The sequence below is a fragment of the Gobio gobio genome (assembly GCF_949357685.1).
Source record: "Gobio gobio genome assembly, chromosome: 3".
In the NCBI taxonomy this organism is placed as follows: domain Eukaryota; kingdom Metazoa; phylum Chordata; class Actinopteri; order Cypriniformes; family Gobionidae; genus Gobio; species Gobio gobio.
In genome coordinates this window covers 44,540,779-44,684,957 of record NC_137099.1, presented here as the reverse complement: position 1 = coordinate 44,684,957, position 144,179 = coordinate 44,540,779, and the positions used below count along the sequence as shown (strand labels likewise).

At 38.9% G+C, this 144,179-nt stretch overlaps 4 protein-coding genes across 6 annotated transcripts; 2 read left to right on the top strand and 2 right to left on the bottom strand.

Annotated features, from left to right (window-relative positions):
* Positions 1–25,494: 25,494 nt before the first annotated feature.
* zdhhc5a (zDHHC palmitoyltransferase 5a) lies at positions 25,495–74,205 on the top strand. 2 transcript variants are annotated; one of them, XM_079812368.1, is made up of 12 exons: positions 25,495–25,865; positions 45,716–47,541; positions 51,447–51,568; positions 52,451–52,608; positions 53,011–53,183; positions 53,343–53,445; positions 53,859–53,950; positions 54,031–54,157; positions 59,713–59,830; positions 63,980–64,092; positions 66,102–67,027; positions 72,555–74,205. In XM_079812368.1, exons 2-12 carry the CDS (start codon positions 47,387–47,389, stop codon positions 72,766–72,768), a joined length of 2,301 nt encoding a protein of 766 aa, XP_079668494.1. In that variant the 5' UTR covers positions 25,495–25,865; positions 45,716–47,386; the 3' UTR covers positions 72,769–74,205. The 2 variants fall into 2 exon arrangements, 1 of the variants encoding a protein (XP_079668494.1); XR_013816198.1 differs by lacking the exon at positions 25,495–25,865 and having other exon boundaries at positions 47,261–47,541; positions 66,102–67,115.
* Positions 74,206–75,297: 1,092 nt separating this feature from the next.
* tmx2b (thioredoxin-related transmembrane protein 2b) lies at positions 75,298–83,541 on the bottom strand. Its single transcript, XM_079812369.1, has 8 exons — positions 83,185–83,541; positions 81,894–81,954; positions 81,428–81,541; positions 81,207–81,283; positions 80,101–80,207; positions 79,502–79,567; positions 79,281–79,410; positions 75,298–76,504 (listed from the first exon to the last, which is right to left on the bottom strand). The coding sequence occupies exons 1-8, from the start codon at positions 83,371–83,373 to the stop codon at positions 76,322–76,324; spliced, it is 927 nt and encodes a 308-aa protein (XP_079668495.1). The 5' UTR covers positions 83,374–83,541; the 3' UTR covers positions 75,298–76,321.
* A 314-nt stretch (positions 83,542–83,855) lies between these two features.
* On the top strand, positions 83,856–87,361 carry med19b (mediator complex subunit 19b). Its single transcript, XM_079811418.1, has 6 exons — positions 83,856–84,181; positions 85,535–85,657; positions 85,793–85,926; positions 86,137–86,233; positions 86,317–86,411; positions 86,977–87,361. Exons 1-6 carry the CDS (start codon positions 83,974–83,976, stop codon positions 87,043–87,045), a joined length of 726 nt encoding a protein of 241 aa, XP_079667544.1. The 5' UTR covers positions 83,856–83,973; the 3' UTR covers positions 87,046–87,361.
* Positions 87,344–110,717, bottom strand: slc43a1b (solute carrier family 43 member 1b). 2 transcript variants are annotated; one of them, XM_079811417.1, is made up of 15 exons: positions 110,402–110,717; positions 103,013–103,170; positions 102,707–102,893; positions 102,452–102,507; positions 99,129–99,205; positions 95,238–95,330; positions 94,965–95,098; positions 94,556–94,695; positions 94,312–94,458; positions 94,024–94,059; positions 92,782–92,914; positions 92,569–92,698; positions 91,940–92,013; positions 91,445–91,568; positions 87,344–88,744 (listed from the first exon to the last, which is right to left on the bottom strand). In XM_079811417.1, exons 2-15 carry the CDS (start codon positions 103,164–103,166, stop codon positions 88,565–88,567), a joined length of 1,665 nt encoding a protein of 554 aa, XP_079667543.1. In that variant the 5' UTR covers positions 103,167–103,170; positions 110,402–110,717; the 3' UTR covers positions 87,344–88,564. The 2 variants fall into 2 exon arrangements, with proteins under 2 accessions (XP_079667543.1, XP_079667542.1); XM_079811416.1 differs by having other exon boundaries at positions 94,312–94,461; positions 110,402–110,692.
* Positions 110,718–144,179: the final 33,462 nt, after the last annotated feature.

The window sequence follows — 144,179 nt, the reverse complement described above, 5'->3', positions numbered from 1 at the left end:
TTTTTTTGGAGGACAAGTGTATTCTAAGCCGTTTCTGTCACAGTCAGTGCAGACAGAGGATAGAAATTTCCATCTTAGGTTTACGTACAATATTTGTATGCTTTTAGACTTTTCAGCCACTCTAAGTGCTTCTATGATAGTTGTAATTATAGCTTGTGATGTCACCATGACACCCTCTTTCCAACAACTCTACAGCTCCATTTTTTTCAGTAGTTACTGGTAACAATAGCATAATGAAAAAATATTTTTATTCCCATTGGGAGTGATCGAATATAATATTTCCTCTATTATAACAGAAGGGGCTCAAAAATCATTCAGGGCTCGAAAAGCACAAAGGAACGGCGTGCAGGAACAAAGCGAGATAGACAAAGCACAATGAAGTGAGGAGTTTGAAAGTGTTGCAATACAGCTAAAACGAGATAAGATGCACAATGTGTGAGAGAGAGAGAGAGAGAGAGAGAGAGAGAGAGAAAGCACGCGCCAGAGAAAGAGAGCCAGAGAGTACGCACAAGAGAAGGCGAAAGATTTCATTACATCACCACCAGCTATGACAGCTATTATCACTTGTGTAAATACGACATGCTGGCAGAGGGAGCTGTAAATAGCGCAATGAAAGGCCTTATGTTTGTCACTGTTCTGAATGGCCAAGAATGTCACTGTGAGTAATGTCTGTGATATTATTTCAGTGGTCAGTGCATGGAAAGATCAAACAATGGCATTTTGCGAATGTTGGGTTTTTTGTATATTTGTCAAAACACTGTTAACATGTTATGTTATTACTGTAAAATACACAACCTTGTTCCAAGACTTATGTTTTATTCTTCTTTTCAAATTGACGTGTAACTGATTTGATCTGGATAGCAGCTAAATCCATCCTTTCTCATTTAAAGTATTGCTTTAAAATCAAACCAGTCAATCAACAGCTTGCAGCCAGTCAACAAAGAATAGGCAAAATGCTAAAACTAAGACTGAATCCAACGCAAGGCAATATATGGGAGGGCACTGTGGATAGACTGTTTCTTAATATGAATCGACCACTTGGACAAAGCCGATTGGAATATCAGTAAAATGTGCTTATTGACAGATTGGTAGACATTCAGACTAATGTCTACCATTGGTCACGGCCGTGATGAAAGCAGATGCAAATAACAGACTGTTTGCCCTGCTCTTTGGAAATGCTGAAGGCAATGGCTTTCTTTGCTGGTCCTTGCCTATTCCCTTTTCCTCCTCTTTCGAACTGCAATAGTGAATCAAATTGCTTTAGGAAAAACAAACAGAGAGCAAGGACAAGAAGAGAGAGAAAAGGAAAAGGAGAAGGAGAGAAAAAGCGTAGAAAGCAGAGGTGGATGTGGGCGGTAGAGGCGAAGATATGGATGATAAAGGATGGACATGCTGATAAAGAAAGAGAAATGCAATCTAAAGTTCCTTAATACAATAGGTAAAGATTTTTCTAGCAATATCCTGTTTTGTGTTTACCCCGAGACAGTAGAGAAGCAAATAATACTGTTTTTTTGTCCCATAGATGTTTCTATGACTAATTTATGTATTGTAATTGTTTTTATGACGTGTGAATGTATATCTCAGCTGGACGGGTAAGGTCAAACTGCCTTGAGGTGCTCTCGAGTGACCATGTTTGTGAGGTCGCTCACAGATGACCAAAGCATTAGTTATACCTTTTTACCCAGAATGTATGCATTTGAATGTAAGAATGTAAAAGAATGAGCTGCTGAATCTTTTCACTATGACACAAATTGACGGACAGAAAGCATGACAAAAGAATAAATGCTTATCCGTGGATATGAAACATCTTTGGTTGTGGGCGTACTTTCTTTACATCTCCATCCAACAGCTACGACTCTACAATACAATCTCACATGTGCCTTCTCTCCCTCGCATCTTTCAGTCTGACCTCCCTTGACACATACAGACAGACAGACAGACAGACAAATAAGACAGACACACTGGTGCACACACATCTACTCCTCACTGCTTGTAAAGTTCTTTGAAGGCAACATCATTCACTATAACACGCAGTTACCATGCAACGCACTGGCCGCCATTCAGAGCTTCAATTCATTTCAGAGTTGCAGAGTATGCAAGATGTGCGCACACCGGCCAACACAAGTAAACGCACTCCTTAGGCTGCCAAAAAGATGGAAAAGGAAGATGTTATTGGAAGATGTATTCACAAAGCACTCCAGCTGTGGTATTGAATTGTTTTTTGTCAATTCAGATTCAGAAAGCCTTCTTTCTCTTTCTTTCTTCTTTCTTTCTAAAGCTGTACTGTCTTTAGCAGATGGGTCTTACTGAAAGAGCAGGAAGATGCAGAGAGCTTGCTTCAGTCTCCCACCATGTGCAAAGGCAGGCTGTGCTGAACACAAACGTGAACGCACACACACACACACACGCGGTGAGAGGCTCAAGTGCTTTTTCTCTCGATTCCCTTGTAAATGTCCATGAAAACTACTGCCAACAGGCGGTTTCATTTTCCATCCACTGTTTAATCTTCAGCCTGTTTGCGTTACAGCTTGCACTGATTGCAGATTAAACATATCAGTGTCAGTGTCAAAATTTTGTAGACTCTGCCAGACTATGATTACTATATTATTCAAATAGTCAATCAACTAACAAAGTGAGCCAATTGTGATGCATGAGGCTATTTTTTGAAGCAGGCCGTTGAATGTAAGACATCTGCATCTCGTTGCCCCATTGGACGGAGTACATTTGCGCAAATAGTCCCTTCACCATCCCACCCACCATCTGCGTTCCCATTGGCTGTCGGCCACGCTACTTAACAATGAGACACAATGAGTTGGCTAGCAATGGAGGGATGGGGACCACGTCAATATCACTGAATATTAGTTCAAGAATGAGTCATTGAGTCGCATGAATGGGGGATATGTGTGAAGAAGACATGGGAGGGGCAACGACTTACTTTGTGTGTGTTTGTGTGAGTTTACCGGAAGTTGCTCATCAGAGTGAGTGTTTGGAAGTGTTGATAATCGCCCCCATGAGAAAGAAATGTCAAATATATAAGATTACATTTTACAAGTCGACAAACAGACACACCTTTAGTGTGTTTTTCAGTTCATTTATGCAGAGAGAAGTGCACACTTTTGCAAAGCTGAAATCGCATTTTCTCTCCAACAAACATGATTACAAACTTATGATTACAAATCTCTCATTTCTAGCTGCTGGGGTTTCATTCAGTATAAATTAGCACACATCTCTGTCTAGCATGCAGTTGAGTAAAGCTCTAAGCCCTCTTTGTTACACGTGCTGTTTTTTCACACTCTCTCTCTCTCTTTTCAGTCTTTCCGCTCCGTTTGTCGTCATCAGCTCCTCTCTCATCCCTCCCTCACCAACATTTTCCCATTCACTCCCACTGCTTCCTTACTTTCTCTAGCTCTTTTTGACATGCATGTCACCTTTATCTTCATATCACCCATCTACCATCCCCTGACACTCCTCTCTTCTCTCAGTCTTTTGGGTTTAATTATAGGTGTTCAGAGACCAGTGCTTTGTTAAATAATGAACCCAAGTATCGATGTGTGTTTGATGCCCAGCATTTAATGATGTCCTCATTACCAGTAAGCCTATCTGTGGCGTGATGAAAATAAAGAGTGGAGAGGCTGCTGATTTGATGCAGAAACCTTAGACTAACAGGTTTTCATCTTGTTTGTTTTGATGTGCTTTCAAAGTAGGAGCGCCGTAAAACTGTGTATATTCCTCTGCGTAAATGGACGAAAGAGACAGTGGCTGACGTTAAAACTTGAAAGGGAACCAAAAGGGAGACAGAGAGAGAAAGACAGGCTGCAAGAGACATCAGCAAGGCTGAAATAGTGTGTGAAGCGATGAATAAAATGCAGGGAGGAGTGAGAGGATATGTGAGATATTTGAGTCACATTCTTGGCAGATTCCGGCGCCACAGCCATTTGGAGAGTTTATGAATTGCGTATGCAAAGTCACACACTTGCGCGGGTGCACACATACACAATCATTTAGTCCTAATCACACTTTTGCAGAATGCTGCACTCTTCCCGCAGTGAGGCAGACGGTTTTCAAATGGAGTGCGTCATCGCTCTCATCACTGGACCGTAGAGGGTTCACGTGCCTCCACAGTCCACTACCTGCATATCAATCAATCAATCTCTTACACATACCTGCAACTCAACTGTCTGACAATGCTGCTTTCATGTGAAACTTAAAGCATAGACTTTAATCCTAAATACTCATGTTCACTGCATCCACACGAGTCTGATTAAAGCAGTCAGGTCTTCATATGCATACTTGGGTGTATTTATTTGTGTGTGTGTGCATGCATGGCTTGTTTCCAAAACCTAATGAGCTGCCTTAAGGCTACACAACCAACCCAATCTCACAGGAAAACATAAATATTTAACAAGGTGCCAATTTTGTATGAATTCATACGATGTGAACCCCACCCCTAAACATAACTGTCACTAGGGCATAAGCAGATCGTAGAAATGAGATTTTACGAATTCATACGAATTAGCAATCAATTCACCAAAACATGAAATAGTTACAAATTGCCATGAGATTTTGTTGGGCAAAGTCCTAATCAGAATGGAACTTCATCAGTGACCTACTTAGAATGCTTTGCATAGGCAGCTATCCGCACTGCACAAATAGTGCTCTACCAATGAGATGACTTGGGTGTTAGCATGCATACTTTTACTTATACTGTCCCACTGATGTGCATCATACAGAAGTTTCGTTGTGTAGTATAAAAAATTCCCAGGCGTGAAATAACGTAGGGAGGCACGTTAATATGTATAACGAAAACTCTGATTGGTCGGTGCAAAAGGAAGTTAATCAGCATGCAGGGACCATATTCACAAAACATTTTATCTTACCACTTAGGGCCAGATTTACTAAACAGGGCAAATTAGTGTGAGAGCCCAATTCCAAAAAAGCGCAGAGGGGAGTGGAAAGTTCTGCGTGTGACAACGCAAAAATTAAAGAACACAGGCGCAGCCGGATGACCAACACAATCTGCCAAGAGCAGCGCAAATTAGCATCTGGTTTAACCCTCTGGTGCTCTTCAGCCATTTCTGACCGGAAAATTTTCTGTTTTGAAATGTTAAAAATCATAGCTTCATCGAAATTATATGAAACTTGGTGACTTTTCTTGCATTAGGTATGTAAACACACAAAAAATTTGGGGTCATGATTCGAGCATGCTAATTAGTCATTAAAAAAAAAGTAGCGTTCATTGTCTTCGGTCAAAAATGACCCCCATAGGAAATAAATGGGAAATCTGCAAAAACACAAATTCACAGAATTTGTGTGTACAATCTACAAATCGGCCACAATGCTGAAAAAAGTACACAGCAGTAAAGGGGTGAGACTCTAAAACATCAAGAGTGTGATATTGACACATCCACTCACACACACACACACCTATGGAAAAACTGAACCTATATGAACCACATTTGGAATTTTTAAAAATCACAGCTTCATCTGAATGATAAGAAACTTGGTGACTTTTCTAGTATGTAAACACACAAAAAAATTGAGGGCATGATTCGAGCATGCTAAGTGGTCGTAAAAAAAATACTCCCACTTGCGCTCTTCAGTCAAAAATTACACCATAAGAAATGAATGGGAAATCTGCAAAAACACAAATTCACAGAAAAAAATCTATATTTCTAACAAACAAACAAATATCTAAAACTTTATAATAAATAGTCTTTGAGATCTTTTAAATATATATTCAAATCCATCAAAAAAAAAATCATTAAATGTGTTCAAAACAGATCTAGGGAATTCTCAAGCCTCTCCATATAGTGATTACACCCATGGTTGCATGATTTCTTAAATAATTCCAAAAGAGGGCGCTAATCTGCCTTCAAAAATTTTTTTTGAAGGCCTAGTCTCCATTTTAAAGGTCCCATGGCATTAAATTTTCATTTTATGAGGTTTTTCAACATTAATATGAGTTCCCCTAGCCTGAATATTGTCCCCAAGTGGATAGAAATGTTGATCGGTGTAAAACCGTCTTTCTCTGCCTTTGAGAAAATGACAGGCCAGACGAGCCAATCCTGAAGTCTCCTGGTTTGACGTCCAAGCAGGAACGGTTACCTCCCTTTCCTCCGCCCAGAGAATCTGGCACGCCCATGCAAACGCTCGAGAGATCATTGATCATTGCTTGTGAACGAGTGAATGCTGGCAGTTTCTCAGTGTTTGGATGTACAAATGAAAACAGAAGTCTTTTTTCAGTTCCTTCTGATCTGTGATCAGTGTTTTCTGATGTGTAGCTAATTATTTATTATTCGTGCACACGCAGCTCTCTCTCTCCAGACAGAACGGTGTTTTCTATCTTGTGAGTCAGTGTTTTTGTACGTCCTCGTCGCGTCTATCGGTTCTAAAACATGCATACAGTCATGAGTTTCTGCTTAACATCGGCAGAGTCAGATCTTTAGAGATAAACTTCACACACGCCGAAGCTCGGGCTGCACTGGCCGGTCGGCCTTCAACATCCCCGACCCCCAGAACTGCATCTGGCCCACAGAGGAGGCACCAAACGCGGCGTGAGATTAAGCAGAAGGGGGGTAAGCGTGAGCATATCCGGGCTAGCCAGCCTAGCCCCACAATAAACTGGATTACATTCGATTACTGCTGTTGTGTCTTTGTTTGCGCTGTGTACTCAACGCTGACGCTTTTATTTTATTTTAAAAATAATGCTATTATCAACACTTACTTTTAACTCGTTCATCTCGACAGCTGTAATGGTACTTTGCATGTGTTACAAAGTTGGTAATAATGATGAAGACGGACTCGGTGTGACTGGGACTCGTGTTTATTCAGAACTCTCAGATACAAACACAATAAACTCACGCTGACTGACAGCGCTCTCATAACTCAGTAGTTACTATAAATAACTTTGTTAGCAATCGCTGAGCTCCGTCTCTGGTACATTAGTGATGTCCGGTTCGCGAACGATCTTTCTTTTGAACCAGTTCTTTTTAGTGAACCGAATCAGTTCACCAAATCGGACTGAATCGTTCTAAACGTTTCGCGTCTCCAGTCAGCGCTGATCCATAATTTACTAAAGTTACTAACTTTCTGACATGAGTGACAGTCCCTCCGACTAGAAATAGACTAATAACCTGAAGTATATGCTGTAACTACAACAGTTCAGACATGCTGAGAACTGATGTGAAGTGAACTCAGGTCCATCCGTCTCTCTGGCAGCAGCTCGTGCCTCGTAGACCTCGTTAAACCACGCCCCCTCCGCTCATTTAAAATGCAAAGATGTCAGCCAATCACAACAGTGGGCGTTTTTACTGAAGTCTCACAGCAGACACGCCTCTTGAAGCAGGGCATTCAGCCACAGGGCAAACAGCAGTATAGAAAAAGTGCCTTTTATTTCTAAATTATGACATTTTATGATGTAAAAGTCATATTAACAATATAAGTACACCTCAGGAAACATTATAAAATAATAGAAAAATGCCATGCCATGGGACCTTTAAACTGAAATACTGCAATAATTTAAAAAAAATAAAAAAATTAATTACAAATTTAAAAAAAAAATTATTTTCAATGGCAAAAATAGACCATAATTATTGCATTAATATTACAAGTATATGTTTAGCTAATTGCCAGCCTCTTACATGTCTGCATCTCAAGAGATTGCAGAATTCAAGCAACAAATTTTGACATTTGAAAGCGTGAACTCGAGAAAACAACTGCCACGAGTAATCTGCCATTATTTATTTTTTCAATAATTATTTTTGTTGCCGTTTTTGCTTTTTAGGACAGTGAGTAGACAGGAAGCAAAGTGAGAGAGAAAAAGGGGGAGTGGGATTGGAAAGGTCCACGAGCTAGAACTGAACTCGGCTCACCCGAGCTGCCCACATTTTAAACTTGACCGCAATGGTTTAATCTCCATTCAATGCATTTTGCCTGTACATAAATGAACCTTTATATGTCAATGTCATCGCAGATTAAAATCTAGAAATCTAAATGTTTTTTGCATTTATGAAGAAAAGGCTCAGAACCCAAGGCTCTTACGCTTATTGCCTAAATGGTGTTCAGTGTCTTTGGGTGGATTGCCAGCAACAGCCATTAGGATCGTTTGTGACATGGTTTTAGTCCTCTTGACTACACCTAACTTTTCACAGATTTAGGGGATGGTTTTAGTGCTAAAATACTTTGTGAAATACTCTTAGAGCAAAAATGTAGGAGTCATAAAATTAGGACAGACTCTCATTTTTAAGAGTTTCTCCTAAATCAACAAGTTAGCTACTTTTAGCCTTAAGATGTTATGGCCCCTGGGCCCGTATGTATAAAACTTCTGAGAAATGCTCAGAAGCTTAAGAATTCTTAGAAAAAAGTAGGACTTTACTATAAAGAAGCTAAGAGCCTACAAGAGTGAAGTCACAGCAGCATGACACCAATCAATTTATGTAATTATAATACAAGCATTTAATTAAGACACCGAAACTTTAATATTTAAATTTATTTGAAAAAATTGCATGGTGCAAAATTATCAAGAATTAGTATTGATGCTGTGGGATCCTTTTCTATTGATATACGTTTCCTCGTCAGAGCAATGATGTGAACACGAGTTCCATCAACGCAGGTAGCTGTAGCTGTAGTTTGCCTTTTTTGCCAAATTATTTTGTCAGATAAATACCTTCTTTAGTGTTTTGTTCATCCCTCATATTTTAAAATATATAAGTATTAAAATATTTTTTTGATGTTTTAAGCAAACTTGTTGGGTCTTTAAACCTTTCACACATCACTTTAGGCCACTACTCTATGTTTGGTGTGGTCAATGCCACAATAGTGCTCTTTAAGACCTGTTTACGTGTGCTTACCCGTTGCTGGGTCAAAGTCATCATCGGTGCACGGCTGCATTTTTCCTGTCGCCAAAATATGTAATTATGACTTTAATTTCTAGTTAGAGCATTGATTCGTAGAGTAGGAGAATTTATTACATTTCTTACTAGGTCAGTTACAAAAATAATATATTGACGATAAAGCTTTTATCATTTTATGAACTCCCTGTCATCATTTAACTCCAATACATTATTTTTGTTGGAAAGTGTGTGTCTCCTCCTCTCTGCTGCCATCTTGTTACTCTTAGGTTAGAATACCTCCCCAGCTCTCTTAAATAATTTAGGAGCTGAGACAGTCTTAACACTTGAACCTTTATGAATCACACATTCTTAAGTCTAGGAATACGAGTAAAATCGCCTCATTCTTAGTGTTTTGACACACTTAAGACTAAAATTTTACTCTGAGCGGCTTTATACATATGGCCCCTGATCAGTATGTTTAAGTTTAGGGTAAGTGTAAGAGGGCACTTTAGGGATTGGGGCCAAGAAATGTGTTAGTTTAATGATTTTTTTCACATACTACATCTGCCATTGTGACACTGTGTTCTTTGACATATGACTCGACATGGAATGCAACAACTATCTACTCACTGCCATTTAACTATGATGGACAACTTTCTTGGTACCTATGAATTGGGTGATTCTTCAACTTTTCAGGACATTTAAAACATAAACTTAACACTTTGAAATTGAATGCATCAAAGGAGAATTCTGTCATTTCCACCACATCCCAAATTATGTATTGTGTTTAATCAATTTCTGTTGTGGAAATTACAATGGTGAAAATGTTTAGAATAAAATGACAGACTACTTTGTTTTGCCAAGGCTTATTACCTAACTAGCATGTTATGTATCCTAAATATACAAATATGTTTTGCACTTCTTGCATAATTTAACAAAATAACAGCTCGATTAAAAATGACCTACAAAAAAATATTCTCTATTTACCATGATATTTCTTGGGTTTTTTTTCTTCAAACATGCTCTTCTCTGACACTGTTGTTTCCTTGGCAACCAGGTGCACTAAGTTTAAAAAAATAAACTTTATTAGTAGCAAAATTATAGAAACCAAAGTTGAAGAAACACCCACTTAGAATTTACAGTTCTTTGCCATTTTTGTTTTTCAAACTTTCCAGTGTGACCTCTCCATAAAAAGCATACTGCTTATTGTATATTTTTTATCAGGGATAAATGCATATTCTGACACAATGCGTGGATATGAGTGAATATCTTTTTTGTGAGTGCACTGAAGATAGATTAAGAATGAGAAAAACTGTTGCAACGGCAACCTACCCGCTCCGCTTCAAGCGGGATTTGAACCAGAATTTCCGGCATGGGAGGTGGGCACACTAACAAGGGTGCTGAAGACCGCAATTTCTAGCATCAGTCGCTAGTGCGCCTCTTGAGGCCAGGGGAGTGAGGTTTACTCGGACAGCTCCTACTATTTGGTCTCCGTTACACAAATACATCGTCTGGAATTTTTGACTGCATTTGGTTTTATGCATGTGAAGTTTTTGGGTTGACATGACATGTCAAGTAGCGACGCCTTACTGAAATTCAGGCTAAAATGGACGCAAATGTGATGCATCGAGCCAGCTGCCACAGAGGGTGAATACACAGGCGTGTCACTGACTAAGTGCTCTAAAACTGCTAGTGCCATCTGCCTGCACTTATTTCTGCAAAGCTAGATCAAGCGCTCTTGTTTGCATTAACAACTAAATCAAGATCCAAGTTGGAACAGTGGAGATGAGATGCACGCCTTCATCTCTAAGGGGTCGTTCACACAGCATGTGCTCTTGCATTCAAAACAGCTACAGAGCAAAATGCAGAGGAGACAGTCTCCAGAAGTTTTTAAAAGCTGATCTATTTTAAACTTGACACATCTTAAAAACGCATCACTTATGGAGGGGAAAAAAAATCTGACATCCTGACTACTTCACAGCACCTAAAATATGCATTTTGTTATATTGTCACAGCTGGTTGAAATTATGAGGGAGAAAGGATCTAATTGCAGCAGTGATATAGATTAATAAACAATGGACTCAGGAAACGATCTGAGCGCATGGTCTGAAGCGCATGGCGCAGGTGCACTTAAGGCGTGTCCGAATCCACTTTTACTATTTTAACGATGGAAAAACATGAATCCGAATCCACTTTTGCTAGTTTAACGATGGAAAAACACGCCAAGTACTTGCGCGCCAAGCACATCAAAAAGGGTTGTACCTAGTCTCTTAATGAGTCATGGGTGTGTTTTGGGCGTAACGTGCAATAAACCAATCAGAGTCTCTCATTTCCCATTCCCTTTGAAAGCCAGTTGCGCTTGCGCCATGGCGGATTCGCTATTTACATGGTGCATTTTGTGAACAAAAAGACTGAACTGAACGCTTCTCCAGAGTGGAATAATTGTATTTTTAATATTTAAAAATGTTTGTGTGCTGCTGCGTGTCCCTGTGTGTGTAACAAGAAGAGTGTTTGCACGTTGTGCACCCGCATATAGGCACATACACTCTAAAAAAAAAAAAAAAGGTTCTATATGGCACCAAAAATGGTTCTTCGTCGTAATCATAGAGGAACCACTTTTGGTGCTATATAGCACCATATCTTAACATGTTCTGTATATGGTAGCAGTGCTATATAGCACCTTAGTCAAAGAACCGGTGAATAACCTCTGAAGAACCGCTGAAGAACCAAAATTGGTGCTATATAGCACTTAAAAAGGGTCCCCTATGATTACGAGCCACAAACCATTTTTGGTGCCATATAGAATCTTTTTTTTTTTAGAGTGTATTACTTACACGCCCTTTAAATAACCAAAAATATTGCCCTATTGACTTAAAACCAGGTTTTTGTCGGTCAATGGCGCAGTTGTTTTCAGTTGCCTCAAAATAACAATGCGCCAACAGTACGCCTGAATACACCTCGTTTTCAGACCAGCACGCCCATGGCCGAACAGATGACCACAAGTGCATTTGCTATTTAAACAACATAGCGCTGCACGTGAAAATGAACTACTGTTGAGATCCAACTGTCCATGCCGCTCTTTAGTAAAAAAGAAAAAGAGGTGAATGCAAATGTTATGCTGCCTTCACGTGCTATTGGAAATTTCGTATTTCCCACTTCTGAAGTCGTGATTACGAGCCCATCGCATTCAAGTTTTGACTTGGGAGGGCATTCATGTCCAATTTTTTTACGAGGAAACTATGTTTATGATAATTCCGATAGCACGTGAAGGTAGCATTACTTCTCAAATTCCTATTTATTTCTTCACTGTCTGCTACTGGAAGAGTACCCCTGAGGCTGTATAATTTGCATATAACAGGCTGAGTTTGACTTCTTAGAATGCTGTGTCTGATAATTGACATTCATTCTAACAGTTAAGTGCTGTTGTTCTTCTTAATAGCGGCATATTTCCTTCGCACTATATCAGGTGAGAAGAAAAGTCTTGTGAAGACAATTTCAGCTTCCTATCGACCCACACTACACTATTAATACATTTCGCCAGACAGTTGATGACGAAACAGATAAACAAATTAAGCGTCATCCATTTTTTCCTTCTTCTGGCAATCCTTTGAGTCCACATCCAGAGTCATAATCAGTCACACCCCGGTACCCACTAATACACTCATATGAATAACACGAATGTCCGCCCAGATTTTTTTCTTTCTTATTGTGCTTGATGAAGCTAAAGTCACATACTCACTTATTTTGCACTTTTGTGTGATTTCCAAAGTATGAGACATTTCACAATGTAGCAACCAACATCACCGTCTCACGTCACAGTCTAGAAAGACAGAAGAAGTTTGTCTGCTGTACTTGACAAGATAAAAATATCACTATGTCCCTTTATATGAATTTCTGTAATACATCTCACAATTATTAGAATATTCAAGGTAGTTTCAATAAAAGTGCTTTGTATTGATTTGTAATGTCTCACATTTTGTTTACGTTTTATGTGACAGACCAAAAGATTTGCAAACATGAATCAGTTATTCCAAGAATCAAAATCTAATTGGGCAAAAATCTATATTTCATTTCTATTTCCCAGCATGCTTTGCCATTTCACTCGAAAGGGAGAGTAAATGCTAAAATTAAGTGCTATTTAATTTAGATTTTTTTTTAGATTAATGCTAAGTGGGAGATTTCCTGTTTAATGTTTAGCTATGCTAATTTAGAAGAGTTTCTGTTATGTTGGGTTTTTAGGGCGTTACCATCATTGTGACGAGTGGAGCATGAGCTTAGTTTGAGAACATATGTTAAAGGAACATGCCACTTTTTAAAAAATTAGGCTAATTTTCAAACTCATCTAGAGAGTTAAACAGTTGAGTTTGACCGTTTTCAAGTACATTCAGCTGATCTCTGGGTCTAGCGGTGGCCCTTATAGCTTAACATTGATCATTGAATCTGATTTAGGGTGGCCATACATCCGGATTTTGGCCGGACAGTCCGGATTTTAAGCCCCCATTCCGGCGTACGGCGCAGCCTCAAGCCGGACACTCATTTATCCTCCTTTTTGGAGTTGCGCTGAAAAGTTGCTAAAATAACCCGCTCTAGAATCTTTATTGGGAAGCAGCAGCATAGCATATAATGCCGTATGATCTCTGGTCAAACAAATGATTGGCTGAAAGCGGTGTAAAATAAATATCTGATATCATTGGTTAAAAACATAAACAAACCTTCACAACGTCTAAATGTCGGATGCTCTGTCAGACCTCATTTAATCCGGAATGGACAAAAGAGAACGAATTTATATTAAAAAGCAGTAGAGACGCTTTTCATGGTTTTGGCACTGTGCCAGATTATTTGTTTATTTATGCATCTATTTTATTTCCAGAAGTCTAGAAATGTTATGTTTTCAGGCAGGTTCATCTCCGTGGTCAGTTTTTGAAACAGACATCACAATGTCTTGAATAAAGAACCTTTAATATCCAAAGAACCATTCCATTGCACAAAAGGTTCCTTGTAGCGCAGAAAGGTTCTTTAGACTATAAAATGGTTAGAAAAAAATGGTTCTTTAAAGAACCTTTCACAAAACGGTTCTTCAGGGAACCAAAAATGGTTCTTCTATGGCATCACTGTGAAAACCCCTTTTTGGTTCTTCCTGGCACCTTTATTTTTAAGGGTGTACTTCAAGATATATTGTATATCAAACGGTCTGGCAATCAATAGAGTAGGCTATTTCAGAATCACTGTATCACGATACCATCGATATGATGGACAATATTGTATTGTAGTTGCGAGAACACCAGAGTCTTATGCAATTATTCTTGCTTCACTAAATGCCGCAAAGTGTCCTTCTTTTTGGTGTTATGGAAATGGACACCCTGATCTGATTAGACCTAGCATCTTGCTCAAAAATATTACCAAAGAGTTTTGATATTTTTCCTATTTAAAACTGGACTCTTCTGTAGTTACATCGTGTACTAAGACCGACGGAAAAGATGTGATTTTCTAGGCCGATATGGCTAGGAACTATACTCTCATTCCTGCGTAGTAATCAAGGAACTTTGCTGCCGTACCATGGGTGCAGCGGAGCAATGATATTAGGCAGCGCCTGAAAATAGGCTAACTTCCTTCAACATAACCAACGTGACAACCTGCTTGCACAGGGAGACATTGTACACCTGCCTTGTAACCATGGAGACGTTTGTGATACGGTGATCCTGAACCGTATCTATTTGAACCGGAATAAACTGAAGATGAGCCTTTGGAACGTGAAAGGCAAGAAAGTGTGGCTGAACAGGCTGGGGCAGAAGGGAGGAACCACAGAACCATGGCTAATCGCACAGGTAATAGGGATGTGACGGTGAGGAAATTTTCCCACCGGTTAATTGTGTGACAACACCGGTAATACCGGTATCACCGGCGGAGGCTTTTAAATCACTAATTCTATCTAACCGAAAGTAACATGCACACGACCGCTCTGAACTGAAAACGCGCCAGTGTTGCGTATACACACTGTGAAAGACAGCTCGTCTGTAAATGCGCGCTCTGTGAGGCCATGCGTGCGTCTCAATCAGTTCCCTAGTTCAGTAGTCAGGGCACTGATCAAGCATTGATCAGTCTATGATTGAGATGCACGCCATGAATGAATAACAGTTCGTCCGTAAAGCCTCGTTTATACTCGACGCGCCCGCACGAGCGCGAGGGTGCGCGCGGCAAAAATAAATGCGCGCAGTCAGCGTAGCGGAGGCTCTCACTGCGGAGCCAGGCGAAAGTAAACAATGCGCGCTCTGGGCGGCCGTGCACATTTAACTTTCGGTTTTGAATTAGCGCCAATTCGGCTGCGGGTTGCTTGAATTATGGGTTCATTAGTCTATTATTTTTAATGAAAAACACAACAACAAAACAAATGACAAACTCCCTTAAATAGGCGCTTTTACGTTTCGCTTTGAAACCAAATCTTCCGCGATCATCTCAGTCAGCTCCTCACTCTTAAATCTGATGAATGACCCCTGCCACTGCCGAGACTCACGGTCGGATCCTGCTTTATTAGTTCACCCAAAAATGAAAATTCTTTCATTAATTACTCATCCTCATGTCGTTCCAAACCCGTAAGATCTTCGTTCATTTTCAAAACACAAATATATATTTTTACAAATAAGATATTTTTTGATTAAATCTGAGAGCTCTGACCCCTTCATAGACTGCTATTTAAGTAACATTTTCAAAGCCCAGAAAGGTAGGAAAGACATTGTTAAAATAGTCCATGTAACTAAAGTGGTTTAACCTTAATTTTATGATGCGACGAGAATACTTTTTGTGTGCAAAAAAAAACCATGCAAAAATAAGGACTTTATTCAACAATTTCTTCTCATCTGTGCCAGTCTCCTACGCAGTTTACGTTGTTAATACAGTGCAGCAGTTTCGAGTTCTACGTCAGAACGGCACCTCATTATTGGCCAGCTCCTGTGTCAGCATCACACACATGCGCCTTGGCCTTACACGTGAACAGCATCGGCCAATGGTGAGCCGCCGCTCTGCCTTTCTGTATTTTTGTTTGTTTTTTGCGCACAAAGTATTCTCTTCGCATCATAAAATTAAGGTTGAACCATTGTAGTCTTAATTTGTATTCCAAAGATGAACAAAGGTCTTACGGGTTTGGAACGACATGAGGGTGAGTAATCCATGACAGAATTACAATTTTTGGGTGAACTAACCCTTTAACTTAATTCACTGATTACCTCAATTTTTTTTGTTTTGCCAACTTATTTGGGTTTACAGTGTATATCATATATATAAACCATAAAAGCCTGATTTATCAAATATAATTCTAAATAAACAAGCAAACAAAATGTTTAAGATTGTGATTAAAGGTTCAATAAACTGTTCCATTTTTTAAATTTCATGCAGGCTTTTACTTTAAAAATAAATGTATATAGCTTTTTAATAATTCATATGTATGCCCATATTTATGTCTTCCTTCCTGTGCTCCTTATCAAGTCTTTTAAATGTTCTGTCCCTCGTCTTTCACTGCACGCACACTGCCTCTCTCTGCATCATCTTGTCTACGTCCTCCCTGCTGCTGTTTTCGTCATTCTATTCTCTTTTGTTTAAATTCATGCCTCTTCTCCTTCTACACCCTTTCTCATGTCTCCTCTTCAAACTCTTTCGCTCTTTGTTCTACTACCCGCCTCAGCCTATTTTTTCTCCTGCTTGTCTCGGCAGTGCGTAGAAGGATCTCAGTGAGTCAAAAATAAACCAGGACAGATGCAGAGTTGTGCCCTGGGACACTCACGGATCCCCCATCATCCCTCTCAAGATGGCCGACAATAATGAGTCATCCGCTGCCTCTCTAATCTTCTGCCTGGTAGACTGTGCAATCTTAAAGAAAAAAAAACGAATTTCTTCCTACACGGACTTTACTTTACATTGAATGTTTGCTTCACCATCTGATCCTGATCATTTGTAGTTTTCATGGGCTTCGGATGCCCTCAAGAGGTAAAAGTTTGCAACAGAGTTATCCAATGACCCAGATTTGCCTCTGCTGCTCAGTATGGTTTTCATTAATATAAGTGTTGATTAGGTCTATGGGAATCCTTTGTCTGTTTATAATCTGCCTGTTAATTTCATAACTGAGAATTGTGTTGCCTATGCACTAAGGGATTTAAAACAACAACAACTAAATAAAAAGACTCAAATTCTGATGGTATATAACAGCTGATGTATACAAACTCCTATATTTATACAGATCAGCAGTCTTAGTGATGTTTTTGTATCAATAAAAGCATATTGTTTATGTATCAAATTAATTATTAAGTTGTTGTTTTTTTTATTAGACACTGTGATGACATACTGCATTAAATCCAATACAGTGGACGATGCTTTGTATTTCCCAAGCCTGTTTAGCACAAACTTCTCCCTGGAGTCAATTCTAAAATGTCATTACTCTTGTCAATCACGGTGCCGATTGTCATAATGCTACAACAGATACTAAGCTCTAAACCTACCCTACACCCTAACCTTTAACTTTAACCTTTAACCTAACCTTAGCATCCACTACGAATTGGATTTAATGCAGTACACTCTCAGAATTGTTTTGAAATAATTGTACCTTTAGGGGTACAACAGCTTGTCACTGGGGCAGTACCCTAAAAAGGACATATTTGAACTTTTTTTACCCCTAAATATTAGTATTTTAGATTAGCAATATGTACCCCAAGGTACTACTATGAACCTTTTAGGGGTAAATAAGGTACAAAGATGCCCTTAAAGGGATAGTTCACTCAAAAATGCAAATTCTGTCATCATTTACTCACCCCCAAGTAGTTCCAAACCTGTTTTTGTGTCTTTGTTCTGTTGAACACAAAAGAAGATATTTAGAAGAATGTTTGTAACCAAACAGATAGAGCAACCATTGACTACCATAGTAGGGAAACAAATTATATGGTATGAATGGTTGCTCTATCTGTTTTGTTACAAACATTCTTCAAAATATCTTCTTTTGTGTTCAGCAGAACAAAGAAACTCATACGGGTTTGGAAAAACTTAAGGGTGAGTAAATGATGACAGAATTTGCATTTTTGGGTGAACTATCCCTTTAATGATACTGCACCAATGACAAGCTGTTGTACCCCTAAAGGTAAAATACACATATTATTCTGAGAGTTTACGCAACTGCACTAGAGGCTGCAGCAAGGACTGCTTTCTTCTGGCCACAAATCTGTGATACACACCCTCCCACAAAATGAGATACAAATTCTGGACACGAGGGGGCAGCATTGTACAAATATCATCAAAGTACAGTTCTATATTTAATTTGAACAGTGCAAAGTAAAAGAAAAAAATTATATTTAAACAAAGCATATAGAAAGCAAAGCACAAGAAAGATATGTCTGAATAAATCAGCTGATCTTGTAGGTTTTAAAACGCTGTCACACTGTATGGTTTCAGCTTTAGGTTTATAGCAATTGCATTGATTAAACTTATTTAATAGCCAATGCATACAGGACCATGTTCAATAACAAATGAGTTTGTGTAGCATACAAAGCGTTTATAAACAAGGAAATACATGGCTTGTTATGCAAGAAGAAATGAACACAAATAAAAAAAATTAAAAAGTATTATTTAGATGTAACTTAAATTTCAGTTCTGTAAAAAGTCATGGCTTTGATTACCAGGAAATGCATGAGCTGATAAATGGTGTGCCTGTAATGCAGTGCAAGTTGCTTTGGATAGATACACAAATGCAAATGCATAGTGCTGTATGATTCAACAGGGGTGGGGAACATAAGATGAGTGTTCTGACATGCTACATTCATTTGTGTGTGTGTGTGTGTGTGTGTGATAAAGAATAGTTCAATTAAAACGCTATCATTATTTTACTCACCCTCGTATGGTTCCTTCTCAGTATGTGGTTTTGTCTGTGGAACACAAAAGGAGAAATTTGTGACCAAAGCTGTCATATACATATTCACTATTAACTACGACTTTTGCCTCTATAAGCTCCTAATTTACTGTTTATCAATAGTTAGTAGTTGTTGTATCATTTAAGTTTTTGGTATTGGGTAGGATTAAGGGGTGTAGAACATGGCCATGCAGAATAAAGCATTAATATGTGCTTTATAAGTACTAATAAAAAGCCAATATACAAGCAAATAAGCAACTCATTAAAAGTGAGAATTGTTTCAATGCTAAAGTGTTACCAAACACCATAAAAGTGGTCTGTAGGATGATTTGTGCACTATATTTAAAGTCTTCTAATATCAAACAGTAACTTTGCATGGGAAACATCCAAATAAAATCATTCCTATCTCTTTCACAGCTCTATAATGTTATTCTTCATTCCGCAAATACTGGCACCAAAGAGTGTAAGATTTTCAGTGAATAATCATCTACTATAATATAACTTCATACAATATGACACTTGGAATATGGGCACATGAGTCATATGGATCACCTTTGTCTTGATTTTGTCCTTTTTGGAGCCGTCATTTAAACAAATTAAACTTTTTTTTTTTGAAGATTCCCAATTTCAGCCTTCATATGACAATTATATTGAACCGACACAGTACAAACAGCCTAAACAAATACACACATGACATGAGAGCAAGAAAACCCCTTTTAAATATACAATGAACTAACAGTGTATTTGATCCCATTTTTAAGTGAAGATAGCGGTGCTGCTGACACATGTACATCTCACATTAATAATCAATGCTAACCTAAATGCTGATTTTTTTGTACATATTTATACATAGACTGAGAGACACAAAAGAGTTTATTGAGCGCTATGAACATAGACATTTAATGCTGTGCTAGATGATTTGCACCCTAATTTTTCATTACTTTAATCTGTGCCCTAATTGTTTTTATTGTAGATCTCATGCTTGATTAAAAATCAAGTGGTTCTTTGTTATTGTGTGTTATTTATATATATATATATATATATATATATATATATATATATATATATATATATATATATATATATATATATATATATATATTATATATATATATATATATATATCATACATACATATATATACATACAGGTCCTTCTCAAAACATTAGCATATTGTGATCAAAGTTCATTATTTTCCATAATGTAATGATAAAAATTCAACTTTCATATATTTTAGATTCATTGCACACCAACTGAAATATTTCAGGTCTTTTATTGTTTTAATACTGATGATTTTGGCATACAGCTCATGAAAACCCAAAATTCCTATCTCAAAAAATTAGCATATAATGAAAAGGTTCTCTAAACAAGCTATTAACCTAATCAACTGAATCAACTAATTAACTCTAAACACCTGCAAAAGATTCCTGAGGCTTTTAAAAACTCCCAGCCTGGTTCATTACTCAAAACCGCAATCATGGGTAAGACTGCCGACCTGACTGCTGTCCAGAAGGCCATCATTGACACCCTCAAGCGAGAGGGTAAGACACAGAAAGAAATTTCTGAACAAATATAGGCTGTTCCCAGAGTGCTGTATCAAGGCACCTCAGTGGGAAGTCTGTGGGAAGGAAAAAGTGTGGCAAAAAACGCTGCACAACGAGAAGAGGTGACCGAACCCTGAGGAAGATTGTGGAGAAGGACCGATTCCAGACCTTGGGGGACCTGCGGAAGCAGTGGACTGAGTCTGGAGTAGAAACATCCAGAGCCACCGTGCACAGGCGTGTGCAGGAAATGGGCTACAGGTGCCGCATTCCCCAGGTCAAGCCACTTTTGAACTAGAAACAGCGGCAGAAGCGCCTGACCTGGGCTACAGAGAAGCAGCACTGGACTGTTGCTCAGTGGTCCAAAGTACTTTTTTCGGATGAAAGCAAATTTTGCATGTCATTCAGAAATCAAGGTGCCAGAGTCTGGAGGAAGACTGGGGAGAAGGAAATGCCAAAATGCCTGAAGTCCAGTGTCAAGTACCCACAGTCAGTGATGGTCTGGGTTGCCATGTCAGCTGCTGGTGTTGGTCCACTGTGTTTTATCAAGGGCAGGGTCAATGCAGCTAGCTATCAGGAGATTTTGGAGCACTTCATGCTTCCATCAGCTGAAAAGCTTTATGGAGATGATTTTGTTTTTCAGCACGACCTGGCACCTGCTCACAGTGCCAAAACCACTGGTAAATGGTTTACTGACCATGGTATTACTGTGCTCAATTGGCCTGTCAACTCTCCTGACCTGAACCCCATAGAGAATCTGTGGGATATTGTGAAGAGAAAGTTGAGAGACGCAAGACCCAACACTCTGGATGAGCTTAAGGCCGCTATCGAAGCATCCTGGGCCTCCATTACACCTCAGCAGTGCCACAGGCTGATTGCCTCCATGCCACACCGCATTGAAGCAGTCATTTCTGCAAAAGGATTCCCGACCAAGTATTGAGTGCATAACTGAACATAATTATTTGAAGGTTGACTTTTTTTGTATTAAAAACACTTTTCTTTTATTGGTCGGATGAAATATGCAAATTTTTTGGAGATAGGAATTTTGGGTTTTCATGAGCTGTATGCCAAAATCATCAGTATTAAAACAATAAAAGACCTGACATATTTCAGTTGGTGTGCAATGAAAAATATATGAAAGTTTAATTTTTATCATTACATTATGGAAAATAATGAACTTTTATCACAATATGCAAATTTGAGAAGGACCTATACATATACAGTGAGGAAAATAAGTATTTGAACACCCTGCTATTTTGCAAGTTCTCCCACTTAGAAATCATGGAGGGGTCTGAAATTGTCATCGTAGGTGCATGTCCACTGTGAGAGACATAATCAAAAAAAAAAATCCAGAAATCACAATGTAGGATTTTTTAACTATTTATTTGCATTATACAGCTGCAAATAAGTATTTGAACACCTGAGAAAATCAATGTTAATATTTGGTACAGTAGCCTTTGTTTGCAATTACAGAGGTCAAACGTTTCCTGTAGTTTTTCACCAGGTTCGCACACACTGCAGGAGGGATTTTGGCCCACTCCTCCACACAGATCTTCTCTAGATCAGTCAGGTTTCTGGCCTGTTGCTGAGAAACACGGAGTTTGAGCTCCCTCCAAAGATTCTCTATTGGGTTTAGCTCTGGAGAGTGGCTAGGCCACGCCAGAACCTTGATATGCTTCTTACAGAGCCACTCCTTGGTTATCCTGGCTGTGTGCTTCGGGTCATTGTCATGCTGGAAGACCCAGCCTCGACCCATCTTCAATGCTCTAACTGAGGGAAGGAGGTTGTTCCCCAAAATCTCGCAATACATGGCCCCGGTCATCCTCTCCTTAATACAGTGCAGTCGCCCTGTCCCATGTGCAGAAAAACACCCCCAAAGCATGATGCTACCACCCCCATGCTTCACAGTAGGGATGGTGTTCTTGGGATGGTACTCATCATTCTTCTTCCTCCAAACACGTTTAGTGGAATTATGACCAAAAAGTAATATTTTGGTCTCATCTGACCACATGACTTTCTCCCATGACTCCTCTGGATCATCCAAATGGTCACTGGCAAACTTAAGACGGGCCTGGACATGTGCTGGTTTAAGCAGGGGAACCTTCCGTGCCATGCATGATTTCAAACCATGACGTCTTAGTGTATCACCAACAGTAACCTTGGATACTGTGGTCCCAGCTCTTTTCAGGTCATTGACCAGCTCCTCTTGTGTAGTTCTGGGCTGATTTCTCACCTTTCTTAGGATCATTGAGACCCCACGAGGTGAGATCTTGCATGGAGCCCCAGTCCGGGGGAGATTGACAGTCATGTTTAGCTTCTTCCATTTTGTAATGATTGCTCCAACAGTGGACCTTTTTTCACCAAGCTGCTTGGCAATTTCCCCATAGCCCTTTCCAGCCTTGTGGAGGTGTACAATTTTGTCTCTAGTGTCTTTGGACAGCTCTTTGGTCTTGGCCATGTTAGTAGTTGGATTCTTACTGATTGTATGGGGTGGACAGGTGTCTTTATGACTAACAGGTCTTTGAGGGTCAGAATGGAGAAAGACCCCTCCATGATTTCTAAGTGGGAGAACTTGCAAAATATCAGGGTGTTCAAATACTTATTTTCCTCACTTTATATATATATATATATTCTATGATCAACATTCTAGTCACCTGCATTTTGATCTAGTCATCAAATGCTGATTACCTTCATCATCCATAACTGACCATTACCTGTTACTTTTAACTTCAATACTGGATTTGCAATCACTCAAATTAATCACACTTGGATCCTACATTCAGTTTGCCTTTTGTATTCATCTCTAGTCCCTTGTGCTCACCTTAGCATTACAATAGCTCAGGCTTACTATACGCTGGTAATGCATGTAAATACACTATATTGTCACAAGTTTTGGGACGCCTGCCTTTACATGCACATGAACTTTAATGACATCCCATTCTTAATCCGTAGGGTTTAATATGCATTGCCTCCTTCCTTACGCTGCCTCGACTCAGTGGAAATTTTTATAACACAGTTGAACTCTTCTATTTAAAGAGGCTTCACCTAGACTGTAGGGTGGTTAGGTCGGTCTTTTGTGCATTTCTGTTTATTTTTCTTATCTATTTATTGTTTTTGTCACTTGTTTGATTAGGTACTGTACTGTTGTGAAGCACTTTGTGATTTTTATCTGTGAAATGTGCTATACATTTTACTTACTTACTTACTAATATGGAGTTGGCCCACCCTTTGCAGCTATAACAGCTTCAACTCTTCTAGGAAGGCTTTCCACAAGGTTTAGGAGTGTGTTTATGGGAAATTTTGACCATTCTTCTTGAAGCGCATTTATGAGGTCAGGCACTGATGTTGGACGAGAAGGCCTGACTCACAGTCTCTGCTCTAATTCATCCCAAAGGTGTTCTATCGGCTTGAGGACAGGACTCTGTGCAGGCCAGTCAAGTTCCTCCACAACAAACTCGCTCATCCATGACTTTATGGACCTTGCTTTGTGCACAGTCATGTTGGAACAGGAAGAGACCATCCACAAATTGTTCCCACAAAGTTGAGGGAGCATGAAATTGGCCAAAATGTCTTGGTATGCTGAAGCATTAAGAGTTCCTTTTACTGGAACTAAGGGGCCAAGCCCAACCTGTTAAAAAACAACCCCACGCCCTCCACCAAACTTTACACTTCAGGCAAGTACTGTTTTCCTGGCAACTGCCAAACCCAGACTCGTCCATTGGATTGCCAGACAGATAAGCGTGATTCGTCACTCCAGAGAACACATCTCCAATAGAGTCCAGTGGCAGTGTGCTTTACACCACTGCATCCGACGCTTTGCATTGCACTTGGTGATGTAAGGCTTGGATGCAGCTGCTCGGCCATGGAAACCCATTCCATGAAGCTCTCAACGCACTGTTCTTGAGCTAATCTGAAGGCCACATTAATTTTTTAGGTCTTTAGCTATTTACTTTAGAAAGTTGCAGACTTCTGCACACTGTGCACCTCAGCCTGCGCTGACCCCGCTCTGTGATTTTACGTGGCCTACCACTTCGTGGCTTTGTTTCTGTTGTTCCCAATTGCTTCCACTTTGTTATAATACCATTAACAGTTGACCGTGGAATATTTAGTAGTGAGGAAATTTCATGAATGGACTTATTGCACAGGTGGCAACCTATCACCACACTTGAATTCACTGAGATCCTGAGAGCGACCCATTCTTTCACTAATGTTTGCAGAAGCAGTCTATATGCCCAGGTGTTTGATTGTATACACCGGTGGCCACGGAAGTGATTGGAACACCTGATTTCAATGATTTGGATGTCCCAATACTTTTGGCTATAGAGTATCTCATTGTATGACAATATATTACAATTCCCTTACTGGTTTTGAAAGCAATTCATTTATAGCTTCTTTATCTGTCCAGAATGTGTAAACATGAGAGGTTCCCCGTTGTTCAACTTAGGGATCATAAAATAAGAAATAAAAAATAAAAACGAGTGAATGCCCAAATTCAGAGTCTGTTTACAGGAATAGCCAACACAAACATCTACTGAACTTGGATTAGCATTTGTTACTTGTTTGGAAGGTCACAAATCATGTAGGATATGTGCATTTCCCATTACCATACATAACTATGTTGGCTACTTTATTTTTACACTTATTGTCATTTTGATCATATCTAGGCTTTACAGACAGTTGATGTTTGCCTGTATATTTCACAGGAAATTACAGTCTGGTCAGGCATCTACTATAAGGGTGCTTGTGTTTTATGTGTGTTGGATACAGAGCAGTAGATTTGTGTTATTTGGTCTAAAAGAGGTGGTGTGACAGATGTTGGTCAGATTTGTGGGGATATTAGAGTGGGTGAGGGAGACGCTTATCTGTAAAACTCCTGCTGTCCCTTTAATCCTCAGAGCAACACAAGCGTCTTGTCTGTCTGCCTCCCTCTCAGACACACGTATTTAATATGTCACTGTGTCAATCTTTATCCTTCATTAAGCTGTTTATGTCCGTCAGTTTATTACAGGCTAAAAAAGTATTACCATATGAACAATTTGGAAGTCCTACCACTGCTCGTTCTCGCGGTCCTGTATAGCGTTCAGGTGTCCGACGCTCTTTCATCATCACCTGAGATTCGAATGAGTTTGACAAGTCCCGTCAAACGCTTTCTTGCGTCTTATCATTGGTAGCTCCGGATGGATCGACAGCAGCTCTCGGCCAATCAGCTCACAGGAGGGCGGGGACGTCAGACTGTTCTGGGAGGCTCGTGGATGTGGACTGGAGGAGCTCGTGCCGCTGCGCTGAGCTGGGGGAAAATACGTTAAACCTGTCGTTAGCTTTAAGCTACGCGAGCTTTATCAAGTCATACGTAACAGAATATAGATTGAAACGATTATCGAGAGGAACCAAAACTTGAATGGGATTGTATAAGCTCGAGTGTGTAAAAAAAAAATAAGGCGAAAGATTCATAGTTTGGACGCAGGCTAACTGGCTAAGTGAGCCGTCGGCAAGACCCCACCACCCAAAGATTGAAACGGAGATTAAAGCCATCATCTAATCTATTAAAGAGGATAACCAATGTCACACACACACCAATCCTCTAAAGCAGCGACGCCAATGAACTGACAGGTAGGTCGCCAGTGGTGTTATATTATTTCAACGCAAACACTGTTTTGAAAAGGGGCGATATAATGCTAGCTGTCATGCTAATAGTCCTGCCCAGCTGTGCTACAACTAGTTATGGTTATATGTCAATCTAACGCTTCCGTGTTAACAATTTATTGATTTATTTTAACATGTGTGTCATTTATTCTGACCGTGTCTTTGCTGTCATTCCTCGAGTAGCAGAATAAGTCGTGTTTTCAAGGGGGTGACTTCAGACTGACTTTACATTGACATTTACTCGCTGCAGTGTTCGGGTAAAAGCCTGGAATGTGCCGTATTAAATACCATTTTCGGTGCAGTTTCACTGAAGTATCGATCGAGGCCCCGTTATGCTTCGCGCGACGCCAAAGCCTTGACCGCGCACTCGGTATCGGCGTCGCGCGGATTCATGTCAGGGCCTAAACAGTGCAGCTGCAGAGAAACACACCCAAAAGATACACTCACCGCCTCAAAGTGAGACAACGCCGCACTGCTTTGTGGTTCCTTTTAGGCAATTAATCGTGTCACCTGAGCATAATGAGCTCATGTTTATCATTTCCGCAGGTTTTGTATTTTAGTCATATGAGTCATTAATTTCCATCAGATCACCTGCTTGTTAATGCCCTATTGTGATTTCAGTCAACAACGAGTAAAGAATAGCAATCAAATGAATTCCTGACAGTGCACTAACCAGGTTACATACTATCAGTGACTCACGTATGAATGAGCTGTGCACATGGAAATCAAGCGTTTCTGGCTGTAGTCCAGTGTGGTTTCCTAGTATTAGGTAAAATAACTAGCTGTACCAACTTAAATCTGGTGTTTATCAAATTGGAGTGCAGAGGGGTGTGTCAGGGAAGACTGGAAAATCTAAAAGTTCAAAAGGGTATCTCTCTCTCTCCTTGTTGAATCAAACAGAGGCTTTGCTTCTCTCTCACCATGTGAAATTGGCAGGCATTTAGTGAATTGTGGGAAATGCAGGTTGATTCAGTTGGCAGGGACTGTAATGCCACATGGCTTTAGGTTTCAGTCATTCTGTTGTGTTAGTGGACAGTGAGGAGGAGTAGAGAGGGAATTCACATAAAAGGGTTTAATGAAGTGGAGGAATCAGAACAGTGTGTGTGTGACATAGGCCTGAAACATATTCCTATAGCACTAATTCCTATAGCTATGCAAGCATGATTTTGTGCTGTGCTGCATTTTGAAATCAAACAGCAATGCCCAATGCAACCTAATTCTTAGGTTTTGTAAAAACCAAAAGTGTCAGGAGAATCACTGACATTGGGATGTTCTAATCCCACAGAAAACTATCATCGGTTTGGAGCATATTGAACAAAGACATCTGTTTACCAAAAGCAGCTCATTCTAAAAATGACAATGCAACAAAACCATGTTTATATGAAATAATTTTTTCATCATTGTGTTTTTGGTGTCACAAATGTGGACATACATGAGCGCATTGAACAAGCTGCCAGATTGTCTGTAGTAACACTGTGTCCTAACCAAATGTGACGCATGATAAGAAGGTATCTCTTCTAGGGGTGTAACAATACATCAAAATGGATGAATACATCAATCAATTGACTAACAATATGCTATATTTTGTGCATGTATGTATGTATGTATATGCATGCATACATACATACATACATACTTGGACAATAAATCTATGCATCGCGATTGTCTCTCGAATCGATTCTGAGCTTAGTTTTTACAACAGATGGCTCTGCATGCTTTAGAAACAGCCATATTGGCGCTGCTTGCTTCCTATTCCTTACACACACCACTTGAACCTTCTATAAAATAATTTAAAAAGGTTGAAGCAAATTACAAGGGTGTTTGCAGTGGGCTGTTTACATTAATCTCCCCTCATAAAGCATTCTGAGGTGCAAGTACATTCATCGTGAGCTTTTGAGCGTGCGGTTAAAAACTAGCCTAGAGCGCCATCTGCTGTTAAAAACTAATCTCAGAATCGATTTGAGAGCAAATCGCGATGCATTTGGAAAATCTCAGAATCGATCCATGAATCGCGATGCAACGATTTATGGTCCCAGCCATAAGATGCATATTAGGTTAACTTGTAATGGTTCAAATTCGAAAAAAAAGGACTACTGTCAAATAATCACACTACAAGGAATAGCACAAATAAATACGATAGAGAAAAGATACCAATAAAATAAACAGCTTTTCAGGGTTTTTTTTCAGGTAGGTCTAAGAGTACTTTTCAGGTACAGAAATGTAATAAAGCAATCAAAATGATAAGATCAAGATAACACTGCATATAATCCTAACTGTATAAATTAAATAAAGATGAATCCTTATTAAAGTTACAAATGTTATTCAGTCAAGAGCAGTGAGTGATTTCTTTGTCTTTTGTTGTTTGATTAACATTTAAAACAGACCGTAAATTAGCCAGGAAAAAGCAGGAATTTAGGCTTATGTCACTGTAAGACATAATGCACGGATCAAATATACTGATGCCGTACATATGCTTTGTCTTTCTCAACTGTTTACGTTCAATTAATACGACAACCTACCATGTTGACAAAATTTGTTTAAATTTTTCTGTTCAAGCGCAAGAAGACTTGAAAGCAAACTCAATTTAGTATTCATTCGCTGTCTGAGATGCGCACACTAGGGCTGTCAAAATTGCTCAAAAATGACGTTCGAATATTCCCTCTAAAAAAAGCACGAATATTCGAACTATTCGAACATCTGGTTGCGCATTTTATCAATGACGCGCATTACGTCAATAACAGGACAAATGAATACAAAGAGACATAACTACTTATATAGGTAGTCTAGTTAAGTTTAAACATATTTGACAACGTATTACCTACACAAAAACAAGTAAATCAACTAATGGCTAGGATCGCAGACCTCACTCTCACTCTCTCTCGCCCTCGCGCTCTCTGCGCATAACGGGTTAAATGAACACGCACACATTGAGTGCTGATCAAGAGTTTTGTGCAAGCAATTTAAGGTCGCGACTCTTGTCCCAAATATAGCAGGCTTCATTCAGGGATTGAAACAAATATTAATATAAGTTTTACAGCATATTATTGAACGCTCCGAGCGAGCTGTGCTGTGGTAAACATGGAACTTTTCCTTGACATGAAACGGTAAATAATCAAACCAGTGGAAGCAGTGCATTTATCCTTTATTCATGCTATATCTATTCAGTCATTACCTCGGTTCCATTGCTTGACAGAACTCCCTGAAGCCGCCTCATCCACGACACTGATCGCTCTCATGTCCTTACAAATGAACAAAATTAATTTCTCCGTTATGGCCTCTTGTGTTGCAGACAGAGAAGCTTGTGGCGGGTAGGGTTGGGAATCGTGAGAAATTTTCCGGTTCCTGTTCCGGTTCCGGTTCCGCCTAACGATTCCGGTTCCGATTCCGGTTCCATTAAAATTATTAAACAAATAGTGGTAAAGGAAAAAGGCACAATACGCAACTCAAACAATCCATTTTGTGTTTATACTTGCTCTAAAATTAATTTACAGGTTGGCAATGTCAAAAAAGTCCTGTACTGTACATATATTACAGTATTAATTAAGCCATTCTTGCAACACATTTTTTTCAAATGAACACCTCTGAAATTGTCTTATTACATTTTATCTCTCTGTCTCTGAATAAAACCAAGTTATAAATTATATTTATTAGTTATATTTATTAATTAGTTGTATATTAATTTAATAGTAATTCAGTTATTCTGTGAACTTGTAAATAATAAATTGCAATTCAGCATTACAAAGGTAATTGTGCCTAAACGCTTACCTAAACCATGGTGACTCAATGGTTGACAAATGTATATATATATATATATATATATATATATATATATATATATATATATATATATAGGCCTTTCACTATAAATCTGGTATAAGCCCTGAGGCACTCTGTGCTGTAGCAAATGTTTTGTCAAATTGCTAGTGCAGCCTCCTTTGCATGTTATTAACTTTTCACATGTGTTACATTTTGCTTCATTATCATTCATTCTTTGGAAATGAATCCATACTTGTGACTTTCTCTTCGCCATGCTGGTGGTTAACGAGAAAATATCTGACGCAAAACCGTAAATGTGTAGCGCGAGGGCTTTCAGTGCTGAACTGCGTTGCACTCCTGGAAGCGGCAGGCAACGTAATTAATATTCATGATGAGGTAGGGATGAAACGATTACCGGTTTCACGATAAACCACGATAAAATTTAGTGACGGTTAGTAATATCGTATAAAATTTTATTATCATTAAAACCGCGTGTGATTATCACGGTTGTGAAAACTCGCGGTAAATCTTGTCCAGTCAGCGTCAGTCTGGCGCAGCGCACCGCTGTTTTCTGAATGAGGAGAAATGGCAGAAAGCAGTGACAGCACTCGGGGGATTGTTCTGCCTTCTAAAAGGACCAAATCTGAGGCGTGGTCATATTTTGGCTTTTACAAAAGTCCTGAGGGAAACTTAATCTAAGATGGGGACCCTGTCTGCAAACATGCCAGAAGAAAGTCACTGTAATAGGGAAAACACTTCAAAACTACGAACGCAAGGCAAGTGGACTTTGACCTCAATACCAAACCTACGTCTGGGAAATAATAACGTGAAGCGAACGAACAAATTCAGACAAGACTAGGGTGACATTTAAGGGATAATAATCAGGGTTTGACATTAACAACCGCCATTTGCGAGTGTAACGCTATTTCGGCTGCACACTAGCCACTCTGGCTGTTGAACTTATAATAGTCTTCTCAAAAGCCATCTGTTATAGTCGCGTTGCGCATTATAAGCACTTACACGTGCTTCTATTGAGTTTATGAATGCAATATCTCATAATCAGAGGCGTTCAGATTAGCGGAGTTTTGTTCAGAGCGCGCGCCGCTCTCACACGCTGAAATCTGCACTCAAAGCAGAGATAAACGTGTGCTGTACGCAGGAGATTCATTCATCATACAGAGGTTGACTGTTTTTGTTCTATTTCAGCAGCGAAAATGGTTTAAAAAAACACAGCAGAACCACAGCGCATCTGATATGACTGGCATAACGCAGGCGAATTTAGGGACCGTCTCTAAAGTTACATACAACATTGGTAACGTTATACACGTTTCAAACTTCAATAGCATGAGAATGACAGTCATAAAAAGACTGTAAAGTGTTCATCTAGGTGTCAGGTATGATGCACACATTTTGATATTTAATAAAATAAACTGTCAAATCATATGGAAATATGGATATGCATTATTTCACTAGGATACTGTTTGGGCTCTAACACAAAATAAGCTAGATTTAAATGTGTCTGATAGAACACTGATGAGAATATTGCTTGGGAATATATTTACAGTGATAATATTAGAGATTATATTTACGACAAATTATTATTATTTATGTGTTATGCGTTGCTATTGATGACGGCCATTAAGGAAGGAAATCCCACCGAATCTAGCTTAAAAAAGTGTTTAGAGCTGCTTTAGTTATTTGTTGTTTGTTGAATTTCAAATATAAAACTTGTTGAAATGTTTTAAGTGTGTGCATCTGTTCTTTTTGAACACTTTCATTTCGTTTGAACAAAACCGTGATAATATTGATAACCGTGATAATTTGGGTCACTATAATCGTGATGTTAAATTTCCATACCGTTTCATCCCTATGATGAGGTGAGCCAGGGTTGCCAGGTTTTTACAAAAAAAACCACACAATTGCACAATCGCTTCAACCCGCGGACATGAAACACAGCCCTCGGCAACAGTAGAAAGCGGGAAAGCGGGAAAACCACGGACTTGGCAACACTGGCTGTCACTCGCTATGAAAGGATATGCTTCCAGCGCTTCGCACACACATTGCACCAGAACCGTTTTCAGAACCGAAACTTAGGAATTTTGCGCGGTTCTGGTATTTTTCAAAAATCAGATTCGGTTCTGCATAAGAACCGGTTCTCGGTTCCCAACCCTAGTGGCGGGCGATGCAAAGTAAAGCTGGTCCAGTTTGCACATACAAATTAGTTGCTTATATTTACAAAACGAGCCTACAAAAGCATAAAAAAGCCCGTTTAATAAAGAAAAGTTTACGAAACTAAGTGAAAACTCACTAAAGTGTTTAGTGAAATTAGGAAACATTTAGATATCATAAATTGAGTTGTATAAGTTAACGTTACATTTCTACATACATTTTGTTCTCATGTCACAAGTCTGTTTTACATGATTCTTTTGTAGTGTGGTTTTTGGTGAAGTGTACTAAAATAAATATCGTCACCTGTGTACATTAGCCCACTTCTTCTCGACGCTTTTCCTGATAGTTTATAGAACAATTACTCCGAGTCGCCATCTGTCGTTTCAAAGAAAAGCACAACGGCGAGCGCGTCAAGTATAAACCATAGACCGTAAAAATATAAACACCTCGTCCGTTTGGGGAGGAGCGCGCGCATTCAGCGGAGGCTCGCGCTCTGGAGATAGGCCAAAATACTCAAGGCTTCAGGCGCGCTAGCGCCCACTCGCAAAGCAGACAGCCACGCCTCTACTACCGCGGGCGTTTTTTCCCCCCACATTTTTTTATTTATTCGAAAATTAATTTTCACCTTCGAAATTCGTTTTTTAAAAACTATTCGAATATATATATTCGAATTTAGAATATTCGTTGACAGCCCTAGCGCACACAAAACTACTCGCACAGCTCGTGCGGGTTCTGGGTGCTGTTTTTATTTTACCTGTGCTTGGCACTTTTTACACCCGGGTGATGACCACGTAAATGACACCCGCAAGAGACTATAAGAATGGCGCCCGCCATCCCCACAGAGACGAAATAATGCTAAACAGCGGACATACTGCTAACTAGAGTTGTACTGTTCACATTTAAACCGGTACCGGTACCTATTTTCGGTACTTTAGGGATGTTTATATCAATACCTGTAAAGAACCTGTAAGTTGTTTATAGAAGTGTTATTGACATTATGCCAGAGCTGCCCTGGTCGCTGTCTGCCATTGTCTGTGATGTATATACTGTAATATTTACTAGTAAATAGTAGGCTACAGGGTACTTAAATTAAATCATAAAAACAACCATATTATTATTTTTTCTTTTAATTTAATTTCTATGAAAAGATTTCCCACTAATTATGTGTTTTGTATTTTCTGGTAATCAAATGAAGACAAAAAACATTATGCAGTGTATGTGTAATATAGCTGTTTGTGAATGTAAACGTTCTGCAAAGTTGTAAAGGAGAAAGTGCACAATAAATAAAGTTATTGTCTGTCTCCCAAAAGAAAGAATAGACTCTGAACCGCGTGAAAGAGTCGTTTTTAATTAGAATGTCACTGTGACAGTTCTACGTCAATAGAAAAGACATTTGCAGAATACTCCCCAATGTTTTATGTTGTCTGATTTATACCCCTAATCATTTCCATATTATTCAGTTTTGGACCTAAACAGTATATTTCTGTGATGTTATGACTGACAGTTCCATGATTATCTGAGGAACTTATGTGCTTTGAACAATATTAAAATTGTTTAAATAGAATTCAGATCATTGCATGACTTTAATTACCATGATGAAAGCTTCAATGGATCATTTATCTCAGATCTTGAAAATACTCTGTGCACAAATAAGTGATTTATGACAAAGATTATATCAGTCACTGAGTATGCATTTTTTTTTTAATGAACGTTAAGACCTTGCAGTTATGTCTGCTCTGCTGTGGACAGACAAATTGCTTGTCTTTGGAATCTTAGTGAGTCTGTTTATGACATTGCGTGCAGAGCGAAACTGGGGGAAAAATCTACATTTGTTGATCTTGTGCTTGATCGTAATCGAGAAATCAGTTAATCTCTGCATCCCTACCGGCAACAAACATATATGTTCAAACCAAGCGGCAACCTCCCGCAGTTTCTCTTGAAGCCAATACGGAAGACGATTTACTTAATCTGCAATTCATTGACTGGCCACTAGGCCACAGGCTCCAGAAGTGAGCAGAATGTCTTTGAGCCCCATGTTAAAATGGCCAACTTTACAGCAGAAAAAAAATAGCCTGGTACAAATTGTGGTTTTGGTCTATACGGCTAATTTTGCCCTTCATGACATCTGAGAGGTGGGTGAATTTTTTTATAACTCATTCGTTTACATTATATAAAGCCTTAAAGTTCTGCATAATTAAGGGCGTGACCACTTTGAGTGACGAGTGGATAGCCATTTATCTGCTGTTTGTTAGTCAATGCGTCACCTCAGCTCCACCCACGTCCCGCCTCTTTGCCCATTTTCTATTATCCGGGAGTGACGTGCGATGACGCGCTACCAAGATGGCAACGGCCAGCTCGTCCCTACTTTGCGCTTCAAAACTGCTCTTCAGAATCCTATGTGTGACGTCACGGACACTACGTCCATTTTTTTGTGTTTTTTTTACAGTCTATGGTTCAAACACCAGTAAAAGTGAATTTTGCATAATAGGTGCCCTTTTAAGAATAATAATGAACCCTCCATTCAAGCATTTGGCGTCTCCGAATTGGCGCTAATTCTAAAGCAAAAGTAAAATGCGCACAGCCATTCATAATGGTGTGTGTCCATTGGCGTGGAGCGGAACAAGCATTTTCAGTTAATTCCTAGTACCGATTAATTTGAAAAGTAGTTTATATATTGATTTTATTTTTAAAATATTTTTTCTTTCCAAATAGACTAGTGTATGGCTGTGCAAATGTTTCCCTGTCCATTAATGGGTGCACTACAATTTATAAGCCACATGAATAGGACACCGTGAAAATAATGAAAGTAAAACCAAGAGACTGTAGACTGGGTAAACCTAGTACATTGCATTCATTTCTACTGCTTCTGTTACACTATTGCGGGTACCAATCACAGACTGGCTTATCCACCTGGCGCGCTATTGGCGGGTTTAACACGATGACGGATAGAGAAGCGATGGTTCGTTGCCTGTTGATCACGCCTCTTGTGGTCTGATTGGTTGAAGGACCATCCAATTGTGTACATAGTGTTGTCACGATACTGGAATTTCTAACTTCGATACGATACCTAAAAAAGTATCGATATTCGATAACATTTTCGATACAACGGGGGAAAAATGCTGCATATACTGTCAAATAGATATTTTTTTTATATAATTTCTTTTTTTTGTCCGTCTATTGAAAGATATAAAAATAATAAAATAAGAACAAATAAACAAATGACTAACAATAGAACAAATAAATACAATAAAATAAATATACAAATTAAATAACTGCTTTATTTTTTCAGGTAGGTCTAACAGTATTCAGGTAAGAAACTGAATTAGGGATGAAACGATTACCGGTTTCACGATAAACCACGATAAAATTAAGTGACGGTTAGTAATATCGTATAAAATTGTATTATCATTAAAACCGCGTGTGATTATCACGATTGTGAAAACTCACGGTAAATCTTGTCCAGTCAGCGTCAGTCTGGCGCAGCGCACCGCTGTTTTTTGATTGAGAAGAAATGGCAGAAGGCAGTGACAGCACTCGGGGGATTGTTCAGACTTCTAAAAGGACCAAATCTGAGGTGTGGTCTAGGGCTGTGCAATTAATCGAATTTCGATTTCGATTTCGATTTTGCCTCCCAACGATCACCAAAATAGTACAATCGAGAAAAAACGATTATTTTGCCATGTTCAGTTTTGCAAGAACACTCTTATTTTGTCTTGCGTTCTGAATGAAACGCGCACGCGCTCATCCGCCCCTCCCGAAGCCACAAATCTCTCTCAGTTTGGGAGTCTCGTGATTCGTGTGCATATCATCCGCTGGAATTTAAAAACTCGGCGCGAGTAAAGATGGCAGAAGGAGGGCAGTTACAGCAGCGTTTGGTGAGTAAAAAAGGCAAAACCAACTCCGTTGTCTGGGAACAGTTTGGCTTCGAGGAATCAGACGACGAGCAGAAACATGCTACGTGCAAGATTTGCTACATGGTAGTGGATGCAACGCAAGGGAACACCAAAGGGAATTTGTTTAACCACTTGAAAATTAAACACAGAGTGACCTATGACAATCTAATAAAGAAACAAAAACTGACGAGAGCAGGGGTGCCGTTTAAACGTCCTTTTTCCCCCTCATATTTTTCAAATGATTCTCTCTTTGTAAACTTTGTTCAATGCATGCGAGTGCTGCCATATTTTCGAATATGATCAGTCGTTTTCACCGTCATCACCCGGGTTTAGTGCCAGAAGACGCGAATGAGAAGCCGCGCGCGCTGTGAGAAAATGTATCTCTGTGCGCTCATCCGAGAGCGCGCACACGTCTCTCAGCGCGCAAATATTGAGTTCTCTTTCAAGTCTTGCTCTTGAACGGACAAACTCACACAAAACGTATGTCAACATGTCCATCTTGATGAGTATTCTAGCATACATAGTCTGTATATGCCTTAAGTGAACTTTATACAGTCGACGCATATCCGATCATTAGGTCTTAAAGAGGCAGCCTTTACTGCTGTCTGTTTAATGTCAAACAACAAAAGACAAGGACATCACTCAACGCTCTTGATTGAATAGCTTTTGTAAGTTTAATAGGATTAATCTTTAATTTATGCACTCAAATATGCAATGTTATTTTACATTTGACACATTTCTGTACCTGAAAACTAATGTTAGACGTACCTGAAAAGCATATCTAGCCGAACCATATTGTTGATCTTATTTATTTGTGGTTATCATTTTTATGTGAATACTTTTATACTTTGATTTGAATAAATGTTATATTATTTATTTTAATAGTTCAAAAAGTACAACAAATGTTACAATTTCAATTGAATTGTTGAAAGGTGTATTTTTAATAAATACAACACATTACCAAAGTCATGTGAAATAATCGTGTTACATAATCGTGATTTCAATATTGACCAAAATAATCGTGATTATGATTTTTTCCATAATCGAGCAGCCCTAGTGTGGTCATATTTTGGCTTTTACAAAAGTCCTGAGGGAAACTTAATCTAAGATGGTCACCTTGTCTGCAGAACATGCCAGAAGACAGTCACTGTAATGGGGAAAACACTTCAAAACTACGGACGCAAGGCAAGTGGACTTTGACCTCGATACCAAAACTACGTCTGGCAAATTATAACATGAAGCGAGCGACTAGGACTAGGGTGACATTTAAGGGATAATAATCAGGGCTTAACATTAACAACCGCCATTTGCGGGTGTAACGTTATTTCGGCTGCACACTAGTCACTCTGGCTGTTGAACTTTATTATAGTCTTCTCAAAAGCCATCTGTTATAATCGCGTTGCGCATTATAACCACTCACACGTGTTTCTATTGAGTTTATGAATGCTATGTGTCATAATCAGAGGCGTTCAGATTAGCGGAGTTTCGTTCAGATTAGCCAGAGTTTCGTTCAGAGCGCGCGCCGCTCTTACTCGCTGAAATATGAACTCAAAGCAGAGATAAACGTGGGATGTTTGCAGGAGATTCATTCATCATACAGTGGTTGACTGTTTTTGTTCTATTTCAGCAGCGAAAATGGTTTAAAAAAACACAGCAGAACCACAGCGCATCTGATATGACTGGCATAACGCAGGCGAATTTAGGGACCGTCTCTAAAGTTACATACAACATTGGTAACGTTATACACGTTTCAAACTTCAATAGCATTTGAAGAGAATGACAGTCATAAAACTGACTGTAAAGTGATCATCTAGGTGTCAGGTATGATCCACACATTTTGATATTTAATAAAATAAACTGTCAAATCATATGGAAATATGGATATGCATTATTTCACTAGGATACTGTTTGGGCTCTAACACAAAATATGCTAGATTTAAATGCATCATTGCTGAACACTGATGAGAATATTGCTTGAGAATATATTTACAGAGATAATATTAGAGATTATATTTACGACAAATTATTATTATTTATGCGTTATGCGTTGCTATTGACGACGGCCATTAAGGAAGGAAATCCCACAGAATCTAGCTTGAAATAGTGCTTAGAGCTGCTTTAGTTATTTGTTGTTTGTTGAATTTCAAATATAAAAGTTGTTGAAATGTTTTAAGTGTGTGCATCTCTTCTTTTTGAACACTCATCTCGTTTGACCGTGATAATATTGATAACCGTGATAATTTGGGTCACTATAATCGTGATGTTAAATTTCCATACCGTTTCATTCCTGAACTGAATTAAAAAAACAAAGTAATCAAATTTAAAATAACATTGGATAATCTTCATTATAAAAAATTAAATACAGATGAATCCATTAGAGTTACACAAGTTAATCAGTCAAGAGCAGTAAGTTATCGTTTGTCTTTTTGTAGTTTGAAAAATAAAAAACTGCTGTCCCTTTAAAACCCGACGCACGCATGGATCCCAAACACTCCTGTTACACATTCTTCTGAACGGTTTACGACTGTGTTTACATTAATACTCACCAAGATGGACATTGAGACATTTTTTTAGTGTATTTGACCATTAATAAGCTGGGAAAAGGAGCTCATTTTTACCCTTGTATGTCAGAGGCGGCTTTATTACGGTATGTGTGTGCACGCTTCAGATGCGAGCGCGAAATCTGCGGGAATGAGTAGAATTAGTGCAATCCCGCGCGAAATTCAGACCCGTTACGCCAACACTAACACGCAGTCATGACGAAAAATCCAGCAGAACGTGTTCGCCGTGTTTAGAGGGTTAACCGGACTGAATGAGAGGAGGCGGTGCGTGTCAACTCGCTGTCGGTCGGAGAGAAGAGGAGAGCTCAGCTGGGATCGATACTGTAGAAAAGGAATATCATATCGTTTCAGATATTTCAGTATCGAAACATATCGAAATATCGATTTTTAGACAACACTAGTACAGAGTAATTTAACTTATGCTCGTTTATCACGCCTCTTGTGCAGTAGAATATACAGAGCAGACTCCCCAGCACATTGTTCAATCTTAAATTGAGCTTGGTCTGGTGATGGCCAGACAAAAGAGACTGTTTAATGATTCATCTTTTGCATTCTTGTCTTGTAGACTCCTTGTTTTCCTCTTTCACTTAACATACCCACTGAGTCCATACCAAGCCTTTCTAAGTACTGGTCGAAATATCAGCCAGACTATTTCATGTCTGTTGCTTGACACAACTACCTGATCCAGTAATTGATACAAGCTCTCACAAAGGTAAGGTACTTTCTGTAGGATGCGCTGCTTCATTGGATTTAGGGTCAGACTTTCCCAAGGCCATGATCTTATGTTGAGTCTACAAAACAAAGCTGTTCAGATATGCAGCTTCTCACTGAAATACTTTGGAGTGTTGTTCCTTGGACATTATGCAGGGTTACACAGCTATGGCAATTTTAGACCAAACCTCGGGTCAGGTTACCAAATGTCAGGCATAGCTAAACTGATAATAAGGCTGTCTGAAATTGGTTTGAACTGCTTGGCTGAGCAGGCTTAAAGGGTTAGTTCACCCCAAAAAATGTTGAATTTACTAACCCTCGAGCCATCCTAGGTGTATTTTTCTTTTTTTCTTCTTTCAGACAAATGCAATCAGAGATGTATTAAATAATGTCCTGGCTCTTCCAAGCTTCATAATGGCAGTGAATAGAGGATTAGATTTTGAAGCACAAAAAAGTGCATCCATCCATCTTAAAAGATATCCACATGGCTCCGGGGGGTTAATAAACGCCTTCTGAAGCAAAGCGATGCGTTTGTGTAAGAAAAATATCCATATTTAAAACTTTAAAAACTAAAATAACTAGCTTCCGGCAGATGGCTTGGACCGTTATGGCTTGAGGGTGAGTAAATCATGGAGAAATTTTCATTTGGTGAGCTATCCCTTGAATTCTTGCAGATCTTAAAGGGCAAGTTAGAGCCCCCAGTGAGTCAATGTATAGAAAAACAATAATAAACTAGATTTTTTCTTTAAAATATGCTTGTACACTACTCATAGTAGGGTCATAGCACTTATAATGAGTCTTAAATCTAGATAAATGTAGTTTTGGCCATAATACTAGTAAAATAATAATAGTGAAAGATTAAGTCATTTTACTGTAGAAAGATTAAATAATTATTTATAGCTCTCACCTATAGTTATGGTAGTCTATGATTTAATATGGCATTTTAAAAGAATAGTTCACCCTAAAAATAAATATCATATCGCACAATATCTTAAGTATTTATTATTATTTTTAAAGCTGTCCCTGTAAGATTAGTCTGTAACTGTCTTCCTGGAGGTGTTAGTTACTGTATTGAATTGCTATTCTGAATTGCACCTTCACCTCTTCACTATTCATTAATTGATGAGGACATCTGTCAACCACCACCTGCTGTTACTTTAACATCCTCCTCCTTTATTTTCACCCATCTCCATTTGCGGTGTCACCTCTGTTGTGATTGGGTAGTTAAAAATGAACAATGTCATTGTCAGAGCGGTTGAGTTCAGTTTTTTAGAAAATCAAGATTCAGTGACATCAAAGGTTTTTATCGGAATAAAAAGTGTACAGGTGCACAGCTCGGTTATGACATCATCACTGTGTGCATGCTTGTTTTGTGATGTGTGGTTTCATGATGTAGTTGGAAATACCCAGCCCTAATGTGTGCGCACACAAAGACAGAAAGCCTTTGTTTGCATAACATTTGATAGTGAAAGCTTATGTGATGTCATCTCAACAACCAAGTTGTGTTTGGCTAACAAACAGAAACTGGTTGAGGATTACCCCACAGATCAGGGGCTTTTTCTCCGAGGAGGCAATTGAAAGAGAAAATAATTCATATTATAAAAATAAAACAATGCAAATATTACAATTGTATGAATCCTTTTTTCTAAAGTGGCACTGCAACAGAGACACCCGCAGGTGAAGTTACAGCGGAAGTCCGCATCTCTCTTGCCTCCCATTGAGTTTTAACAGACCCCCTAAAGCATGTGGTGGGTTTGGTGGGAGGTCATTGAAAATAAATGGTAGAAAGTCACATGAGAGGAGGCAATGCTTCTATAGCACAATGACTGAATGTGATTGGCTTATGCGATAAATCCCGCCTCTTGTTTTGTGTGTTTGCAAATCAGTCTGAGTGAACAAAATAATGGCGTTAATGGGAAGACATTAAAAAGCAAGTAAACAACTCATCCACTTATCACCGCTTTGTCGTGTCAAAATCGGACTTGAAATGGCCTGAAAACATGATGACTGTTTTTTTTTTTTTTTTTATTATTATTTTTTTAATGAGCAAACAGCTTAGTGACAGTAAGGTAATTTAGGTACATCTTTGTGTCTGTGACCATTGTTTACCGAGCATTAGTGCTGGGCAGTATGCTGGTTTATACCGAATACCGGTGTTTATTTTTCGGAATGCGGCGCAGCGCAACACTGTTTGAGAGGGGTCCCTTTTCACTGTTGCACTGTAGTGAGGGCACAGAGCGAGATTGCATTACAGCGGAGAATTCAAACAACATGCGGCGCGCGCATGAGAGCGGTTTCTGCGCGGAGCAACGCAAAGAGTTTAAAGGGTCACTTCAGTGATTTAGCGTTAAGCTTTGTATCAGTAGAAACTAGGGCTGCAGCTATCGATTCTTTTTGTAATCGATTAATCTAGCACTTAATCGATCGATTAATCGGATACATTTTTCCCCGTGTTTTTAAACAACCAAAGCAAATAATTCACAACGAAAATGAAGAGGAGAAGCAATTTAATTTATTAATATGCACAACAGGTTTCATGCTGTAATCTAAAAAAAAATTAAAAATATTAAAAATATTTAACGCAAATAACGCAGCGTCCGTTTTTATATCCATTTTTGCTTAGCGTTACATGATCATCACGCTCTTATTCATGTAAATGCTTCCAAGCGTGACAAGACACAAGAGAACGCGCTGTATGCCAATGTCCTGTGTGTGTGTGTGTGTGTGCGTCTTATGTCAGCTAATCAAGGGACACACACACACTCCACGCACAGACAGACTCGCGTCAGTTTCTTGCTTACATCGAGTTCTCTTTTGCTCTTGAACAAACAATAACACAGAGGATTTTGAGTATTCTCATATCAGGAGTCATAATTAGTTAAATAACGTCTTAAATGAACTTAAAGAGTTGTGAGGAAATGAGATGTGCGGGACCGCGCGTGAGATCCGCGGCTGTTCTTAAAGTGACAGGAACACTGATGATGCTTGTCATTAATGTTCATCAAAGAAGAACGGAAACAGAGAAAATTGTAGCTTTAATGATGATTCATCTATATTTAATTACTAATAATACTAATCATTACTACTAATGAGTAGCAATTGAGAACCAGACTTTTATTTTTGATAAAAGGAACTTTCCTGAGAATTGAACTTAATAAATGTGAAAGACACTTTAATGTCTTCGTTTGTCATTCTGTATAGCAAAGCAGATGAGAGTAGATCATGATCAGAAACCCGATTAGAAATCATTATGGATAAAATCGAATCGTTTTGAATCGAAAATCTTTTTGAATCGAAAATCGATTATGAATCGAATCGTGGCCTCAAGAATCGGAATCGAATTGAATCGTGAGATGGTAAAAGATTCCCACCCCTGATATTTCATATACATAGTGCTCTAAACATGAACTAGCACCGTGTATGCACACATATTTAATCACGCCTTCCTTAAATGAAATATATGTGCAAATAAGAACACTGATACAGCCATCCGTCTGATCATGAACACGATGACACAATGGATTATTCTGATACACCGAAGACAATGATGTAGACTGAAAATTCAAAGATGAATGGGCAAAAAAGTAACTGTTTATTCTTTCTGTGTTAAACTGACATGTCATTTGTTCAGAGACTAGTGCTATTATTGGTTGTAGTCTCCCCACAGCATCATTTTGTGGGGCCTTGCAAACCTGTTTTAATTCTAGTGTGAAATTTTTCTACAATATTCACTCGCCATGACAATAAAATATGACATTCCAAGTCAATCTACTGCAGTTATTTGGGGTTGGTGATTGGCACAAATATCGATTTCGATCTTGATTCAGTATCAATTAATATGTATATAGCCTACTGTATATATAAGGAAAAATAAGTTTGCCTTAGCACTATTTTAACACTATTTTAAACTTTTCTTGGGTTAAATTATATCAGCTTGCATTCATTAATATTCACTTGTGTGTGCTTATACAAGTATCATTAAAAATATTAGGATGTAAGTTATTAACATTTTAAAATGTCACATTTAAAGAAATCTAGTGTTTGATCATATCTAAATATGTATTCAAATGCAAAACCTAAAAATAAGTAAGCGGTTATGATCTGCAATACTTTTTTGAGCAACTAGATTAGATACATGTATATTTATTAAAGAGCCATATAGGCACCTATAGTGGGTAATAGCATTGCAAATGAAAATTATTATTTTTACAGCCACAAAATGACTCTAATTTGCCTCTTTGCATTGGAATTCTCTATTTTAACCTTAATTACCACACTAATTGAAATATAAATAAGAAAAATATTTTAATTCATTAAATGGTCATTTAATAGACCATAATTATTGCACAAATAGTAGGCCTATTTATTACCAAAAGATCTCCTCAAAATATTCAATAAATATTATTAAACTAAAATATAGAACATTTATTTAATTGAAAAATAGTTAAGGTGTATGGTCACATTTGACCATCAATGAGTGAGGGTTACCAATTAGTAAGGAATACATGAGGGCTAAAAACAAGAATAACATTAACATTAATGTTAACAATGTTGATCTCCATCACTCTCCATAATGAAATGATACTGTAGGAAATATGGTTGACGTAACAATCAATGCACACTTATTAGGGCTGTGCAATTAATTGAATTTCGATTTCGATTTCGGCTCCCAACGATCACCAAAATAGTAAAATCGAGAAAAAAAACGATTATTTTGCCATGTTCAGTTTTGCAAGAACACTCTTATTTTGTCTTGCGTTCTGAATGAAACACGCACGCGCACATCCGCCCCTCCCGAAGCCACAAACTCTCTCAGGTCGTGACTCGTATGCATATCATCCGCTGGAATTTAAAAACTCGGCGCGAGTAAAGATGGCAGAAGGAGGGCAGTTACAGCAACGTTTGGTGAGCAAAAAAGGCAAAACCAACTCCGTTGTCTGGGAACAGTTTGGCTTCGAGGAATCAGACGACGAGCAGAAACATGCTACGTGCAAGATTTGCTACATGGTAGTGGCTGCAACGCAAGGGAACACCAAAGGGAATTTGTTTAACCACTTGAAAATTAAACACAGAGTGACCTATGACAATCTAATAAAGAAACAAAAACTGACGAGAGCAGGGGTGCCGTGTAAACATCCTTTTTTTCCCTTCATATTTTTCAAATAATTCTCTCTTTGTAAACTTTGTTCAATGCATGCGAGTGCTGCTATATTGTCGTTTTCGCCGTCATCACCCGGGTTTAGTGCCAGAAGACGCGAATGAGAAGTAGCGCGCAAATATTGAGTTCTCTTTCAAGTCTTGCTCTTGAACGGACAAACTCACACAAAACGTATGTCAACGTCCATCTTGATGAGTATCTTAGCAGACATAGTCTGTATATGGCTTAAGTAAACTTTATACAGTCGATAAAGACGACGCATATCCGAGCATTAGGTCTTAAAGGGGCAGTAGCCTTTACTGCTGTCTGTTTACTGTCAAACAACAAAAGACAAGGACATCACTCACTGCTCTTGATTGAATAGCTTTTGTAAGTTTAATAGGATTAATCTTTAATTTATGCACTCAAATATGCAATGTTATTTTACATTTGATACATTTCTGTACCTGAAAACTAATGTTAGACGTACCTGAAAAACCTGAAAAGCATATCTAGCCGAACCATATTGTTGATCTTATTTATTTATGGTTATCATTTTTACTTGAATACTTTTATACTTTGATTTGAATATATGTTATATTATTTATTTTAATAGTTCAAAAAGTACAACAAATGTTACAATTTCAATTGAATTGTTGAAAGGTGTCTTTTTAATAAATGCAACACATTCCCAAAGTCATGTGAAATAATCGTGTTACATAATCATGATTTAAATTTTGACCAAAATAATCGTGATTATGATTTTTTCCATAATCGAGCAGCCCTACACACTATACTGTACTGTTTACCAAAAATTGCTGCAAATACTTGTAGAGTGAAACTGTCTATCCATTCAAATGCATTGACAGTGCAGGTTTGAACCACGTGACCGTGCGCACCGCCAGGAGATGAGAGCATGTCGCAACTCTGTTTTTCAACGCCTCTGGCTTTAAACTGTTATGCCACATTAGCGCCAAAAACGCTATTTATTGTTTGAATTTCGTATTAAAACTTAAAAAATGTTTCAAAGCTTAGACTTATTCATATCAAGAGCAGGTTTGGCCATTTGAGAGCGAGAGACGTGCATGAGTGACAGAGAGACGGAGGGAGAGCAGGGAAAGGAAGTGCATCTGAACGAATACGCTGCGTGTTTTAAATAGCGTAAAAAAAAAAGAAAGAAGAATAACGACACATAATATGTGGCGGCCGCTGTTGATTCTGTGGCGCACCGCCACGAATTAGTCTGTGTGGGAAACACTGAGCCCACAAGGACAACTTAAATTGTATTATTTATATTCATAATTATGATGCAAATTTGTTATTTAAATGTACTTTATGCTTTCTGTAAACAGTCTTTTTTATTTAATTTCCACTTTATGTTGTGACATTTATATTTTAACCCAGTCTTTTTCATTTTCACACACAACTTATAAATTGAATAAATTATAAACTGAAATGTTCTCATTGTTTAAATAAATAATAGGCGCATTACCAAATGTACTATTCATGTCAATCCTACTATTTAAAATCTGCTGCTGAAGTCTTTTTTCTTCTCAGAATTAAAAAAAAATTCTCTTTTGTTCTTTTCAGGTGGAGTTTATTTCCGCTCACCCACTGGAAGCCCATCATTGAATGAGTGCATGCTAACTCTGTTTGTGAGTGTGCATATGGTCCGCTGAAAGATAAGGTAACTCCACAGAGTCAGAAAAGGAAGTGTAAGCATGGCTCAAGGCACTCCCTTGAGGCCACGCCCCCCTGAGTTCCTTATGTAATGCCTCCTCATCTGCTAATAGACATCAGCTGGGTCTGGTACACATTCAAACACGCATAAGGAAGTCCCTGAACTGTTGAACCAAGGAAGAAGTTGAACTCTTGTCCATTGTTTTTCTCTTTGACCCCCTCCTTCCTCTAAGCACCTGTGCATCCTGGGATTCCTCCGAGCTCCAACATTTTCATTTTTCATTCAAAGAATTGCTCTACTGACCTGGATCAATTCCCAGGAGTGTTGAGCTGTGTGCGAGCAAAGTGCTGCTTTTTCACCTGTTTTTGTCTCTGTGCAAGCTCCATCAAGAGAGGTGTTTTTGCCGGACCATTCCTCTAATTTTATGCCTCTTATCACAAAGAGCAAGAATTTAATCTAATCAGCCATGCAGGTGTAAGCCTGTTTACTTGTGAAGATACTGGTCTGTTCTTAAAAAGTAACCTGTGGATCAGCAATGCTTCGACTCAGGAGAGAGACACACGAGGATCCATTTCTTAAAGTGCAGTGTAGCACACGTTGGTTGAAATGAAGGAGAGACATTTTTATATTTTCTGATAGTGTGGATGGTGGGGGGAAATTGTCATCAGTGTCAACATTCCTTCATTGTCGTTGCTCCCTTCAAAACTGAACTATCCCAAAACTGAGAGAAAACCTCCTGTCCCTCTCTTTGTCTCTCGGGGTTTTATTTTTAATTTTCTTTTTTAATTTGCTGAAATTTTTTTTTTTATTATTATTTTTTTTACTCCATTCACAGCAGAAGAAAACAAATCGGCACCTTTTGAAATCCTTAAATGACTACAATGCAAATTATCAAACTCATATAATATATTGTTAGCAATATATTCCTAGCATGTTAAATATTTGTTAGCGTCAAAAAAAGAAAACAAATTCCATACACATTACTCTCCTCTACCTCTTATTTCATACAGTACCACCAAATCTTTTTCTTAAGGTAAACCATTTTCACATTTTTGGTTACATTTTTAAAGCACCACTGAAGATTTAGACAGTTGAAGTGTTTAGAGATTTGAGGAGTTTTTTTTCCAAAGCAATTCCCAAATTCCAGTCATTTTTCTCAGACCTTTTTTCCCTAAGTTTGCTTTTTCAATAAATCTTTTACATGACCAAAAAAGTAACATCTAGACTTGACAGGCAAGGTTTTGTTCGGTGATTGGCTTTATACATTTAATAATTTATAAGCATCCAAACATCAGAAACTTTAATTCAAGAATTTGCTAAAACCCCAAATTTCTTCAGTTTACAATTTTTTTTAAACCTTTTTTTTTAAATATTTTTTTTTTTACTTTCTCCATCGCTCTTTTAAGGATTTCTTTTTTGTACTGTTGAAACTATGCTCATCTTGTGGCCTTTTTTTATAATGGTAAAAGGACAGCAACTTCTCCCTTAGTCTTTCTTTGCGTTTGTGCTGTCTCAACAACACAAACCCACTCCCAAACGGATAATTTTCCGGGGCGCGCTGCCATCCTGCCCTGTGGGTGATGCCGAGCGGCAGCATGAGTGGAGGCGTGTCTGGACCCACTTCCCCACCCCATCCCACCGTTCCATCCAGACCTCTCCGCCCTAGTCGCTACGTGCCGGTCTCTGCGGCAACTGCCTTCTTGGTTGGATCAACCACACTCTTCTTCTGCTTCACGTGAGTACACAAGCACATTTACTCAAATACACAAGCACATAAACACTTGCCTGCAATCATTTATGATGGATGAGTCAACACGTACTGGTGAATAACAGTCTGCACTATAAACTCAAGTCAAGTCAACTTGATTTATATAGCGCTTTTTACAATGCTGATTGTTTCAAAGCAGCTTCACAGTGTTAAAATAATGCAACAGATTTTGATTCGGCTGTACAGCTGCTCTAGAGAAAACGGTGATGTCATCAGCTCATATCAATTATCATATAGTGAGAATGCTGGCAGATCAGTTTATTTAGTTAAAATAGTTAATGTAGCATATTTTAATTGAAAATGTAATGTCCCCCAACTGAGCAAGCCAAAGGCGACAGTGGCAAGGAACCAAACCTCCATCAGGTAGCATAATGGAGAAAAATAAACCTTGGGATAAACCAGGCTCTGTCGGGGTGCCAGTTCTCCTCTGGCCAATTAACAAACAGTGTATGATTATTATTCTGGTGACCTTTAAGGTCAGAAGTAGAGCTTAGATCGGGCTCAAAATATCAAGCCCGACCCTACCCGAGCCCGTGCACGTTGTGTTCGAGCCGGCCCGGCCCGACACATTAACTGTAATTATGAGCCCGAGCGCGATTTAAACCCGACTATTTTTTAATACGTGGGCGTTCTGTCAAGAACGAGCCTGGAATGAGCGAAGCGGATTGGTGTGACGCTCAGCTCAATAATCCGCTCTATGCCAGCGCTCCACTCATGAACCCTCACCGGTAAAATTACGTTCACTCAAATCCCGCTCAGACTAGGGTTGGGCGATGTCCTCTAAATTGGCAGTTGATGATGTTTACAGTAAAACAATGCTGTTTCACGTTAATATTACCACAGGAGTGAAGCACAAAGCTTTGTTTAGCCTAGAACGGAAATAATGGTCAGAGAGCACTTTTTCTTTCTGTTTTGCGATCTGATCACTCGATTTTCCGTAAATTTTAACAATAGGCCTAGTCCATTTCATCCCAATGGACATGGACATCTCCTTTCTTTTCCCAAATCTTCACTCACGTCGCACCCATTTTCGCAGGGATAAATGTTTCTTCCTTTCGTTTGCTTATAATTAAGTCTATTATTAATATAAGTCTATTCACTATTCACATCCTTTACTGTGGGAAAGTATAAAAAAACACTGTAGGACGAATTCCTTTTTACTTCAAATTTTATTTAACACAGTTTGTTCTTGTTATTAAACTTGTTAAGGCTCGTCAAGTTTGGTTTATTTGATTAGCGCATTTCACACACACACACACACACACACACACACACACACACACACACTGGTGATTTTAGTTTCATGTATTTGAGAATTGGAATATAAGATAGATGATGACATGTTAAACAAGTTTGTGAATATTTTGAATAAAAAAGGAAAAACAAAATAAAAGCATCTGTCATACAGAGATATTTTGGATAATGTGAGTCATGTGTTAAGCATGACGCGTTGCCATGGAAACAATATCACGATGCCGGCTCAACATCGCAATGTCTGTCAGCCATCAGCGATGGACGATTGCATCGACTATCGGCCCAACCCTAGCTCCTAGAAAAAAAAAAAGTTCTGAAGCCGTAATTTTACAACACAGCATTGTCTACACTTGTTAGTAGTATGACTGCTGCTCACTCAAGCTAGATGAAAACTACAATAGACTACTGTTATAACATTTAAATGTCTTCCTAATTTTTTTAGTATAATGATACTACGGTAGTACCGGCATACAGTGCAGTGTGAACGTTCACACCCTAGTGTGAACAACCTCTTAACCAGTTATTTCTGTTCATTGGAGAATGAGGGGAGACAAAACATGCACTTCTCTTGATAACATCAAATACTAAATACAAGTTATATTCTTTTCTGGGTATCTTTTATCACTGCTATAACAAACAACATTATACAAGTTAGTTTCTGTAAATTTCTTTCTAAAACGATCTAAACCGGCGTTTCATAAATTAACATTAGAAAATAGCAAAAGCTTGTCTGATGATGACATTGCAGTTGCAAGGAGGAACTTTCATTTTTTTAAATTGTTGACAGCCTGATTCTAAGGGATGCGCTTCTAATAATATCCTCAGTTCAGAATGTGTTAATGTTTAATACAGCAGGCTGTCTTGAATGTCAGAAGGATTTTTCACACAGCTTACAATATCAGAATTTACCTTGGCTGTACTGTTAAAAGTATTTTTTGCTTATGAATAATCAATATTTAATAATCTATAGTTTACTTAAATTAGGAATCTTTGCTTCCTAATTCATGTCTTGGATGAGGCAATATCAAAGACCTTTTCTAGTCAGGGTTTATACATTTGACAAGCACATAGTTAACCAATCTAATACAGCATTTCTGGTCTTAGGAGTCACTTTGTACACTAAATTGTAAGTCACATTGGTAGCAAAGTTACAAGAAAATGTTTCCATTGATTATATTTTCAATTCGCAATTTCAATTTGTGCAATTTGTAGGGTAATGGAAACACAGCTGCTGAAATGGACATGATTTTGATATTTATGTAAATGTTGCATGATTTACCGTACATATACACAAGATCTTAATGATAAGCTCCTTATTGATACACAGAATGGCTTGTGTGCACATAAACCGATAAGGTCCGTGTGTTTATGCAGCATCTGCATTTAAAGCTCAGTCAGAGCTGTTTTCTTTTGTTGAAGTTGAGAAATCACATTAACTTCCTGTTGACTTCTTGTGCCCTGTATTTTGTAAGTCATGAATACAACAGAAACATAGTCATCATGCCAAAAACAGTCCTTCCCGTTGGCACACAAGAGGAAATATGGGGGGGCTTAAGTCAGATGCTGTGTCACGTCTGTTCATTCGTGTCATTTGCCCCTTCTGATCCCTCTTTTCTCACCAACCCCTCAGATTAACATTGAAAGGCAATGAAAATAGGCCAACATCTGTCGTTGAGTGCCACCTTCCTCTTTCTTTTATTTTTTTAATGTCTCTCTCCTCCCTTTTTTGTCTTCCTACATTGCACATTTGTGGTAACCTTTTGAAATTGTGTGGTTATCTGCATTTGTCTATATCTCTTGTATAGTAGTAAAACATGCTACTAAAACATGGTCCCTAAATTAAGAAAAAATTACTTAAAATATGAAGTCTGTCTGACATTTTTCAGGCAACTATGCTTAGGTTCAGAAATTTCACTTTAATGGAAATAAAAAGGTTATTAGTCAGTTATTGAAATGCCTTATTTTGAAAAATGTCAATTCATTGGTATTTGATTGTCTTTTGCGACAAAGTCCATGTGTGCGTTTTTTTTTATTTACAAAAAGTCCACCTCTTTGGACAAGACAGTAAACCATTACAAAGAGCTGTTCTTTAAAGTAGGTTATGTCTGTTTATGTCACAGTCAGTTACAGCAGCACACAATTTTCTTTAGCCTCAGAACGGGCAGAATTATTAGGTTCATCCAGGTTCATCCATTTAAGCATACTCCTCCTTCTTGTTTAGTTAAAAATCTCTTTAAACGGGATAAAAACTTGCAGCTTGACAATTGAAAGCCAGCTCATATGTACGCCGTCATTCATCTTGAAATCATATGATTCGTTTCGCGTCTTCAGATTGGTTATGTGAACTTGGAAGCTTTTGCTGGCAAAGGGAATTAGCGTTTGGAGGTTTCTGCCAACGAACCGGTATTTCTGAATGGGCTGAGGAAGCGAAAGTATTTGATGAACGTATATTAATGTGAGAAGGTGTATCAATATCAATAGGGTTATCTAATTTTTGGCGGAGGTGGTGTTTAGCGGCTTTTGCTTCTGAAATCTTCATATATAGAAGCGTACATGATACGTGTGATTTTTTTGTTTGTTTTAATCCTGTGTCCCATTCATGCCTTTCTTTCCTTTAGGTGCCCTTGGCTTTCAGAGCAGTTTTCTGTTGCTGTGCCGATATACAATGGCATTATGTTTCTGTTTGTTCTGGCCAACTTCTGTATGGCCACCTTTATGGATCCTGGCATCTTCCCCAGAGGTAGTGAAACAATCTTTGATATGATTTGTCTGTGTGCTTAAGTATACAGCTGTAGTAGAACGTGGGCTTGGTGGCTACCTTTTTGGAGAAACAAACCACTTTAAACTCACCTGTTCATTAAGAGACAGCTTGAGGGCAGACAATTCAAGAATTGCACTGAATTGAAGCAGTATTTTTTTTCTTCATTAAATTGCTCCTAAGTTTCTTTTAATGAACTGACCTTGGTGTACTAAACTTCAGCTAACGTTCAAGCAGTGTTGTTAGTAACTAAATGTATAGTTTTTATTAATTTAAATAAGCTTAAAATATAAATATTAAATTTTGAAATGTTGCCTTGGAAACTTATTTGAAATTGAAATGGTAAAATTACTAAAACGAAAAATGAAATAAATTAAATCTAAATAGAAATAAAACTTTTAAAAACGACTATTTAAAACTAAAAGCTAATTTTAAATGTTAATAAACACTGTAATAGTTTATAAAGATATTAAAATAAAAGTGTGTAAATACCCAGTGCATTTTACTTCCCTAATGTTTCTTGGTAATATTTAACAATGGGAAAAACAATGGGAAAAAAGTAAATCTGCAGCTTATTTGGCTATTTGTTATTTTCTTTGCCTATGTGGCCTATGTGAGGTCACTCAGAAAAAGGTTGTTCCATTTTATTACGTTTTATTAGAAAAAATTATGAAGAATTTAATAGTAATAGTTAATAGTAACATGCACGGATGAATTGTGCACAATACACAACAAGGAAAGCAGTAGTGTCATAAAGTAAACAGCGATTTGATTACATGTTGACTTTTAATGCAGGAAGTTAATAAAATACAAGTGTAATTTTATCCACTGAGGAAGGTATGTTTAACTCTGTGTGTGTTTTAGCTGAGGAGGATGAAGATAAAGAGGATGATTTCCGGGCTCCTCTCTATAAGACTGTGGAGATTCGAGGCATTCAAGTGCGGATGAAGTGGTGCTCCACCTGCCGTTTCTACAGACCCCCACGTTGCTCACACTGCTCCGTGTGCGACAACTGTGTGGAGGTACACACACACACACGCACACATACACCTTATTCTAGTAATTGTGTTCACAGCCTTGACCCCAGTATGTGCATTGAATAAGCACATGACATTACAGTTAGCAATTCCATTTACATGTAAATGTGAAATCTTTGCATTTATTTTTACTCTCTTGGTTTTTTTTTTTCTCTAAGGGTCAATCTTTATCATTAATCAGTCTGTCCACTCTTGCTCTGTCCACTCTTTGCAGTCTAAACCAATCGATTTGTGTTAATTAAGTAAAGAAATGTGCATGCTTTGGACAGCATTAAGCTTTTCTCTCTCTTCCTCTCTCTCTCTCTCTCTCTCTCTCTCTCTCTCTCTCTCTCGCACCATTATAATTCACACACACTCACAATTTGCCCCCTCTCTCTCTCTCTGCAGGATTTTGATCATCACTGTCCGTGGGTTAACAACTGTATCGGCCGGAGGAACTACCGTTACTTTTTCCTGTTCCTGCTTTCTTTGACTGCTCACATAATGGGCGTGTTTGGCTTCGGCCTGCTCTTCATTCTCAATCACACCCAGCAGCTGGACAGAGTGCATTCGGCTGTCACGTATCCTCAAACAATTGTTTGATTTTTATCTGTGAATTTTTTTTATTTTTTTTATCTATCATTTGAGGAAAAATTCAGCACAGTAATCTGTGCGGAGTCTTTAGATTGAGAGCTTTACTTTTTTTGTGCCTTACTTTTTCCTCCTTGACTTTTTATCAGTATGGCTGTCATGTGTGTCGCGGGGCTTTTCTTCATCCCAGTAGCAGGCCTCACTGGTTTCCATGTCGTTCTGGTGGCAAGAGGCAGGACCACCAATGAGCAGGTTGTGACATGTGCAATCATAATCTCATGCTGCCGTGTTTGTTTTTGTTTTTCTGTCAATAATCATGTTGGTGGTGGTGAACTGGGATTAAAATCCCTATTAAACAGTTTTATAATCCTGCAAAAATATGACCTTCTTTCAGCCCTCCTCCCTTAGATTGTAATCTCATCATAATCCTCTTCCCAAATTATTTTGCTGCTTTCTTTCTGCCCATCTCTCCTCCTCTTTGTGTGGACCACATGTACACGCTTTTGTATCTTATTGTCTCACTATTTTCCTCTAGTGCCCCTCTTTTTCATCCCTTTTTATTTGTAAAATGTTGTTTTTAAAGCTAAAGCCAAATTTCAACTGACAAATAACTAATAAAGTTACCTTTTAAGGTTATGGTTTAATGGTCATCTCCTTGTATGTAGGTGACAGGGAAGTTCAGGGGTGGTGTGAACCCCTTCACAAACGGTTGCTTCAGGAACGTCTCGCACGTTCTGTGCAGCTCACAGGCACCCAGGTTTGTCTTCAACTACATTCATAACTTTGAGCTGTATGTTGTATTTTCTGATTGAGGTTTTAACTCAGTGTTGTATTCAGGTATCTGGGTAGAAAAAGGAAGGCTCAGACAGTGTCTGTTCAGCCTCCTTTCCTCAGACCGCAGCTTACAGAGGCTCAACTGGCAGCCAAGGTGCTCGACAACGGAATCCAAGGAGACCTACACCGGGTAAGGAAATAATCCCATTTTACTTTTTTTTTTTTTTTCTTCAATTTCTTCAGTGTTTGCATTCATTATTATTGTAATGTTATGTGCTTTGAGACCTGAGAGAATTCTGAAGGAGGGTTGGATCTTATGCTTTCAAAACTAGCTTGCTATTGCTAGCCTCTCCAAAATTGCCTACCCTACCTTATATCAGTGCATTTTTAAATAAAATTTTCCAGGCCTGAAAAAGCCATGGAATCTAATGAAATTGTATTCTTGTATAGAGCAAAAAGCTGGTTGCATGCTATAATGAGGTCCAAAGTTTTTGGTCAAACTGAATCACAAATTGTTATTAGGAAATGAGCCATTTTTAAACAAAAAATCCTTATCCAGTAACTGGATAGGCCATGGAAATGTTTGAAAACCGATGAAAACGAGTCAAGGCCATGATCATTACCTCTGCTTTTGAGATGCAGATGTTCCTGTCGCCGCCAAAATCCCTAGGTCAGAGAGTGCACTAGACTATTTTGCAAGCAACTGGTTCCAATTCCCCTTTCTGGCAGATGAAGCTAAAAAATATCTGTTTGTGCCATTTACCACTTTCGTAGATCGGCTTTTAAACTGTCAAAAATACTTTCTTGTTCGATAATGAAAGGTTGTGTTCTGAAATGTCTCTTGATTTATGTTATTGAAGAACTATAGGGACTTTCTATTTGTTCAGAGCACTTATTACATGTTTTTGACATTTTCTTAACATTGAAACCTGGAGTTATGAGGAAAATGTGTTTCTTTTTGGCAATACATGGATTTCTGCATTTAATGGTTTCTAAAATGAGAGGCTCACCTTGTAGCTTGCTGAGTTGTAAGCACCGATAGCGAGAGGGAAGGCGAAGGTACAGTCTGGCAGAGGGAGCTGCTTGATAAATTTGCTCCACTGTGCAGAAGCGGAAGGAACAGATTAATAGAGATGTTCAATCATTTTTCAACCATTATCTTCAGAAGTAGGGCTGGGCGATATGGCCAAAAAATTATCTCGATAAATGTCAAATATTTCTTTCTTTCAAATTTAAAGGCAGATTTTTGCTCCTAAGTGAAAGTTTTAGAAACCAGACTACTTTTTATTGTCAGAATATGACAAACACTTCACGTTTTTTAATTCCTTACACTTTTTCCAGTCATTTTTCCTTAACAAAATACATTTCTTAATAGAAAAAAGGAATGTCTTAGTTTCTGCATGTGCTAAGGGTAGTAGTAGCTTGAGTTAGGAGGATGCTGATGTAAATTTATGTTCATCAACAAAAACACACGGACATCTGTAAAAATTGTAACTCACATTTTTATATTGTAAAATTTACCATTGGTCTTCCATAGTATCATCGATTTAGATCATGATAACCACAGTTAAAAAGACGCATATAGCTCTTCACTACCATTGTCAAATGTATCTATATGGTTTCTATGGTATTTGAATGAAAAACAGTAGACCTAGCATGTAATACATGTATTAAGAAATGAATATATCCCACATTTCTGCCACAGTATGGTGCAGTTAGTGTCACAACAGTACATCCATGGTAAATAATGGATAAGATCGAAAATCCTTCTGACTGTATCATTGCGCACAGTGTTTCTCCTGTTTGTCAGCGCTGTTCCACCTGCCTTGAATCTAGTTTAAATCACAGAGACATTTGTGATTTTCATTGGCTGCACGAGCTTCTCACTGGATCTCGCAGGCTGTTTAGTGTTCGCGTGACCGAGACCGATCAGAGAAAATGGATCTGCTGTAGTGAGCTTGCGGCTGTTTGGACTTTGACCCGAGCGGATAAATGGTCTGTGTGATGCGGTTCAAATGAGTAACAGTTCGTGCTACCTTTTATCAACAAATTTGTCGTTTTTGGATGATAACTCAAGGTTAGTTTCACTTTTGATTTAACGTTCGTCGCCGCTTCCACTAATTTTTCCTTCTCGTGTCGAGTTTTCCTTGCCAGTAGAGGGTGTGCTTTTGATGTGCAAGTTAAAAACTGCACGCTGACTGGCTGTTGTCGCTTTTATTTCTGCTGTGTGATTGGGTGTTAGAGTAATCTATATAGAGTAAAAAGTAGGGCTGTAGCGATACACGATATTCAGCTCACGATACGATATATATCACGATATTCAGCCAACGATACGATTCGATATAATTCGATACACTTACATCATTTTCTGAAAGATTTAAAGGGGACAGAGTGATTTTGGTGACATCTTGTGAGCGTTTCATTTAATTGGATTGAATTAACTGAACTGAAAACTAAAATCATCAATTACACAATATATGTCTCTGACTGGACAGAGAGTCTACAGCTTGCAAATGCTGGACAAAATGAATCAAAGATGTGTTGAGAAATTAGTTCCATTTATTGAAACAGTGCAAACTGTAGCTTACAAGCCTTTGAAAAGTAAATAAAGTGCAGTATTGCAGTTAACAATGGAGTTTTAAAAAGTGCAGCAAGTGGCCTGTTCTGAACAGTTTCTTTGACAGCTTTTTTAGCTTGACACTGACATTTGGTAGTATTTCCAGAGTATTTCACATTTGTGTCACACAGCTTGCAAACCAACCGCGATGCTTTGTCTAAGTCAAGGGTCTCCAACCTTTTTGCATTTGAGAGCTACTTTTTAAAAAAGAAAGTCAAAGAGAGCTAATCATGTTATATAATACTTAAAACTCTTCAATAATGCATCATAATTCTCATATTAACAACTATCCAAACTGTTTTACACCTGAAAGAGTATAGTGGCAGTTCCAGTAGTCGGTACAATACCACTATTTTTTTTTTAATAAATGTTTTATTATATATGATGATAATCATAAGTAAATAATACATAAACATGTAAAGGCTGTATGCTGTTTAAAAGCAGAGGTGGACAAAGTACACAACTCTATTACTTGAGTAAAAGTAAAAGTACTACTGGTCAAATATTACTCCATTACAAGTGAAAGTTCTAAAAACAGATTTTTACTTAAGTAAAAGTACAGAAGTATTTGTTTTTAAAAGTACTTAAGTATCAAAAGTACATTTCCTTTTGTATGTCAATGCATTATTTTATTACTGTTGCATTGTTGTATAAATGCACTCTATGTCATTATGGTGGTTTAAGCCAGTCAGTGATGCTCCATCCGACATGCTAGCATACGACTACCTTAAACTCATTTCAATACTTGTATAAAAGTTACAATGCTCTTTACAAAGCTGCTGTCACTTTAAGGCAGAATGCACAGACCCTATACTCTGATACACATCCGATATTCTCCCAACTGTTTACTCTTCTCTTTCTCCCAGACATTTACCTTTTTTACATTTTATGAGACATGCGTCAAGTATATGCCAACTAAACTAATCTTTAATCTTTTGAGAAAACTGAAACACACTTTTTAAGTATGGCCATGGTGCATACACTGTGCCAAGGAACCGTCTTTTTCCATTTTACTATAAACTGATCAATGTTCAAAAAATTGTTAGGAAACTTCACATGACCCTACATAAATAAATAAAAACCTTTTAAAGAAGAAAAAATCATCCACTTGCTTTCAAAGCTGCTACAGAAACGACTTTCGACTTTGATAGAAATGTAGTGGAGTAAAAAGTATGATATTTGTCTTTCAAATGTAGTGAAGTCAAAGTAAAAGTATCCCTAAAAAATAATACTCCGGTAAAGTACAGATACTCAAAAAGTGTACTTAAGTACAGTACTCAAGTAAATGTACTTAGTTACTGTCCACCTCTGTTTAAAAGTAAACATTGTTTATAAATGAAAGATCAAGTGAAAAATAAGCAACCATTAATAATTATATAATTAGAATTATTTATTTCATAATTATTATTATTAGTAGAGACGTATTATTATTACATAGAGACGTAGCTAAATTTACTGTAGGCTACAATCTGTAGTCAATCTCTTCACGTTAAACCAAACTTTTATTTTGACGGGTTGCCGTGAATACCAGTGTCTGTGTTCATGATGATATGACAGTGGGTGCGCGTCTCAGTCATTCAGCTCCTAGTTCAGTCAGGGATCAGATCAGGGATCAGCCCATTGACTCATGTCCTGATCAGTGCCCTGACTACTGAACTAGGAGCTAATTGAGACGCGCCCAGTTTTCTCAAATGAAACGGTAAATTCTCATGAAGTGACAAGTGACTGTTTATGCGTTCGTGTCGGCAGAGACTACAAGAGCGAGTGCGCGCGCTGCGCTCGTCATCCACACAGACGCAGAACATGCAGGAGTAATTTTGCAGTTTATTATTTACAGACACTAGTATATATTCGGCTTCAGTCTGGAGCCCTGCGCTTAAATGAACACGGAAGCGACTGAACGCAGCTGCTATGGTGAGCTATTTTTAGAACAGACCCGCGGGCAACTCGTGTGGTCCTTGCGGGCGACTCATGTTGTTGACCCCTGAGTCTAAGTCGTCGCTTTCCTTCTTCTTTTTAAACCCAAAGTGCTCCCACACATCTGCTTTTAAGCATGAAGGCGCTGGATTCATATTCGCCGCCATTTTTTTGAATCTCCTCGCTCTGACTCCGTAAACAAGAAGAGGTAGACGTCGGCGTCTGTGTAAAGTTAGTAGTACGGGTAACTTGCTCTACAGCGACACTAGCGGCTGGCTGATCAAATCGCTCTTCCTGCGACGCAAATGGGGGTAAACACGGGGATTTGAATGGGACTTATGTATCGATACTCGCTGCTTAAAAATCGATACTTTCTTGGGAGAAAAAATATCGATTTATATCGCAGAATCGATAAAATTGCTCAGCCCTAGTAAAAAGTCCAGAGCTTATCATCGTTATCGACATGAATTTTATCGAGATTCGATATTATATTGTTTATCGGCCCAGCCCTATTCAGAAGTCCTTATTCCTCTGATAAGGTGTGTCTGCTGCAACTAGTTACTCATGGAAAATTGGCATGCCAAATTGTCCAGAGCCTGAGAAAGAGCCTAAAGTGTATTTATGTTTCCACACCTAGCAACATGTTGGCCTGTACCAAGTAGGGTTGCATGGTATACCAATACAAAGCAAGTACTGTAGCAAAATATTTCAAATATTACCTGACCTGCTTTTCAGCACAGTTTGGCAGTTCAAGCTATGTAACTGTGAAGCATAAATCTTTGGGTTTCACTAAATATGTATATATTTTTTAAAACTTTACTACTATTTTTTTAATGTTATTAGCAGTAGTGAAGTACTAGAAAGTGATTTTGTCCCAAACTTTTAGTATTAATCTGACCCTAGTGCTAAATCATTGCTAAAAAGTGAAATGTCCCCCTAATCTTGAACCTTTTTCTTCAGTATGATGAAAAGCATTGCAGACTACATTGGTTCTGCTCCACATTTCCATTTGTTTTATATTCGATTTAGATATAACCTCAATAACCATTTTTTGTGACTTTGGAATTGAGAAAGGGCGAGTCACGCTTTAGAAATAAATGTTCGGATGCTGTATCTGAGTTCCTGCTTGTACATTTTGTGTGTTGTCAGCTGTTGTGTCTGTTTCTTTTATTTAATTAACCACTGGTGTTTTATCTTCTGCAATCTTTCAGTCTAAGAGCAGTTTGGAGATGATGGAGAGTCAATCTGCTGATGCCGAACCTCCGCCTCCACCTAAACCAGAGCTCAGATACCCTGGGCTGTCACGAGGACCTGCTGGACACTCTGAGGGTTAGAGCCAACCAGCATGACAAACTATAATATCATTTTGATCGATTTATTATCCTTCAAACACTCATAGATCATTTCTGCTTTATTTGTGCAACTCTTTTAGTGAACTTTTTAAACTTCAAATTACATTTTCAAAGTCACCATTTGACTTGTAACTGAAAATGTAACTGCAGTGATGTCATCATTGTCTTTTCATGCTGAATTGTGATATATTTAAAGCTGCAGTACATCACTTTTTTTTGGTTAAAAACCATCCAGAATAATTTTGAGCAAGTACATAACCAGCCAGTTGTCATAACGATCTCCTTACCGTAGCCCGATTCACAACCGTAAGCTTGTAATAATGTGTTATAATTTGAGTGGTACTGGTAGCTTTCTGCGGGAAATTCGAGCATGGCTCTGTTTGTCTTTGTGTCATTACGTCACATCTGTATACATAAAGAAGGAGTCCGGCTAGTAGGCTATGGCATGTGAGGATGCTGCAGGTGGCAGATCATTTATAGCCTTTTCTCACAGCAGCTGGAATAATTTAAATGTATACGCTAATTATAAACGTATCATTTTGATGGTGGATTGTAATCCGGAAAGGTCCAAACGACCATCATCAGTGACAACTGGAGATTCACCCGTAGTCAAAAGCAAAAGATTAGACTGCACAGAAATTGACAGAGATCTATAGGTAACGCTAATACACACTAAATACATGTAGTCATGCAATGCTGATGCTGTTAAAGGGTTAATTCAGCGATTTAGCATTTAAGCTTTGTATCAGTAGAAACCGGTAGTATATTCGAATAATCGTGCCCCATCCCCCCCTTCATATCCCCCTGAGACAAGAGATTTATGTATTTTATGTCTGGAAAAAAGCCTCTGATGACGCAAATATCGTCATTTTGCCTCATCTGAGGCTATTTTGGCCAGAGGCTAGAGACTACAGCCAGTAGTAGGAGTTAGTTCTGCATGTTTTCAACCCGCCCATAGGGGTGGGATCTCACTCACGACGGTGGGGTGGTGCCATGGTGGGCTAGAGATGTAACCAGTAGGCGTGGCTTGGGAGTGGCCTCGTAGGGCAGCGAAGCAAGTGCATTCTGGGAGTTGTTGTCTTTCATCCATATGAGCCAAAAGTACATTTTCTGGCTTTTCTCAGTCTAGAAGGCACCAACTTCAAAAATAATTTTACATTTCTACTACATAAATTACCCAAATATAAATACACATGCATCTTTCCAGCACTGAAGTACCCCTTTACAGTTTTTCTCGATTGCTAAAACACATTTCTTGAAAGCAGCTCACCTTTTCTCTTAAACTGTGAACACACAACTCAATTTTCAAGCTACATTTACAAAACCTCAGACACTTCTTGCAAAACCAAACTTTCACCTCAAAACAGTTCAATCTGTGCTCAAAACTGAACTATGTTGTCAAATCGTGCCCCGAGTCAATCAGAATTAAAAAAACTACTGAACAGTCACTAAACACTACGTAGAAAAATAGAAAACACAATACTCAGGACATGAAGCTGGTGAAATAAAAGTTTATTGTTCACTGTAGGCTAAATGCAAGTTGCAAAAAAAAAAAAAACAAGTGCATTTAGCACTTGTACAAAAAGACAAAACAGAAATCTTGTGCATTTACATGTACTGTATCACTTTTAAAAACAAACAGAAATCATACGTGCTTACCACTTGTGTACAGTAAGCCTATGTATACTGTAAATATAAAGTACAAAAAATACAAATAAGTGAATTATTCAGCCACAGCATCATGTCTCCGTACTGGGTCAGGCCACAGGACTTCATCCACATCACAGGCCACATTTTGTCTGGCCAGGCAACGGGTAAAAAAACCCCTGGCATGCCGTATCCAGGCTTGGCATGCCTCCACACCTATGTCACCACAGGCAAGTCCCATGGCTTGCAGGAGATTTACCCTGGTGTAAGGTTGGCGTTCATATACCTTCCACCGCCATGAGGAGAAGAATTCCTCAATGGGGTTTAGGAAAGGGGAGTACGGTGGAAGGCAAAGATTGATAAAATCTTGGTTCATATTGAACCACTCTCTAACCTGGAGGGCTCTGTGAAAACTCACATTATCCCAAACAACCACATAGATGGGATGCTCATCCTGCTGCCCCAACAGAGCATCTCGCATGTTATTGAGGAAAATGAGGAGCTGGTGAGTGTTGTAGGGCCCCAGGTTGGCATGATGGTGGACAACCCCATGATTGCTGATGGCAGCACATAATGTGACATTGCCACCACGCTGCCCAGGAACACCAACAATGGCCCGATGGCCAATCACATTACGGCCTCTCCTTCTCCTTTTGGTGAGATTAAACCCAGCTTCATCAATATAGATGTATTCATGGGGTCTTTCCATTGCATCCAGTTCAAAAACCCTCTGTAGAAATAGATATAGTTCTGTAAGTGATACGGAAAGTGATTTAGGCCACTACAGTAAATCACTACAGTAATCAACATTGAATGTGTCTGGATGTATGCCAACCTGTACATACTGGAATCTTTGCTCCTTTACTCTGTCTGAGTTGCGGTCAAAAGGCACTCTGTATAGCTGTTTCATGCGCAGTCTGTTGCGCTTGAGGACACGATCAACAGTAGAGAGGCTGACACTGTTTATACCCTCAAAATTTACATGGTCCTCAATGATCTTCTGCTGAATTTCACGCAGTTTAATGGCATTGTTCTCACGGACCATATCAACAATTAGGGTCTCTTGGTGTGGGGAGAACATACCTGTCCTGCCACCCCCATGTGGCAGTCTTTCAATTCTACAAAAAGAGAACATGGAGTTACAAAAAATATACATGGAATACTAGGCCTACAAACAGTTAGACCAACCCTCCATTACAATACTACAGTACATTGGTACAGTGGTGTACTGGAACATATATTTACTTACAGTATACTGTGATACAGTATATAGTATGTCTTACAGTAATTGCTGTCAGCATTTACATACTAGGCTATAATTAAAAAAAAAAAGTTATTACCTGTTCTCTTCTCTAAATCTTCGGATTATGGTGGACACAGTGAATCTACTAAGGTTTGGTTGTACCCTTTGTCCAGCCTCCCTCATGCTCATACCATGGACAAGAACATGGTCAATCACAGTAGCTCTGATTTCATCAGATATTACTGTTCTTTGTCTTTGCTGACCACCTCAACCACCTTGACCACCTCAACCACCTTGACCACCTCTCACACGGACTCTTCCTCTCAGATTTCTATCCATTGTAAGACCTCACAAACCAGTGCTCTCTGAACTGGCTTATATGTTCCCTCACATCATTAGCCACAAGTGTGATCAATTTTGAGTTGTTGTGTTCAACTGGTGACACCTGTGCTTTCATTGTGTTTGACTTTTGTCACTTGTGCTCACCATTCTGCAGCACGGGTGCATCACAATGAAAATGTGTTGACAAGTTGTGTCTAAACAGGTGAAAAGTGCTTATGGTTTTGCCAAAAGAGTGATTGATTCAATCAGTGGGTTCAGGCAACTGAGCATTTGGTTCAAACAATAGGGTTTAGTGTTTTAGCAATTGAGAAAAACTGTAACATTACCAATTCAACAACAAAGTATAACAATAATAATAATTTGCACGGTTTGATGTATAAATGAGCCAAGTGATCGTTAACCACCGCAATCACCGTTGGTAGCGCGATTTTATTGTAATTACTTTTTTTCTCAGTTGGTCAGAACAAAAAGTGGTAGACATGTTACTCACTTGTTCAGATGACAGTTTCTGGTGAAAATTCTTATTTTGGTCGTACTCCAAGATGTAGAATCTGTTATTCTGAAGTACAGTATCCACACCGGTGCGGTGACTGACAGCCACATATACTCCTCAAAACATTAGATTTATCCGCGCTGAGGAGCCGAGCCGATGCACAACCCACGTAAAGATAACTCCTCAACTAACTGCAATTGCAGGTTTCAAACAGAGATGGCGACAAAGAGGCAAAACTTACAGACTGCAGCTTTAATCATTTAGGAATCTAGAATTAATATTTGGGATGGATTATAATATTGCAATTACCTGTTGAAATGCTGGTTTAATTTACTTAATATGTTCCTAAAATGTGTTTAAAACTCTGAATCTGATTTCTCATGGACTTTCTTTGATTGCAGAGAGCAGTCTGTTGAATAAAGCTCCGCCCACCCCCACCATGTTCAAGTACAGACCCACCTACAGCAGCCCGGGCAAGAACCATACAGCCCTTACACATGCATATGCCAACCAGGTAACTTTTCTGTGTTGATGTATGTGTTATTGTAGTGTGTTCATTCACACTCTATGGTGATGATTCACTACATTTTAATTTATTGATGTAACGTCATTCACATTCTTTTGCATGACTGTTATTATTTTTTACCGTTATACCACATATTTTAAGCCTTTCGTTTTCCTCTAACATTTTATTCAATCCATTATATTGTTTCCCCCCTGCAATTTGGTTGACTCAGTGGCTTTCAGTTGAACAGTATCAGTAAGTTTACACTGTACTTCATTGTTTGTGTGTCTGTGTGTTGTTGTTGTTGTTGTTGTTAATGTTCCTCTTCTTTTTCTTTTTTAATGTGCATTGCTTTAATTTTGTAAATGCAGTTAATGTGGCTAAATTTCATGGATTAAAGTTTTGATTATCCAACTATTTAGTTTATCATCATAGTAGTGATTTCATATCTTTACTTTGATATCAAAGGGTAGTGTTATATTATATAATGATGTTGTCTTTACAAAAAGACCATACTACTTTCTCAAAAGCCCACAGCATATATAAAACATGTGGCACAAACAAATATGGCCATTTTGAAAGAAAGAATAAATATATTCTCTCCCATTTGTGTATTTGAACTTGTAGTGTTAATAAAACCAACACAAACAACTGTTATCTGTCCTCACAGAGTGGTTGTGCAAAACGTTTTGCTGGTTTTAGCTCCGGGATTGTGTCAGTTTTGGATCTACGGTGCTGGATTAAGATAGATTAGATAAGAAACACACCACGTGATGTGAATTTGATTGACTCTGAAAGACCAGAGGCCTCATGAATAACTTTACTGAGCTTCCATTCTAAACGTCACAGTAGCTTAGATTTATAAAATAATATTTATGCTGTTCTATGCTGGTCAGGGTTGGGCTAAAGTCAGAATTTAAGAATTCGCTTATGAGCTTGAATTAGGTGGGTAGCAGTATACCAGAACTGATGATAACTGTGATTTATATATAAAAATTTAATATTTATAGTGTGTTAATACTACACGTACATTACACTTATGTAAGTTTACAAACTCTCTCTCCACCTCTTTACATGCGCATTTTCAGTGTGATTACTTGACCAAAAAAGAGATAAAACAAAATATACAAAGTTTATTTGACTGATAGCACTTTTCCCCAAAAAAATTCTATAGATATCACAATTATATTATTATAGTGAAGTCTTAACCACCATAATCATGTAGCGGAAACCTTATATAGTGATATTAAATAAGACCAGGCTTATTATTCCATTCTGTCTTTTATTCTCTTTGATTGTAAGGCCTATACACATTCAAGATTTTATACAGTAGTTCACTCGAAAATTATAATGATCAATGACTTTTATCAAATCACATTTCCAAGGTTCCATTTTGGTGGAGCATTTAGATTAGATATTCATGTGCAAATATGCAAATTTCTTTGAAATATGTACCTGCGAGTTCAATGGATAAAAAAAAAAATATCCACAGTCACTCAGCTCAACTACAGTTGACTACAATCAAATCTACAATTTCATACTAAAAAGCCAACAGGGTAAATGTCAAGCTTGCTTGTATCTTACCTTTTATACATGAGGCCCCAGGGCTTATTCCCCTGCCAGCAGAGACCAAAAGGCAAGAAAAGATGGATGTTGTGGTCTTTTGACTTTTAAGGTTGCTCATGTGGTGTGCCTTGTTGAAACAAAAGGCAGAAATGACACACATTCAGACTCCTGTGAGAAATGACAGTGCTCTGTCTGCCCTTAGTGCTTCCAAGTTTGTTGCAAGTACTTCAGTGTTCCCTGCCTTTCCAAACTTAGCCTCTCTGTCTGTCATATCCTGTAATGCTGACTCTTTATTATAGCTATAGAAAACACTTTCCCAAATCCCATCTATCCCCAGTGGCCCACATTATCCTTACCATGGAGTTTGTCCTTAACGCCCCTTTGAATTTGGCTTTCAGATTTCTCTTGTAACTTTATAAACTCTTCTGCTTGCTGTCTCTCTCTCTCTGTAGATGAGCCGTGGGGACAGTCTTAAAGAGTCGTCTTCCACTCTCCTCCAGTCCAGTCAGCAGCCAGGCTATCGCTCTGAGCCCAGTCTGGATGGGCGTGAGGGGGGCGGAGTGGAGCGAAGCGGGGCCGAGCGAACAGGTGGGGGCCCTGGAGGACCTCCAGGCTCAGGGATCCCAGGATACTCCCTAGGAGGGCGCTCGTACCCTTCCTTTTCTGATCCTACGGTGCTTGCTGGAGGGGCCTCACGGTCCTCCAGTGTTCGCTCTTCCCACAATGCCCCACCATCCGAGGCTACCACCTCCACCAGCTACAAAAGCTTAGCCAATCAGACGCCACCACCAGCTCCTCGGAACGGCTGTCTGTCGTACGATAGTCTGCTTACACCTTCTGAAAGCCCAGATTTTGAATCGGCGGCACCAGACATGTCACCAGGGCGACTACACACGCCCGTAGTCGGATACAGTTCGCCCTTCCTGTCAGCACAAATCGCGCATCAACGGGAGGTGGAACTCCACCAGCCATCCGCCTCCAGCACCGCCCTCCTCGCCTCCCCGCAGCATGCCGTCTATCTACGTGGCTCCACCGTCTCCCCGCCCGCTCCACCTGAACGCGAGCGAGAACGCCTGCTGCACGACGCGCAGCCACACCATCATCACCACCACCACCACCATCATCACCACCATCGGCCGCCTCGCTTTTCTAGACCCCCGCTGCTCTCTGACTCGGGCCACTCTCAGCCCTCATATCCATACCGCACTCGCTCCACTGACACGCCCCTGCCGCCCAACACCCACCCTCCACGCTCGCCACACCCCCCGCCACTGGGGAAGTCCCTGTCTTACTCTAGCGCTGCCGCTGCAGAGATGCAGTACCGCCTGGTCCGCAAAGCCTCGGCCTCGGTCGGGGGAGGGGGCATACAGGCGCCAAAGTGAGTAACTCCCCCACAACCTTACGACGCTCTGCGCAGCCTACTGCCTCCTTCCTCCTACTCTTCCTCCTCCTCCTCCCAGACTCCTGTGAGTGTATCTCTTCTTTCTTCCTTCATCTTTTTCCCACTGGTCTAAACTCATTGTCTAGGCAGCTCTTTAGTATTTATGCTCTCATTAGTGATCATCTGTTCTGCAACTTGGTTTCTATGTGTTGAACGTATGTGAATCATAATTGTAAATTGGTAATTTAAATGATTATGGGACTTTTTTTAATGTATTATTAAATTAGTGTATTGTGCTTTTTTTTAATAACATTGGCAAAACCTTAAAACAAAATTTAAAATCAAAGTTTAAAGAAATTGTAGATAATAATCCTAAAGGAATTTAATTTTAAATATCCCTTAACCATTTATTTGTAAATGTCCATTTAACCAGTGCAGTGTTTAAATTCCATTGTCTATATTATTATTAAAATAATCGATTAACTGCATTTACAAAATTAAAGCAATGTTCATTAAAAAAAAGCGAAGAAATTGACTACAGATGGTAGACTACAGTAAATTTGGCTACGTCTCTATGTAATAATACGTTTCTACTAATAATAATAATAATTATGAAATAAATAATACTAATTATATCATTATTAATGGTTGCTTATTTTTCACTTGATCTTTCATTTATAAACAATGTTTACTTTTAAACAGCATACAGCCTTTACACGTTTATGTATTATTTACTTATGATTATCATCATAAATAATAAACATTGATTTTTAAAAAAATTGTTAAATAAAATTAAAATAACATTTTTCTGTGGTACCAAAATTGGTGCAGAGTACCGTAAAATTTGTATGGTATTGGTACCGACTACTGGAACTGCTACTATACTCTTTCAGGTGTAAAACAGTTTGGATAGTTGTTAATATGAGAATTATGATGCATTAGTTAAGAGTTTTAAGTATTATATAACACGAGTAGCTCTCTGTGACTTTCATTTTTAAAAAGTAGTTCTCAAATGAAAAAAGGTTGGAGACCCTTGTCTTAGACAATAGCATCGCGGTTCGCAAGCTGTGTGACACAAACGTGAAATACTCTGGAAATACTACCAAATGTCAGTGTCAAGCTAAAAAAGCTGTCAAAGAAACTGTTCAGAACAGGCCACTTGCTGCACTTTTTAAAACTCCATTGTTAATTGCAATACTGCACTTTATTTACTTTTCAAAGGCTTGTAAGCTACAGTTTGCACTGTTTCAATAATTGGAACTAATTTTCTCAACACATCTTTGATTAATTTTGTCCAGCATTTGCAAGCTGTAGACTCTCTGTCCAGTCAGAGACATATATTGTGTAATGGATGTTTTTAGTTTTCAGTTCAATTAATTCAATCCAAGTAAATGAAACACTCACAAGATGTCACCAAAATCAAAATTTCAGAAAATTACGTAAGTGTATCGAATCATATCGTTGGCTGAATATCGTGATATATATCGTATCGTGAGCTGAATATCGTATCATATCGTGAGATTAGTGTATCGCTACAGCCCTATTCATCGGTGCATCTCTACTACTAACGCAACGTCATTGCCATAGAAACCAATGCAGATATTCCAGAAAACAAAAGAGCGCCACGGGACATAGACATCAGATCCGAACAGTTGCAATACACAGTGTGGACAGTCAATGATTTGGATCAGATTCCAATCAGATACACAAATGAGCAGGTTCAGACTAATGTATGAATGTACAAAATACAGTAATGTCTCCGTTGTCTCATGTACCTTAAGTGCAGTGCCATGGCAAGATGCCGTGGTAAACATGAGCAGAAACAAAGCATGTCTATGTGGAAAGAGGATTAAAAAAATAGATTTTTAAAGTCTCCTGACATTATGCTGCCGCTTATGAAGATAAACTGGATATTGTCTGCAGTAGAATAATCCAGGCCAATTTCTTCACTGGCAAAATGACTAGATGGATAGATCAGAGACAGACAGAAAGCTTCATCACTGTGCTCATTACAGAGGTCTGGAAAGCCTGCTCTGCTTAGAGTTATTAGTCAGCATTTTAAAGGCAACAAAATTGACCTGGTCTCTGCTAAGAAGCAGAAAATGTATCTTCTTTACGGGAAACGTTGTTGCTCAGAATGAAGGAAAAGAAAATGAACCATATTCCATCGTAGGAGTTTTATATTTAAAGTTGACATGTATGCATTGTTATTTGGAAAAACGAAGGGCCCCAGACAATGAGCTCTCATCAGTACATCTCAGTTGCATCCTGACAGCAGAGCTGATGCTTATAATAAATCTGCAGTGCTTCAGTGCTTGAGAAAATGTTTCCTTTCCAAATTGTGTGGCAGAGAAATTGAAATTCACTGGCAGGCGAGGCTGGATTTGTCATCTCAGCTAAACTATTTTTACTGCAGTTTTGCACTCTTTGTTTTCTGAACTGATACCTATTCTGGGAGGCTTTTTAACTGACATCTGCATCATACATTTTTTTTGTCTTAGCCACAGGAATATGAAATAACTGGCATCCTGATACATTTCTTTGTCAGTTCTTTCTTATGTGTCATGATTTACTTATAATGCAACTTTCATAAGACATCACTCTACTAGCACATTTGACATCATGATTCTTTCTCTCTCAAATACACTACCGTTCAAATGTTTGTGTTCGGTACAAAGTCATCTATTCTCACCAAGGCTGCATTTATTTGATCAAAAACAGTAATTTTGTGAAACATTATTACAATATAAAATAACGGTTTTCTATTTTAATATATTTTAAAATGTAATTTGTTCCTGTGATGGCAAAGCTTCAGAAATCAGTCTAATATGCTGATTTGGTGCTCACAAATTGGTGCTGATTTGGTGCTGTTTTTTTGTGGAAACCGTAATACATTTTTAGGATTCTTTGATGAATGGAAAGTTAAAAAGCATTTATTTGAAATATAAATATTTTGTAACAAGTGACTTTGGCTTTGACTTAAAAGTATTAAAGGGTTGGTTCACCCAAAAGTGAAAATTCTGTCATTAATTACTTACCCTCATGTCGTTCGACACCCGTAAGACCTCCGTTCATCTTCGGAACACAAATGAAGATATTTTTGTTGACATTCGATGGCTCAGAAATGCCTCCATTGGCACAATGTGCTTTACACTTTCAAGACCCATAAAAGGTACTAAAGACGTTGTTACAAAGTCCATCTCACTACAGTGGTTCTACAATAATTTTGAGGTAACGAGAATAGTTTTTATGCGCAAAAAATAATCTAAATGACGACTTTATTCAACAAGTATCTGTCTTCCGCCTAGGCCTCAGACATGAACTCAAGAAGCACCACGACGCATGCGCGAGAATATGACTTTCATTTCGCAGCTTTGATAAGGCACTTTTATGTGCACTTGATCGTTTCTCATGGTTCGGGCATCCAGGAAATGCACACTTTAGCCCCATTTTGACCACCACGCCAAGACCTAAATCACGATCAATGTAGAATTCCAACAGCTTAGATACGGTGCATCTTCCTCTGCTTGTAAACAAAGCTCCTCGCTTCCAGGTCATGTGTCAGAACGCCTGCTCTACGTCATATTCTCACGCATACGTCGTGGTGCTTCGTGAGTACACGTCAAAGGCCTAGGTCAGGGGTGTCCAAACTTTTTTTTAAAGGGGGCCAGATTCGATGTTGTGGACATACCCGGGGGCCGGTCCCTTTTCCATTATATATATATATATATATATATATATATATATATATATATATATATATATATATATATATATATATATATATATATATATATATATATATATATATATATATATATATATATATATATATATATATATATATATATATATATGAAATGTATAAATGAAATGTTTTGTTTCTTTGAAACATGACAGATTAGACAAAAGCTTGAACTGACAGTAGAGTAGCTTGAGAGAGGATGTAAATGTATAGATATTTAACAATGTAAAACTTTCATCAACCAAACATTTTTAATGGCTGAAATTTTAATATTATTACTGAGTTAGAACTCTATTCTTATTTAAATTTAACAAGTGCTCTATTTAGATCACCACAGGTAAAACCACACTACAAAAAATAATTTTCTTACTTGGTATTTCTGTCTTCTTTCCAGTTCAAATATCTAAACATTCTTAAATAAAGATGCTTTTACTAAGGAAAATTTACTAGGGACTAAGAAAATTAGTTTCTTGTTTCTGTTTTGGACAGAAACAAGAAACAAGATATTTGCTTGTTTTAACCAAAAACTTCAATTTCATTTTATTTTCCAGAAAATAAGAAAAAATATCTAATGTCATTTAACTTATCTAGTAAATGCATCTTGATTTAAGAATTTTTAGATATATTTATACTTGAAACAAGACAAAAAATACTAAATTACATTTTTGGCAGTGCACACAAGGCAAAACGTTTAAAAAATAAAGTATTTCTATATCTAGAATGGCGTTATGGTATTGTCTCCAAACATATAAATACAAATGCACAAAACTGCAAGTTTATGACAAAAAATAGTCTGCAATTTGGCCTTTATTACTAATTTGATACATGTCTACATTAGAAATGAAATAAAATTAGATATTAACCTACATTTCTGACAAATTACCACGGTTACAGGTAGTGTTACCACAGTAAATCCATGATAAATGTTGGTGAATTGTTGTTTTAAAAGTATTTTAAATGAATCGGCTCAGTGTTTCTCCTGATTTGCACGTTAGTGTTGTTAAGTCAGTGCTGTTTAACTGGATTTAAATTCAATCAAAACACTGAGAGATTTGCAGCTAGTACCGGAGACCTCTGCACTGAACTCAAACGCTTCTGAAGGCTGTTTAGTGGGCGCGTGATCGAGACACTCAACAGGTAAACACATTTGTTCAGAGTCAAAACTCGTGAGTTGCGCAGAGCACAAGTAGCGCTGTTTCGTTCCGCTTTGGGCGCTGTTTCCCTGGCCTAAAATCTAGTACTGCCACCTTGCGTTGACATCGTGAAACGACACGATTTGTAAATTATCCGTGGCGGGCCACATATAATATATTTTAATAGACAAGCTGCGGGCCGACGGCCCGGGGATGAATTACGGACTTTAGACACCCCTGGCCTTGGCGGAAGACAAGAACTTGTTAAATAAAGTCATTATTTTGATTTTTTTTTCTAGTGCACAAAAACTATTCTTGTCACTTCATAAAATGATTGTAGAACCACTGTAGTGAGATGGACTTTGTAACGAAGTCTTTAGTACCTTTTATGGGTCTTGTGAGTGTAAATTCCGTTGCTGCCAATGGAGGCCTTTTTTGAGCCATCGGATTTCAACAAAAATATCTTCATTTGTGTTCCGAAGATGAACAAAGGTCTTACGGGTGTCGAACGACATGATGGTAAGTAATTAATGACAGAATTTTCATTTTTGGGTGAACTAACCCTTTAATACTTTAGAATAGTAGTGTAATTACTATACAAATGTACATACTAATGTAAATCCTTCTCTAATTTTCTTTGGTTTAGGGACGAGATTCAGATGAAGTCATATAACCGGACAAACGGGCAGCCGAAACCACCTTCCACCCACTCGTCCCCCTCTCATCCTGTCAGCGTGTCGACTCGCCCAGGTCAGGCATATTCCAGTGCTGGCTCTTCTCAGAGCCCCGCCCACAAGCCTGGAGGTGGGGTGAAGAAGGTGACGGGCGTCGGAGGGACCACTTACGAGATATCGGTTTGAGAGAGCGGCTGTTTTCAGTGTTGTCGTCAAGAATAGAGCCAGGGACTCGTTTTCTTCACCAACAGAGCAGAGAAATCATCATGTGTGGCAGACTTTTATAGATGCACATGGGAAAGATCTGAACATTTTTTCTAAATTGAAATCAATGCTGACCAGCAGGTTTTGGTTGGATATGACGTGGAGGAGGAGGAGGAAGAGGAGGAGCATGGGCGGCCATTCAAGCCGTGTCATAATCTCTCACCAGTAAGGAGCTGTAATTGGTGTGACGGCAAAGGACCGGGTTGCCTTCAAAATGTTTGAGAGAAAAAAAAGATTTTTATCCAACGTAAATGTGTAAATTGTTCTGTATAGAGAAAAAATGGTCACTGTTTTGTTTTTCACCGAGTGGAATTTGATTTTTACGAAAGGGGACCTGTGGCTTTCCGTAGCCATTTCAGACCACTGTGATTGGCATGCGACAATGTATCCAATCAGCACAAGGGAAGCAAAACGGTAGAAAAGAGAGAGAGATGGACTAATGCATTATTTAAAAGACAGCAGCCTTTTCAAATTGGTGTTTTCCGAGTAATGGCCTTGGAAATTCAAGGAGGAAATGTTTTTATTTAATTTTTTTAAGTGTTATTTTATATGACTTTATAAATGGTTATTGATAAGATCAAAATGTTTTTTTTTTCTTTTTCTACAAAGGCTGATATTTGTTCTCTATGGACTTTAATCGAGCTGGTGGCACTCTAGTGGCGAGAGATCAGTCAGAGGGTTGCTCGTAGCATAAAAATGCATTTGACACTGCAATCTGTGGGACATATTTCAAATTTTATCCTGTAAACATTGATTGTCTGCCTCTTGGGTATGATTCTTTTTTTTTCCTTTTGTATGTTTTATTAATACATGAGAGGCAAATCTCACTGGTGGCCTTAACTAGCCAGCCATGTAGGATTTAAAGCTTTCTGCTCACCATGCCACAGAACGCTGGGTAACCATATCGGTGTCTTCTGATTGGACGGCAATCAGAGGATGCTAGCTGTCATTATGAATCAGTGAAAGCCTTTTATTTTTAATAATTTAATTCTTACCTATTACATTCAAAAAGATTGTGACATTTCAATCAGCGTTTGTCTTGTCAGGTGTATCGATCAACATTTAGATCAGGGCTGGCCAATCAGGGGACAGAAGGTATTTTCTGGCTGATACAAAAGCCAATGAATACACTTTTAGGAATATTTTGGATCAAAAGATGGACAGGGGAAGTAGGGAAAGAAAGAAAAGAAAGTGTACTGTATAGTTCAGTGTGAGTGAGCATGGTTGTGAATATGTGTGTGCGTGTGTGTGTGTGTGAGCATTGGTAATAAACTCTTTATAAATCAGTTGTGCCTTTGGCTTTAATTCACCCTTCGTGCATTGCTGTTTTAATACATAAACTTTGGAAATGTACACCCCATTAATGTCCTTGAATGTTTTTTTTCTGTCCAGTCTCAAATGTGTGAAATCAATATAGTTATGGTCTTCAAAAATTTGTGGCACCTCATTACCATGTTAAAACATTTGGGGGAAAAAACACTTTGAGTGTAGCTAAAAAATACTGAATGTGTTAGTGGATGTGCTCTTATTTATGTTGTGAATCGTAGCTGACAGAAAAAAAATACTTTTTTAAATGGTGAGATTATATTATACTATTTTAAATAGGGGTGTAATGGTACACTTATTCGTACTGAACCGTTTCGGTACAGGGCTTTCGGTTCGGTGCACGTGTGTACAATCTTTTTTAAACAAAAAATGCAAACAGTTAACAGTCGGCTTGTTTTAAGCCCGGAACACACTTCAACCTGAGTTCCCACGCTAACATTAAGTATTCAGTCCATTTTACCACGAAATTCAAACGATAAATGCCGTTTTGACGCTCTTTAATGCGACTACTAATCACTATAAAAGCGGCTGCGGCGCGCGCGATCTGTGACCGCGATCATCTCTTCCTAAAGAATACATGAATTAATATCTCCTACGGTATGTTGAGGATATTATACATTTCAGTAATGTGTAATGTATGTTGTGTAATCGCTCAATCGTTGTTTCAACCACGGAAAGACAAAACAGCCTGAGAACATGTCACGTAGCATCACACAGGGTTACACCCCTACTCTTTTTCCGAAAGACATCCTGGGATTTTTTATAACCACAGAGTCAGGACTTCGGTTTAACATCTTATCCGAAGTACCGTTACACCCCCAATACTAAATGTATACAGAGTTCTCAAAAATACACTTTCAAAATGAGTTTTTTGGGCACTTTCAGGTTGTGAAACATCCCATTAATATGACGAATGACGTGCATTATAGTGTTTGCAGATGCAGCTTTTATGTATATTTTTGGTATGGGGATGCCTTGCAATGTTAAAATTGAATCTCAAATTGAGTGATTTAGAAATGCTTGTTTCAGCTTTTGGATAAAGTGTCCAAACATCTCGCTGGTTTTTCTGTCAAGTGTGAATTTGAAGAAACTGGATAAAATTGACAAGCTACACAAAACAGGATGTGAAGAACAAAATGTTTTATTGGAATGGCAAAACAAAAACTTTCCATTCACAACCACTCAAAGCACTTGGTCATCTTTCAAGCATCAATTCATTAAAGATTAGTGAAAATCAAGAAAATAGGCCACCAAAACAGTATTGGCCCTTTTTGTAAGGAAATTGACGAAACTGAAAATACTGTTTCCAACAGTGACATCAATGACTGGAAAAGGTTAAAACATGAAGTCTGCCTGCAGCTTTCTTCAGTGCCTGTCAGTTTAAAGTAATAATAATAATAAAAAAGTTAAAAGCTTTAATTCAACACAAAGAAAACTAATACAAACTTTTTTTAACATATTTAAGACTTTAACAGCAGTATTCAGTCTGAAAATAAGTGTGTAACTGGGTCTCAATGTCAAAGGTAACCACGTTTTGCAGAATATTATTATCTTGAGATCTCGCTCTTAGTTTTTATAATTTGTAAAATGACGAACTGTTTGCATAAAACACCCTCCCTTTAGATCAGTCTAGTAGTCAGTACCAACATCTCAGAAAAGTAGTAAAAAAAAGGAATACTAGGAGTGACAAAGGAATGGAAGGATTAACAACACAGTAAAAAAAACTGATATAGTTTGTTCCCCAATAGTGATGCATATGCAACACAAAATAACCCCTCACTAATGATCACTTCATAATTATCAACCATATTAGAGGTAGAAGTCCAATGTTTAATTATGTTGAACTCGATTAAAAGAACACAGCTGACAGAGATCGAATATCAATGTCCCAAATGATGTGGTTTTGGATGTCTGTGCCTGTACATCTATGATTATGACATTTAATTAATGATTTAACATTAGGATTTACTATATTATTGGACTGATTTTGCAGTTAACTAATACGTTATACAAAAAGAAAAAACAACAATCATTCTGCTTATAACTACATACAAACTCTCTCTCTCGCTCGCTCTCTGCATACTGAACATTAGTACAATCTGGTCCAGTCCCATAGTGATTGACAGTGCTCTTCAGCAATGTGCACTTTCTATTTGTCCTTCTTGCTCTCTGTGTCCATCGCAGTGATGGTCTCGGCCTCCGGTTCCTCCTCTTCAGGCACAGGGGAAAACACAGATTCATTGGGCCTCTCGGATTTCTCTCCTTTGGTCTTGCCGAGCTTCTTGTACTTCTGATACAACTCATTGAGGTTAAACTCTCGGATGATGTTTTCCTGGGAATAAACAACAACAACTAGTCACACCACATTTCTCTGTGTTGAATAGAAATCATACAGCGTATAAAAGGCTTTTGAGAAGTGTTTGAAGGATGTTTCTGACAAAGTTTTTCATTTTTTTTATATATAGCAATCTAGTCATGGCCTGTTTGTAGAGCTTACACGAAAACTGATCTAGTGTCATGCACTTAATGTCTCATCTGCGGCCGTTCTAGGTGCACATTAAAACTGAATAAGCAGCGCGCTTACTGTATGACTTCATTGGCGCCAGCACAACGATGGGTTAAAGAACTTAAAATACGGGTACACAAGTTAACAGGTTAAAGTATCAGTTTTGATGTTAATATTTATTCATCATACAGTTGAACTTGACAGTAGGCCGATTCCCTCTCTTGTTATTTCATAGGGAGCTTCAAAGAAGATGCATGTTCCCTGTGTTTATCAGTATACAATTATGTTCGTTGGGTAAAAAAGAAAAACTAAATAAAAGTAAAAGTTAATTTGATAACCTTCCCCTCAAGGTTTCTATAAATATCGCAATATATCGATATCGTGATTTATTTTGGCCACAATAACCGGTGTGAAAAGTCAAATATTGTGACAGCCCTAATGTATACATATTTATATTTTGCCAGCCACCGTCAGTATTTTTGATCATTTTCACAAAAATGTCATGGCCCCCAGATTATTTTGTTGTATGAATATCTGAACATGCGATATCAAAAGAAAGAACAAACCCTCTGCTTTTAAACAACAAAAAGTTTTATTCTAGCTTCATGCATTTTTTTAAATCAACACATAAAAAAGGCAACATTTTAAGCAGAAAGCTGAGAAAAATATATCAAGATCGGATTCAGAACAATGATCAAAACATAGATGGAGCAGATTGAGTCCATCAACACCCCAAAAGCTTCACATTCCTATACCTCATCCTGGTTTGAAATTTCATTCAATAACATTTTTGATTTATATGCTTAAATGTTGTTAATCGTCTTATTTTACATATGCTATTGCTTGTTTCTGCATCTTCTTCACATGTGTTTTGATCAGGAGATTATTTACTCGTTCAGAAGATTTGTTCAATAGACTATCGCAGCTTCTGCTTCACACTAGGGGTTGAACGACTTCCGATTTTATAAAGTCGACATTTATGTGATGAAAGTCGTGTTGACGCCGACTAGTCGCTGATGACATCATTAATAAACAAATAACCCTGAACCTTGAGCTGAGACCATGGCTGAGACGCGAGCACGGGTTTTCTTATGCACAGGACAGCTATGGATTATGACACAGCGCTGCCCATAAGGTTATTTCTCCTACATAACATTTTTTGTATCAGTTCTTTTGTCTTTGGGTCGTTATATTTCTAACAGATTTCTGCTCGTTCTGAATCAGATACAGATAAAGTAGCACAATAAACAATACATGTATATGAATGCATTAGTGAGAGAGCGATTGTGTGTGAATTAAGTCTACCTGCCAGCGTCTCTCTAAAAGTGAAGCTGTGAGTTTTAGTTACAAAGAAATATATGCTATAACTTTTCAGTTTCTGAGCTATTTTACTGATAAATCACAGAACAGTGTTGACAATACATTTCTGCTCTACTGAATGGTTTTGTGTGAGGCGCACGCGATCTCCACGTGATGTGCAAGCTATGTGTGTGTGTTACAATGGAGGCAGCATGCATTAGTTTAGAACGGAGATTAACTTACGTGTACAATAAGTGTGCATTCTCCCGATCAATTTTGAGCATCCAGATGGTATAATCAAACATGTCTTGTGGAGACCTCTCGGAGTATGCATTTATTTGTCATTTTTAACTGTTGGAAACAGAGCCTGCATGTCAGGAAATGGCTTATCCTGTTGTACCCTCTATAGGCCAGCGACTAGTCGACGTGAGAAGCTACGGTTGGCGACACAGGACAAAGATGTCGTCGTCTGAGAGAGCAGAGAGTGACTAGCGCTCTGTAGAGCAATTTGTCTATTTAGGGCTATTGTAGAAACATGGCGGCGCAAAATGATGACTTCACTGTAAGTGTTGTGTATGTAGATAGAAATGGCTCATTCTAAAGTAATAAAAACATAACGGTTCATTATGCAAAACATAGTTATGTATATGATATTGCATTTCTGTCAATAGATCCTCCAAAATATTTAGGCCTGTCGCAATAATCAATATATCGATATATCGCACAATATATGTACATGACCTCACAGATTTTTTGTGATGCAATATATCACCCATTATGTTTACATGATAATGAATGTCACCAACATTTTACTCGATTGTGCTGTCATCTTGTATTGAGGCGAAAGTGGTTCTCGGGCAGTTCCTTCATACACAGAGCGGTTATCGACAGGTGAAAAAAGGCGCCATTTGAGGCGTTATAGTGTTTTCCTGACAACTACTGACAGTTTGGAAGAATAAGCCAAAATGGACTCGATTTCAAAGCCGCAATCCCCTTTTCCAGTGCACATATAAATGTCAACGCAAGCCGTTTCACAAGGGAAAATGTTTATTTACTAGAATATATTTTTTTTACCCTTAATCTCCATGATCTAAAGAATTAAAAGGTTTTCATTTGAAAGTGTGTAGGTCTACTTGCATTATTATGCTGTTATATTAGGATTATATATTCAGTGGCATAAAATAGTCTTAAAATAACAATAATATAGTTTATCGCAATTATTTCTGGGACGATATATCGCGAAACAAAAAGAAGTTATCGTGACAGGCCTATAAAAATTACACACTGGACCTTTAAGCCTCACCTCTGTGAAGGTCCAAGACACTGCGCGTCCCTTCTTGTCCACCTGAGGGCGCCTCATAACTTCCTTTCCCCCCTGGAAGAGCACCAGAGAGGGCAGCTGCTTTGAGAGAGGAGAGGTGCTGACCCTGTACCTGAGGAGGGACAAAAAGAAACACAGGATATTGTCACAGGCTGTGTACCAGAGCATGACGAGAAACGGTGAGACACAACAGGACAACTTACTTCTTGGATACTTCACTGTAACGACCAATGTCCACTTTGCCAAATTTTAGCCCTGCACAGTTGTACCTGAGTGAGAGAAATTAATTCATAATCCATTCAAAATACTTAAATTCACAGAAACAGTAACTAATCTTCAAAAGTTTGGGGTAAGATTTTTTTTTTATGTTTTTGAAAGAAGTCTCTGAACTTATTTGATCAAAAATCACACATTTTGAAATATTATTACAATTTAAAACAACTGTTCTCTATTTTAATATATTTTAAAAAGTAATTTATTTATGTTATGGCAAAGCTGAACTACTCCAGTCTTAAGTGTCACATAATCCTTCAGAAATCATTCTAATATGCTGATTTGCTGTTGAAAATGGTTGTGCTGCTTAGTATTATGTGGAAACCGTGATGCATTCAGGATTTTTGGACGAATGAAACGTTCAAAAGAACAGCATTTATTTGAAATAAAAACCTTTTGTAACATTACAAATGTCTTTACTGTCACTTTTTATCTATTTAATGCATCCTTGAGCCTCAATAAATGTAAGAATTTCGTAAAAGACCAAACAAACTTTTGAATGGTGGTGTATCAAGAGCATATTTCTTACTTCAAGGACAGATCAGCATAGACGGAGGCGAAAGACTGACATTCCGGTGACCAGTTGGCAAAAAACTCAACGATCCAGGTCACTCTGTGGTCCTTCTCCAACTCCTCCTAAAGACAAAAGAAAAGTGAACAGCTATACTCGCTAGCTTAAACCGAACGGTTTCAAACAACATGTATTTGCACACTATATCCCTCAGGCTCAGTTAAAGTTCAACTATGAATGGGGCTGAAATTTGAGCTTATAGACCATTAACATTGGGTAAAATCTTGCTTCGAATTTTGTTTTTTAAACACCCAATGGCTTATTCGCAAAGACTATTGGGCTGAAATGGTAATAAATACTTATGGGCTTTGAATTCCTCTTACTTAGACAAGTACACTCGAGCTTGTTCTCTTTTATGTTTTAAGTTGGCAACTAGTATGCAATGAGAAGTCGTAGAATACAGTGTGCACACTTCCGACGCAGAAACTAAAAATCAAGAGACTTTCATAAAATACATAAAGAATAAATAAATATCATATAAATGAGTGGTTCTCAACCAGGAGCCAGGGCCTACTGGGGGGCATTGACAAATTTTCAAGGGGGTTAAAATGATTTAAAAGTATTTAAAGCTGCAGTCCGTAACTTTTTGCGCTCTAGCGGTTAATATACAGAACTGCATGTGTCTTGCGGTAGAACATTGCAGCCGGAGCTACTTTTCTATGTTTATGTATATGGCGAGTCACGCCGGGACTGTGCTCCTCCGCAGCGGTTCCTACCAGTCCGGTCTGAAATAGTCCCAATATAAACACTTATTATAAGTGTACCATAATTATTCAGGGTAAGACAAAAACACAGTTTGGAAAATGGATTAATGTTGTACAGTCTCATTATATCATTTTTGCAAACCTTGAACACAAAAAAATTACGGACAGCAGCTTTAAATGAATGCATTATTATCGATGGTAAAACTTTAGTAAGGGGAACACATATTCACAATTAACTACGACTAGTTAGTAAAGTAGTTTTTAAGTAGCGTCCTATCCTAATCCTATTGGGTAGGATAAAAGGGATAGTTCACCCTGAAGTGTGACTGAAATCATAGTATGATTTGAAATCATACTCACGTCAATGGTTTTATCATTGAAGTACTTGATGTATTCAGGGCCCATGTACAGAGGAGGTTTGCAGATCATCAGGAAAACTGCATCAGTGATAAGAGAATATCAGTAAGCATAGAAATGGTAGATAGCTACACTACATGCATCTAATATTTGGTTTAGTTTTTCTAAAGGAAACTTTAGAATATTTCCACTGACTGACAGTGACATAGATCAAAAATACTGACCAATACACAAGGTCAAGTAGAGAAGCCCCAAACGTATGTCCAGTCTGAAGAACAGGATCACATTGGCTACTTTACTAAAGAGGATGATGTTTCCCACGTGCTGCTCAACGGTAACTGGGGAGCAAAGATTAAACGAAAACACATATTATTGTATTGTTTCATCATACAAAAAACGAATAGTGAAAGAGGGCGAGTTCAACAGTGGAGCTGGAGGAGGGGGAGAGAATAACAGAAACACTGAATGACAAAGGACATTGATTTAACAACAAACACAAGGACAACCGTCACTGAGAACACAGGTGCCTAAACGTTTAGTGTATAAACAAAACCTTAACATTCAACCTCAGCCTATTGACATCATGGAGATTATTTTCTGAAATGTTAATGTCAATAAATAAAACTGTGGAGAAAATACTTTTTTGAAGGAAAAAAAAACCAAGAATGGTTTAGGGGGAGAAACTCTTACTTGCTCTTCTGTTTTTCATCATGACTATAGCACTCAGAAACATCAGGATCTCCACCTCTCTCTGAAAAACAAAATAAACAGAACAATGGCTAAAATGTACATACATAATAGTTAAAGACACTTAATATAAAGTGGATCCTATATCATTTTTATGGCCAAAATACATACAGTTGAAATAAAAAGTATGTGAACTACTTGCAGAAACAATAATTGTACTGTCCTGAATAAGACATTTCCATACAATTTTTTTTACATTTAGTCCCCAAGACAAAAAAGCAGAATTTATTCAAATGACCACATTTTTATTTTTTTAAGTTTATGAACCCTCGATTCTTAATACCTGGATCTCAATGCATAGTGAGCATCAGCGAATGTTTTAATCTTTTTTTAGTAGTTGTGTTTGAGTCCCTCAATTGTCCTCATTGTGAAAATATGGATCTCAAAATCATACAGTCCCTGCTGGAAAGGGTTCAAATATGCAAAAGATGCTGGAAAACGGAAGAATTTTCGGGCCCTGAGGAATTTTTCTGGTTCATCAATTTTTGACTGGGTCATTTTAATAAATTCAGATATTTCTATATATTTTTTTGTCTTGTGGACTATATGTAAAAAAAAAATTATGCAAAATATATTATTCAGGAAAGTACTAAATAAAAAAAAATAACATGCATTTTGTATGATCTCTCTTATTATGTTAAAATTATTCACATTTTCACAGATTCAGCAAGCGGTTAATATACTTTTTCTTGCAACTGTAGATTATAAAATTATACTATTTGAACAACAATTTGAGTGAAATGTTGAATGATTACAGAAAATTCCAAAGAGCATCTTTTCAGTGTCAATGGAAGCAATATTGTGTGTGTGTGTGTGTGTGTGTGTGTGTGTGTGTGTGTGTGTGTGTGTGTGTGTGTGTGTGTGTGTGTGTGTGTGTGTGTGTGTGTGTGTGTGTGTGTGTGTGTGTGTGTGATAAACAATATAATAATAAACAATGTCGACGCAACAACACAACAGTGTTTATTCAGTGATACACATGCACCACACGTGGGACAGGTTGCCAAGTTTTTCGCCCCACATACATCACTCATATATGCATGGTATTCCAAACTCTTTTCATCATACAAATTTAGGGTTGTTCCCGTGCCTGCTAAATAGCGACCCCCAAATTCTATAGACCATCATCTGCTGGCCACTGCCCTGTTTCCCTTGTTACGAAGCAGGTTAGCTATATATATAAACACATTATCAATATCATTCAGCATGGAAACCCAAAGGTCTGCTTTATACATACCCAATCAAAATCGCATGAATTGCCATCCTCGCGCTGCGTCGAAAGATGTTCACAGATCCCAGGCGTTTTGCGGATAAGCAGGAATGCGCTAGACATAAATAACGAGGCTATGTAGTATGGTTTTAGTAGCCATTTGTAAACCTGCGGCAAATGATACAGAAACGCGAACAGAGGTGTTAACAATGCCATTTTTCTATGTCTTTTTCCTCAGAAAACGATTGCTGCGGAGATCCGAGACGAAAGGGTCCGCATCAAAACCGCTATCAATGAGAAACAATATTTGTCGGCAAATGAATTAAACGATTTAAAGGGACAGAGGTCACTGCGGACGAAGGGGAAAAAACGCCCCTCCTCTTTAAAGCAGGCCCGTTGATTGGTCGCGTTACCGAAGCGACGGCGCTTATTGGTCATGATGTCACATAAAGGGAAGGACAAGCGGAAGTATGTCGTGTTTACCGTAAATAAATCAAGCGCCGATTTTGACATGCGTCACTGACACAAACATTCATTGTTTATCTCCTTGTTCATAATTATTTATGCAATTAAAGTGCCGTATTAAACAATATCATGCATTTAAGGACGCCTTATGTGAGTCTATTTAGTCAGATGTAGGAACTGGTCACAATACGAGCGTGTGCACGTACTTGATCAATTACGGTAACTTTCCCCAAGGTGCAAGAACAACCGGAAGCAATTGTCAACAGAACGTCAGGGACGTTCACAGCAATAGTAAAACCCCATACAAACGTCCACACAATAATAACACCATCGTAGGGTAGTTTTGTCAACATGACAGAAATCTTCTCCTCACTGTATGGTCAGCCTGATTCCCAGGGTCCAGCAGGACCTTCTGCCCTGGGCTTTGGATCTGGGAAACCTCAGGTACCCCAAAATTTGGGCCCGATGTGTTTCCCGAATCAGATGGTGGATGAAGGGGGTCCGATCAGAAAACCCTCCGCAATGAACGAGCCCTTTTACCTGCTGCGAGAACTGCCAAGTGAGAACCTCTTTTATGTTTTTAATTTTCGCTATAGTATTGATATAAATGACTGTGTCAGTTATACCAGCGAGTAAATGGTATCGTAATACCGATCACCAGTACTGAATGATTATCGTATTCTTGTGCCATGGTATTTACAAAGTACTTCAAAGAATACCGTGGTACCACGTCCAAAACATAGTTTTACAGTGGTACGTTTAGGTACTGTACTTACGGTAATTATGATACCATATAGTTAACTATGCCTTGGTGCTAGGGATGCTTTCACCGTTATTAATACCAACTGTGATGGTATGAGATATACCATATAGTACTTATGTAAGAAATATATGTCATTATGCAAGACCCTCGTAACAATATTAAGCAGCTGAGAGAATTCACATAAATCGCATATTAGGCCCACTTGGGGACCTCAGCAAACTTCCAAGATGACTTAAAATAAGACAAAGCAAGCTTGAAAATAAACTAAAACAACTCAAATATATATATTAAACCCTCAACAACTGGAAAACAGGATTCCCACGGTCTTGAAAAACCTGGATATATGAGGAAGCCTCATTTTTAAAGTGTGATTTCTTTCTTGACCTGTGAGTCATGTAGATTAATTTAATCTAGAATGCCCTTTTTTTTATAATAAATATACATTATGTATAATTTCTCGTTACAAGCTCTAAACTATTTTATCGGGTAGAAATTGTAGGTAAAAAATATTTTTTTAAATCATTTTCTTTATCCAGTAAATCTCAAACGACTGGAAAATTGATGTAAATTCATTGGTTAAAAAGAGTCGGAGAGTTGCTTCACTTCAATTCACAAATCATCTCCCGTGGCCTCATGGGATAGTAAAGTGTCCATCGTATGCACACTTCAGAATCTTGCCGGAAGAAGTAGGTCATCCAGGTACTTTTTGCCTACTCTTTAATGAGTAGGCCTACTGTGCATTTGGAAACACTTATTTTGTCATATACTGTTTTTCGCACACTATATAGTAGGAAAGTACTCAATTTCGGATACAGCCATAGACTTTTCCCCCTCCCATTTCCAAATTTTTTGAACCCTGAAGAAAATTCAGCACTTAAAACTTCTGGAAAATTTTTGTTCAGACATTTAATTATTTTAAATTTGATTGTTTTAAGTACTTATTGAAATGTATTGACACTTTTGGAAAACAAAACGTTGTCATTACAGCAGATGAAAACCCATCAGCTTTGAAGTCAAAAAAGCTGAGAACTACTGATCTAGGGTATTTTGCCAGAGTAACACCTGTAGTGGTAGTGGTACATTTAGAGTCTATAGAGCTGTTTTGATCCCCTTTGTGAACCTATTAACCCCCTCATATCTTCTTGACAGTGGAGAATGAGCTGACGGGACACACTAATCTCATCACACACTACAACCTGGAGCACGCTTATAACAAGTTCTGCGGAAAGAAGGTGAAGGAGAAACTCAGCAATTTTCTTCCAGAGCTTCCTGGTGTGTATGCATATTTTCACCATACTTTCATGATTCTAGAGCAGTTCTGAAAAAAAGGGAAAAAGAAACCGTAGTCCAGTTGTAGCCGGTGTTGAAACAACATTGTTTTTTGATCCTTCTGGATCTGGATTCCAGGTATGATCGACAGCCCAGGCATTCAGGACAACAGCTCTCTGCGCTCTCTCATTGAGAAGCCGCCAGTGTGCAACAACTCTTTCAGTCCTCTCACTGGGGTCATGCTCACCGGCTTCAGGCTGCACACCGGCCCTGTAAGTGTGTGTGTTTGTGTGTGTATGAGAGAGGCAAAAGAAGGACTCTTTTTCATTCAGGGAGGCAAGTGTAACTGCTGTTACCTCTGCTTTGACTGTACTCTGAGATTTGTCTATATCATTTTTAGTATTGGTAGCGAATGGTTATGAGGGTCAATCATATATTGCTGTTTGCATGCATGTTTTATGTGTCTCTCTCTTCTGCCAAAGTTGCCAGAGCAATACAGACTGATGCACATTCAACCGCCGAAGAAGAAGAACAAACACAAACATAAACATCACCGGCCTCAGGATCCCTTACCACCAGGTGACTGTCCCACACAAAACACACAAAGAGATGAACATTTGCTTTCTTACATATTGACTGTTAATCTCACTTCTTTACCACAGAAACTCCATCAGATTCAGATCATAAGAAGAAGAAGAAAAAGAAGGACGATGATCCGGACAGAAAGAAAAAGAAGAAAGATAAGAAGAAAAAGAAGGTTAATTGGAGTTGTTATACACTTTGCATAAAAATACATGTTACAAATGGACTTATTTTATAGTTCTTCTTCATTCAAAAGTTTTGGGGTTTTTGAATGAAGTCTTCAAGGCTGCATTTTTTTTGGATAAAAAATACAGTAAAATCAGTAATATTGTAACTGTAATTTATTCCTGTGATGACAAAGCTGAATTTTCAGCATCATAACTCCAGTATTCAGTGTCACATGATCCTTCAGAAATCATTCTAATATGCAGATTTGGTGGTTAAAAAACTATCAATGTTGAAAACAGTTTCTTAATTTTTTTGTGAAAACAAAGTTCATCAGAACGGCATCTATTTGAAATGTAAATATTTTGTAAGATTATAAATGTCTTTACTGTAACTTTTGATCAATTTAATGAGTCTTTTCTGAATCAAAGTATTTTTTTACTTACTGAGCCTCAACTTTTTGATTTGTTCATACATTAATAATTTAGTCAATAGTACACCCGATATCTTCCAATAAATACAAAAAAATATATATAATATTATTACTATTATTATATTATTTGTCTTTTTTTCAGAATCGCCATAGTCCAGATCACCCAGGCATGACTGGAGCTCAGCCCAGCGGCAGCAGCAGTTTGAGATAAGAATCGTCTCGATGGCAGAAAATCCAGGAATTAAAGGAGTTGCACAAGCTGGAAAATTGGGCTTTATGGGAAGTCAGATTTAATGTTGCAGTTATAGCGAGAGTCAGATTTGTGTGTGTATATATGTGTCAGAGTATATTGTTACATAATGTACCTGGTAAACCATCATATCTGTTACATTTGTAAGTGTCTAAGTGCCTCTGTATCTATTTATGAGTTTGATGAATAATGGAACATTTTTCATGCAACTTTTAAAAAAAAAAACTTTTTTTTACAAATAAAACAATCAGCCGAGAATGGGCTCATTTGTGACACAATCTTTGTATTTATTTGATTTTTTTTTTTTCCCATTCAGGCATATTTACAGTCATGAGCACAATGCAAGCACCATTATGTTGACAAATCACTAGAATCATTGAAACTTTGAGACTACGATTACAGCTCTGTAACATACAGAACAGTACTTTTAAAACAGAATATAGTGCAAAACCGGGCATCTGCAATAAAAAGACTTGTTTGTATTTACCATTTGTCACATGTCCATCGAGTTAAGTCAGAGTGGGATGGCATAAAAAGCTATTGAGAACCTACAATGAAAAGATCTACAGGTTTAAAATTCAAATTATCCATGTCAAGGTAAAATGAGCATTAAAAATGAAAACCTGCCTCATTTACCTGCCCTGAGACTTGATGGGAGATGAGGTTTACCCATACAGCAGAATTCCACTAAATGGCGAACATTATTTAAAAAATAGTGACTATTCATACTAATGAATGTGAATATGTCTGTGACCTGCACATACATACTGATGATCATATCATGGTAAAATATGAGTTTACATTCAATTGTGAAACCTCTGACAGAAGTTTGAGAAGGCTTTTTGACCGACTGAAGGTCAAGTTTCCAAGTTTTTCTTAAAGATTATTAAACACAAAATGATTGTCTTTGGTATAACATGCACTGATAAATTATGCACAATAACACAGTGAACAAGTATTGAAAAGTACTTTGATTTCATACTAACTAGAACAAAATTGACGAGGCAGGAAGTGCTTTGTGGAAGGAAGTTTAGATGCTTTTGGCGATATTTAACCCCTCCTTGTTGTTTTACTACCATTTTACTGGACATTACAAAGTGTCACTGTAATAATAATGAAGAAAACTGTTTCCGCAGCCAAACAACATATTTTAGGTCCTAGCATAAAGTTTTTGTTTGGTGCAACCACGAAAATACTGTAAATGATGATGAGATTTTAAGACAGACAAACGTCTTTTAAGGTTAACTAACAAAATACTCATTGTGGCATCCTTTCATTTTGTCTGTCAATTTGCTCTACAAGTCAACGTAAAGCAGGTGATAATAAAATAATTGAAAATACATCCTGCCCAGTCACACAGTCAAAGCCATGATTGATACTTTGAATTGCACTTTTGCACGATTTTTGATACAGATTTATATTTGTCAAGTCTTTACTGAACAGTGATAATTCACATACGATTCCATAAATGTTTTCCAGCTCAGACGTTCCCGTTGGTTTGATATTTTGAAGAATCATTTGTTTGGTTGAGGCTGACGCTCTCCTGAGCTGACAGACTATCACGCGCTGCCTTCTCCTTCATAAGCTGTCTCTGATGGTAGAAGAGGTATCCTGGCAGCAAGAATCCAACCAATGAGAACAGAAGCAGGCCCAAGTTGATCTGTTGATTCAAAAAGTGTCACATATATATATAAATACACATTTGCCACACACATGAATGGTGTGGGATTACAAATTTAAGAATCTGTTTAAAACTAAGGGAAGCACATTGTATTTAGCATTTAAGGTAAAGATGATGACATCAGATTCATTATTCCGTTATAAGTAAAGTTTCCAACGAGTTTTCTGTCAGTTCTTGTTCTGTTTATTATAAGTCAAATGAGCCAGATTACTGAGAATCTCACTTTTTATCTTTAATGGCTCTTGGAGGCCCTGTCCCATTTTTTAATCTTTATGCTGATTGGATTAGGACTGGTGACACTCTAGAGTCTGGGGCAGGTCTCTTTACCTAGATACTTCATTTGCATGCTTTGTTTAAACGTTAAAGGAACACTCCACTTTTTTTGAAAATAGGCTCATTTTCCAACTCCCCTAAAGTTAAACAGTTAAGTTTTACCGTTTTCAAATCCATTCAGCCGATCTCTGGGTCTGGTGGTAGCTCTTTTAGCATAGTTTAGCATAGATGATTTAATCTGATTAGACCGTTAGCATCTCACTGAAAAAAATGACCAAAGAGTTTTCAATATTTGTCCTATTTAAAACTTGACTCTTCTGTAGTTACATTGTGTACTAAGACCGACGGAAAATGAAAAGTTGTGATTTTCTAGGCCGATATGGCTAGGAACTATACTCTCATTCCCGCGTAATAATCAAGGAACTGTGCTGTCGTACAATGGGTGCAGCAGCGCAATGATATTATGCACATAGCCTGCAAATAGTCCCCAGCACACTCTCTGTGCAAGCAGGTTGTCACGTTGGTTATGTTGACGGAAGTTAGCCTATTTTCAGGCGCTGCGTAATATCATTGCGCCGCTGCACCCATGGTACGGCAGCAAAGTTCCTTGATTACTACGCAGGAATGAGAGTAAAGTTCCTAGCCATATCGGCCTAAAAATCGCAACTTTTCATTTTCCATCGGTCTAAGTACACAATGTAACTACAGAAGACTCAAGTTTTAAATAGGAAAAATATCGAAACTCTTTGGTCATTTTTTTGAGCGAGATGCTAACGGTTTAATCAGATTCAATGATCTATGCTAAGCTATGCTAAAAGTGCTACCGCCAGACCCAGAGATCGCAGGGCTCTCAAGTGTCACGCATTGAGCATGACAGTCACTCATTTCGGCCTTTTGTCACGCACTCCCGCCACACATTGTATTAATCACGCAGAAAAACTATTTATCATATATTTAATATGCCGCAGCGCCCAAAATGTATCTGGCGCGCAGCTCTCTCTATGGAACCGGGCAGGAAAGCGCGTCTCCCCTGCCACCTATCAGCCAATCAAAAAAAAAAGAGGCTACACAATAGCCAATCAGAAAATAGCACTAATGTATCTGGGTAAGATTTAACGCAACAACCAATGAAAAAAAAAGCATCCTGGAATTGTTCACCATCATCCTCACTGACAGAGGAAACCACTGGAGCTCTGAGCATCACTTTGAGCACAGAGTAAGTCATAATCTCTTGTTTTAATGTTTCAACAAATTGACACAAACAATGAGAATTTGATTGCTGCTAGAGAATGTTTCCCAAACAATCAGCATCAGTTTTTTATGAGTGTCTGTAACTTAGCCAACAGTTTTACAGCCTGTTCACTGACAACACCTGCTCAGAACAAGTAGTCTAGGCCTATAATAAGCTACATACAATATTGCTTCAGAATAAATTATATTTACAACACACACAAATTTATATATATTTTTTTCTTTCTGGACAAGCAAATGTTTTACCCGGCCAAGTGAGTGACAGATTTACTTATCCGAAGGACAAGCACGTGAACAGGCTTAATGTCGAGCCCTGACAGTAAGTCATCTCATATTTGCTGGGGAATATATGTGTCCAGGCAGCTGGTAAATTGGTAAGCCAACAGTTTGACCAGAGTTTGTGAATTTCAGCAGCTTATTCTGACAATTGATTTAGTTCTAATTCAGAAGAAAACGACATATTCCAAATTATGAAATATTAATTTGCCATTTGCCTCCTCCCTGACATCTTTAAAATAGACACATGCAATAATTAATAGCCTACTATGCATTGTCTGGATAAAATATAATGAAATAGCCTAGGCCAAATGTTTTCACATTTCTCTCTCTCTCTCTCTCTCTCTCTCTCTCTCTCTCTCTCTCTCTCTCTCTCTCTCTCTCTCTCTCTCTCTCTCACACACACACACACACACACACACACACACACACACACTAAGAAATGTTGAATTAAATATGTTTTTATTTGTACGAATTGTTATTAGATCAGAATTAGATCAGAACCCCGTCCCCAACCAAACCCCTGCCGCCGTCGCCAAAATGTCACTCTGAACTCAGTTGGAAACTTGAGAGCCCTGTATCGGTTAAATGCATTCAAAAACGATAAAACTCAACTGTTTAACTTTAGGGGAGTTGGAAAATGAGCCTATTTTCAAAAAAATTGGAGTGTTCCTTTAAGGTCGTCACCCATTTGCTTTGTCTCCTCTGCACCCTAAAATCTATATAAACTACAATGTATACTGCCTTAGTAGACTTGATGGACTGCAACTACTGACAGCACGTGTTCTCAATAAAGAATCCTGCTGAAGATACATCCAAGTCCTGGTCTTCGCTTCTGAGTTTCCAACAGTGTATTACACTCAACAATGTTTGTCTCACCCAGTAAGGATCACCCTTCAATGGTCCCAACATCCACATGAAGAGTGGTTGTTGCAGGAGGGCAAACACAGCACTGATCATGGACTGCAAGCCCGTCAGAGTGCCAAAGTGATTGGTTGGGTAGCTAAATACACAAAGAAACAGCTTGAAGATAAAACAAATAGCAAATATTATACATATCCAACTTACTGAGCCCTTTTTACAGTAATATTTAAAATAAAATAAACCGTAAAACTAACAAATACTATATAGATATATAAAAAAAATACACAACTAATTTACAAAAATGAAAATAGAAAATCTAATTCAAATATTAGCAAAGACTCTACTAGTATATTAGTGATACTAAATTAGCACTAATTTGAATAATTCCTTTCCTTCATTTCTGCTTTTTAGCAGGAATTATTAGCCCAATCTTCATGCAAGCATATTGTTAGGTTGTTTCACCTTTAAGCAGCTCAAAAAATCTAGGGGATTTTGATAAGTAAAACTCACACAGCAGCATAGAGCCCACCACAGCAGGAGTGAATAAAACCTCGAACTGCAGTGTGAAGAATAAAAGACACCACCTGAAAAAAGAGAAATATAATAATTAACAGAAAATATTTGTTTTGCAGCATAACCACAGCGAGGTCAAAAAAATGATAGACCACATAAAATCTGGGATCCCAAATTAATTAAATCAAATTAAATTAATAATATAAGATATAACATTTTGCAGGTTATATAAATTATAATAAATACATACATTTGCAATTAAAGCGCTTCCCAGAATAATGTTGCCACAGAATACTGATATTATATTCACTGTTACCTTTACTGCTACAATGCATTAGATAATAAACCAAATAGTCTTAAACCAAATAAATGATACCACATTGAAAATCTGGGATTCAAAATAAATGTTGATAGCACTTTTTTTTTTTTTACAGTCCTGTTCCCCATGTACATACTACGTACATATTAGTAATTGCAATAACTGGGTAACCCTGAACCTACCCCTAAACCTAACCTTAACCCCTCTAGTTACCGTATATTACCCAGTACTTTCTTAAGTAAACTGCAAGTACACGTAAGTGCACAAACTTTAAAATAAAGTGCACCCTAAAAAAAATTTGTCTAACCTGTATGGGTAGATTGTCTATGAGGGAGATGATGCCGAAAATGACTAGCAGTATATTAGTAAAGATGAAAGCTCTGATGGCATTAGTGAGTTTTTGGATCTTTTTGTCCCTCTTTGGAGGCCCAGTTGGACTGAAGAAAACAATGAGAGGGTAAATGTAACCATGTCACTGACATATCAAAGTAATTCAACATTTCACTTTCTCCACCTTCACCTTTTTTCTCCCTCGGCTGAATTCACCATGTCCTCACACTCCTTCATTCTCCAGTCCATGATGTAGCCAATCAGAGGACAGGACAAAAGGCAGAGCAGCTGAAGAGTGCCAAAGATGGACGAGTAGAGACCCACTATAAAACACACACACACACACACACACACACGTTGGGTTTCCATGTTTTGTGGGGACTTTCCATAGACGTAATGGTTTTTATACTGTCCAAACTGTATATCCTATCCCCTTACACTAACCCTATACCCCTAAACCTACCCATCACAGAAACATTTCTGAAACATCACTTTGTAAGATTTATAAGCTGTTTTCCTCACAGAGACCAAAAAATATGGGGAAAAAATCTGGTGGCCTTGGGAAAATAGTGAATAGTGGTAAATATAGGAGAAATATGGCAGTCACTTCGATGTGCCACACTTCCTGCTGCCAGCAGGTGGCGCTTTGACTATAACTGAATATTGGCGTGTAGATGTCTTCAGGCCAGCTCTTTTATCAAACATGTGAACGGCAGATCGGACATTGTATGCCTGAGTTACAACAACTTCCTGTTTTGTGGCGTTAAATCCCAAACATTAGCACCAAGTGTTGCATGATTTAACGTGTTTTTAGCATGTTTGGTACTTCGTGGCATATTTAAATGTGTTTCTGGGAGTGAATTACAGTGTAAAGCATGCCATTTCCTCTTGCCAGCAGGTGGTGCTATGACTAACTGAATATTGGCATGTAGATGTCTTCAGGCCAGGACTCTTATCAAACATGTGAAGTTTGGGGCAGATCGGGCATTGTATGCCTGACTTACAACAGCTTCCTATGTCATGGCAAAACATCAGACTTTGTCTAGCCGCCACAGACACGCCCTTCAGCAAAAACTCAAGACCCATCACCAAGGCCTTTAGATTAGACTGACCAAATATGATGTATATTTGAATAATAATAATAGACCGAGCAATTCCAATAGGGTCCTCACACCATCGGTGCTCGTGCCCTAGCCATTTTGAAACTTTTACCAACTGGTGTCAAGGTCAACAAACTTTTTTGTGTGAAATGTCTCGCCTGAAAAGTGTCCTTCAAAAATAATTACTATCTGGTTTGATATTTTGTTATCTAGTGCAATATCATTCACACATTAAGTGTGTCGTAAGTGTCCAAACACTTTGTAGGGCCACTGTTTGTTCCAAAACCAAAATAAATGTATAATGTTTAGGTGAAAATAACTATTTTTCTCACCTTGGTCCTCTGCCTCCTTCTGCAACTCCTCTGAGGCTAAAACAGACACAAACAGGCGGTAGAAAATAGTGCAATATAAAACTATGTTTACTACCCACTTACAAACACCCACCCACAAACACATGCTCCTGCAAAACTATAGCATAAGTCAGTAAGCTTTTGCTCATTACATTTACCCATCAGGTGTTGAGCAAAGTTACATAAACACATTTAAAAGAGCATATCTTTTTATTACACATTTTTCAATTTCATTAAATCAAATGACTCAAATATTTAGCTGATGCTCACGGTTAGGGTCCCCATGGGTAACCAGGAACTCCAACATCTTATTCATGGCACCCATGAAAAAAATGACACGGAGCTGGGTCATCGCCATAGTGATGATACTCCACAGGAAAATAGGTGAGCACACAGAACGACGAAAAGGAGGGGGTCCTGCTGTCACACAAACATTGATAACATCAGGATTTTGTTATTTTTTATAATCCTATAACTTTGTCATTTTTGTAGACAGTGTGTTTGTGAGACTTACCCTGGTTCTCTGCTACTGTTCCATCGCTGGGTGTTTCATCAGCAGAAGGTTGTTTTTTGGTCAACTCTTGCTCCTTACGAGTCACAAGAGTGTCAGTCATAGTATGCTCCACTTCTTCACCTCTCAATTTCACCATTGTACTATGAAATAAAAAGAAACAGAGAATTTTACAATAACAACACAATTATTTCTGTATAGCTTGTGTAATATATATTGTATTCTTCTGTTCTCATTCTAATATGCTGATTTGGTCTTTAAGAAACATTTCTTATTATCAATTGTGCTGCTTAATGTCAAATTTTATACACATTTTGAAATTAAATTAAACTGTTCAAATAAAGCATAGGTGCAATGTTTAGGTGTCCGAATATTTTTGGGCATATGATCTATGTATTGGACAAGTACTGACGTGTATCTGATGTCCTCAGGGCCAGGAAAAGATTCTCCCGGCCAATTAATGAAGCAGTTGAGGAAGACGAGGCAGGCAAACCCTCCCCATAACCAGAAGATCACAGAAAACGATACGCCCGCATCATAGATCAGCTAAAGGACAAGACAGAGAGAGCAAATGTTGGTTCAAAAGTTGTGTTGCAGGAGAAAAGTCTTTGAACATAATGTCTAAATCCTTTGCATTTCTGTCGTTTTAAGTGTTGGTGGTTTGTATTAAAAAAAAAAACTCTACCTTGACTCCAGGGAAGGTGACAGCAGAGGAGGCATATGAGCCAATCATGAGAGAAAGAATTGTAGAGCGCACATTTCCAAACATATTTGGCAACTGAGAAAATCAATCAAGAAGAGAGAATCATAAATGAATGAACTAATATATGTATTCAAACTGTAATGTTTGTCTGTTGCCACTAGAGAGCATTAGGAGCTAGAAGTTTGAAATAGCCAACATTTGAAGACACAGCTCCTCTTGTTAGGTTATAGCCTTTCAGACTAACAGCACCTCTCTATACCATCTTAAGATTTACACAACCTAAAGGGATAGTTCACCCAAAAAGTAAAATTCTGTCATTAATTACTTACCCTCATGTCATTCCAAAACTGTAAGACCTTCGTTCATCTTCAGAACACAAATGGAGATGTGTTTGATGAAATCCGAGACCTCTCAGGCTCCTCCATAGACAGCTATTTAATTAACACTTTCAAGGTCCAGAAAGGTATTAAAAACATAATTAAAATAGTCCATGTGACTACAGCTGTTCAACCTTAATTTAATGAAGCGACGAAAATACTTTTTGTGCGCAAAAACATACAAAAATAACGACTTTTTTCAACAATTTCATTCTAGCCTGTGACTCAACGCATTTACGTTGTAAATAGTGCAATTGCTCTCGAGATCTATGGCAGCCGATGCGCATGAGCATCACGATGCATGCACGGGAGCTGCACTGTATTTACAACGTCAACTGTGTAGGGCACTGGCACAGGCTAGAACAAAATTGTTGAATAATTTTATTTGTTTTTGCACACAAAAAGTATTCTCTGTGCTTCATAAAATTAAGATTGAACCACTGTAGTCACATTGACTATTTTAACGATGTCTTTACTACCTTTCTGGAACTTGAAAGTCTTAATTAAATAGCTGTCTATGGAGAGGTCAGAAAGCTCTCGGATTTCATCAAAAATATCTTCATTTGTGTTCCGATGATGAACGAAGGTCTTACGGGTTTGGAACGACATGAGGTGAGTAATTAATGACAGAATTTTTCAGTTTTGGGTGAACTATCCCTTTAAGTGGGTGTTTGCTACTGCTTATAAAAAGATACAAGAGGCAAGTAGAAATAAATTATATAGAAATAAATCATTTATATGCTATGTCATTTATTTATTATTATTTAAATATAATTATTATATAAATAATTATATGTAGTACATTTAATCAATCAATCAATCAATAAATGTATATTATTTTATTAATTTAATAGTTAAATATAATTGGTAATTATATATCATACAACATATAATTATAGGTATTTATATATTTATATAATATATATATGTAGTACATTTAGTAAATACATATTTTATATTATTTTATTTATGTATTATTATTGGTATCATATAATTATTTGATATGTAATTATAAATAATAATAATAATAATAATAAAAATCTGGCATATATGTCTCTGCATGGGTTGCAATCATTTGTCATTTATCAACCATTCTGCCCGTCTTTCTTTTTTTCTAAATTTAAATCAAAAGTCCCCAGATTTATTTGAGTTGCTTGGTATATCATAAAACATTTGTGGGTTATGAAGCACAGGTAGCAACAGCCATAATAAAATGATGACCTAAGGATATTCCTGTGCTGCTGTGCCAACAATGCTCTAGCACTCAGATAAACACACACGCACGCACGCACGCACGCACGCACGCACGCACGCACACACACACACACACACACACACACAAACAAACAAACACAGCAAACAGAACACAAACAAAGTCAGATAACCCTATTTAAACTGACAAAAACACAAACAAGTGGCATGGCAAGAGGCTGTCAATGAGAAAAAGTTAATAACCAGCTCTTAAATATAACCCTACAATTTTATCATATAAATAGTCTGTTGAAATGAAATACTTTCAGGAAGCTGACATGTCCTTCAGTGTGGCATGCTATACTCCATCTGAAACTATTTAAACAGCCTTTTGCTACTTTGTTTACATTATGCAGTGTTTATGACCTGATTCAGGTCTTTAAGTTCAATTCAGGACGTGCGTGTGTGTGTGTGTGTGTGTGTGTGTGTGTGTGTGTGTGTGTGTGTGTGTGTGTGTGTGTGTATGTGTCAGCATGGAACTATGAAATTTGACGGCTAGGACACGACAGCAGTAAATTCACAAAGAGCACAGACACACAGAGAGAAGATATGGGAGGTGGGAGGAAGAGTTCAGCGAGGTTGATATGCCAAAAGGGAACATTGTGGCAATGTTTGCATGTCTATAAGACAAAATGATCTAATTGGCAAATAATCTGGCACATTTAAAAGTCATGCACAGTTTTACAAAGCTACCAAAACTCTTTTCATTCTCAAATCAAATCCACATGGATTAAAATCAATTCCCGTCATACATTTTTGCTTGTTGAATATGCTGTTGTACTCAAAACTACATTGGATTATGGAAGTATTGGTTGTGAATTTTGGGTTGACATTAAGTACAAATATGAAATATAATCTAGATTAATTATAATAATAAATCTATGGTCCATTTATATATAATAGATTATGTAAGATTAGTTTTGCACAATTGTTTTTGATATTGTAAAAATAAGGGGGACATACGCACATGAGAGAAACAGACACGTGAGAGAAAGCAAGGACAGTGCATGTTAATGTGTGTTTGTTGGGAGAAGGTGGGCTTGGCGGAGTTGAGGGCGTGAAGACGGATCTGTGCTGTGATTGGCTGATCAGCATGCCAAAAATGTAGAGTGAGGGGATGGAAAACATGTGCAGCACTGAAGTGATCAGCAAAAGACATGCAAGAGTAGTGCAGCTCTTCCATGCAGAACAAGAAAGAAAGCAAACACGTGTTTCGATTGTGTGTAATGAGGAGCAATTTCCGATCACAGTCTCTTATGTTCACCAATTATTTTTGGATTATTTGATCAAAAATACAGTAAAACAGCAATATTGTAAAATACTACAATTTAAAGTATCTGAATATATAAATGTAATTTAATCCTGTGATGACGACGCTGAATTTTCAGCATCATTACTCCAGTCTTCAGTGCCACATGATCCTTCAGAAATCATTTTGATATGCAAGAAACATTTCTTATTATCATAAATATTGAAACAGTTGTGCTGCTTAATATTTTTGTGGAAACTGTGATACACAGTTGTGACAGTTGATACACAAAAGTGACAGTAAAGACACAATGTTATAAAAGATTTATGTTTCATAATGCTGTTTTTTAACTTTCTATTCATCAAAGAATCCTGAAAAAAAAAATGTCCACATAAAAACTGATTTCAACATTAATAATAATAGGAACTGTTTCTTAAAGGCCAAATCAGCATATTAGATCTGAACGATCATGTTACACCGAAGACTGGAGTAATGATGCTGAAAATTCAGATTTGCTGAATATATTAATATATTAGAAGAGAAAACATTATTTTAAATTGTAATAATGATTTCACAATATTGCAGTTTTTACTGTATTTTTCATCAAATAAATGCAGCTTGGTGAGCATAAAATACTTTTTTTAAGAACATTAAAAAGTCTTAATTATTGCAATCTTTTGACCAGTTGTGTATATGGACAAACACACACAATTAAACACCAATACAGAGTTGAGTGTCAACATGACCACCACCCAAAAACAAACAGTGCTCAGGATATAAGAATGTACCCAAACACATTCAAACTTCAAGAGGACCTCAGAATATAGAACAGCTGAATGGCAACTTTGCATCGTTATCGTTACCATAGTTATCTTGGTATATATGCAGTATAACAATTATCATATAACACCATATAGCTGAGTGAAAATGTAGATGTAAGTAAGTATTTTTATTGTGTATTTTATATTTCTGTGAACATGTGTAAGTGTGTCTTACTGTCAGCGAAGTGAAGGTTAGACAGATTCCTCCAAACCCATTCATGGAAACAGCAATAAATATGAGAGCTGATAACACTTTGAGGGAAAGCAGAAACAATGCTTTCATTACTTATCAAACATTAAAAATACAGATTCACTAATTATAGACTGTGGAATTATGTAGCAATAAATACATATATACAAATGTATACGTACATTCATATATAAATACACACATATACATACATATATACATATATATATACAGTTGTGGTCAGAATTATTGGCACCCCTGGTAAATATGATCAAAGATGGTTGTAAAAAATAAATCTGCATTGTTTATCCTTTTGATCTTTCGTCCCAAAAATTTGCCAAATTCCCTTAATCATCCATCACAATAAGTAAAACTAAAGAATATAGTTCTGATGTGCATCAAAAGATTGTTGAGCTTCACAAAATAGAAAGTGGCTGTAAGAAAATCCCCATTTCCACCATCAGGGCAATAATTAAAAAGTTCCAAACAACTAAAGATGTTCTGAATCTGCTTGGAAGAGGACGTGTGTCTCTATTGTCTTAATGCAAGGTGAGGAGGAAAGTTTGAGTGGCCAAAGACTCTCCAAGGATCACAGATTTTAAATTGCGGAGATTGGTTGAGTCTTGGGGTCAGAAAGCCTAAAAAAATCAAACAACCCCAACCCCTACATCACCACATGTTGTTTGGGAGGGTTTCAAGATAAATCCTTCTCGCTCATCCAAAAAACAAACTCCAGCATATTCAGTTGTCAGACACGACTGGAATTTCAAAAGGGACCTGGTTCTGTGGTCAGATGAAAAAAAAGAGAGCATTTTTTAGCAGCAAACCCATCAGATGGGTTTTGTGCTAACAGGGATAAAAAGTACCCCATGGCCATGGTTAAATATGCTGCTGGCTCTGTAATGTTGTGGGCATATTTTTTTGCTGGAGGTCCTAAACGTCTTCAGTTACATGGTATTATGGATTCTATCAAATACCAACAGATTAAAAAATCTAAACCTGACCGCCTCTGCTAGAAATCTTATAATGGTCCATGGTTGGATCTTCCATCAGGACAACGATCCAAATAAACATCAAAATCAATACAGAAATGTGTCACTGAGCCCAAAATGAAGCTTCTGCCATGGCCATCCCAGTCCCCTGACACGAACTCTACAGGAAATGAGAGGGGTGAATTGAAGAGAAGAAGCACCAACATGGAGCTGGGAATCTGAAGGATCTGGAGAGATTCTTTATGGAGGAATGGTCTCTGATCTCTTGTCAGGTGTTCTCCAAACTCACCAGGCATTATAGGATTAGACTCAGAGCTGTTATCTTGGCAAAAGGAGGTTGCAAAACGTATTTATTAAAAGGGTGCCAATAATTATGGCCAACCTTTTTGGAAAAAAAAAACATTTATTTCATAATGTGAGTTTCCCCCCACTTTAAATTCTTTTAATTCAATGAAAGGTTAGATTTCTGTGAATTTTTTGAATGAAAGATCAAAAGGATAAACAATGCAGATTTATTTTTTTCAGCCATCTTTGATCATATTTACCAGGGGTGTCAATAATTCTGACCACAACCATGTATACTCTAAAAAATACTGAGTTGTTTAAAGCCAAATGTGGGTCACATATAGACGAACCCAACCGTTGGGTAATTTTTAACCCCATGGCTGGGTTTGTTCATATTTGATGATAAAACAACCCAGCATTTTTAGAGTATAAATATATACAGTGGGGCAAAAAAGTATTTAGTCAGCCACCAATTGTGCAAGTTCTCCTACTTAAAAAGATGAGAGAGGCCTGTAATTTTCTTCATAGGTACACTTCAACTATGAGAGACAGAATGAGAAAAAAAATCAGAAAATCGCATTGTCTGATTTTTCAAGAATTTATTTGCAAATTATGGTGGAAAATAAGTATTCGGTCACCGACAAAAAAAGCAAGATTTCTGGCTCTCACAGACCTGTAACTTCTTCTTTAAGAGGCTCCTCTGTCCTCCACTCGTTACCTGTATTAATGGCACCTGTTTGAACTCGTTCAGTATAAAAGACACCTGTCCACAACCTCAAACAGTCAGACTCCAAACTACACTATGGCCAAGACCAAAGAGCTGTCAAAGGACACCAGAAACAAAATTGTAGACCAGCGCCAGGCTGGGAAAACTGAATCTGCAATAGGTAAGAAGCTTGGTGTGAAGAAATCAACTGTGGGAGATATTATTAGAAAATGGAAGACAAACAAGATCACTGATAATCTCCCTCGATCTGGGGCTCCACTCAAGATCTCACCCCGTGGGGTCAAAATGATCACAAGAACGGTGAGCAAAAATCCCAGAACCACAAGGGGGGACCTAGTGAATGACCTGCAGAGAGCTGGGACCAAAGTAACAAAGGCTACCATCAGTAACACACTACGCCGCCAGGGACTCAAATCCTGCAGTGCCAGACGTGTCCCCCTGCTTAAGCCAGTACATGTCCGGGCCTGTCTGAAGTTTCCTAGAGAGCATTTGGATGATCCAGAAGAGGATTGGGAGAATGTCATATGGTCAGATGAAACCAAAATATAACTTTTTGGTAAAAACTTAACTTGTCGTGTTTGGAGGAGAAAGAATACTGAGTTGCATCCAAAGAACACCAAACCTACTGTGAAGCATGGGGGTGGAAACATCATGCTTTGGGGCTGTTTTCTGCAAAGGGACCAGGACGACTGATCCGTGTAAAGGAAAGAATGAATGGGGCCATGTATCGTGAGATTTTGAGTAAAAACCTCCTTCTATCAGCAAGGGCATTGAAGATGAAACGTGGCTGGGTCTTTCAGCATGACAATGATCCCAAACACACCGCCCGGGCAACGAAGGAGTGGCTTCGTAAGAAGCATTTCAAGGTCCTGGAGTGGCCTAGCCAGTCTCCAGATCTCAACCCCATAGAAAATCTTTGGAGGGAGTTGAAAATCCGTGTTGCCCAGCGACAGCCCCAAAACATCACTGCTCTAGAGGAGATCTGCATGGAGGAATGGGCCAAACTACCAGTGTGTAAAAACCTTGTGGAGACTTACAGAAAACGTTTGACCTCTGTCATTGCCAACAAAGCATTCTCATTCTGTCTCTCATAGTTGAAGTGTACCTATGATGAAAATTACTGGCCTCTCTCATCTTTTTAAGTGGGAGAACTTGCACAATTGATGGCTGACTAAATACTTTTTTGCCCCACTTTATATAAAATTATTTATTATTTCTATGGAATATGTTTTTGTCTGCATAGTACTTTGGTTCTGAATGTTCACTTAACAATAAAATAAGCATAAAGAAGCATTACTACTGACCTTTTGGATTATAAGATGTGACTGCAATCAAAGCCATGGAGAATGCAAAACACGCACTACATAAAAACAGAGATTTGGAGGAAGTGACCGTGATGTGGGTTACAGGGTGAGTGATGGATATTCATATAGAATATCATGTTCATATGTAGCAGACATGCTGCAGATGAACACCTTCAAACTTAGAGTCAAGCCAACGTTCTGCATTGGTTTTGAGGAAATTCACACGTTTTAAACTGATAGCTGCATATCTCTCACCTGCCAAACAATCTGATTGGACGTGGCCCAAACTTGTCCATCAGGACACCAAGTGGCAGAGTAGCTGCACTGATGATGAACGAGCCAATCGTAAAGCCCAGATTCAGAATCTCCTCCTGTTCAATACAGCTCAGCCAAACCGTCGGCTCCGTTAAACTCAAGTTAGTGTGACTCTCTGTGACATTCTCTTATAGTATCAGAGGAAGAAATAAATAGTCAAATACGTTAAAGCTCTTCATGTTGCTGTTTCGTAAAACAGCTAGTAACAACTCAGCGAAAGACTGTGCCTGTGAGTTCTAATCATACCTGAACACAGATGTGAGTAGAAGCCCTCATTCTTCAGCATGATAAGGAGGGAACCCCAACCCAACAATACAGCAGAGAAGAGCAGGTTTTCTATGATTGACGTGACAGCCATCCACCAGCGCCTCCTGTAGGCCTGCGAGAGTGACGGAGCCATTGCACTGGAGAATGAAAGAAACCAGAAATAAGGATCAAGTTTATATGATTGTAATACAACAATTCAATACTGTACATTCAGAACAGGACTATTCATAAATACAAAACTACAACAGAAGAGGCAGCATTAGAAGTGTTCAACATTTGAACACTTAATTTCATTACAACACCATTTCCAGAAAAGTTGGGACATTTTGTAAAATGCAATAAAATCTAAAAATCTGTGATTTGTTAATTCTCTTTAACCTTTATTTAACTGACAAAAGTACAAAGAAAAGATTTCCAATGTTTTCACAGGACACCATTATTGTATTTTTTAAGTATAAAAGATGGGACAGAGGCATGTTTACCACTGTGTCCCATCACCTTTCCTTTTAATTACACTTTTAAAACATTTGGGAATTGAGGATACTAATTGTTGCAGTTTTGCAAGTGGAATTTTTGCCCAATCTCGCCTGATACAAGATAGCTGTTCAACAGTCTGTGGTCATCATTGTCTAATTCTCATTTTCATGATGGGCCATTCAATTTCACTAAGAGACAGATCTGGACTGCAGGCAGGCAGTCAGGCACATCCCTTCAACGATGTCTAAGAAACCACTGTTTTAGCATGTGCAAAATGAGGCCTGCCTGGCATTGTCTTGCTTCCCAGGAAAGATGTCATCTTGATGCCATTAAATGTATCTGTAAAATCCCAATCTATGCCTCCACGTCAGTGGTACCTTCACACATATCACACATCCATGTTGTTTGCACTGATGCACCCCCATACCATGACAGATGTTTGCTTTTGCACCTGTCGCTGATGAAAATCTGGATGGTCCCTTTCGTCTTTGGGACTGAGAACTCATTGTCTTTTTTTATCCCAAAATCAAGCTAAAACGTGGATTCATCTGACCACCACAAACGTTTCCACTATCTTTTGGACCATCTGAGATGAGCTTGGGGACAGAGAACTCGCCGGCATCTCTACATTGTACAGATGTACAGCTTTCTCTTTGCGTAACAGAAATTCAAGTTGCATTTCTTCATGCAGTGGCAGACTGTTAAGTGACAACGGTTTTCTGAAGTTTTTTCTGAGGTTTCCTGCTTTGCCCTACACAGACTGAGATTTATCTGGATTCCCTGAATCTAGTCACAAAATTATGTATGACAGATGGTGAAAGACCTAAATACTTAGACATTTTACATTGAGAAATGTGATGTTTTTTTTGTTTGACAACTCTCACATGAAATGTGGCGCAAAGTGGTAAGCCATGACCCATCTTTACTGGTAATGACTGAGTCTTCGGTGGATGCTCCTTTTATTCCCAATCACAATACCCTCACCTATTACCAATTCACCTGCTAATTGTGGACTGTTTCAAAACAGCTTAACTTAGCTATTCTATAATCTTTTCACTTTTATTTTGCCTCTGTCCCAACATTTTTGGAGTGTGTTGTAGCCATCAAAATCAAAATGTGTTTATATTTACAAAATGCAATTGAGAAATCTTTTCTTTTCTTTGTAATTTTGTCAGTTAAATAAAGGTTAAAGAGAATTAACAAACCACAGATTCTTTATTTTTTTTATTTCATTTTACAAAATGTCCCAACTTATGGGGTTGTATATACCATAAGTTTAATTTTGTAAAATGGAAGTGTACTGAATTTGTATTTGCTTTGGGCTACATTAATGAATACATTTAATTGCCTGTAAGTGGAGGAACATAAATCTATATTAGGGCTGTGCAATATTGAAGAAAAATGCGATATGCAATACCTTGTTAAATAATGTGATATTTGATATGCGATACGATATTGCTTTAAGTGTGTTAAATCTATTTAAATTATATTAAAAAAATTATTTAAGAAATAAGACTGATACCATTTATGTGTTTCACATTCTTTCTGGGAAAAGAAAGCATCACTACAACTTCTGAAAGTGACCAGCAGTGTTTTAGCAAAAACTAATGTCACAAATCTGACAATAAAATTTTAACATCAATGTAAACAAACAAAAAATGTAATGCCAATATTTAAATACCAAAAACTCTTTGCTTGACTAGGTAATATATATAGTTATATCAATCTAAAACTTAACATCAAGAACATCCAGATAAACAAAGACACCTGAACTAGGGGTGGACCATTATTTTTGTTATTTTAATATATCTTTGTTATTAAAAATAAGAACTAAAAACAGTAGTCTTCACATGAATTAAATATACACTGATACATAATAAAGCTACAAAGGTTATTCAGCCAAGAGCACTGAGTGATTTTCTCTTGTTCTTTTGTTGTTTGACAGACAGCGGCAGGTTTGCTGTATTAGCAGGTTTGCTGTATTAGCAGGTTTGCTGTATTAGCAGGTTTACTGTATTAGCAGGTTTACTGTATTAGTGTACTGTCACTTTAAGACCTAATGCACGGATCCTATTGACACACATTCGGTTTCTTTCCCCAACTGATATCATTCACTTAAAGCATAACCGGCTGTGTTTACATAAACACTCGTCAGTCATTTTGACATTACAGTGTGTGTATTTGACAGTTTGAGTGTGTAACAAGGCACGAAACAGAACTGAAGGGATCACACGCTTTCAGAGAGGCGGCTTGTGTGCACGTTTCGGTGTGTGTGTCAGACAGCAGACAGCGCAAGACTGCAAGGAGTTGTTTTTTGCAAGTTATTGTGTTTAATAACTCTTTTTAATGTCAAGCAAGTCACATAAGTAACAGTCGTGTGCCCAGTCTATTCTCTGCTATATGCGTCAACCTAAAACGTACACTTTTCACAATGTTGAAGTAGCCTATTAAAATCATTCAGATATTGCGTGCCATTGCGATATGTATATCGCGATATGAACATTTGCGATATATTGCGATAATTTCGATATATTGCGCGGCCCTAATCTGGATCCAATCAAAAAGAGTTTGTTTAATCTAACATCATCCACATGTGGTTTATTAAAGGTAGGGTAGGTAAGAATGATCTAAAACACTTTTGTCCAAATTTGTTTAAACTTTCTTTATATGTCAATACATAATTAAAATGTAAGTACTCTGAAAAAGAGAGTATAAAAATCGAGTGACTCTAGACTTTTTAATCTGCAATAAACACCGCTCATTATTTTCGTTCGGGCCGAAACAAGTGATTGGCTTGGGCGCCTGTCACTCTCTCTCGCTACCATGGCTACCACCGCTTTTGCTACAGGATCTGCCCACATGCGCGCACCCCAGTGTTGCCAAGTCGGGCTACTTCAACACTGTTGCCGCGGGCTGTTTTTCATGTCCGCGGGTTGAAGCGACCCCAATTATGTGATATTTTGCCCCGGGATTTGCGAATTTTAGCAGGCAGCCCTACCAAAAAGGCACATATTTTACCCCCCAAATGCCCCAAACACGATTGGGCTTGTTTTGGGCTAGCTTTGAGTAGCAATTGGGCGGATTTTGTTGTGAAAACCTGGCAACCCTGGCGCACCCGTTTGATTTGAGGAGTTCATGAGGCTGTATTTCTGCTGGACAGGTAATCTTTCATTTTGATTATACATTTTTTTGGTTTATGTTTTCATGAAGCATGTATCACTAGCACACGTAGCTGCCTAATATAGCTAACATAACATTACTTAGCATAAAGTTACAATGTTATACACTAAGCGAGCCATTAGTAGAGATGATAAATAGTCAATATGCTTAGCTCAAGTTGATCGCTGTCGTGTTGAATTTCGCAAAATGTAACTTTAGATAACAAAATGCATGTGTAAAAGCTAGTACACCGCATCCAGGAACTTTTTTTAGAACTAAGTCAGCTTTAGCTACAACCCTCAGTCTAAACTCTTTTACCATGTTCACCGGGAACTTTACCTGCACGTTTATTTCCGCGGTTTGTTTTTATATTCTCTACCTATGTTTACTGATGCTTTTATCTTGTATCTGTGTGTGTCGTAGACACTGTGTTGTGTGTGTATTTTAAACTTTACCAGTATCGTTATTCTAGCTTGATAGTGAGTACTAAAAGACATCTTATTTGTTTATATTCATAATGATAAAGTTAGATTTTTTATTACATGTGATTCTGACATGATGTCACTACATGCACTCCGCTCCTTCTTCTCAGGTAAATAATGCCCCTTTCAGCTGACGGTCGGCGTGGCGCGTTCATGTGTTTTGGGGCGTGGCTTTGGAAAGAGCCCAGAAGGGAGAAGGTGGAGTGAATGGAAATAATGAGCTGTCTTTAAAACAGTCGTGAGAGGTCTACAGACACTCAATTTTCATACTTTCTTTTTCAGAGTACTTACATTTTAATTATGTATTGATATATAAAGAAAGTTTAAACAAATTTGGAACAAAGTTTTTACCTACCCTACCTTTAAGTACTCTGCATAATGATTTATTAAACTTAATTTATTTTTGTCGAATTGTATTCCCGAAAAATCAATATGCAAATGTTAAGTAAAAGGCCAAAAATTGTTCAGATCCATATTAATCCTTTAAAAATGTTTGGCATGACAAAATAAATTTGACCATACTGTACAAAGACAAGAACAAATTTATTTGCACAACAACAAAAAAGGATTGAGTGTTACATGCAATTTAACACTTCTGTCCAAGTCTTTAGTGATCTACTCTTTCAGACCCTACTTGGGTTTTATACACAAAACATTAATGAAAACAAGCAGCCTGCATCTGAGACTCATTCATGCCTGAACGTGTACTGAAGACCACAAATGTGAATTTAAGATAAGAATATCATAAGAAACAGAACTGTTACAAGTTTATGTCAGAACGTGTCCTCTTTGTTAAGCACATTCTTGAACAGCACACATTTATCTTGCAAAATGAAATGGGAGACTGATTTAGGACGAAGTTCAAGTGTCTGTCACCTAAATAATTGCAATCTGGGAGTTTACATGTGATTTATATCTGTTTATGTTCTGAACTCCGCTTTTTATACTTGTCCTCGTCACATGGATAAAAGAGGCTGAAGTATTTTTATTATCCATAGAGCACATGTCCACACACCCCCTGACCTGTTGACACCAGAAATAGTCACAGACCGTCATGGCACACCATGGGCATCTTATCTGATTTCAGCAACACATAGAATAAACATTGCTGTAACACTCATATGAACTTGGATCATGTTGAACAGTATATCCGAACCAGATCATTACCATTAGTAGGAGCAGTATATTAACAGTAATGTCAGAAAAAAATTATAACTCATCCATTTTTTGTGATAATATCCAAATATAACTGTAAACACCAAAAATAATATTGATTGGCAGACATATTGAAGAATAGTAGACAGGCAGTCAATTTCATAAGTGATTAACTGTTTCTGTACAAATGTTTATTCAGCATACTAAATGTCCTCCATTGAGTTCCATTCAAACAGAAAAAGCATTTTTTTCCCTGTTAGAGTTATGCCTTTTAAAATAACTAAACCAAACATGCACCTTTTACTGATATACAGGATCTACAGACAAAAACGTTGCAATTTCAATTGCTTTAGTAAAAAGAAATTATGAGTCAAGTAAATTCTGAACAAGTTCATTGATAGCGTAACTTGCATTTACATATTTCTGACATATTTCTGACATGAAACACCACAAATATGTGGCAGAACCAAGCAGTGATCCCTGCACTGCTCTACATAAAGCGTGACCTGTTTAGTCTGATTCAAATTCAAACCATTGGTATGAGTCAGTTGCTGAATTCGGAACTGCATACTAGTAGCCTATACTACTCGTAGAACGTTAACCATATCTTTCTATGGCAGAAAGAGTAGTAATATACTGTTCAGAATTCAGCAAATGCACAAACTCAGGAGTTCCTGGTTTGAATCAAACTGACGAATCATTCACTGAATGAACACAACGGAGTGGCTACTGAATCAATATATGACTCGCTTACTGATGAGGAGCACAATATATCTGTATTCTTGTTGTAATTTGTAGTCTTGACCTTGAATACAAATATTTTATTTCCCTGGTGCAACTTAACCCCAAGACCTAATTTTTCCACACAGTAAAAGGATTTCTCAGATTTTCCATGCTTGCTCTGGGATTTCTAAAAATATAAAAACGACAGCAATACTATAAAGTAAAAGAAACTCTGCATTGCTTGCATTCAATATATTTTTCCATCACCATGTCCCTTTAGGGTCTCCGTACACAAGTATTTCCCTAATTAACAATTAAAAAGTGTAACTTGTGCAACCCCAGCTAACAGAGATCATTCTCAGAATTTTGAATAGCGTTCCGTCAAGGTATGACGAACATTCTTTAATATTGTTCTCAAAACATTAGCACAAACACATTATTTAGACATTGTTTAAGTTTGATGTTCATCTAGTATTTTTCTAAATTACTGTTGTTTCAGAATGTTCAGAGAAGTAATGTTTTATGTTCCCATAATGTTTGCAAAATGATAAAACGGAATGTTCCCTTAATGTTTGCATAGGCCTAACCAAGAATTAAAAAACAATAAAAACACATTTAAGAAAAAGACGTTCAGAAACATTGTTTTCAATGTTTTTTTTTCTGTTTTTCAACTTAAAACACAATGAACATTAGCAAAACGTTCTTAAAAACATATTTTTGTTAGCTGACGATCTATGATGAAATGCTTCCACCCAAGAAGATGAAGTCTCAAAAGGTCAAACGCAGCCTTCCACAGAAAGCAATGACGCTCACACACACACACACACACACACACACACACACACACACACACACACACACACACACACAGCTGTTTCCTTCACACTGGCTGCAGTTGCTACCGCGTGCTTAGAGCTCACTGTGCACTTCAGTTTCCTAAAGGAAAAAACACCGCGCGCACTTGAGACCACTGATAATTGCCTATATAAGTTGTAAAAGGTCATAATTAATAAACTATACTGTAATGCTCATTATTGCATTGGAGCATTATTACTTTGACATGCTATTTTAAATAAATACATAAAATGAGAATACGCCCAAAACTATCTGATTAGGCTAATCGGCTATATAAAAAGCACAATTCAAGCTTTAAGAAAACGCAGTTAATCTTGACATTTACAAAGTTTCCTTATGCCACAAAAGTACACACGTCTTAAAATGTAACTGATAAAGAGAAAAAAAAAGATTTTGTCAGTTATGTAACCTATTAAAAAAATTGTTTTAATGGTTTGCATAAACTGAGCATGACTTATCAACTTGGCTCTTACAACAAGTTTCCAAAATCTTGGAAGCATGTGGAGAGTTAACTTACCACTGTCTTATGTAGTGTTATTTATAGAAATGGCATGTGTCTGGTTTTCTTCAGTGTTGATATCCTTTCCGAACTCTGGTGCTCTAATTTTGCGTTTTTCTGTTCGTGCACTCCTGGTTGTACTTGCACGTTTGGACAAACTAAAAAGGATATGTCAAGTTGTGTATGCTCTTTCTCTCTCCCTGCTCTTTTTGTCTATAAATGGCTCCCGGCATTGACCCTCCTCCCCACCTTTCAAAACGAAAACTCAATTTATGGATGTTTCCGAGAGAGCACACGGGACTGATTGTTACTGTAGCCTGTCAGACCATTCAGTGTCAGCGGTGCCCTCTTGTGGCCATGACGCCGAAACTTGGCTGTATGGAGATTTTTCTCCTTCTTTTGATAATGCAAATATATGAACATATATGTTTTAATATAGGTTTTGATATAGGTGTTTAATATATGTGACATATATATAAATGGCCGTTTTCCTATATTATATGTAGGCTACATATACCGGTATGTGTACATATATGTACATATATACGTGCATACATATACCTATATAAGTACATATATGCACGTATATATGTGTGCATATATGCACGTAAATATTTTGTGGAAGCCACCCAGAGACCTTTCAGCACCTTTTCTGGATCTGTTCTTACTCCACAACGTTTTGGAAGGACTTCAGTAGATGTATTATTGAACAGCTTCACAAGAACTTCACTTTAAAATGGAAAAATATTGTATTTTGTTTTTTTAGAAGGCAAAGAAAAGAGGATGTGTATTTCATTATAAACTTGTTAATTATTTTGGCAAAATTTTACTTGCACATATGTAAATATAGTAGGCCTATTTTTTATAATGATACTCTGTCCTATTTAAAACTTATAAGTGCTTCGATTAACAAAAAGGCTATTAAAACAATAACTTTGTACTACAAACAAATTGTTTGAATGTATATAATGGGTATATATATATATATATATATATATATATATATATATATATATATATATATATATATATATATATATATATATATATATATATATATATATATATATATATATATATATATACCCCCTGGCATACTGTTTTTTTTATTTTATTTATATTTTGGAAAACACTTAGTCAAATCACATCAATTACAGCTGATATCATGGCTAAAAATGATTCAACATTTGGTAGTTACTGCAGAAACCCAGTCTATAGTTCACCCAAAAATGAAAATTCTATCATTTACTCACCCTCTAAACATGCATGACTTTCTTTCTTCTGACCTTATGAACACATAAAAAAAATATTTTGCAGAATATTTGTAACTTAACAGTTGCTGGTCGCCATTGACTTCCATAGTATTTCTTTTTTCTATTATAAAAGTCAGTGGGGTCCATCAACTGTCTGATTACCGACATTCTTCAAAATATCTTATTTTGTGTTCAAAAGCTCCCTAGTTCAGAAGTCAATGGGCTGACTGACTCCCTGATCAGTGCAAATTACAATGATCAATGATTATAATCTGCATTCAAACTGAAATTCTTATTGTTGGTTGCCTTTGTGTAATTTCTCCTTTTTATTTCCCTTTCTTTTCTTTCTTTCCAGGTCATCAGAGGGCGAGGCTAACCATCCTGTTCAGTGTCAGGCAGGCTAACTATCCCGCTCAGTGTCAGGCTAAGAGTGAGGAGAAATAGATTAGGTAGGTGACTAGTTAACATGCACCACAATGTTCAACTGTAAATTCGTTGGCTGTGAGTATGTGTCTGAGAATGTTGCTAATGTACCATGGACGCAGTGATATCACGCAGCATGTGAAAATAGTCCCTGTAGTGTAGAATGCAACGGGTACTACTTTCAGGTGCTGCGTATATCAGTGCGCCCATGGTACGTTCCTTGATTATTACACCAGAATGAGAGTATAGTTCCATGTCAAATCAGCCTAGAAAATTACCACGTTTTATTTTCCGTTAGTTCCCTTTCGAGGGAACTCGCACTGCATCGGGACGACGCTTTGGGGGATGCTCCCTTAGCATCAGCGAATCTGAAACCAGAATGCCAACTAGGCCAATCCGATTGGCGTGCGTGATGACGTCATCGTGACGGCATACCCGGAAGTATAAAAGGGTTGCTGGAGCGTAATGGCGGTAGTTATTGCTCTTCAGCATAGCGCTATCTGTTACTGTCTGTCTATTTACTGTTGTTTGTCAGTGAAAGTGTGTGAGAAAAGTAAAATGGAAAGTGTGAGAGTGAATGAATTCAAACAGTGTGTGCATCCGTGTCCCAGGTTCATGTCGGGCTCGGATACACACCTGCTTTGTGTGCACTGCCTGGGCGTCCAGCATGCCCAAGCGGCTCTCGAGGGAGCCGCTTGTGAGCACTGCGAAAAACTGACGCTCAGGGTGCTTCGCTCTCGGCTGGCTGCGTTTGATGAGGCCGGCCAGCCTCGTGAGCCTCGTGGTTCTGGACCCGCAGTCGCTGAGGCGGCTCGGCGTCGCAGATCATGGGGCTCACAGCGGGATTTGTCAGAGGGTTTCGGGACTGCTGCGGCACTTTCCCGATCCTCCTCTGACAGTTCCGAGGATCTTCCTCCCCGTGTGGAAGCCCGCGCTGCGGCTTCTTCCCCCGGGGTGGGAGGTCCGATGCTTGTTCTCTCCGGTTCCGAGGAGCCGGAGGAAATAGGCACCGAGGCGGGGGATGAAGCAGGAATTCATCGCTTCATCCACCCGCCCAAGAGGAGCTGGTCGAGGTGTTGGCCCGGGCAGTGGTCAAATTAAATATAAGTTGGCCACAAGAGGCTCCGGAAATCCAGCTACCCAGCAGGCTGGATGACCGGTTCCTCTCACACCGGGTTCAAACACCTCGCCGGGGCCTGCCTTTTTTCCCGGATCTACACACCGAGGTGTGTAGATCATGGAAACGGCCCTATTCTTCGCGTGTTTGCAATCCCCCAGTATTGGACTATTCCAATGTTCTGGGGGCACGCGAGGCGGGCTATGGGGCGATGCCTCGGGTGGAGGAAGCTCTCGCGAGCTATCTTTCACCCGACTCTGCATCGTCCCTTAAGGCTCCGGTTTTGCCCACCAAACCCTGTCGGGACACCTCATCTTTGGTGGGCAAAGCATATATGGCGGCTGGTCGGGCTGGTGGTTCCCTGCACACATTATCAATTCTGCAGGCCTACCAGGCCGACCTCCTTAAAGAGTTGGACGAGGGAGATGGTCCCTCTCCGGAGGACATTCTGGAACTGAGGAAGGCTGCAGATTTGTCTCTCCGAGTCACCAAGGAGACGGCCCGCGCTATCGGCCGCTCCATGGCTTCCATGGTGACAGTGGAGAGACATCTCTGGCTGAATCTGTCGGGGATAAAGGAGAAGGATAGAGCTTTTCTCCTGGACTCCCCGATCTCGCCTTCTGGGTTGTTTGGAGACGCGGTTAACACCGTCGTTTCCAGACACCAGGAGGCGAAGAAACAGTCAGCAGCCTTCCACCAGTATCTCCCTCGCCGCTCTAAACCTGGGAAGGCTGGCCCTAGCGGGCAGCCTCAGCCGTCATCCAGCTCCTCGCACCGGAAGGTGCAAAAGGAGAGCGTCGCTTCTAGAGCCCCTCCCCCGGGAGCCTGGCAACAGAGGCGGCGCTCTCAGCAGCAACCTTCAGCCCCTAAAGGCGATCTTCGGAACGTCCTTCAGGCGCGGAAGGCTGCTGGGAAGAAGTCCTAGCCACGGCTGGGCTTCTAAGAGCGGTCCCCCCCGCGGAGAAACAACCGAGGTTGTTTCCTCCGCGGCGCTCTGGGAAAATCGATGTGGTAATCCCGCCGTCTATGACGCTTCGGGCCACATCGATTTCCCGCGAACGCATGCTGCACCAGCCGCCTCTGGAAAGACCTGCGGCTGGTCAGCTCGCGCGTCCGCACACGGAGAACCGTTCCCAACTACTTCCTGCCGGTCAGCCGCTTCAGGAGGTTGGGAACGGGAACCGTGTAACACCCGACGCCAGCCTCGAGAGGCTGGTTCCCTTAGTAGATTATTTCGGCGCATGGAAATGCCTTCCGAATATTTCTACATGGGTCCTGCGTACTGTAGAAAAGGGGTACAAACTGCAGTTCGGTTTTCCTCCTCCACAATTCAGGGGGTTATACTGGACAGCAGTGATACCCGAGCAGGTTCGGGTAATGGAACTAGAAGTAAAAACTCTTCTAGCGAAGGAAGCCATAGAGCGTGTTTCTCCGCTGGAAAGAGAGTCCGGGTTCTACAGCCGGTACTTTATAGTTCCCAAAAAGGATGGAGGGTTGCGTCCGATTATAGATCTGAGGGTTTTGAATCTGTCTCTGAGGAGCTTCAGGTTCAAAATGCTCACTATTCCCATGATCGTGAGTCAGATCCAGTCCGAGGACTGGTTCGTCACGATAGATCTAAAGGACGCATATTTCCATGTCTCCATCCTTCCATGTCACAGGAAGTACCTGAGGTTCGCTTTCGGGGGCGAAGCGTACCAGTATCGAGTGCTTCCCTTTGGCCTAGCCCTCTCCCCACGCACGTTCACGAAGTGCATGGATGCAGCTCTGGCTCCAATGAGACTTCAGGGCATCCGTGTGCTGAATTATATCGACGACTGGCTCATACTGGCCCAGTCGTACGAGGTGGCGGTTCGGCATCGAGATGTCGTTCTGAACCACATGAAATGCTTGGGGCTGAGACTCAACACGAAAAAGAGCGTGTTGACGCCGTCCCAGAGGACTACGTTCCTCGGGGTCGTGTGGGACTCGACAACGATGCGGGCACGATTGTCTCCCGCGCGAGTCGAGACCATACAGGCGATGGTCTCAGGAATAAGGCTAGGCCACAACATCACTGTGAAGCACTTTCAGAGAGTGCTGGGTCACATGGCAGCAGCGTCCAACATAATACCTTTTGGCCTGCTATACATGAGACCCATCCAGTGGTGGTTGAAAACCAAGGGGTTTTCCCCCAGAGGGAATCCTTTCCGTATGATCAGGGTAACGCGCAAATGCTCTCGTTCCCTAGCCATATGGAAGAAACCTTGGTTTCTGTCCCGAGGGCCAGTGTTGGGAGCGTCTTGTTGCCGGAAATCCGTTTCAACAGACGCCTCCCTCACTGGCTGGGGCGCGGTCATGGACGGCCGCTTTGCGAGGGGCCCATGGGAGAGCCGTCATTCCTCCTGGCATATAAATTGCCTGGAGATGATGGCGGTATACAAAGCTCTCAGGAGCTTTCTCCCGCACCTCCGAGGCCAGCACGTCCTGGTACGGACAGACAATACGTCTGTCGTAGCGTACATCAACCGCCAGGGAGGACTGAGGTCGCGCTTTCTGTACAAGACAGCACGCCAAGTCCTCCTGTGGACCCAGGGGAAACTGTTGTCCATCAGGGCAATGTATGTCCCGGGGGTCCAAAATCAGGGAGCAGACATCCTGTCGAGGCAGGGGCTGAGGCCCGGGGAGTGGCGACTCCACCCAGAGGTGGTGGAGGCCATATGCAAGAGGTTCGGCCCAGTGGAAGTGGATCTGTTTGCGTCTCGAGAGACGTCCCACTGTCCACTGTGGTTTTCCCTCACGCATCCAGCTCCGCTGGGGCTGGATGCCATGGTGCAGACGTGGCCGAGGCTGCGTCTGTACGCATTTCCCCCGATTGCTCTGCTCCCGGGAGTCCTGGAAAGGGTCCGTCGACAGGGGGTCAGTCTACTTCTGGTAGCACCCCGTTGGCCGACTCGAGTTTGGTTCTCGGATATCATAGCTCTGCTAGCAGGTCAGCCGTGGGAGATTCCTCTGAGGAGGGATCTCCTATCTCAGGCGGCGGGTACGATATTTTACCCCCGCCCGGAGATTTGGAACCTGTGGGTCTGGCCCCTGAGGGGACCAGGTTCATAGAGGCTGGCCTATCGGCAGACGTGATAGAGACCTTACTCAGCTCCAGGGCTCCGTCTACGAGGAGACTGTACAGCCTCAAGTGGAATGTATTTTCCACTTGGTGCAGAGAACGTGAGGTGGACCCAGTTAACTGCCCAGTGGCTTCAGTGCTGGAGTTCCTCCAAGATCGTTTCTCTGCAGGGCTTACCCCGTCCACACTCAAGGTGTACGTGGCTGCCATTGCGGCTTTCCACACTCCTTTGGGTGATGGGCCTCTGGGTAGGCACCAGCTGGTTGTACAATTCCTCCGTGGGGCTCGGAGGATGAGGCCTGCGGCTCGGTCCAGAGTTCCAACCTGGGACCTGGCAGTGGTTCTCGAAGGATTGGCTGAGGCCCCCTTCGAACCATTGGAGTCGGCTGGACCGAAGGATCTGACCCTTAAGGTGGCTTTTCTCCTTGCCATTACCTCTCTCAGGAGAGTGGGAGATCTCCAGGCCTTGGCGGTAACGCCAACCTGCCTGGAGTTTGCCCCGGGAGGAGTAAAGGCCATCTTACACCCTAGGCCGGGCTACGTGCCTAAGGTGCCATCAAGGGTGGTCAGGTCATTGGTCCTGCAGGCATTTCATCCTCCGCCTCATGTGACGGCGGAAGAAGGGAGGCTTCACCTACTCTGCCCGGTTAGGGCTCTAAGAGTTTATCTGGTGAAGTCTGCACAGTGGAGGAGATCACAACAACTGTTGGTGTGTTTTGGCTCACCTAAGAAGGGATTGCCTGCGTCTACTCAGACAATCAGTAATTGGATTGTCCAGGCGATTACCATGGCCTATCAGGTGCGCAGTTTGCCTTCACCTGTGGCTGTGAGGGCTCATTCCACCAGAGGCATGGCCTCTTCGGTGGCCCTTCTTTCTGGGGTCCCCTTGCAGGATATCTGCGAGGCGGCCGGGTGGGCTACCCCACACACTTTTATCAGGTTTTATAGCCTGGATCTCCCTACGACGCCTGGTGCGAGGGTGCTCCAGTCCTAGCTGTGCCCGGTTTCCGGCTTCACACTAGGGCAGGCGCTACCCTTCGGTGTGGCCTAGTGGGTACTCGTTCCCCAAAGCGTCGTCCCGATGCAGTGCGAGTTCCCTCGAAAGGGAACTGCTCGGGTTATGTATATAACCCTTGTTCCCTGAGAAGGGGAACGAGCACTGCATCCCGACGCCACACCTTGGCGCGCCTGGAGCGCATGCTTCAGAGCAATTACTACCGCCATTACGCTCCAGCAACCCTTTTATACTTCCGGGTATGCCGTCACGATGACGTCATCACGCACGCCAATCGGATTGGCCTAGTTGGCATTCTGGTTTCAGATTCGCTGATGCTAAGGGAGCATCCCCCAAAGCGTCATCCCGATGCAGTGCTCGTTCCCCTTCTCAGGGAACAAGGGTTATATACATAACCCGAGCAGTTTTATTGCACGTTCTAACTTGAGAAGAGTCAACTTTTAAATAGGAAAAATTCCGGAAATCTTAGTCACTTTGCGGGCGAGATGCTAATGGTCTAATCCGATCCAATGATCTATGCTAGGCTCAATAGGCTGGAGCTATATGTGGTAGCCAGACTCAGGGAACTGCTGGATGAACGGAAGAAAGGTAAAAATCAATTGTTTTACTCGAGGGGGGGAGGTGGAAAATGAGCTTAATTCCCCGAAAGGGTGAAATATCCCTTTAATTAGTTTGATAAAATACACCTGTGTTTACAACACTATTACACTGTAATATAACTTCTGTGGGATGGGTCTATTTAGACAGTCACAACAGGGAATCAAACTGCTGACCCTTCAGTTATGAGATGACTTGCTCCAACTTCTGAGCTATAACCGTCCCCAATAGTATTGTTGCCGTGTCATGCCCACTCCTAGGTGTGTCAGGTGGGGCCCAGCAGATTTGCCAGAGGGGGAGACCGAGGCAATGTTGGAGAATATAAAGAGGGATCTGCTGAACATCTACTCAGGCATGCCATCTACTGTCTTTTTGGGTAATTTTGTTAAGAGTTTAGTAATTGGTCAAGATCTGAACACTGTGTGTGTGTTGGGCGGCTACAAGACCAAATTGTTACTTGGGTACTAACAATACATTTATATGTCTGTATACACAGAGGAAGGAATGAGTGGGGCAGAGAGAGCAGAACCAATGATGGAAAAGACATGCGTCATCCTGCGGGAATACCTTAACAAAGTGCCTGCTGCAGCGATGTCTGAGATCAAACAGGAATGGCCATTTCTCTTCTCTCAGAAATGCCTATTCTCACACTTTGGCAATTAGTCACAATTAGTTGACGAGGACAGACCATCCTGGATTACTGTGCAACACTGGACAACCCCAAGATCCGTGATGTTCTGGCCTGCTATGATCCAGACTCTGACAAGGCTGCCTGCATCCTGCTGCTCCTAATGTTGTACTTCAAAGAGCCGAAAGAGCGTTTGATGCTTGAAGTTGATGTAATATTTAAAATGCAAAATGAGTGATTACATTATCAACATTTACCTTGCATGATTTACAACCTCTGACCTCTGACCAATGAACAATATTTATCCTTTATCCTAAATCCATGCTATTGTGTGTTAACTATGTTACAGCCATGTGCCACTGCTGTGGACGTCAATACTGCAGAACTCCCCGGCACCCACTGCTTGATCATTCAAGGTAATGTTACTTTGATCTAGTATCGACATTTCTAACTCATTATTTTTTTTTTCTTTCTAGAAATCTACATGACCACAATAAATAATTATAATTATAATAAGAATTACATTTGTATAGCCCTTTGTATCTTAAGCAGATCACAAAGTGCTCATAACACATAATGTTGTATCTGTTCATTTCAGGTGACATGATGAAGCCCTCTGGATGGCTTATATCCATCGAGGGACATGTCGTGATGGGCCCACACACTTTCTTTTTACACGGAGTAGCGGCTTTCTTCAGCAGCTATTACGTATTCAACCTTGAGTATCCTGCTGCTGGATCTTCGATGCTGGAGTTCATTCAAAGGTATTTTATAAAGATCACATTTAATCTTGTAATTCACATTATAGTACAAGCTTCCAACTCACTGATTGAATTGAGGTCGAAAATGCTGACAAACGAGGTACCTGAGGCTAGCCTGGTGAGACCATCCTGATCTCACGAACTCATTCAATTTCGCTCTGCAGATCGGTCTGGGTTTCTACACATGTTATGCTGACAAATACCTGCCGGTCCAATCAGCTATTTATTTTGTTTTGGGGCAGGCTATGTGATGATGATTTCGAAACTTGTATTGCGAAATACGAATGTATTGAATGAAGTAGATGAAATTTTCTTTAAAAGCAGAACAAAATGCTCTCAGGCCCTTAATTGAAAAGGATGTGTTTTTCATACTTTCAACAGGGTTTGGTTTACCAAACAATTTACCAACTGGCCAATTGCGTGAAGATGCATTTCAGTGGCGGCGCATGTTGATAAGGCCTCTCATAGTAGAAAATCAACCACTTTGCCTCATGCAAACCTAACCTGAGGCACCTTGGCTAAAAATGGCAAAAAAAAAATTATGGTGAGAGTAAGATCTAACAAGTTTGGATTATAAATCTATTAGGGTTTGATGTGGGGGAAAAGCACAGCAAAAAGCACACCTTGATGAATGCTGTCTGCAATACATACTGTAAGTCTATTTAAAACTGAAACTATCTTTGCTTATTAACAGGTGCTTCCTGGGCATAAATCCTGAAAGAGGCTCAAAGACCAAGAAGCAGACAACAATGAACCCTCATGTGAGTACCCTTTTGAGGAAACTTACCTATCGGTAAGCCCCTCCCCTCGAACGCAGATGAGCCAATAGCAGTTGAGTATCAGTTGCGCCGGGACTGGAACTCGGACATCTTTAGGTTTCAGCGCCATAGAGATGCATTGGAAAATCCGAAGCTCTCATCGGTTTGATGGTGTTTATGCTACAAACATGCTAAAATGTCGTGCCTGAGGTACTGTAACACTGATTCCAGGGATCCTGAGAGGATTTTCTGTTTGTTATACTCTCGTTAAGTTACGATTAAAGTCCCTGCTAACATACAAACTGTAATAACTAACTGTTCTGGAACGTTAGGTCAAAAACACGAAGGTCTACATTTCAGTGCCTCTCCATATTAAACTGGTTATATGTAAATTAATTTAATTTTAGATATGTTTAAGGTCTACATTATCTGTCCTACTAAGGAGGACTCCTATTTTGATGGGTATTACTATAAAAAAAAAATTGTAAAAAGAAGGTAAATGACTGGCAGCTACGGCTGCCAAACAAAAACCATAAAATTAAGGTAAAATATCTTAATTCAAATAAAATGCAAAAACAATAATTTTACAGAAGTTTACATTAAATGTTTTAGTGAAAAACACTGTTATTTTACAGATTTTTTCCTTGTTTAAATTAAGATATTTTACTTTAATTTTACGGTTTTTGTTTGGCAGCCGTAGCTGCCAGTCATGTACCATTTTTTAACAGTGTAAAACTGTTATTTTACAGATTTTTCCTAGATTATTATGATCAAACACCTTCAATAAAGTGACAGTACTAAAAATTCTGCAGAAAAACACTGTTATTTTACAGATTATTACAATAAAAAAACATTCAATAGAGTGTTAAATTTACAGTTTTATTTTGGAAAAATACAAAATACAGTCTGTAAACAATACAATACATAACACATTTCAAATACAGATAACAGTGGAACAGTTTCATCAAATTTTTAAAGTTGAATAAAATTTCAAACTGAAAAAAAAAAAGTACAAAACTGATACATTTACAAGATTGTCACGGATTCACTATTGATTCTAAAACTTGTATTATTCAGATGTAAATTTATGTAAATAAATTCTTCAGAGCCCCCAGGAGGAATTGAAAAACTAAAAATTGCATTTATCTTGTAAGTTAGGGTTACTAATATCATGACGAGGTCATGATTTCACCTTATAACAAAATAACAAATTGTGCCATTTACTGTTTTGTATTTACTTTGTATTTTCCAAATAAGTTTTATGTTCTTTTCCTCTATATTCAACTGACCCCCAAGGGCTCCATATAGCTCTGATGATATATGTGGACAAACATTTACCTTTTAATTCAGAATCCAAGCTATATAGTGTAATAAGAAATATAAATCAAAACATACAACAGGTCCATGATTCTGCAGCAGAAGGGACAGACACAGCAGATAATGAGCAATCCTTTTCCAAATCTCCAATAATCAGCTGGATCTGTAAAAGAAAGAAAGAGACATCGATTCACTGAAAAGTCCTTAAAAAGGGAGGATTTTGTTTTTGTACCTTTCCTTTAAACAACATTTGACATTGAGATATTCTGGCTATATGAACGGAGTCCGCTCAGCTTTGAGATGGTTATTGGTAATTATTATGCATAAAATTTGGTCCAATGTAGCTTGGTTACCAACATTATTCAAAATATTGTGTTTCACAGAAGAAAGTCATACAAGTTTGATAAGATATGAGAGTGAGAAAATGATGAGGGAGTTTTCATTTTGAGTGAGCTATGCTTTTAAACTCAAGAAGGTATGTTTGAACCTGAGCTCAAGTGCCTTGAGTTGCCTGTGTTCACATTTCCACACACATAAGGGTACCAAAACAGTATTAATGTTGGATATGGCATGAATACTCACTTCCTCTGAAGATCATGTGGCAGATTTTCATTCCCAAAACTTCAGGATTATGAGGGGGGAAGAAACATACACACATACAAATTAATATTAATTTATTTGATAAAACATTAATATTAATTATCAACTTACTGACAGAGACATGGACTTGCAAAATGAACTCACCAGGTCCATACAAAAACTTCACAGTAGATCCAAACTCCTGGTTTGCCTGTAATTCTTCAGAGTCTGAGGATGGTGGTTTCCTGTCCTCTCTGCAGAATGAGTGTACATGACAGTGTTCTCTGATTACTCATTCCAAAACTACTTTACTTTTATGACAAGCTTGATCTTAAAACTAGCTGACTGTAGGGATGGGCATTATGACCATATTATTCTTCATACATGAGAAATTTTATTTCACAATAACAATATCACAGTATAGTTATTTTATAGATATTTTATTAAGAAATACTACAGAATAATACTGCTTAGTCTTCACTGCATGATATTCTATGCATTAATATCACTTGATTCTTAAAAACGCAGAAGGTCTTCTCTAGTCTCTTGTTGTTGGATTCAAATTAATGGACGGCAGTTTATTAAGCTGCTGCCCCTTTAAGAACGAAAGCACAATGACAAGCATCCGGGATTCCCCACGTTAACTTGAACCGTTAAACTCTAACGTTACTTCAAACATAACTGACTGTTTAAATCAAGCGAATAAGTTACCTCATGACAGGGATTTTGAGATAATTGTGTGCAATATTGGATAGTCACTATCATTGTCATAGTGCCCAGTCCTAGCTTAACAGTATTACAACTAGACATGTGCTGGTAAACGGTAATACGATATACCGCAATAATGAACATGCACAATATTGTTATCGTGGGCACTTCAAAATACCGTGAATAATTATTTAGAATGAATTTTAAGAATACTTTACCCATCAACTGTTTAAAATGAACAACACGTCAAAGAGGAACGCACACTGATGTAAATAGACCGTGCATGAGCCGAGCACATGGCGGAATGAGGAGACGCTGAAGTGCACATTCATTCTTCGACAGCAGAGGGCGCTGACGGAACAGCAGAAATGCAGCCGTTTCCCCAGTAATCACATAACCTAATACATAATACTTAAAGACTTAAGGCTATTCATTTTCAAACTTGCATTTTATATTTTAATCTGGACTAAATTACATGCCCTAGATATTGCTTGAATATGTTCTGACTGTTGATCAATCACACACTCTACAAGGCTCCAGTATTTAACATTAGTTCCTTCATTAACAAACTGACAATGAAAAATACTTCTAAAGCTTGTATTAATCTTAGTTAAATGTACATTTCAGCATACCTATTGTTCTTTATAATTCTTTTGCACTTTAATCTGTTTTAAATATTTGTTTACTTTATACATTTTTGTGTATTGCTTTATTGTATTTAAATGTTTGGTTCTTTTGTTATAAGAAAGTGATTTAACCGGTTATAGTATGACAACACTTTTTTTGCAACTTATTTCAATATCGTGATAATACCGTATACCGTGATAAAAGCTTCAGCAATTAATCGCAACATGAAAATTTGATACCGGCACATGCCTAATTACAACATAACAAAACATAGAAACAGAATATGCAAGTTATTCGCGATTAGCATATAACTGTAATGCACTATATGTTGATGTGACAGTAGAAAAAATATAAAGGGATTTATTTACCTTCTGCCATCTGTTGTCCGCCATTGGTAACTAAAATATCTGTTCATATCCATGTTTTTCGTTCTCAGTCGACATCCCACAATCAAAATTCGTCCAAAATAAGATTTTAACAGATGTAAAATGATCCATGTGATGCCATTAATGGACCGACGAAGCAGTCCTGTTGTAGATTAGAAATGCCGCGCTCGCGAGCAGCCGAGCACTCCAACGGCAACGAGTGTATTTTCAAATTTGATCGGTAGAAGGCGCGCACAGTTGTCATTGGCCAGATTTCTAGATGACGTTCAGATTGACCAATCACGCTCAAGTGAACACGTAAAGACAGCAAATAACCTTACAAAAAATAATGTTTGTTTTAAACTACAGTTAGCAAATGTGTATATTTATTTTTATTTGCTGTTATATTTAATTAATTGGTCAAATGGTGTTTTGTGGTGTGGGCAGAGGCTTGAAAGTTTCACATGTGCGACCAGTAAATTTGCCTGCTGTCGGTACTGGAGAAATTTACTAATTATAATTGATAGACGTTATGTTTGGCAAATTCTATCGTTGCCAGCCGTTTCTATATGAGATAATATTAAACCATTTGTCCTTGATGCATTTTTGCCAGTCGCAATCCAGAAGAGAGAGAAAGCGAGCGAGCGAGCTCACGTGGAGCTACAGCGAACACAACACCATCAGCTTTAATGAGTGACTATGATGGCCAAGAACTAAACAAAAGTTTCGTCTGCTTAAACTTTAGGGATGTGCTGTGATATTAATCTAATTTTATTTTCGATTTTGGCTTCCAAGAAATATAAAAAGATGGTATGAGGTAAAACTATTCCTGTAGCCGTGTCCGTCGAGCTCATCCTTCCCTTCACAGCTGCGCTGTAATTTCTCCCTAAACCTAAACTAAACGTCAGAATCAGTGATTGTTGTAAACTGCAGTCTCTACTGTTGCTAAACTGCGGGATGTGTTTGATAATAAAGAGCTATTAAATGCACAATAATCCGCGCAAGAGACGCTGTTTCCAACTTCAAGGCGGCTTATGTGTGTGTGCTGCGAAATGGACTTGCACTTAAAGCTACACTATGTAACTTTTCCGTCCACTAGAGGTCGCCTGTTCAAAACAAAGGCGTAGTTTGATGACGCCACGTTTGAGCGCAGAATCTCGGGACATGTGGTCTTCACCTCACAGCCGGTGGGAAACAGTCAGGATAGGACTCAGGCAGAAATCATGTTCATGGATGCGATTATTAACATTACTGTAGTCTGAAGCAGAGCAGGAGCGAGTGTTGTGGAGCTGAGCAAGGCTGCAGGAGCGATTGAAGAGCGGGACTGTTATTATGGCATAGTCGCTGGCGGGACTTTTATTATGACACGGTTGCCGGCGGCACTTCCTCTTCTCCAGTGCTGAGTGTGAGGTAACGCAGCTCTGTTTATCGTATTAGATATGTCTGAGTGTGTTGAAAAGGAAGTTATGACGTTCGCTCGGCGGCTGCTATGACACTTGTTCACTCTGCAGTGAGAGTAAAGTGTTTCACTGAATAAAACCGGAGACCGAGGGTGACGCAGATATGACGCAATCGACAGGCGACTCCCTCACACGCATAGCTCACACGTCCCGGCTCCTTGGTTAAAATAGCAATTTTCTCACGATTTACAAATAGTTGAAAACATTTGGGATATTCTAAGTACTCAACTGAACAAAATATATAACACTGGCCTAGTGGTTTCTGGATGTTTTACTGCAAAAATCCTACATAGTTCACCTTTAATATTATTTTAGGCTTCGTGTGCGCGTCTAAACCATCAAATAAACAACAAATAGCCTGTGTCAAAATGACCGGATTGGAGAGTAGTTATTTTAACAGTTTATATCTTAAATGGGCGTAAATAGTTTGGAGAAATAGGAGAATATGATGTTATTAGTTCTACATTCGATCGGTCTTAAAGGGGCAGCGTCTAATAAACCTGCTGACGATTGAGCCATTAATTCGAATCGAACAAAAGGCAAATAGAAAATATTCACATCTCTTGAATTAATAACTTTAGCTTTTATAAGCATTAATCTATCAATTTATACAGTGAAAACTATGCAGTGTTATTTTACATTTCATTACTTTATTAGATTTCTTTGTAGGTTTGTTCTTTAATGTAATATTAATGTTAGCAGACCTTCCGAATGCCTGCACACTGGTCCATTTACAAATAGATGTTTTATATTTTTGTTCAAACTTTGCGGTTTCTTTTGCTATAGATATTTTACTTTTCAGATAATAAAGCCATGTTAATTATGTTCTTAATTATGTTTTTTTTTTATATATATATACAAAAAAATAAATAAAGTATAATAAAAAGAACCGGTAAGAATACTGTTAAAGTACCGGTTCGATAAGCAGTATCGGTAAGAGTAGTAATACCATTAAAACCTTAACGATACCCATCCCTATTAGTAATACAGTGGAAATTAGTAGATTTGGTTAGCATGTTGATTTACGGTGTGCGCCCCTAAAATTTCTGGTTGCGCCCCTAAAATTTTCAGTTGGGGGCCACTGTGCTCCTAGTGAAAAAAGTTAGTCTGGAGCCCTGATTTGTATCCAAAATTACAGTTTGAATGTAAAAATACACCTACACTGTAAAAAAAAAAAAAATGAAAAAAATCAAATGACTGGCAGCAACGGCTGCCAAACAAAAACATAAAATTAAAGTAAATTATCTTAATTTAAATAAGGAAAAATCAGTAAAATAACAGTTTTCTCTCAAACTTTTAATGTAAATTTACGTAAAGTTTTTGCACTTTATTTTAATTAAGATATTTTACTTTCATTTTACGGTTTTTGTTTGGCAGCCGTAGCTGCCAGTCATTTACCATTTTTTTACGATTTTATTTTTACAGTGAAACTAATAAGATTTACTTTAAAATTACAAAGAATAATGTTAAATTGTTAGTATGGACATAAACCTTTAATATAATGAGCTAAATATTTTATTACAGATTAGTTCTGTAATTTTACATACATTTGTAATTTAAGAAAACAGAAAAATACTGTATAAATAATACAGTAATTTCCCTGTATAAAAAATGAGAATGACTGTAATTTGTCATTAATGATAAAATAATGGTCAAGTTGTTAATTTGCAGATATTTTTTGTAATTTTACATGAATTTGTATGTAATTTATGAAAACAGAAAAATACTGTATAAATAATACAGTAATTTTCCTTTATAAAAATGAGAATTACTGTAATTTGTCATTAATGATATAATCCTAAAAATAACAGTCAAGTTGTTTATTTACAGATATTGTTTGTAATTTTACATAGTTTTAAACATAATTCAAAATTACAGGAAAATACTGTAAACAATTTAGAGTTATTTTCTGTAAAATTAGGAATTTTTTTTTACAGTGCGGTTAGTGAAAGGAAGAGCTTGCACGCAGTTTATCGGAGTTGTTTTGCAGATCATACAAAGTTTACCAGTTATTAACTGCACCCTCGAAAAGGCATACGGTCTGTGTATATGTTTGTTTACTGTTAGTTGTATGAGTGTTTTTGTGTAGTTTGCTGTGTATGTTAATGGTAATGCAACAGAGAGAGCAACGGTGAGAGATAGTTTGTGAATTAGTGCGCACTTCTTATGCTTTGTTTGTTCAGCTCTTACAATGATTTTTTTGGAGTGATAAAGGACATAATAAACTTGATAAACCATCAGTAAAGTCTGGTCATCATTTGGACGGGATATACGCTACTTTCTGTGTCCAAAAACATCTTGGGATAAGGTTTTCACACTGACAGCTCTAGCCGCGTTTCCATTACAGATTTGCGCAAAACTTTTGCGATATTTTCTAAAAGTCGACAAAAAAATATTGCGAAATGACAGCGTTTCCATTAACATAAATTGTATAAATTGTATTTTAATTTTGATCAATGTTTAATCAACTATTTGGCTGTAGGCTATATTTAATAAATAAGAAGCAAACCAAGATCGTCGGGAATGGATAGACCTAGTCTTTGAGCAAGGCTGAAACTATAGTGTCTTTCTGTTTTAATACATTTCTTGAATATATGTCATAATTACAGTAGGTCTATAGATAGTTATGATATTTGTGGTTGCACCGGGATCCGTCATTATAAAGTTACGCCACTTTCCTTATTAGGAGAAAATATATGTCGTTTTAACGACATAAGATCTCGTACATACTTGAGTGGGAAAAAAATTATATGTAGGCCCTATGTGAGAGCAATGCGTGACTGTACCAGGTGACCTGTAAATGCGGAAAAACTGTTTCCATTGCAGTTTTGCGAAAATTTCCTTTTTCGAATTGCCTGAAAAACCACCTCATGTGAGCGTAAAAACCTTTTTGCGATATATGGGAGTTTTTGCGAAATTTACGCGTTTCCATTGGGCGTATTTTCAATTTCAATTTGCGCAATTTGAAGGGTAATGGAAACGCGGCTTTATTGTAAGATATAGCAACTCCGTTTGTTTGTCTGAGTTAGCAACAGTAACTAAGGGGGCGGGGCTTACCGATAGGTCAATTGTGAGACAGGTAGTTGAATTGCAAGTTTGCACAATTTCTCTGCATTTTAAGATGGCTTTTACGACTTGAAAGTTGCATTTTTTGAACTCTTGAAGTTCTTGGCATCTGCTGTACACTGAAAAATATTTATTTGTCAATAAATATGCCATTGGGCTAACGTTGACTTTACCTCAGAGTTGTTTGTTGGGGGGAGGGGGTTAATTGTACAATTATTGTAAATTCACAGTAAATGGAAGCTTCATCTGCATTACTTTTACAGTAAGTTATTGGACAATTTTAGCATGACTTCCACAGTATACATTGTAAATTCACAGTAAATTATTGTCAACTTGAACATTACTTTCACAGTACACACTGTAAAGGTACAGGGCCTTGTTGTAATAATGTACAGAAAAAGATTGTAATTTCCCAGTAATGTACTGTAATATCACAGTAATTGCTTTGTCATTGAAGCTGTGAAGTTACAGTATACAGTTGTGCTTTTACAACAATGCATTGGAATATCACAGATATAAAATGACAGTAAATTGCTGTGAGTATATTTCACAGTATATTGCTGTAATCCTTACTGTGAAAGTCATGCTAAATTTATTCAATTATTTATTGTAAATTTACAACTAAAAATTTTGCAGTGAGTGTTAAATGGATTAAAATAATGTACTATGATATCACACTGACTGTGTGTTCAGAACAAGTGTTAAATGGATTAAAATAATGTACTATGATATCAAACTGACTGTGTACAGAACAAGTGTTCAATGGATTAAAATAATGTACTATGATATCAAACTGACTGTGTACAGAACAAGTGTTCAATGGATTAAAATAATGTACTATGATATCACACTGTCTGTGTGTTCAGAACAAGTGTTCAATGGATTAAAATAATTAGGGGTTCAAGCACGAAGTGCTGAAACCCTATTGTAATTGTAAATTTTCCCATGATGCATCATTCTCCATCTAAAACTGATCGGGCAGACCAAACCGTAAGTCGTAGAGACATGAAACTTTCAGGGCTGGTAGTTCTCATAACGACTACCAGCGTCACCGAGGCACGCCTCAATCGGCCTGACGGGGGCGCTACAGTGAGCAAAAGTACGAAATGGCTCATAACTCCTTATATCCTTGGAATCCTTTGCTCAAGGCGGACAAAGTGCATGAGTCAGATTGGCCCGTCACCCTGGGAAAAAGGTCAGGTACTTTTGCGAACTAGTCCTAGGTTTTTGGCCCGACCGGAACCAAACCAGCGCAGCAAGATTCTCTGGAGTCTGAATGTCAAAAGTTATCAAAAAAAGTGCAAATTTGTGTTCACGGTCCCTAAGGGCCGCCAAAAAGTTTGAGGTGGGAGGAGCCACTTTTACTTCATTGGCCATAACTCGTCAACGGAACAAGATATTTTCACCAAACTCAGCACGCCTATGTAAGAGCTCATTTTGTGGCCGCGTGAAAAAGGACTCAGCGACTGGCCACTTGGTGGCACTATAAAGGTTAAAAAGGGGTCAAAATGATGTATTTCAATGGAAAATCCCATTATATGGCTGAAAGCGGCCCTCTTCCAACCATAATTTGCATACAGCTTCACCAAATGGGGCCTGCACGTGCGTCACGTGATCCTAAAGAAGCTTGCAAACTGGTCTGGCCATTAATGGTGGTTTAACTCTTATAAAGATGAAAAAATGCTCTATATTATCCTATGCAAAATGACCATTAAATGACTGAAAAAAGGGTTTGCTCTGCGCAAAACTTCACCAAATTAGCTGAGCACGTGCACCATATTATTCTAAAGAAGCGTGCAAACATTTGTGGAGATCGGGCCACCAGAAGAGGTACTAAAGCTTAAATTTTTTTTTTAAAAACACAGCATTTCCATGATAAATTAGCTGGAAATGCAAAAATCGACCTTTGACCTCTCCAATGCTCATGTCAAAACGCTTGATAAAGTTTTTGTAACCACCAGCTCAAAAATCAAGTTCTCAGACCCTATAGTTTATTTTTTATAGGCTTTTTTATGCCCTTTTTATGCCCTTCTTATAAGGGGTTCAAGCACGAAGTGCTGAGACCCTATTGTAATTGATGCATCATGGGAAAATGTACATTCTCCATCTAAAACTGATCGGGCAGACCAAACCGTAAGTTGTAGAGACATGAAACTTTCAGGGCTGGTAGTACTCACAACGACTACCAGCGTCACAGAGGCACGCCCCGATCGGCCTGACGGGGGCGCTACAGTGAGCAAAAGTACAAAATGGCTCATAACTCCTAAACCGTTAGTTGTGGGCTCAAGTATCTTATATCCTTGGAATCCTTGGCTCAAGGTGGACAAAGTGCATGCCTCGGATTGGCTCGCCCTTTGGTGCCAATTTCGAGAAATTTGGGTTCCCTTTCAGTCGGTCACTACGACGTACGTCGGTAATACCGACGAATTGGGATCACTTCAGAGAGCCCCTATCAGCTTCGAGAACTAGAGAACAGGCCAATGAACAATTAGCGTGAGAGATTTGCATCTCGCGCTCCGCCCCGCGGGTATAAACAGGAAGCGAGAGCATCGCACTGACGTCATTCACTTCGGAGCCGAACGGCGTTTGAAGTTCAGACTGCTTCCTGATTTCATCAGCGATTTCAGAGCTAATAAGAAGAGGAAAAAGAAGAGGAACGTTGTGCTGGTGTGGCGGGCTTTCTCCAGCAGGACCGCGAACTCAAGCTGCACTTTAAAAACAACTGCTGTTATCACAGCAACAAGGCTGTTGGTTTCGGTGGGCGTTCCCATTTTGAGTGCAAACACAGGCTGCACTATTCCCTGTGTGTTGCCGCGGTCTCCCTGGGTGCTTCAGCACTCTCTTAAAAGAGCGTTTCCTCACAAAGAGAGCAACACGGGTGTGACACTGCGTCTTTTTCAAGATGTCATTCCACCCGTGCGTTTCTGGATGCGGTCGTTCCCTCTCGCCCGCTGACGGCCACAATCACTGCATCACGTGCCTGGGCTTACAGCACGCTGAGGCAGCGTTTGTGAATAGCTCGTGTTCCCACTGCGGGAACATGACTATTGCGGTGCTTAGGTCGAGACTCTCCTACCTCCGGGAAGGCGGAGTCCCCCTCCCCATACCTCGATCTAGAGCTATCCCTAACCAGGATAGACCTACTTCGACGGATGGCCGGGGTGACCTGAGGATCACGCTCAGGACAAACCCGCCGAGTGTCCCTCCGCAGGTCCCTGAACCCTCTCAAGCACCGCTGCCGGTGGCGCCTCCGGAAGAGATCGCTGGTCCCGCCCACGGGCGCCCAGTCATCTCTTTCGGGGCGCCCGCGGACAAGCAGATGTCGATTGCTGCATCGGTGGGGGAGTTCCAGTCCTCGGAGGATGAGGACTCAGCTGTACTGCCTCCCTCTGAGAGAGTGGCAACGATTGAGTCGGACCCCGAGTTGACGGCTATGCTTTCCCGGGCCGCCGAAAAGGTCGGGCTTGAGTGGAACCCTCCACCACGTCCCGAACCTTCTAGGTTGGATGATTGGTTCCTGGGGGGGGGGTCGCGCTGGTTCTCAGCGTCCCGCCCCTGTGCCATTCTTCCCGGAGGTGCATGAGGAGCTTTCCAGGTCGTGGATGACACCCTTTAGTGCCAGAAACAGACCTGGAGGCTCCTCCCTCCTCACTACCCTTGACGGCGGACAGGCCAAGGGTTACGAGAGGATCCCGCCAGTCGAACGCGGCGTCGCGATGCAACTGCGTCCGGCGACCGCCTCAGAGTGGCGTGGGGATCCTCATCTCCTGTCCAAAGCCTGTAGGTTTTCGTCCAGTCTGACTGCGAAGGCCTACAGGTCCTGCGGACAGGCCGCGTCTGCCTTGCATGCCATGGCGTTGCTCCAGGTGCACCAGGCCCAGGCACTCATGGACATGCACGAGGGTAGGTCTGACCCAGAGCTCCTCCGGGAGCTCCGGGCGGCGACGGACCTCGCCCTCCGGGCGACGAAAGTTACCGCCCGTTCCGTTGGTCAGGCGATGTCCACCTTAGTGGTCCAGGAACGGCATCTCTGGCTCAACCTGGCCGACATGAGGGAGACTGATAAGAACCGGTTCCTGGACTCCCCCATTTCGTCGGCCGGGTTGTTCGGCGACGCGGTCGAGAATTTCGGCCAGCAGTTCTCGGCCGCCCAGAAGCAGATGGAGGCCATCAAACATTTCCTGCACCGGCGGCTCGCTGCTGCCTCCACCCAGCCGCCGGCTGCAGCGCCTCCGCCTGCCCATCGCCGAGGACGTCCTCCTGCGGCCGCCTCCGCTCCCGCCCCAGCCCAGCAGCAGCCTCCAACCGGCCGTGGGCGTGGAGCCGGCAGCGGGAAGAACGTCCAGCCAGAGATGGAGGAAACTGCTCTTCAGGAGATGGCTGCAGCACCACTCCTTCCCCCGGAGGAGGGCCGGGGGAGAATTATTTGTTTGTCTGTTCCGCCACTGGCCCCAGTGCCAGTGGTACCCAAATTGTCAATAAAAGAGCGGTTTCCAACATCTCTGGGTGCCAAGAGAGCGTGTCTGGCGGTATGCGACGCTACCATGCCTCGTACCCCTCAGACACCTCTCCCCTCGCCAACAGGGGGCGTTGGTTGTGCGGACGCACACAATGTGCCTCCCCACGCTTGCCCGTCCCCTCAGCGGATGCAGGTCGTGTGTCAGACCCAGACCCCTACGGGTACGTCTGTGGTGCCGATGATCCCGCTTGTTCGATCTCTGGGGGCCTGGTTAGCGCTTCCCAGCCCGTCTCGCTGGCTCATCCGCACCATCAGACTCGGCTATGCGATTCAGTTTGCCCGGCGTCCCCCGAAGTTCAGGGGTGTCCACTTCACATCTGTACCGAAGGAGGTCGCCCCGGTGCTTCAGGCGGAGATCGCTGTCCCATTGGCGAAGGACGCGATAGAGCCGGTCCCTCCAGCCGATATGAAGTCCGGGTTCTACAGCCTGTACTTCATTGTACCCAAGAAAGGCGGCGGGTTACGGCCGATCTTGGACCTGCATTACTTGAACCGCTCCCTCCACAGGATGCCTTTCAGAATGCTAACGCAGAAACGCATCTTCAGGTGCATCCGTCCCCAAGATTGGTTTGCAGCGATCGACCTGAAGGACGCGTACTTTCATGTCTCGATTCTCCCTCGACACAGACCGTTTCTACGCTTTGCTTTCGACGGACGGGCATATCAGTACAAAGTCCTGCCCTTCGGGCTGTCCCTGTCGCCTCGTGTCTTCACGAAAGTCGCGGAGGCAGCCATTGCTCCCATGAGAGAGCGTGGTGTTCGCATCCTCAACTATCTAGACGACTGGCTGATTCTGGCCCAGTTGCGGGAGCAGTTGTGCGAACACAGGGACATGGTGCTTCGGCACCTCAGCCGGTTGGGTCTTCGGGTCAACCGGGAGAAGAGCAAACTCTGTCCCGTACAGAGGATCTCTTTTTTCGGGATGGAGATCGACTCGGTCGCCATGACAGCGCGCCTCACCGAGGAGCGCGTCCAGTCGGTGTTGAGCTGCTTGAGTACGCTCAAATGCAGTACAGCGGTCCCACTGAAACAATTTCAGAGGCTCCTGGGGCATATGGCAGCAGCAGCCGCAGTAACGCCGCTAGGGCTGCTCCATATGAGACCGCTTCAGCACTGGCTACACGACCGAGTCCCGAGATGGGCGTGGCACAGCGGGTCCCTCCATGTCCAAGTGACGCTGAGATGCCGCCAAACCCTCAGCCCGTGGTCGGACCCTTCATTTCTACGGGCAGCCTTTACAGTCAGTAGAGCTTAAGATCTTGTCTCTAAAGACAATCCTCCTGATTGCATTGGCCTCAGTTAAGAGGGTAGGGGACCTGCAGGCATTTTTGGTCGACGAATCGTGCCTGGAATTCGGGCCGGGTGACTCTCAGGTGACCCTGAGACCCCGGCCTGGATACGTGCCCAAGGTTCCCACTACTCCCTTCCGGGACCAAGTGGTGAGCCTGCAAGCGCTGCCCCCGGAGGAGGCAGACCCAGCCCTGGCTTTTCTCTGTCCAGTTCACGCTCTGCGCGTCTATGTTGACAGAACGCAAAGCTTTAGGACCTCAGAGCAGCTCTTCGTCTGTTACGGAGGACAGCAGAAGGGAAAGGCTGTCTCCAAGCAGAGGATGGCCCACTGGATAGTGGATGCCATCGTCTTGGCGTATGAGTCCCAAGACGTGCCCTGCCCGCTCGGGGTTAGAGCTCACTCCACCAGGGGTGTAGCCTCTTCCTGGGCATTGGCTCGTGGCGCCTGCTGACAGACATTTGTAGAGCTGCGGGCTGGGCGACACCTAACACGTTCGCTAGGTTTTATAGCCTACGTGTAGAACCGGTGGCTTCTCGTGTGCTCGCTTCCCATAGTCAGCTTCACTGAAGTACCCGTTCTAAGTGTCGGCTTGTTGCGCCATTCCCTTCCCCCTGGAACGGATACGTGCGCCTAAATTCTCCAGTCGAGTTCCCCAGGATTGGCGAACCCTGTTGAGTCCTCCGCACCCCTCGGCAGTCGGATGTGGCGGAGCATCCGACGCCAGGTCTGGCACTTGTATGCATTGGTGGAACTTGTGTCGGACTGGGTCCGTATGTTGTGACCCCTACGGCGGTCCCATACGTGTATTCTCCACGGTACAGCTCCCTACGGCGAGCTCGTGTCTTTCCCTTGGCAGAGTTCCTCTGCCGTCTCAGTACGGTGTCGTCCCCCGCCTGTAAAAGGCCGAGGCCGCCTCTGGGACTTCGTATGTTGAGCTGCCCACGGCCAGCCCATACGTATTCTTTCCACATGGTAACTCCCTCTGGGCATGATGTGGCTCCCGCAGCGTCCTTCGGGCGCGCTTTCCCAGCGTTATCCAATCAGTCTGCTGAATGGGTCTTGCGGAACAGCAGTGTGACTCTCCCAGCGTGAATCTCCCCGCCTGCATCAGATCGGGGTCTGAGGGGCTCTCGCTGGGCGCTGGAAGTGGTAGTAACTGTGGCGTTTTCCAAAGGGATCCCAATTCGTCGGTATTACCGACGTACGTAGTAGTGACCGACTGAAAGGGAACGTCTCGGTTACGTATGGTAACCCTCGTTCCCTGAAGGAGGGAATGGAGACGTACGTCCCGTCGCCACAGTTCCTTCCATCACCGCATGGCCGAGTCACTAGTTCGGCTCCTCAGTGAAAAACGTCAGTGCGATGCTCTCGCTTCCTGTTTATACCCGCGGCGCGGGGCGGAGCGCGAGATGCAAATCTCGCACGCCAATTGTTCATTGGCCTGTTCTTTAGTTCTCGAAGCTGATAGGGGCTCTCTGAAGTGATCCCAATTCGTCGGTATTACCGACGTACGTCTCCGTTCCCTCCTTCAGGGAACGAGGGTTACCGAGACGTTTTTTTGAAAAACCTACTTTTGTGAACTACTCCCACAATTTTTCCCTGATTGGAACCAAACCACTGTAGAAATGTTTTTTGGAGAGACACTATTAATAATTCTGAAAAAATTTAAATTTTTCGATTCAAGGTCGCTAAGGGGAATGAAAAAGTTCAATGTGTCGGCGGCCACTTTTACTAAAATGACTATAACTTGTGAACGGAACAAGATATTTTCGCAAAATTCGGGTCTATAACCTCAAACTTCAGTCACTTAATTGTAGTCACTTAAATCGATAATTGGCCACTTGGTGGCGCTGTAAGAGGAAAAAATGTCATGAAAATGGCTATAACCTCACCCAACCATTAATCAGATAATAAGTGGCATGCAGTGTCTTTGTCCAGGCTGCCATGATAGTCTATGAGAACATTGGCGTATCTAAAAAAACACAGTTTGCATATCGGCACAATGCCTTGAAGGAGCCTAAGAAGTTTCAAGCCAGTGTTTTTCACGGGAGTCATCTCCTTTGACTCCTGAATCCTTCCATTTTTATACTCTCATAAATATACTGTAAGTGTCTATAATGGGGTGTCCAATCCTGCTCCTGGAGGGCCACTGTCCTGCAGATTTTTGCTCCAACCCCAATTCAACACACCTGTACCAGCTAATCAAGGTCTTATTAGGCATGCTAGAAACTTTCAGACAATAAAAAAACAAACAAACAAAATTCCTTAGTAAATTGGCTCTAAATGGTTTTGTTTCATCCATGATCTTAGTTTATTTATTTATTTGGATCCCCATTAGCCAATACCTAGGTAGTGGCTACTCTTCCTGAGGTCCCAACAAGTAAAAAATACATCCACAACTGAGGTCCCAACAAGTAAAAAATACATTCACAACAATAAAGTCAATGAAACATACAAACCCAAAATTCATTTCAAATATCAAAATCAACAATTTACTATTGTGCCATTAAATGTTCCTTTAAAGATTTTGTACAACTTATTTTATTTTTATGACTGGTGTTGAAATTATAACTAGTACTACTATATAAAAGTTGACATTACAGGACATTAGGAACTCTCTACAAATGATTTCATATAAAACAAAGCAGAGAGACAATCTTAAATTATCTTTACTAATCTGAAGTAGTTATTCTAATCTGGCTTTGGTGAGTGACATTTCAGATATTACTCTGATTTATGGATCACCAAAATGCTTTTAGTTTTTGTCAAGTTTACAACTAACTTATTATTCTCTACCTACTTTGGCCAATTGTAATTCCTCATCCAAAGCAGTAGACAACTGCTTAATTGATGTTGCAGTTTAATATAGCATGCTCGAGCTGCGTGCTCTTCTGTCCTTGTGTTTTGTGTGCGGGCGTGGTGTTCGGATCCCAGCACTTCGGTCTAGTTTGGGTTTCAGTTTTGTGTTGGGATTCGGACATTCATGCTCCGCTTGTTTGTTTTGTCATGTGAGCGTGTGCTCTTCTGTCTGTGTTGTGTTCTGTGTAGCACACGGTTCATGCTTACATCGGCCGTGTGCTTTCATGTTATGTTTTGTCTTATGTTGTGTAGCACGTGGTTGGTGTTTTTTCACTGGCTACGTGCTACGTCATGTTGTCATATTTAATTTTTTTATTTTTATTTAACCCCGCCCACCTTGTTTCCTGATTATTGGTTCATTTGCCCCACCTGTCTTCCCTCGTTACCCTCTTTTGTTTGTTCCCTATTTAATCTCCTTGTGTTTGCAGTCTAGTGCGGAATCGCAGTCTAGTGCGGAATCGTCGTCTTTACCTCATGTTTCCCTGCTCAAGTCAAGTCAAGTCAAGTCAAGTCAAGTCAAGTCAAGTCAAGTCAAGTCAAGTCAGTTTTTCCCCCTCGGGGTAGTTTTGTTTCATCTTGTTTTATGTTATTATCAATAAAAAGCCCATTCCTCTGCATCATTGAGTCCTCGCTCCTTTCCCTTCAACAAACCCTGACAGTATGATTCCGCCAAGATGAGGACTCAGCAGGAGAAGGGCTCACCCCATCCACCAGCCTCCACTGTCTCCAGCCCTCTCTACCTGCGCATGCTCCAGTTCAAGGCCTTGAGCTCCCTCCGTCAAGAGGGGGCTCATCCAAGAAGGTTTGCCCTGGAATTCAGCAGTGCTGCGGAGGGTCTGGGGTTCAACGACGCTGCTCTCAAGGACCTTTTAAACTACGCCCTTGATGAGCCCGTGACTGGTGGGTTATGAGAGCGCTGGATCACCTGACATTTGGGGAATTTGTGGAGTTTCTCTCTCACCAGGTGACTAAGTCAGCCATTGATGCCGCAGCCCCCCCCAGAGGCGGCCGAAGAGGCTGCAGCACCCTCAGAGGCAGCCGTCAGCACTGCAGCTTCCCCAGAGACGGCCGAAGAGGCTGCAGCACCCCCAGAGGCAGCCGTCAGCACTGCAGCTTCCCCAGAGACGGCCGAAGAGGCTGCAGCACCCCCAGAGGCAGCCGTCAGCACTGCAGCTTCCCCAGAGACGGCCGAAGAGGCTGCAGCACCCTTGGAGGCGGTAAGCACCCGACCACCGCCTCATTCTCGGAGGAGGAGGAAGAAGGCTTTCTCCATCCTACATGGCCCAGAGGCCATCCGAGAGCCTGCTGCCGGCCCAGAGATGCTACCCAGGTGTCTTGCCCTGCCCGCGCCGCCCAGGCGTCTTGCCCTGCCCGCGTGCTTGCTAAATAAAACATAATATATTTTTATGCATATGTGCTTAAAGGCCTTAATTGCTTGAACCCCGCTAAATGCTGCTTGCACTGACTGTGTTCAGAACAAGTGTTCAATGGATTAAAATAATGTACTATGATATCACAATGTGTGTTTAGAACAAGTGTTCATTGGATTAAAATAATGTACTATGATCTCACAATGTGTGTGTGTTCGGAACAAGTGTTCAATGGATTCAAATAATGTACTATGATATCACAATGTGTGTTTAGAACAAGTGTTCAATGGATTCAAATAATGTACTATTATATCACAATGTGTGTGTGTTCGGAACAAGTGTTCAATGGATTCAAATAATGTACTATTATATCACACTGTCTGTGTGTTCAGAACAAGTGTTCAATGGATTAAAATAATGTACTATGATATCACAATGTGTGTTTAGAACAAGTGTTCAATGGATTCAAATAATGTACTATGATATCACAATGTGTGTTTAGAACAAGTGTTCAATGGATTCAAATAATGTACTATGATATCACAATGTGTGTTTAGAACAAGTGTTCAATGGATTCAAATAATGTACTATGATATCACAATGTTTGTTTAGAACAAGTGTTCAATGCATTAAAATATTGTACTATGATATCACAATGTGTGTTTAGAACAAGTGTTCAATGGATTTAAATAATGTACTATGAAATCACAATGTGTGTTTAGAACAAGTGTTCAATGGATTCAAATAATGTACTATTATATCACAATGTGTGTTTAGAACAAGTGTTCAATGGATTCAAATAATGTACTATGATATCACAATGTGTGTTTAGAACAAGTGTTCAATGGATTCAAATAATGTACTATGATATCACAATGTGTGTTCAGAACAAGTGTTCAATGGATTCAAATAATGTACTATTATATCACACTGTCTGTGTTTTCAGAACAAGTGTTCAATGGATTCAAAAAATTTACTATGATATCACAAGGTGTGTTTAGAACAAGTGTTCAATGGATTCAAATAATGTACTATGATATCACAAGGTGTGTTTAGAACAAGTGTTCAATGGATTCAAATAATGTACTATGATATCACACTGTCTGTGTTTTCAGAACAAGTGTTCAATGGATTCAAAAAATTTACTATGATATCACAAGGTGTGTTTAGAAACAAGTGTTCAATGGATTCAAATAATGTACTATGATATCACAATGTGTGTTCAGAACAAGTGTTCAATGGATTCAAATAATGTACTATTATATCACACTGTCTGTGTTTTCAGAACAAGTGTTCAATGGATTCAAAAAATTTACTATGATATCACAAGGTGTGTTTAGAACAAGTGTTCAATGGATTTAAATAATGTACTATGATATCACAATGTGTGTTCAGAACAAGTGTTCAATGGATTCAAATAATGTACTATTATATCACACTGTCTGTGTTTTCAGAACAAGTGTTCAATGGATTCAAAATATTTACTATGATATCACAAGGTGTGTTTAGAACAAGTGTTCAATGGATTCAAATAATGTACTATGATATCACAAGGTGTGTTTAGAACAAGTGTTCAATGGATTCAAATAATGTACTATGATATCACAATGTGTGTTTAGAACAAGTGTTCAATGGATTCAAATAATGTACTATGATATCACAATGTGTGTTTAGAACAAGTGTTCAATGGATTCAAATAATGTACTATGATATCACAATGTGTGTTTAGAACAAGTGTTCAATGGATTCAAATAATGTACTATGATATCACAATGTGTGTTTAGAACAAGTGTTCAATGGATTCAAATAATGTACTATGATATCACAATGTGTGTTTAGAACAAGTTTTCAATGGATTAAAATAATGTACTATGATATCACAATGTGTGTTTAGAACAAGTGTTCAATGGATCAAAATAATGTTCTATGATATCACAATGTGTGTTTAGAACAAGTGTTCAATGGATTCAAATAATGTTCTATGATATCACAATGTGTGTTTAGAACAAGTGTTCAATGGATTCAAATAATGTTCTATGAAATCACAATGTGTGTTTAGAACAAGTGTTCAATGGATTCAAATAATGTTCTATGATATCACAATGTGTGTTTAGAACAAGTGTTCAATGGATTCAAATAATGTTCTATGATATCACAATGTGTGTTTAGAACAAGTGTTCAATGGATTCAAATAATGTTCTATGATATCACAATGTGTGTTCAGAGCAAGTGTTCAATGGATTCAAATAATGTTCTATGATATCACAATGTGTGTTTAGAACAAGTGTTCAATGGATTCAAATAATGTACTATTATATCACAATGTGTGTTTAGAACAAGTGTTCAATGGATTCAAATAATGTACTATGTTATCACACTTTGTGTTTAGAACAAGTGTTCAATGGATTCAAAAAATGTACTATGATATCACAAGGTGTGTTTAGAACAAGTGTTCAATGGATTCAAATAATGTACTATGATATCACAATGTGTGTTTAGAACAAGTGTTCAATGGATTCAAATAATGTACTATGATATCACAATGTGTGTTCAGAACAAGTGTTCAATGGATTCAAATAATGTACTATGATATCACAATGTGTGTTCAGAACAAGTGTTCAATGGATTCAAATAATGTACTATGATATCACAATGTGTGTTCAGAACAAGTGTTCAATGGATTCAAATAATGTACTATGATATCACAATGTGTGTTTAGAACAAGTGTTCAATGGATTCAAATAATGTACTATGATATCACAATGTGTGTTCAGAACAAGTGTTCAATGGATTCAAATAATGTACTATGATATCACAATGTGTGTTCAGAACAAGTGTTCAATGGATTCAAATAATGTTCTATGATATCACAATGTGTGTTTAGAACAAGTGTTCAATGGATTAAAACAATGTACTATGATATCACAATGTGTGTTTAGAACAAGTGTTCAATGGATTCAAATAATGTACTATGTTATCACACTTTGTGTTTAGAACAAGTGTTCAATGGATTTAAATAATGTACTATGATATCACAATGTGTGTTTAGAACAAGTGTTTAATGGATTTAAATAATGTAATATGATATCACAATGTGTGTTTAGAACAAGTTTTCAATGGATTAAAATAATGTACTATGATATCACAATGTGTGTTTAGAACAAGTGTTCAATGGATTCAAATAATGTACTATGATATCACAATGTGTGTTTAGAACAAGTGTTCAATGGATTCAAATAATGTACTATGTTATCACACTTTGTGTTTAGAACAAGTGTTCAATGGATTTAAATAATGTACTATGATATCACAATGTCTGTGTTTTCAGAACAAGTGTTCAATGGATTCAAATAATGTACTATGATATCACAATGTGTGTTCAGAACAAGTGTTCAATGGATTCAAATAATGTACTATGATATCACAATGTGTGTTCAGAACAAGTGTTCAATGGATTCAAATAATGTACTATGATATCACAATGTGTGTTCAGAACAAGTGTTCAATGGATTCAAATAATGTAGGCTACTATGATATCACAATGTGTGTTCAGAACAAGTGTTCAATGGATTCAAATAATGTACTATGATATCACAATGTGTGTTCAGAACAAGTGTTCAATGGATTCAAATAATGTACTATGATATCACAATGTGTGTTTAAGAACAAGTGTTCAATGGATTAAAACAATGTACTATGATATCACAATGTGTGTTTAGAACAAGTGTTCAATGGATTCAAATAATGTACTATGATATCACAATGTGTGTTTAAGAACAAGTGTTCAATGGATTAAAACAATGTACTATGTTATCACACTTTGTGTTTAGAACAAGTGTTCAATGGATTTAAATAATGTAATATGATATCACAATGTGTGTTTAGAACAAGTGTTCAATGGATTAAAACAATGTACTATGATATCACAATGTGTGTTTAGAACAAGTGTTCAATGGATTCAAATAATGTTCTATGATATCACAATGTGTGTTCAGAACAAGTGTTCAATGGATTCAAATAATGTTCTATGATATCACAATGTGTGTTTAGAACAAGTGTTCAATGGATTAAAACAATGTACTATGATATCACAATGTGTGTTTAGAACAAGTGTTCAATGGATTCAAACAATGTACTATGTTATCACACTTTGTGTTTAGAACAAGTGTTTAATGGATTTAAATAATGTAATATGATATCACAATGTGTGTTTAGAACAAGTTTTCAATGGATTCAAATAATGTACTATGATATCACAATGTTTGTTTAGAACAAGTGTTCAATGCATTAAAATATTGTACTATGATATCACAAAGTGTGTTTAGAACAAGTGTTCAATGGATTTAAATAATGTACTATGAAATCACAATGTGTGTTTAGAACAAGTGTTCAATGGATTCAAATAATGTACTATGATATCACAATGTGTGTTTAGAACAAGTGTTCAATGGATTCAAATAATGTACTATTATATCACAATGTGTGTTTAGAACAAGTGTTCAATGGATTCAAAAAATGTACTATATATCACACTGTCTGTGTTTTCAGAACAAGTGTTCAATGGATTCAAATAATGTACTATGATATCACAAGGTGTGTTTAGAACAAGTGTTCAATGGATTCAAATAATGTACTATGATATCACAATGTGTGTTCAGAACAAGTGTTCAATGGATTCAAATAATGTACTATGATATCACAATGTGTGTTTAGAACAAGTGTTCAATGGATTCAAATAATGTACTATGTTATCACACTTTGTGTTTAGAACAAGTGTTTAATGGATTTAAATAATGTAATATGATATCACAATGTGTGTTTAGAACAAGTTTTCAATGGATTAAAATAATGTACTATGATATCACAAGGTGTGTTTAGAACAAGTGTTCAATGGATTCAAATAATGTACTATGATATCACAATGTGTGTTTAGAACAAGTGTTCAATGGATTCAAATAATGTTCTATGATATCACAATGTGTGTTTAGAACAAGTGTTCAATGGATTCAAATAATGTACTATGTTATCACACTTTGTGTTTAGAACAAGTGTTCAATGGATTCAAATAATGTTCTATGATATCACAATATGTGTTTAGAACAAGTGTTCAATGGATTCAAATAATGTACTATGATATCACAATGTGTGTTTAGAACAAGTGTTCAATGGATTCAAATAATGTACTATGATATCACAATGTGTGTTTAGAACAAGTGTTCAATGGATTCAAATAATGTACTATGATATCACAATGTGTGTTCAGAACAAGTGTTCAATGGATTCAAATAATGTACTATGATATCAAAATGTGTGTTTAAGAACAAGTGTTCAATGGATTAAAACAATGTACTATGATATCACAATGTGTGTTTAGAACAAGTGTTCAATGGATTCAAATAATGTACTATGTTATCACACTTTGTGTTTAGAACAAGTGTTCAATGGATTTAAATAATGTAATATGATATCACAATGTGTGTTCAGAACAAGTGTTCAATGGATTCAAATAATGTTCTATGATATCACAATGTGTGTTTAGAACAAGTGTTCAATGGATTAAAACAATGTACTATGTTATCACACTTTGTGTTTAGAACAAGTGTTTAATGGATTTAAATAATGTAATATGATATCACAATGTGTGTTTAGAACAAGTTTTCAATGGATTAAAATAATGTACTATGATATCACAATGTGTGTTTAGAACAAGTGTTCAATGGATTCAAATAATGTACTATGTTATCACACTTTGTGTTTAGAACAAGTGTTTAATGGATTTAAATAATGTAATATGATATCACAATGTGTGTTCAGAACAAGTGTTCAATGGATTCAAATAATGTACTATGATATCACAATGTGTGTTCAGAACAAGTGTTCAATGGATTCAAATAATGTAATATGATATCACAATGTGTGTTCAGAACAAGTGTTTAATGGATTTATATAATGTAATATGATATCACAATGTGTGTTCAGA

Bases quoted from the DNA above. Each gene is read 5' to 3' on its own strand.
- med19b (XM_079811418.1), top strand. From the start codon at position 83,974: ATGACAGAAATCTTCTCCTCACTGTATGGTCAGCCTGATTCCCAGGGT. The intron at 85,927-86,136 runs GTAAGTGTGTGT...CTTCTGCCAAAG, and splicing joins TCAGGCTGCACACCGGCCCT to TTGCCAGAGCAATACAGACT. The intron at 86,234-86,316 runs GTGACTGTCCCA...TCTTTACCACAG, and splicing joins TCAGGATCCCTTACCACCAG to AAACTCCATCAGATTCAGAT.
- slc43a1b (XM_079811416.1), bottom strand. From the start codon at position 103,166: ATGGCTCCGTCACTCTCGCAGGCCTACAGGAGGCGCTGGTGGATGGCT. The intron at 99,206-102,451 runs GTCAGTAGTAAT...TTTCCCTCAAAG, and splicing joins CACATCTTATAATCCAAAAG to TGTTATCAGCTCTCATATTT. The intron at 92,699-92,781 runs GTGAAGGTGGAG...TGTTTTCTTCAG, and splicing joins TCAGCCGAGGGAGAAAAAAG to TCCAACTGGGCCTCCAAAGA.
- tmx2b (XM_079812369.1), bottom strand. From the start codon at position 83,373: ATGGCATTGTTAACACCTCTGTTCGCGTTTCTGTATCATTTGCCGCAG. The intron at 81,284-81,427 runs GTCAGTATTTTT...TCACTGATGCAG, and splicing joins CTACTTGACCTTGTGTATTG to TTTTCCTGATGATCTGCAAA. The intron at 76,505-79,280 runs GTGAGGCTTAAA...GTTTATTCCCAG, and splicing joins TGTCTTGGACCTTCACAGAG to GAAAACATCATCCGAGAGTT.
- zdhhc5a (XM_079812368.1), top strand. From the start codon at position 47,387: ATGCCGAGCGGCAGCATGAGTGGAGGCGTGTCTGGACCCACTTCCCCA. The intron at 47,542-51,446 runs GTGAGTACACAA...TCTTTCCTTTAG, and splicing joins ACACTCTTCTTCTGCTTCAC to GTGCCCTTGGCTTTCAGAGC. The intron at 51,569-52,450 runs GTAGTGAAACAA...TGTGTGTTTTAG, and splicing joins TCCTGGCATCTTCCCCAGAG to CTGAGGAGGATGAAGATAAA.